Source organism: Cnephaeus nilssonii (assembly GCF_951640355.1).
Source record: "Cnephaeus nilssonii genome assembly, chromosome: 7".
Lineage (NCBI taxonomy): Eukaryota > Metazoa > Chordata > Mammalia > Chiroptera > Vespertilionidae > Cnephaeus > Cnephaeus nilssonii.
The window spans coordinates 94,850,711-94,959,079 of record NC_137078.1 but is presented as its reverse complement, the minus strand read 5'-3'; the positions used below and the strand labels follow the sequence as shown (position 1 = coordinate 94,959,079).

Below are 108,369 nucleotides of genomic sequence, written 5' to 3'. Positions count from 1 at the left end.
GGGGTGCTGGCAATGGCCCCGTGGTGGGAGGGGGCTGCTACTGGCATCCAGTAGGGCAGGGATGCTGCTAAACATCCCACAATGCATAGGGCAGTCCCCACCACAAAGAGTTATTCTGGCCCAGATGTCAGGAGTGCCCAGGTTGAGAAACCCTGTCTTTGATGAAGGAAGATCCATTGTCCTGGGCAGAGGGCCCCAGAGCCTGGCCACCTGTGTCAGCGCCATCGAGAGAAGTAGGAAATAGTCATCCTTGGAGATCAGCCAGAATGTGGTCTTGTCTTTTTTCTAGCTGTCATTTTTACAAAGACTGTTTTCTTATCCCGCTCCAACGTAGAACTTTAAATCGAATTTTCCATGGCACAATAAAAACCGATTTATCTTCCTTTTCTTTTTCTTCATCCCTGTGGGGCACAGCTACAGTGTTTTGGACAGGTTCAAGCCTCGGATTAATGAGAAGGCACAGTCCTCTCGTGGCCACGTGCAAGTCCCAGCTTGGAGGGCAGAGCCCTCCCCGCACAATGACAGCCAACAGCTGTGGTTGTCAGCTTGAACCTATGGTCCGAGCACCTGGCCCCACGTGCCTAAGTGATATAGGCTGCAAGTAAACAAAGCTTGATCAGGTGCATGTAGTTGAGTAGGACTGAAACCCATGAGAATGTTGTAAACATCTTGACCACGCCTTTACTTTGCCTCGTGGCATCAGCTATAAAATAAAGACTCGGCGTGTGGGCGTCAGCGCTGTCTCTCAGGAAGCAGCGTCCCACCGAGACCCCACTTTCATTCTCTCATCTGTCTTTCCTAAGCCTTTCAGCCGCCCCCTCTCAGGGTCACTGAACCTGGCTGAGCTGGCATGGCACATAAGGCGCTCTGGTGCTGAGTGTGCCATGGCCGTGCCGGCTCACCACACATCCCAGTCCCAGCTCTGCATTAAAGCCTGCAGTTTATTAACTGAAATATAAAGGAAATTGGAAGGACAATGGTCAGGAGTAGTTACAAACACAAAGAGACTTTGAGAAACGTTAAACGATTGGAAAGCAAACTTGGAACTAAGATACAATCTGGGGGGGGGGGGGGGGGCATACAGCTTGACCTCTTCTGGACTTATAAGCCGCCTTCGCAGAGAAAAATCCAGCACGCTTCCCAAGAAATCAGCGGGGCTTAGGGTTGGGAGGTGTGTGGGAAGTCTAAACCCCAGAGCATACTCTTGGCATTTCTCCTGGGGATGTCTTATTTCCGAATGCATCCTGGACAGTTGTGTCCCCAGTCAAGAAAAATCATTCCCACCGACTGCAACAAAACACAAATAAGAGAGAAATCACGGAGGGACGCGGAAGCAAGCTTTCCGTTTACTTTCTGGATAAACGGTGACAAGCCGTGCCTGTGTGTGCGGAGGAGAAACGGTGTGAATACCTGGTGTGAACCAGTGAATGGATGCATCTGCCTTATCTAGTTCCTGCCGCTTTCAAAGTCGAACCCAAACCAAAGCAACAGAAAAAGCGGCCTTCCTTTTGTGTTTATGACATGTTCGTTTTCAATCAGACCCAAAGTCCTGGCCCACACATGGACGTTTGTACACAGGGAAGGACACACAGTTCCAGCAGCTGCGACGGTAAATTTACGTCAGCACCGGCGGGGTTCTTTGAAATCAGCACAAATGCAGCAGAGGAAATGTACAGGGGTGTACATCTTACAGGGGGGGCTGTGGGCAAAAGGGTGCAATCGTTTTTACTGACCTTAAAAGGGAATGTAGCCGGTAATATTGCCATAACTGTGTGTGGTGCCAGTGGGGTACAGGGAATAAATACCCAGGGGAACACTATGTAAATATATGATTGTCTAAGCCACTCAGCGGCACACCTGAAACCAACCCATAATGAAATGGAAAGTGAAACACACAAACATCATGCTAAGTCTGTTAGACATATCCATTCAATCAATAAAATGGCAAAAAGAAATTGGGACACCCCCCAAAAAAAAAATCTAACTGCTATTTAGGATAAAAGTTCCCTTGGATGTTCGTCTCCCAAGCTTAGGAAAATGTTAAGCCCTGAAATGTTTCCATTGACTTGAAAACAGGAAAATTGTCCATTAATCTTCCCTTACGCCAATAATAGAAAGGTCTCCAGGGGCAAAATAGGAGCCAGAAATAAGCCTGAAGCAGAAACAGGAGGAGAAGAAGAGTAGACGGCTAAGTTCTACGGGGCTGTTAAAAGCAGACCCTGCCGTCACCCTGCTTCACGGGCAGTTGAATTCTCAGGTGTACACATTTTTTATACATCCTTTAATTGAATAAACATTGAATTTAAAGGAATATGATTTTGCCCTAACTAGTTTCGCTCAGTGAATAGAGCATCGGCCTGCAGACTAAAGGGTCCCGGGTTCGATTCCAGTCAAGGGCATGTAGCCTGGTTGCGGGCACATCCCCAGTAGGGGGTGTGCAGGAGGCAGCTGATTGATGTTTCTCTCATCAATGTTTCTGGCTCTCTATCCATCTCCCTTCCTCTCTGTAAAAAAATCAATAGAATATATATTTTTTAAAAAGAATACGATTTTATCTCTACGATTGATGTCAGGGTTTCTCGACTTTGGCACTATTGGCATTTGGGGCTGAATAACATTGACACGGGGTGGGGGGCGGGGGGGCGGGAGCTGTCCTGTGCATCGCCAGGAGTCACACTGCAAAGAATTCCCACAGGTTAATTTCCATCAGAAATGAAACCGCAGCCACGTCACCAAACATCCGAGAAACAAGTCAGTCTGCGCCAGAGGAAGCAGGAACAACAAACAATACATGGAGGCCCTTGCCCAAGGGGTTCAGACGTTGAAGTGATCAGATCAGATTCTAAAATCACTATGGATTAAATGTTTTAAAAAAAAGGATTTAAACATGAGCAAAGGATGAAGTGATAAAACATGGCCGAGCGTTTGTCCTCAGGAGTTCGTGGGGGCACAGGGGGAACTGCTGGGTCCTGTGCCTTCAGCACTTCGTTCCGCCGGGAGAAACAGACTTATGCACAGAACCTAACTAAGCTGGGGTGGGAGCTGGAGTGCTCCCCGGAAGCCAGGGAGGAGGTGTGAGCAGTGCAGAGGGCCGGGAGGACAGAGGCTGCCTCTCCTCAGTCCCCGCAGAGGGTTGATCCACATGCAAGAGCCGAGCCAGGAAGGCCAGGCGCTCCCATTTCCCAAGGAAAGGCACAAGTCCAGATTTTAATGTCCATTAAAGGGACCTGTATATGTTGGCTACTGTGGCGGACATCTGACGTTTCTGTTACCCAAATACCAATTCACTTCTCTAAAATATCATGGGGTTCTGATCACTCTTCATAGACCACGTCTTTCTCCCGATCTCAGCCCAGTCTCTCAGAGACGGTGTTGACTCTCTCTCTCTCTCTCTCTCTCTCTCTCTCTCTCTCTCTGGCTGCAGGGATGGGGATGTAGCCCCAGTTCAGCCCATCAGAGCACAGCAGTCCCCACAATAATTGACTCGGGAATGGGCCTGTGATTTAATCAGAGAAAATGAGAAGCAGCGAGGCCTTTGGGGGGAACTTCAGGGAAAAGATGATCACTGTTGCCCAGGGGATTCAAAACTGAGAAGATGTAAGGGCTGGAGCTATGGCAGCCTTGTTGTGACCATTAGACAGAGATTCCGCCTGAGGCTGGGTGCACATGGTTAAAGCATTGCTGAGAGCTGGAGAGAGGCCTGGTGGCATCCCTTGGGCCTGAACCCAGCAGTTCCTTCTAGACTTTTCATTTATAATAACCAGTGAGTTTGCTTTCATGCTGAAGTCAGTCAGAATCAGTTTCTCTGTCACTCCACAGAAAGAGGCCTGTCCCTTCAGCAGCGAATCAAAAGTCTTTACACCATACGAAAGCCAAACAAACATGCCAAGGCTGACCATGGCCATTCAGTGTGTATTCTTGGCGCCTCGCCTCCCCTCTCCCTCGGTACCACCCCACTTAGCTCCTCTTGGCACCTGTCTTCTAGCCTCTATTCCCACTGTGCCTGTCACCCACCATAGACTTCTCTCCCTGCTCTACCTCCTGAGATCCTACCCATCCTTCATGACTCAGGTCAAATGACACCTGCTTTCTTTTTTTAGAGTATTTCCCGACCACCACCACCCCTGGCCCAAGCCCCACCTCAGGCAGAAGAATGTACCCCTCTCTTCACCCCCGGGTTCCTCTGACCCCCCCCCCCCCGACACACACACACACACACACACACACACACACACACACACACACACACACTCCCCTTGAGCACCCAGCCTTGCCGTGGAGGATCCTAATCACCCAGCAACATTCCTGTCTCCCTCGCTTCTTGACAGGGATCCAAATTCAGACTCAGATTAGAAGGGATGATCTTTGCGACTTCAGTTTCAAAAAAACAATCCGTCCTTAGGAGAGGTCAGAAAACACGGTGAAAGACGAGGATTTGGGTGAGGGAGGGGAAAGAAAAGGACAGTTGTTCTGGGGAAAAGAGAGGTCTATGTTGAGTACAGTGAGGAAGGAGGAAAAAATGAAATGATTCAGAGGAAACCTGAGAAGAAATGTCTAGAGAGGAAAGAGGTTAGAAAGGAAGACACAAAGCATGTGACGGGAACAACATCCCCCCCCTCCCACGGGCCCCCCAAAGAAGCTCAAAATAGGAGCACTGTTCAAATGAGAAGAGTAAGCAAGGCGTGTGAAACCTGCAGAAAACAAGAGGGAAGGTGACAAAGGATGAGGTCATCTCACACCAGATACCCTGGGAGGCTTTCTGTTGGTTGAAAGAGGCTTTCTCAACAGGCGGGGGCCCTGTTGGCTTAACACTGACCCAACTCAGAGCCACCAAGGACTTCTGGAATTTGCCTTTCAACAGCAGACTGTATTAGTTATCTCTTCCTGCGTGACAAAGTCTGATGAACCCAGTCACTCAAGATAACATGCACGTGTCATCTCCCGGAGGGCCCTGAGGTCAGGCCGTTGCTAGATGTGCCTTAAGAGCCAAGTGGGTCAAAGGTCAACACAAGCAAGGTGTCAGCGTCTGTGCTGCCCCAGGCAAGCGCTGTCTCTCTTCTCACGGGGCTTTGTGCACAGTTCCCTGCCTCCTTCCCCAGGACCAACTGTTTCTTTAGGTGATCCAATGACTAAGCCAGACTGTACCCCATCACAGCGGCCCCCTAACCTTTGTTGGGGAGAAGTCTGGCCAAGGCTCTGGGTCCTCTTCCCAGAAAAACGCACATGGACTCAGATACATCAAAGTTTCCTCTCAATTTCAGTTCACACCTGAGGCCCATCTCTTGAACAACAGTTCCTAAACTCATTCATTCAACTGGAAAAAAAAAATTATTGAGTGCCAGCGACATGCCGGGTACGACACTGGTGAGCAAGACAAGGATCCTTGCCTCCTGGAGTGTAGCTTCCAGTTTATATCATGGCCTTGAAACGATCAGCAGGTCTGGCGACGTGGCTGGGAATCTGGTGATCCTGACGTGGGACCTACAATCTCAAAGAACCCAAGTCAAAGCCCCTCTGTAAGAAGAAAAGGAAGGAGGGATGTAAAAGCACGTGCTCTGAGCCCTAGCTGGTTTGGCTCAGTGTATAGAGCATCAGCCTACGAACTCAAGGGTCCCAGGTTCGATTCCAGTCAGGGGCACATGCCTGGGTTGCGGGCTCGGTCCCCAGTAGGGGACGTGCAGGAGGCAGCCAATCAATAATTCCCTCTCATCATTGATGTTTCTATCTCTCTCTTCCTCTCCCTTCCTCTCTGAAATCAATAAAAATATATTAAAAAAAAAAAAAAAAAACACGTGCTCTGACCAGAACGTTCCTATGTCTCAGTTCCTACGTCTCATACAGCCGAGGGAGGTGGGCGGCACCGGTGTTTGGGAAAATGGTTGGCAGAATCCCCTAAAGCTTGACCTGCGTGTATTCCACTCCTTGGTATCTGCACCTGAGACATGTGCACACGTGGATGCCAAGAGACTCATCCAATGGCTCCCGAATACTCCTGGTGTCTAATCTCCTTGTAAGCCCCTCCCCCTGAGTGTGGGTGGGACCTGTACCTTCTAACCAACAGCATGTTGCAAAGGTGATGGATGTCCTTTCTGTGATCGCGTTACATAAAATCCTAACTTCCATCTCGCTACAGGATTCTATTGACTCACCTCACAGAGAGGCCCACCTGGGAAGAAACCGAGGGGGCCCCAGTCTACAACCTTCCAGGAACGGAATCTTTCCAACAACCATATGGCTTGAAAGCAGATCCTTCCCCAGTTGAACCTCAGATGAGACCCCAACCCTGGTCAACTCTGGATTGCAGCCTATGAGACCCTGAGCGGAGGGCCCAGCTGAGCACTGCGGCGATTCTTCACCCACTGAAACCGGGAGATGACACGTGCATGTTGTCTTGAGTGACTGGGTTCATCATACTTTGTCATGCAGGAAGAGATTAATACAATGGAATGCAACACAGGAATGAGAATGAGTAAAACATCAAGCTATGTGGTTGAATCTCACACACATAAAGTTGAGCGAAAGAAACCAGGCAGAAAACAGAATCTGTGTGATTCCATTTATTCGAAGTTGAGAAACAAGCAGAACTAATCACCTAGGACCTTGGAAGTCAGAGTGGTGGGTGGGCAGTGACGAGAAGGGAGCACAGAGGGACTTCGGGTGGGGGCTGGTGAGGCTCTGCTTCTTGGTCTGGGTTCTGGTTATGCAGGTGCATACACTTCGTGAAAGTCTTTGCTCACTTTTCAACAGTGTCTTCTTTTTTAATAAAAAGTTTACCCCCAAAAGCATACAGCACTCTGGAGTTAAATAGCCAGGGTTCAAATCCTGAACCCACCGCTTACAAAATTTGTGCCTGGACAAGTTACTTGACTTTTTAAAAAATATATTTTATTGATTTTTTACAGAGAGGAAGGGAGAGGGATAGAGAGTTAGAAACATCGTTGAGAGAGAAACATCGATCAGCTGCCTCCTGCACACCTCCTACTGGGGATGTGCCCACAACCAATGTACATGCCCTTGACCGGAATCGAACCTTTCAGTCCACAGGCTGATGCTCTATCCACTGAGCCAAGTTAGGGCCAAGTTAGTTGACTTTTATGTGCCTTGGTTTCCCTTTCTATAAAAGGAAATTAAATAAAACTGTGCATGGCATGGTAGCTGGTTCCTAACAAGCCTTGATCAATAATAGCTGGTTTTGTTAACCACATTCATAAGGTTCCTTGTTACAAGCAAATAATAATAATCACAATGAAGGTTTGCCCAGATGCCTGGAAGTAGAATTTATGGGTTTGTCCCACTGAGACCAGCTGGTTTCCCAGGATCCCCTCTGGGGGCTTTCTGGGGCCAGGACTCAGCCCATCTCTGACATCCACACCCAGAAAGGTGCCAGAGCAACGGGCAAAGCGGCATGGGACTGTTCAGAGTCAGGTTTGCTCTGGGTGGGGGCTGAGCCTGGAGCACACAGCGTTTCCCCCCAGGTGTTTGTGACCTGGGCTGAGATTGGGCTGCCTCGCATATCATCAGAAAACAACAGCAGGCAATAATCGCCGACACTCACGAGTGATTCTCCCGCACCATCACAATTCAGTACTTTACACGGGTTAACCCATTTCATCCTTCCAGTTAATGCTGCTATTATCTCCATTTCACAGGCGAGAGGAGAAAGCTCCAGACAGAATAAAACAAACAACAGGCCCATTAAGGGTGGACTGAGCACACTTCCTCTGCAGTTTTCAAACAGAAGGTGGCAAGGCCCAGGGCACCAAGGAGAATTGACATCGAAGACTGATCTGCAAGAGAAATGAAGGCCCCAAACCAGCAGTAGAAGCGCCCCTTTAAGGAAAAGGTGGGTGTGTTCTCATTTTCTGCCAGTGGGGTGAGGGGTGAGGAAGGCCTCAGTTGCCAGTGTTCCTTCAGAGGTTTCAGTTTATTTTGGGGTGTGTGTGTGTGTGTGTGTGTGTTTATAAAAACCTGCATTTCCTGGGCCCTTAGGATCCAGTGGGCCCTCTGCTCTCCCGCCTGGCCTCCTACCCCACCCCATGGCTACTTCCTGCTGCTCATGCTCTCTTCTAGCTCCTGCTCTCCCTGGCTCCCAATTTCTCTGGCTCTCTCCTAGCCGCTAGACACTAGAGGCTTGACAAGCCTCCCTACCTCTCCCAGTGGGTGGGCTGGGGCAACAGGAAAAACAGCAGGTAGGTCTGGGGAGGGGGCACAGTGGGGGTGCTTGCCCCAATCCAGGGCAGCCGGGGAAGGTGGCGGGGGCAGAATAAGATTCCATGGGGGCAGAGGTCCCACAGGAAGGAAGCCCAGTGTCTGGCAGGTGAGCTTGGTGGCAGGCCCCAGCTGCCCCCTTGGCCTAAGCCCCCTTTCCCTTCTGGCCTCAAACCTGCCAGGTCTTCAAGACAGACAGGAGCCCAGCCTCTTCAGAGATGAAGGAAAGCACGTGTGTCTTGTGGTTGTGACAACTACCACCTGTAGTCCCGGGGGGGGGGGGGGGGGAGGATTTTCCTTGTCACACTCACCCAGATTCAAATCCTGCCATTTCTCCAGCTGTGCAAACCTGAGCAGGTTCCCCCGAGCCTTATTTTCCTGCTAAAATAGTGATGTAATGGCGATAATGATCATTGCTGACATTTCTGAGCCGGGCTTCTCTGCAGTGCCCATGGGTAGGGGCTTCTTAAGGACAGTGACTGATCCAGGTCAACTCTGGGGCCACCGCCTGACACTTCTAGGGACTCGGGGATACAGAACAAATGAATGAATAAACGTCCGTCTTGACAGGGAAGTCGTGGGTTTGGAAATATCCTTTCCCCAGCACTTGGAAGAAACCCTCATTCTTTCAAAATTGTTCCTTCCACCCCATCCCTCCCCCCCCCCCGCCCCCCAAAAGTGTTGGTCCTCCCAGCTCACTCTATTTCCTCATCTGCAACAAGAAGGGCGGGGGATTTGGGTAGGGCAGGGGAGGGACAAACCTCCAAGCTTCTCCTGCTCAGCTCCGTCACCTCTCACCCCTGCCACCGCCCACCCCCACTCCCACGCAGCCAGCCTAGGAAGAATTCTCGAGTCCGCTCCTTTCTCGCTGTAAAACCTTGGGCCACTTCTGTGAACTCTGAGCCCCCGTCTCCCCATCTGTGAAATGGGGCCGAGGCCCCCTAAGTGGCCGATCGGGGATGGGGATGCCTGGAGGCGTGGCTGGCAGCCTGAACTCCACGCGGGCACTCCCAGCGCGCCGCGCAGGCCACGCCCCTCGCCCTTCCGCTGGCCCCGCGGCGTTGCCATGGGGACGCGCGTACACAGGCCAGGCGGGTGCGCGGGGTGCCGGCCTCTGGCTGGAGAATCCGCGGGAGCGTGGCCGAGAGGCCTCGCCCCGGAGCGGGCCTGGCGCCTCGCGAGCCCGCCAGGCTCTCGGCGGAGGACGGAGTGTGGGCATCTTCCTCCGGCCTCACAGGTGAGTGCTGCCAGGAGGAGGAGGAGGCGGCGGGCGGAGACCGGGCGGGCCTGCCCTGTGAGGTCAAGGGCTGGGGTGGCTGGGAGTGACCGGGCCCCACCCCAGGCCCTCTCGGATCCAGACTCCTGTCCCCAGGAGCACCCCCAGAGGAGGTGCCCCCGCGCCAGCCCTTCCTACCTGAGTGCGGTCTCCCACCCTGCCCTCCGAGGTGGCCCCCATGGGAGCTTTAAGGACCCTCTTTGGCACCAACTCTCCGATGTCCTGTGGGGTACAGCTGGGATTAGGAGGGACCACCCCAAGTTTTCTGGATTTCCTAACAACAACACCCAGTGGTAAGAGATCCCCCTTACCTGACCTCTCCTCGGAGGAGCTTCCACACCGCCAGGCCACTGAAGACCTTGTCGCCCTCAGAAGAAATCCCGTGTCTGTGGCCCATTCTGGGCCAGCGAAGTGGTCAGGGGTGCCCGTGCCTGAAGCTCTTTCCTCTTCACGGTGGCTGGTGCTCCATGGCTCCAAGAGCGAATTTACAGAGTTGAACACATTCGATTACTGTCTACGGTGTTCTCAGGCCGGGAAATGGCTGCGCCGGGCAGGACTAAGGTGAAGTGTTGTCCAACCCCAAAGCTAAAGAGGTAGAATTTAGGTTTTCCAAAACGTCATGTAGAACAGACACTAAGCGGCAAATGAGAGTAGTTACTGTTCAAGATTCCTAGCCAGCTGGTCCTTTGATGGCTCTGAGGTGTCATTTTGTATTTTCATTCATTCAGCCACAGTGTTGACTGAGCACCTACTATGTATCAGGCCTGGCTCCAGGCACTGGAGATGGGGTAACAGAACACAACTGTCAGGAAGTTGGAAGGGGCTGAGTTTTCCCCCTGCTTGCAAGCTAACGAGGTAGCCTGCCCAGCGGACAGTTGCTGGCTGAAGACAGGAGACACCGGGGCCGGAGACAGAGGACTTGACTCCTCACAGCAGGACGGGCAACCAGGGTTCCCACTCACGTTGGTTCTCGTGCCCCAAAGTCCCTTGGCGTGGTGCAGAACATCAGAGGCGGGCGCTGTGCACGCAGTGGGTCTAACCCCAGCTGAGGAGCTCCAAGCTTAGAAAGCCCCGATCTTTGAAAGGGGCTGCTGGCAAATTTGCCTGGTCATTGCCCCCAAGGGAGGCGGCGAGGCGGCGTCTTTCTTATGAGCCTTACCTATGTTCCCCCAGGCCGTTTGCCCTGCAATAATTATTTGGTTGTAACAATGTCCTTGGCAAGACCGTGCAGGACAAAATCTGCCAATGCCTTTACTCTGAAGATGGTACAAACACACACAACTCATGCAAAATTATCTCAACAACAACAAAAAAACACGGTTCTGACTCTCCTGGAACATATATCTTAGTGAGAGGGAAATAGACAGTAAACCCAACCAAATGAATAAGAAAATGTCAGCCCAGCCAGAGTGGCTCAGGCTGAGCATCGACCTATGAACCAGGAGGTCACGGCACATGCCCGGGTTGCAGGCCAGATCCCCAGAAGGAGGTATGGAGGAGGCAGCCAATCAATGCTTCTCTCTCATCGTTGGTGTTTCTATCTCTCTCTCTCTCTCCCTTCCTCTCTGAAATCAATAAAAATATCTTTTTTAAAAAAGAAAATGTCAGAGAATCCGTACAAGGAAGGAAACACAGCAGGGAGACGTGCTAGCTGGAGAGGGACAGTAACTGGAGGGTGCCTTCAGCCAGGTGGTCAGATGGTCCCCACGAAGGGGTAACATCTGAGCAGAGAGAAAGCACCCACGAAGGGGTAACATCTGAGCAGAGAGAAAGCACCCACGAAGGGGTAACATCTGAGCAGAGAGCACCCACGAAGGGGTAACATCTGAGCAGAGAGAAAGCACCCACGAAGGGGTAACATCTGAGCAGAGAGAAAGCACCCACTAAGGGGTAACATCTGAGCAGAGAGAAAGCACCCACTAAGGGGTAACATCTGAGCAGAGAGCACCCACTAAGGGGTAACATCTGAGCAGAGAAAGCACCGGCCTCGGGAGCACCTGGGTGAGAGCTAAAAGCAAATATCGGCGTCACCTGAGTTTGGGGTTTTAGTTGAGTGGCCGCCCCGCAGGAGAGACGTTCTGCACCGTGTGCACGGGAGGTGAATTAGGCCGGAAGGAGTTGCTTGGTAGCATGGTCCTCAATTGAGGACGAATAACTGAAATGAGTTGATGGCAAGGGAGCACGCTTCTTTTGGAAAAATGTCTTTCCTCCTAGATTAATGACAACACACTTAAAAATTTATTACTCGTGATATGAGAGCACCGATATTTGTGAGGCATCCATAGGCCTCAGAGTTTACAAATATAAAATAAACGCTCTGGCTTATTTTTCTCTTACCCCTGAGTAGGGTCTTTTTTTCCTCTCAGAGGATAGAATCCTGGTTTCAAGGACTTTCTGATATAGCATGCCCCAAGGGTCAGCAGGCAGGGTAACTGGCTGTCCCCTCTCCACCCCACCCAGCAACAGTGCAGGTAGAAATTGAGCTGCGGAGGGTCACGTAGTAGGTACACGAAAGCGCTCAGAGTTCTCTCCCTGGCACTTTCTGCTGCATGACCTTAACCTCTATGAGTCTCAGTTTCCCCATCTGTGAAGTGGGACAATAGTGATACCAAGCTCTCAGGGCTGTTCTGAGGATACAAAGAGGCAATGTCTATAAAAGGATGGCACAATAAATGATGATGGAGATGTTGCGGGAAGGCAGAGGCAGACCTGATGCGTGTAAGTCACAACTAGATGACGTTGGTTTTATCCACAGTCCAGCAACTTCGCATTTCAGTGACCTCTCCGTTGAAAAGAGAGGGACTGTCGTTCTTTGACGTGGCATTGAGATGGAGGATGTCACACTGTAATTGGACACATCTCAAATCAGAATGCAAGCATCATGTGACGTCTCACCAGTGTTTTGGAAATGACTGAAGTTGCTGAAATGTTCACATTTTGAAAAACATGTACAGAACTTATTTGAAATGCATCAACACGTAAAATGGATGAATGAGTGGATAGATGGAGAGATGTGTGATCAAACAAATACAGCAAAATGTCGATTGTGGGATCCAGTTGGTGGATATACAGGAGTTCACCATCCACTTCTTTCAACTGTTCTGTATATTTGATATTTTCATAATAAAACACTGGGAAGAAATATGTGCAGAGTCCTGATCATATGGCCAAGCCTAAATCATCATTTTCTTCTAAGTATATGAAAAAAAATGAGTGAGTTTTTATAAAAGGTATCATTCAAAGCTCATTTCCTCAAAGACTGACTCAACACTTCAAGAAGCTCTATAGAAGCTTGGAGTTCCTTGGATCAGAGTTCAAGAAGCCCAAGATTAATAACAATAATAAAAGTCATAGTACAAATATGTATTTCTAAATGCTTCACGCACATTATTGCATTTAATCCTCACAAAACCCTTTGGGATAGAGTATTATTAGCCCCATTTTATAGATGAGGAAACTGAGGCATAGAGAAATAATAACTCACCTAAGGTCACAGAGAAGGGAAGGGTTGGGAATATTGAACGTGAATACTTGGTGTGTCAGACAAGTAACCTCACTCTAAGTTTAATGGGAGAACCATCACCCATGGAATTCAGATTTGTTGTTGAGTCGTTGTAGCTATAGTTTGTGCTCTGAGGTAAGTAAAAATGTCTTCTACTTGATTATCAGAACCAAGCTCACCTATATTAGAGATCACGGCTAAAGAGACAGTCTTTAAAATAAGTAAAATCAGCCCGCTGGTGGGGCTCAGTGCTTAAGCATTGACCTATGAACCAGGGGGTCACGGTTCCATTCCCTGTCAGAGCACATGCCCAGGTTGTGCGCTCGATCCCCAGTAGGGGGCGTGCAGGAGGCAGCCAATCAATGACTCTCATCATTGATGTTTCTATCTCTCTTCCTCTCCCTTCCTCTCTGAAACCAATAAAAAATATACTTTTTAAAAATACGCAGCATCCTAATTGTGATCGCGTCAGTCCATCTGTCCACTCGCACCTCTGCTGACTTCTCCTTTGGGCATGACGGTGTGTCTCATTCATTCTGAATAGGACGTGGGATGGTTGGAGGACTGCATCTTCCTAACCGGTTTCTTTCTGAAAACCTTGTACAGGAAAAGCAGAGAGTATGAAAGCCTATCTAAAGAGCGCAGAAGGCTTTTTTGTCCTGAACAAAAGTACGACGATTGGAAGGCACGAAGACTCAGACCTTGTTTTAGCGGTAAGAACTCATCCAGCCCGTTCCCTCGCCCTCTCCAAAGCCCCGACTGTTTTGTGGACTCAAATCTCTTTTGAAACATAACCTCTGGCCTTACAGCCACATTTCCCCTCCATGTGCTTCCAGTAACCACTGGCCACACGCGCGGGATTTCCGCAGGAAGCGTAGTGAAAACGTGTGGGGCGCGCGGCTACAGTGTCTGGACGGGTTCAAGCCTTGGACTGATGAGAGGGCACAGTCCTCTCGTGGCCACGTGCAAGTCCCAGCTTGGAGGGCAGAGCCCTCCCAGCACAGATATAGCCAACAGCTATAGTTGTAAGCTTGAGCCTATGGTCCAAACTCGTGGCACCATATGCCCAGTGGTCGGCAAACTGTGGCTCGCGAGCCACATGCGGCTCTCAAGCTGCGGTTTGCCGCTCTGTTGACTAATGAGTTTGCCGACCACTGACCTAGACTCTCGATTCCAATAATTACAGGCTGTTGTTGTTCCTTGTGATTAAGCCCCTATCCCAGTGGTTGGCAAACTCATTAGTCAACAGAGCCGCAGTTTGCCGACCACATGCCTAAGTGATATAGGCTGCAAGTAAACAAAGCTTGATCAGGTGCATGTAACTGAGTAGGATCGAAACCCACGAGAATGTTGTAAACATCTTGACCACGCCCTTACTTTGCCTCGTGGCATCGGCTATAAAATGAAGACACGGCTTGTAGTTCCTGGCGCTGTCTCTCCATCAGAGAAGCAGCGTCTCACCGAGACCCAGCTTTCATTCTCTTATCTGTCTTTTCTCAATCCTTCACCGCCCCCACTCAGGATCACTGACCCTGGCTGAGCTGGCATGGCACGTAAGGCAGCACCCTGGGGCTGAGTATGCCATGGCCATGCCAGCCCGCCACAAAAACAAGCGCCAGGCAAAGTGCCACGTGTCCCACGGCATTTGCTGAACTTGCCTTCGGATGTCCCATCCATCGTCCCCTCCCCAGCAGCCCGGTGAGCGGTTTGCAAGGTGGGCGTGGAGCTGGTGCTTTGACCTGCCCCTGCTCGGGGTATGATAGCCAGAGCCACCCGGAGTGCCCAGCCTGGGCAGTGGCCTCTCGCCCCTGCCAGAGGTTTTGGAGACTGGCGGGCCCCTGGGAGCCACGGATCTCCAAGTAGTCGGTGTGGCCTCAGCATTTCCTCATTTCATTCCATTCTCTGAATTAGCTGTGGTTTGGTCCAGAGCCTCAGCTCCTTGACATCCAAGGAAGCTGGGAGAAAGAAAGGAGTAATAGAAACAGTGGCTTTGAGCCTTTTAACTACCCAAGAGGGTTAAAATATTGAAGCAGAAAGAGAACTACAACAGAATCCCTTTATAACTGTGAAAGGCAGGTTTCTCTGAGACCTGACTCAACAGATTTTCTTTTAACTTTTTATTTTGAAACTAGAGGCCCAGTGCATGAAAATTCATGCACTGGAGGTGGGGGGGGGGGCGGTCCCTCAGCCCGGCCTGCCTCCTCTCACAGTCTGGGAGCCCTCAGGGGCGGGAGGTGACCCGGCGGTCAGGGGAAGGTGATGCCCCCATTTCACCTCTGCTGCTGCCACTGCCAGCAGCACAAGCCTTGGCCGGCCCTGGTTACCTGAGCCTTGGGTGGCCCTGGGCAGCTGGGCAGCCGCCATCTGAGGCTTGCCTGCACCACGTGCCTGCCGCCCCGGCGGGGCTGAGGGGACTGGGCGCCGCCATCTTGTGGCTGTGGGCACTGCCATCTTTGAGGGTGGGGCAGTCAATTAGCATATTCCCTCCTTATTGGCTGTGAACACTGCCATTTTGCAACAGTGTGAGGGTCAATTAGCATATTTCCTCTTTAGGATAATTATAGATTCACAAAAAGTTCCAAAAATTGTAGAGAGAAAGAGATCCCGGATACCTTCACCTAGTTTCTCCCAATCGGTTACATATTACCTAGCCATAACTTTATCAAAACCAGGAAATTGACATGGTGCGAAGTGTGTGTTTGGCTCTATGCCATTTTGTCGCATGTGTGGGTTTGTGTGCAGCCATCGAGGTATAGACCGATCCCAGCCTCAAAGCCCTTCCTGTGATAGTCCTTCAGCCACAACACCTCCCCCTGGCAGCCACGAACAGGTTCTCCCTTCCCATGCTTTTTCTCTTTGAGAATGTTATATAAATGGACCCATATACCATGTGACCTTTTGAGGTTGTTTTTGTTGTTGTTGTTTTTTTCCTACCAGGACGTCCTTGAGATCATTTAGATTAGCCTGTTCCTTTTTATTGCTGAGTATTATTCCATGGGGTAGACGTCCCACTTTTGTTTAACCATTCACCTGCTGAAAGGCATTTTGATTGTTTTCCATCCGGGGCTGTTCCAAATGAGACCACTATAAACAGCCATGCACAGCTTTTTGTACGAACGTAAGTTTTCATTTCTCTGGGATAAATGCTCAGCAGTGTGATTGCTGGATCACGTGTTTGGTTTCTAAAGAAACTGCCAGACTATTGTCCAGGGTGACGGCACCATTTTGCATTCTCCCCAGCCGTATACGAGACACGGTTTCACTGCATCCTCACCGGCAGGTACGATTATCCCCATGTGTTATTGCAGCTGTGTTCGTGCGTAGTGAGAGCTGATCGTGGTTTTAATTGCACTTCCCAAACGGCTAGTGATGCTGAGTATCTTCTCATGTAGTTAGTGCTTATGCGCCTTCTGCATATCCTCTTTGGTAAAATGTCTCCTCGTGTCTTTTACCCACATTCTAATCAGATCATTTGTGGGGTATTTTCCTATTGAGTTTTGAGAGTTCTTTCTAAATTTTAGATATGAGTCCTTTGTCAGAGGTATGGTTTGCAAATATTTTCTCCCACCGGGAGTCTGTCTCTTCATTCTCTCCACAGAATATTTCACAGAGCAATTTTTAAAATGTTGATGAGGTTCAGTTTATCATTTTTATTCTTTTATAGATCCTGGTTACAGGGTCCCCAGGCCCTCGATTCTGAGGATTCTCTCTTATGTTTTCTTCTAAAAGTTTTGTAGTTGTATATTTTATATTTAACAATATGAACCTTTTTGAGATCATTTTTAAAATATAATGTGAGGTTTAAGTCAAGTTTTATTTTTATTACATGTGGGTATCCAGTAGCTCCAGAACCATTTGCTGAAAAGACTGTCGTTTCTCCATGGAATGGCTTTTGCAACTTTGCCAAAAATCATTTGGCCGTACTGTGCGGGGGCTATTTCTGAAATCCCTATTGCATTCCATTGATCTCTGTGTCCATCGCTCTACCAATATGACATGGTCTAGACCAGTGATGGGCAACCTTTTGAGCTTGGTGTGTCAAACTTCGCCAAAAAACTGAGCATAACTCTGGTAGTGTGTCACTTTGAGGAAAAAACTAACTCCAAGACTCTAGTCGCAAATGTTTCATCCTCAGGAGCAGCAAATGTTTCATCCTCGGCATGCGGCTGCGTGTCATCAGAAATGGCTACGCGTGTCAGTGCTGACAACGCGTGTCATAGGTTCGCCATCACTGGTCTAGATTATCGTAGCCATATAAGCCTTAAATCATATAGAGCAGGCGTCTTCAAACTACGGCCCGCGGGCCACATGCGGGTGTTTTTGCCGTTTTGTTTTTTTACTTCAAAATAAGATATGTGCAGTGTGCATAGGAATTTGTTCATAGTTTTTTTTAAACTATAGTCCGGCCCTCCAACGGTCTGAGGGACAGTGAACTGGCCCCCTGTTTAAAAAGTTTGAGGACCCCTGATATAGAGTGACTCCTCCCACTCTATTCTTCTTTTATAATTTTTAAAAACTATTCTAGTTCTTTTGCCTTCCCATATAAATTTTAGTAACAAGCCTGTACATACAAAATATCCTGCTGGAATTTTTATAGGAATTGTGTTTAAACCTCTATATCAGTGTAAGAATAATTGATATCTTTACTATGTTACCTTCCACTCACAAACATGGTACGTTTCTCCATGTATTCAGGTGGTCTTTTATTTCTTTCATGAGTGTTCTGTAGTTTTCAGCATACCAGTCCTATACACTTTTGTTATATATTTACTCTTGTTTCTCTCTCTCTCTCTCTCTGACTATAAATGGCATTATATTATTAATTTTGGTGCCCACCTGTCATTGACAGTAAATACAACAGATTTTTTTATGCTCACATGGTACCTTGCAATCTTAACTGAACTTTCCAGAAGGCTTTTTATAGATTTCTTAGGATTTGATACCCAAACAGTCATGTCATCTGCAAAAAAGGAACAATGTTACTTCTCCTCTGAGAAGAGGAGAGCGGAATGCCTTTAATTTCCCTTTCTTGCTTTATGGCATGGTCCAGCACTTCCAGCACTCTGCTGAAAAGCAGCCATGTGAACAGTAGAAATCTTCATGTTTGCTCGTTCCTGATCTTAGTGGGAGCGGGGGAGGGGGGAGCATTCAGACTTTCTCCATAAGTAGGATGCTCACTGTAGTTTTTTTGTAAATGCTCTTAACAAGTAGAGAAAGGCCCCTCCTTTGTCCCTAGTTTTCTGAGAGTGTTTATTATAAACTCAACAGATTTAAAAATAACTCAGTGGGCCTCCCCTCGAGATCCTCATCCATGCGGTAGTCTCCCCACAAGGACACAGGAAATCTGTTGAGTGCCCAACGTCGGGGGAGAAGAAAAAGAAAAAATAATTTCAGTTTCTCCTTTATCACAACGAGGCAGAGGCGGTTTTAGTCTTATCTCGCGTCTGGCTGTCATGGAGACGGAGAGCTCTGGTTTGAATCTGACGGCAATTTTCAGAAGCACAGGCTTCGGGGATAGACAGACCTGGGTTTGAATCTCATTAGGCCCCTTTCTGGCCGTGTGACTTGGAGCGAGTGAATCGAGTTAATCACTCTGAGCTCCTCCTCCCCGTCTACAAACTACTTACCACACCTCAGGGCCTTTGTGCGGATTCAGACAGACTCGCAGGTACAGTGCCCACCCTCCTGCTGCTACATAAACGACACCACGATTGTTATTGTCTCAGAAAACAAACGGAGACAGAAGAATCCTGGGAGGCGAGATGCAAATCCACTGATACTGAGTTGTTTGGGAAAGGGAACTAATGAGGACAGTTGTCACAGAGACAGAAATTGAGCTGCACTCGTTGTATAAAAAATAATTGACTGCGTCCTGCCCCTTGGACGGAGTTTAAGGAGCCACCGCGGCCCGCAGCGGCGATTGGCGAAGAGATGAGCTGCGTGTGCAGCGGCGCAGGCTCCGCCTGGCTCCCCAGGGGACAGATGATGCATGAGTTGCCAAATGTTTTGTGAACAAACTCGATGGGCGCGTCTGTCTCCTCTTAGACAAATCCTCTCCTCCCAGAGCCTAAGTGGATTTGGGCGAGGAGATCTGATTTAAAAAGGGATGTGGGGACACGGGTCCATTTTGAAGAAATGAAACCTGCGAACATGTCAGCATTTTCCAGTTTTTATAAAACAGGACGAGGTGAACATTGCCCCCGTCTGCTGACTTCACTGGGCCTTGTCTGATTAGAAGAATCACCCTTGACCAGCTGGAGGCCACCCGAAGGTACAATTCCACAGTCAACTTACAGTCGCCAATAAAGATAAATTAAAATAAATAAATGAATGAAATTTATAGCTGCCACTAGAAGCCATGCCACTGACTAAAGTTCAGAAGTATTTATTAACAAAAAGGTGTCCTTGAAGTTACCCAGAGGTTACATCTTGCAAATAAAATTTTAAAAAAGATTGTTTGTTTTATTTACTTGGGTAAATCCCAAAGGACAGGCATCGATGCTTCTATAGGTTGATCCTCATTCGTGAGGCTGACACAGTGTTTTGATTGTTGATATCATACAGAGTGGGCAAAAGTAGGTTTACAGTTGTGAGCATGCAAAATAGCGTTTACACTTGTATTATGACTTATCAGTTATTGTATTATTTTCCATTCAAACAACTGGAAACCTACTTTTACCCCCACCCTGTATTTTGAAATCATTGACCTTTTTCTGATCATGAAAGGTTGTTACATGCTTATTGGCTTTTTAAAAACTTGAGGGAAAGCAAAGTGTAAGGAAGAAAAAGTCCCTTGTAATCATGCGGCTCAGAGAAAATCAATGTTGGTATCTGTAGGCGTTGCGCCCCAGGCTTTTTCTATATCCTGTAAGGGTTGGGTTCCCCAGCAGCAGCAGGAAGCCCGTGTGTGCCAGCTCAGGTATTGCCGCTGTTGTCACTCCTTCATTCCACAAATATTTACCTGGAGCCTCAGCACGGAGGCAGTCCTGGGACGCAGCACTGGCCACATCGGGCAGGGTCCCCGCAGTCAGGAAGCGGCGAGGAGGCAGAGATGTGAGTCACAGATCCCACCGAGGCCCGAGTAGCTCCCAGCCAACACTGGGGCTCCCAGGGAAAGAAATGGGGAGGACAAGGAGGGCTTCACCAGACAAGGGAAGAAGGGGATGGCATGTGCAAAGGCCCTGGGGCTAAAGAGAGAAAACCGGTGTGTCCAGAGCAGGAGTGGGAAGGAGGAGGGCTGAGACGAGGAGGTCTCCTTCGCGCACCGGGAGCACGTTGATCTCTAGCAGGAGAGGAATGGCAGGAAGGCACTGAAGGATCGTAAGCAAAGGGGAGAGCTGCGTTTAGAAATGACCGTCCCGGCTGCCGTGTGCAGGCTGGCCGCCGGGAGCTCATTCAGAACCTCCCGTCGCCCATCTCGCACGGCCGGAAAGCCTCGGCTGTGCTCATCTCGGGGCTAAACGTTGTAGGTTATCATTTACATGATCTGACGTGGCGCGTGAACTGTGATTTTTAGAGTGGGATGTGGCTGTTACTTAAACGCTGCCGAGAGAGGGGCTTGGTTCTTCCAGGATGAAGGAACACTGCAAGCCAAGGGTTGTTGGATTTCTCATCTGCATAGACGTGCTTGTTAAACAGGAGCCCTAGACATGCTGGCCCAGGGGGGTGGGATGAGACCTAGGAGCCCTCACATTTATGTGCTCCCCACGTTCAGGAGGTGGCTGAGAACTCACCTGGCCCCGCACCGGGGAGGCTTCACGATCCCCTTGACCGCTGAGCTCTCGGACCGCCCCAGGCAGCGCAGTGCGGTGGCCAGGAGGGTGGGGAGGGAGGGAAAGCCAAGGGCAGAGCTGACGGGGGGGGGGGGGGGGGGGGGGGGGGGGGGATGAAACGCCCGTGCCTGCGCCTCCGTCCTTGGTGGGCAGTCCGCCGCCGGCTCCTCCCTCGAGGCTGGGACCACCTCTCTAGCCTGTGTCAGCCCCTTCCCATCTGGGCTCTGGGGGTCGTGGAGCAAGACTGACCTAACACACACCCTGGAACCCACACAGCCCGGTGACCTGGCCCCTTGCCGGGCACCTGCCTGTTCTGGGCTGCCTCTTGAAAAAGGGCCATCGGAGCCATGCCGTCATCTTGCTTATTGTTACGGAAAAAGGCCGCTGTGACCGTCCCGTTTACACCATTTCATGGACGTGGGGGGGTGTCTGCTGTGGCCAAGGGCATGTACACCCGGAGCCCTGAGGGGTGCTGCCAGTTACCTCCAGAGGTTTATAGATGTTTTAGGGCCGTGCTCGGCAAACTCATCAGTCAGCAGAGCCAAATATCAACAGTACAACGATTGAAATTTCTTTCGAGAGCCACATTTTTTAAACTTCTTCTAATACCACTTCTTCAAAATAGACTCGCCCAGGCCGTGGTGTTTTGTGGAAGAGCCACACTCGAGGGGCCAAAGAGCCGCATGTGGCTCGCGAGCCGCAGTTTGCCGACCACTGTTTTAGGGTCCCGCCAGCGGTGACCTCTGCTCTGGAACCCGCCCCCGCCCCCAGCCCAGTGTGTTGCCCACCCTATAAGGTCCTCACTGGTCTGGGAGGTGAACTATGGCGCCTGTCACTTTAATTCGCGTCTCTCTTATTACGAGGGAACCCCTGCATTTGAGACGTAAGGTCTGGGTGTGGACTCTCACCCCTCAGTCTCTGTGGAAAACCCACAGGAAGCAGCAGGCCTGGGGGTGCGGCTCCCAGCTCCCCTCCTTGCACTCACAGACTCGCCTCCTGCCAGGGTCCAGCCCCCGGCCCACCCCAGGCCCCCCGCCCAGCGTGGCTCCCCTGCGGGTTCTCCCCGGGACTGATTCTCCCCGTCGGTCCCAGAACCGGCGGCTGGAAACCGGCCGATGTCCGTGGGCCTGCTTCCCCCGGGCCGGCAGGGGTTCCCGAGAGGAAAAGTCCAGAGACAGGGGCCGGAGTGGAATCATCTTTCTCATTTCTTGTGGTAACATGCACATGACATGGAATTCACCATCTTCGCCGCGGTTAGCGTGTACACTTCAGTGGCATTAAGTACGTTCACGTTGTTGCGCAACCCGTCCCCATTCTTCTCCAGACCTCGGTCATCTTGCAAAACGGAAACTCTGTGAAACGCTAACTCCGCATCCCTCCCCCCGAGGCCCGGCAGCCGCCGTCCTGTTTCCTGCCCCCGCGCACGGGGTTGGTCTAGGTGCTTCGCATACGTGGAATGACCCGGGGTTTGTCCTTTTGTGGCCCTTGCGTCACGCAGCGTAGCGTCCTGAAGGTCCATCCGTGCCGCAGCATCTGTCGCAATGTCCTTCCCTTCTGAGGCTGAGGGCTGGGCTGTGTGAGCTGACCACAGGTCCATACCCACCGGCTGGTGGGCTCCTGGGCCGTCCCCACCTTTGGGCTGTTGTGAGTGCTGCTCTGAAGGAGGTAGGGGAGTATGAGTCTCTCTCCAAGCCCTGGCTTTCAGTTCTTTGGGGGATATCCAGAAGTGAACTTGCTGGATCATACGATAATCTTATTTTTAATTTTTGAGGAACTTACTCTTTTCCAGAGCAGCTGCTCCAATGTACGTCTCCACCCCAGGGCGCAGGCCGAGACCACCAGCACTCACTTCCTGGGCTGCTCGGGGTGCGCCGGGGTGTTTGACAGCAGCCACTCCAGGGGACGTCAGGGGCAAGTCCTGATCTGCAAACAGCTACAGCACACACTTATAGACGACTTGATGCGTCTTGCATGTTTTAACATATATTCTGTGTATGTTCTATATGTGTATTTACAGAATTTTACCCTCAAAATAATCCCATGGGGTAGGAACTACGATGATCATTTTTATATGTTCATTTCAAGATGTGGAAATGGGGCTCAGAAAGGTTAAGTAACTTGTCCAAAGACACACAGTTGGGGGGGGCGGGGGGGGGGGTTAGGGGGGAGGAGACCGAGTTTCAGGTTCTAGGCTGACTCAAAGCTTCTAAAGAAAGAAGCTTCATTCTTTGGGTGTGAATTTGGCTTTGGGGAACAACTAAAAATCAAAATATCTGAAATTCCATGTGAGTTAACTGAGATCATCAGCTTAATGACACATGGAAAGTTTCTTATGGTCCGCATTCACTCAAGGAATGGGCGTGGCGCCATCTAGTGGGGGCCGTGGGTAAGGAGGAAATGTTGGCCCGGTGCCCTCCATGGAAGAGGCGCATTGGGGCGATAGACAGAGGCCTCAACCATGACCCTGTCCCGGGACAGAGTAGACCAAGCTGACCTGCCCCTATAAGGAGAAGCCCGCGGATCTGCCGGGCAGAGCAGGCAGGACAGGCCACCCAGCTGTTGAAACCACAAGTGCTGAGGTCTGGAGGTGTTCGGTGAATAATTTGGACGGGAAGAAAAGGGCTTGATGGCATGTTGGTGACAACACGTTGTGGATGAAAAAAAAAAGCGGGGGGGGAATCTATGAAAAGTCGCCTCACAGGGTGACCTGGTTATAACTTTCAGACGGGGCAGGTCATGGTGGGTGGTCAGGCCTCAGACCTGTAACTTCTCAGGGAAAGGTTCTCAGCCAGCCCTGCCCCTTGTTCTTGGGCATCCAGGCGAGCACGCCTGGGAACCGCCAGGAGTAGTGCCCCGAAGGGCACTGACCCCCGAGAGAGCACTGAACCTCGACGGGCCTGTCATCAGATCCCCCCTAGCTCTTCTCCGCCCTCCCTGTCCTCTCCCCGACGCTCCCCCTCCGCCTCAAGTGCATAAAGGAAGCTGCAAAGCTGCCCTTCCCTGGAGCACTGGAGGTTTTCGTGTGCTGGGCCAGCAGAGTGCGTGCCAGGAATAAATGCCACGTGCTCGTGCCGCGTAATCCTTTTATTTATTTTTTATTGAAGTATAATGGATATATAACATATATTAGCCTCAGGTTTCCAAAATAATGATTTGATATTTTTTTATGTATTGCAAAATGACCACCAGAGGAAGTTTAGTTAACATCTGTCACGTCTTTTTTCTTGCGATGAGGACTTTGAAGATTTACTCTCTTAGCCACTTTCAAAAATGCAATACAGTATTATTAACTACAGTCCGCAGGCTGTACATCACATCCCACGACTACTTATCTTATAACGGGGAGTCTGTGCCTCTTGATCCTCTTCACCCATTTCACCCACTGTCCACCCCCTGCCTCTGCCAACCGCCAGTCTGTTCTCTGTGTCTCTGAGCTCAGGCGTGTGGGTGTTTTTTTTTTAAGATTCCACATATAAGTGACATCATACACTATTTGTCTTTCGCTGCCTGACTTACTTTCCTTAGTATATTGCCCTCAAGCGCATCCATGCCGTTCGCAAGTGGTAAGATTTCCTTATTTTTTTTGGCTGAATAACATTCCATCATATGTGTGAGAGTGTGTGTGAGTGTGTGTGTGAGAGAGTGTGTGTGAGTGTGTGTGTGTATGTGAGAGTGTGTGTGTGAGTGTGTGTGTGTGTGAGTGAGTGTGTGAGAGTGTGTGTGAGTGTGTGTGTGAGCGTGTGTGTGAGTGTGTGTGTGTGTGTGTGTGTTTCGATGCTGTTGACTTCAGTTTGCTAGTCTTTTGTTGAGGCTTTTCTGTCAGTGTTCATAAGGGATATTGGTATGTAGCTTTCTTTTCTTGCGGTGTCTTTGTCTGGTTTGGTATGGAGGTAATGCTATTATTCTCCCATTTCACCTTTTGAGTCTCGGCTTCTTCGCCTATAGGATGGGGCTAATAATAGGGCCCATATAGGGCTGTTGTGCAGGTTCAATAAGAGAATACACACAGTGCTTCAGCTGGGCCCGGCTCACAGGAAGCCCTCACAATACCTTAGCCAACAGTAACGAGGCTGATGACAAAGGAAAAGTTTGCCTCACGGGCAGCTCAGCGGAGGGAGCTTAGCCACTCAGCCTGCGCTTGCTGCAGGGCTCTGTCCAATGGTGGCCTGTAGCAATTCTCCAAGTAAGGGGAGGAGCGGTGGTATTACGGGGCGGGGGCGGGGGGTCTAGGAAGCCCCCTCTTGGCCTAGCACTGGCAGAGCCTCACCCCATTTGCGGAATCATTCCGAATTCCTGCTGCCTTGATGTCTTAACATGGCCTGGCAGCTTTTAAGGAACTGAAAGCAGTGAGGCCGGGAGGAGAAAACGCAAAATGCAACACAGAGAACTTCTCTTTGATGGGTCATCGTGAGCTCGCAGCGCACAAAGGTCAGGGGAAAGGTGATGAAGAAGGCGTGGGTGGCACTTCCCAAAACACTAATGAGTTCTAATGTGTTTTAAAGTATTTTTTGGAACTGTTTCAGGCTTACGGGGAATTAGCAGGCAATACAGAGAGTTCCCATATATCCCCCGGGCTTTCCCGTTACCAGCATCTTGCATGGGTGTGGTCCGTTTGTTACAACCAACACGGATACATTATTGTTAACTCAAGTCCATAGATCACATTAGGGCTCATCTTGGTGTTGTACATTCTGCGGGTTTGGACACATATATAAGGGCATGTATCCCGCATTTCAGCACCAGAGTCCCCTCGCTGCCCTGAAATCCTGCGTTTCACCTGTTCACCCCCCTCCATCTCCACCTGAGCCCCTGGCAACCACGATCTTTCCACTGTCTCTATAGTTTTACGCTTTCCAGAACTTCACAGAGTTAAAATCGGACATTCTATAGCAGGCGTCCTCAAACTACGGCCTGCAGGCCACATGCGGGTGTTTTGCCGTTTTGTTTTTTTTACTTCAAAATAAGATATGTGCAGTGTGCATAGGAATTTGTTCATAGTTTTTTTTTAAACTACAGTCCGGCCCTCCAACGGTCTGAGGGACAGTGAACTGGCCCCCTGTTTAAAAAGTTTGCGGACCCCTGGTCTATAGCCTTTGCAGATTGCTGTCTTGCACTCATCAGTATGCATTTAAGATTCTTGCAGGTGTTGGTGGGCTTGATAGCACATTTCTTTCTATCGCTAACTACATTCCATTGTGTGGATATACCCCAATGTGTACCCCAGTCATTAAAGGAGATCTTGGTTGCTTCCAGTTCGGGGCAATTATGAATAAAGATGCTATAAATATGTACCCAAAATAAATGAGTCTTAAAACTCGACAATAAAAACCCCAACTTAAAAATGGGTGAAAGATCTGAACACAGACATCTCCCCAAAGCAGATATGCAGATGGCAATTTATATATGCAAATGAGCATGAGAAGATGCCAAATATCAGATAAAACTAAGGAATTGAAAATAAAACATGGACTATCTCTTCATTTATTTAGATCTTTGATTTCTTTCATCAACATTTTATAGTTTTCTTCAAATAGATCTTGTACATATTTTTGTTAGACTTATACCTAAAATTCTTTATGGTTTTGGTAATAATGTAAATGGTGTTGTGTGTTTTTTGTTAATCCTCACCTGAGTATATTTTTTCCATTAATTTTTAGAGAGTTAAAGGGTGGGAGGGAAGGGTCGACCTGGGGGGGAGAGAGAATATCAATGTGAGAAAGACACATCAATTGGTTGCCTCCTGCACATGCCCCAACCAGGGCTAGGGATTGAACCTGTAACCCAGGCATGTGCCCTTATCCAGGAATGCTCTAATCACTGAGCATGCTGGCCAGGGTGATGGTGTTTTTAATTTCAAATTCCAGTTGTTGATTGCTGGTATATAGGAAAGCAAGTGACTTTTGAATATTAACCTGTATCTTGCAACCTTGCTATAACTGCTTATTAATTCCAGGATTTGCGCTATTGTTGATTCTTTGGAATTTTCTGCATAGGTACATACACATTAAGGACTGTTGTGTCTTCTTGTCCCTTTATCAGTATACTAGAGGCCCAGTGCATGGATTCATGCACTGGTGGGGTCCCTAGGGCTGGCCTGCAGGGATCGGGCCAAAACTGGCCCTCTGATATCCCCTGAGGGGTCCTGGGTTGTGAGAGGGCACAAGCCGAGGAAACCCCACCGGTGCACGATCGGGGCCAGGGAGGGACCATGGGAGGGCTCCAGGGTATGTCCGGCCCTTCTCGCCCAGTCCCGATTGGCCAGACCCCAGCAGCAAGCTAACTTACCAGTCAGAGCGACTGCCCCCTAGTGCTCTGTGCACGTCATAGCGACTTGTCGACCGTCTGCCCCCTGGTGGTCAGTGCACATCATAGTGAGCGGTTGAGTGGCCTTAGCATATCATTAACATATTATACTTTTATTGGTTGAACGGCCAACTTGATGACCGGACACTTAGCATATTAGGCTTTATTATAAGCTATCCTATCTAATAAAGAGGGAATATGCTAATTGACCATCACGTCATCACAAATGGCGGCGCCCACAGCCAATAAAGCTGGAATATGCTAATTGACTGCCACACCCTCAAAGATGGCAGTGCCTACAGCCACAAGATGGCGGCACCCAGTCTCCTCAGCCCTGCTGGGGCGGCAGGCGCGTAGCATGGCCAGACCTGCCTGGGGGTCCGGAGGCAGGCGTTTGGTCATCGCCTGCCTCCGGAGTCCCCCAGTCCCCTCAGCCCCCCATCCACCCAGGGCCAGCCCGAGGCGCAGACAAGCCTCAGATGGCGGCTGCCCAGCCTCCCAGGGCTTCCCAAGGCTCAGGTAACCAGGGCTGGCCGAGGCTTGCGCTGCCGGCAGTGGCAGCAGCAGAGGTGTGATGGGGGCGTCACCTTCCCCTGATCGCCAGGTCGCTTCCCGCCCCTGAGGGCTCCCGGACTGTGAGAGGGGGCAGGCCGGGCTGAGGGCCCCCCCTGCAGTGCATGAATTTTCATGCACCAGGCCTCTAGTATCATATAAGCTATTATCATCCTAATAAGGAGGGATTATGCTAATTGACTGCCCCACCCTCAAAGGTGGAGATGGCCACAGCCAATAAGGAAGGAATATGCTAATTGACTGTCCTGCCCTCAAAGATGGCAGCACCTACAGCCAATAAGGAGGGAATATGCTAATTGACTGTCACACCCTCAAAGATGGCGGCGCCCAGTCCCCTCATCGCCGGGGCAGCAGGCGCAGCAAGGCTGGGCCCGTCCTGAGGCAGGTCCATCCGCTCCGTGCACCTGCCTCTGGAGTCCCCCAGTCCCCTCAGCCGCCCAGCCACTCAGGGCCGGCCCGAAGCGCAGGCAAGCCTCGGATGGCAGCTGCCCAGCCACCCAGGGCTGCCTGAGGCTCAGGTAACCAGGGCCAGCCGAGGCTTGCGCTGCTGGCAGTGGCAGCAGCAGAGGTGTGATGGGGCGTTGCCTTCCCTTGATCGCCAGGTCGCCTCCTGCCCCTGAGGCTCCTGGACTGTGAGAGGGGGCAGGCTAGGCTGAGGGACCTCCCCCCTCCAGTGCATGAATTTTCATGCACCGGGCCTCTAGTATTACTATAAGCTATTGTTTATTATTATGTTACTAGAGGCCAGGTGCATAAAATTCGTGCACAGGGGTGGGGTCCCTTCAGCCCAGCCTGCACCCTCTCTAATTTGGACATCCGTCTCACAATCCAGGACCACTGGCTCCTAACTGCTCACCTGCCTGCCTGCCTGATTGCCCCTAAATACCCCCCTGCTGGCCTGGTCACCCCCAACTGCCCCCCCACATCGGCCTGGTTGCCCCAACTACCCCCCCCACCAGCCTGGTCACCCCTAACTGCCTCCCCAGCCAACCTGGTCACCTCTTACTGCCCACCCCCCCCCGCCAGCCTGGTCGCCCCCAATTGCTCCCCCGCCAGCCTGGTCGCCCTTCACTGCCCCCCTCTGCTGGCCTGGTCGCCCCACGCAGCCCGCTGTTCGATTGTTTGGTCGCCCCTCACTGCCCCCCCGCCGGCCTGGTCGCACCACGCAGCCCACTGCTCAGTCATTTGGTCGGCCCTCACTAACCCCCCTGCCAGCCTGGTTGCCCCACGCAGCCTGTTCGGTTGTCTGTTCAGTTGTTTCAGTTGCAATGGTCGCTTAGGCTTTTATATATATAGATGGGACTTTAGTACAAGTTTGTAAGTGCCAGTACTCTTTGTATGAAAGTTAGAGGAGACACTGTGAGAAAATAAACTTAGAAAATAATTGCAAAGTCTTGGGCTAGAGTGGATGCCTCAGCGGCAGTGTCTTGGGAAGACAGAGACTTCCCATTGCCCTGCAGCCCACAGTCCAGGGTCCTGGTGCCAGGGATCGTGGTATTTCCTGCTGGGCGCTGTGTTTTGCTCACTCTTCTTATTAAAGTGAAATTACAGAGGAGCTGTCTGCCCTCGCCTCTAATTCACAGACACGCTGTCTGGGGTCTTTTTCTCCTGGGGAAACATCGTCACATCAGGACCCATTGTTAGATAAATTCTGACAGGCTTTTAAGCAACAATAGAAATAATTGATCACGTGGGGGAAATTTATTGTATATCAAGGTTTTTTTAAAAGGTAGTTATTAAACTCTTGTTTGGCATGATGTCAATTTTGTTTAAACGTCTTAAAAAGATTGTAAGCAATTTTTTTTAAAGACTGGAAGGCTGGGAATCAGTGTTACAGTTCCTGCCTCCTGGGGATGGGACCCTAAGCGATTCTAATGTCGTCTGTGCATTTCTCTGGTTCTCGTTTCCTGCAATATTAGGAAAAATGTGATTCTAAAAATGAACAGAACGAACTGATGAAGGACAGTTCTGACAAAACCTCCCTTGACCTTAACTTACCCTATTCCATGAACTTGGCATCTTTTTTTGCAAGAAAATGAACAGTTGTCACTAGCCGACTGACCTTTCTGGTTTGTGTTTGGGCCGGTTCTGCTTCCTGTCCCGCCATTTGCAACAAACAGAGCACACCCGTGTGGAGCCGGGAACTAGGAAGTGGCGGGTTCCCTGGCCACGCGTGTGCCCGCCCATTCGGACCCCCGAGTTCCCATTGCCTCTGTGTTGCCTGACTCCCCACCCAACAAGCGTGGGTACCTGCCTGGGTCTGGAGTGGAGAGAGCACATATCCCAGCTTCCCCTGCACTCGCTGTGTGACCTTGGGCAGGTCACTGAACCTCTCTGACCCTCAGCATCTGCATTTACGAATGCGTATTGTGGTGACCAGCCAGCCAGCCAGCCAGGCACCCGGGGGCACTCACTAGTCCCCGTCTCCTGTTCTCCTGGCCCTGACTGTCCCGCTTTTCAGTCCAAGGACATCGACAACCATCACGCGCTCATTGAATATAATGAGGCCGAGAGCAGCTTCGTTCTCCAGGACTTCAATTCCCGCAACGGCACCTTCGTCAACGACTGCCACATTCAGAATGTGGCCGTGAAGCTGCTGCCCGGAGACCTCCTGAGGTTCGGGTCCGAAGGGCTGACCTACGAACTCGTCATCGAAAACCCACCCCCGGTGAGTCCCGCGGGGTCAGGTGCGTGTTGGGGGGGAGGTGGGGGTGGGCAGAGGGCGAGGCTCAGGTGGAGCCGGTCCTGAGCGCGTGGCTCTGATTCCATGCTGCGCACACAAGTGGCAGCGGGGATGCCAGTGGGTGAAGTTCAGACCCAGCCCCGTGGGTCCCAAGAGGAGCGAGTCCTCGCGCCCTCTTCTGGGCATTGGGTGGAATTACATGCAAGAGGTTCGCAGCGGCCAACACAGAACTCCTGGAGTTTTCCTGAAAACGCCAAGCTGGGGAGGGGAGGTGGAGAGCACGTGTGTGCTCTCAGAAACTCAGAGAGGGCTGCTTCCGTCCTGAGCAGTTCTGCGCTCTGCAGCTTCCGAGCCTGGTGATCCCGGCCTGGTGATCTCGGCGTTCCCAGACAGAGATGTTGGTGCACGCGCCCTCTGAGCTCTTACTAATGGAGAGCGAGGGCCCCCTTGTGACAGCAGCACGTTCCTGATCGCCCAGGCCCTGCACCTTTTTATTTTAAAGAAACGGGGAGAAGGGCAATTCCTCCCCCATCGGTCGCCTCTAGATTTGTTTCCCAGCAGCCAGGGTAAAACACATTGGCATTTACCCCTCCTCACTTTCAGCCCATTCATTCCATACATCTTTATCAAACCAAGGGGAGAATGGTTTGATTACAGCAAGTCAGCCCCCGAGGAGGGCTGGGGAGGGACGGGATGGACAGAGAAAGCAGGGGCAGCATCAGAGAGCGAAGGAGGGAAGGAAGCACGGGGCGGAGGCCGAGATGCTGGCAGGGAGAGAAATTCAAAGCTCCCCGGAAGGGGACCGTTCCAGACACGGCCAGGCCTGCTCCTGAGATAGACGCCCAGGGTCGCTGTGAATGCCGGGCCATACGTCCTGGACAACGTGTTCTCCCTCTCTCCCAAGAGCCTGCGGGGGGGGGGGGGGGGGGCACACAGGGTCCCGGACTTGCCTGAGAGGCTGTGGCTCCAGGATCGGTCCCGGAGGCCGAGCGAGTGAGAGGAAGTGCGGCTGCCAGCGCTCCTGTTTGGAAGCGCTCTGGCCCGTCTCGTTGTGGGTCTCTGAGCGCACATCCCCTCCGGTCTCCAGAAGGAGAAACGCCACCCCGGGAGAATCCACACGTGGCCCCACGCAGGCAGCAAACCTGGGAACCTCGCTTCTGGCTCGGAAGTGTGTTCTCTCTGCTGAGAACTGGGAGGGAGAGGCGGGGAGAGACAGAGACGAGAGGGACTGGAAGGGCGAAGGGAGAAAGAGGAGAGAGACCGATTGGAAAGAGAACAAGAGCGAGAGGGGTCATCAGATGTTGACCCCCATTCCCTCTCCAAGCTCCATGGGAAACACGGGGGTAACGAGAACGCTCCCCTGAAGGGCTCTGTGAGGAACAGAGAGGGAAGTGCGATGGATGAGGACACACGACGGCACGCACTGCTGGCCCCGCTTAGCCACGAGGCACGGGGAGCAAACACCTCCGAGCTTTAAACCAAGACGGAGCCCGGAGTCAGCACCTCTGCCTGGCACCGGCTCCGCCCCCCCCCCCCCCCCCCCCCCGATTAGATGGATGCTGTGCTCTCCACCCTCCGTAGCTACAAACATGTCCCCCCCCCCCCCCCCCCCCGTTCGACAAAGAGGTTTCCTGGCGAGATAGCTATGGAGCATCTGCCCAGAATCAGAAGTGGTGGGTGTTGAGGATCCAGGGTTAAGAGACAGTCGGGGTCCCTGCCATCCCAGAGCCCTCGGCTTCCAGGAGGTGGATGGATTAGGGGTGCCAGAGACACACCGTGCGGATGGAGAGAAAGCAGGCCTGGGGTCCCGGGGAGCCGGCTGGGTCTCAGCGCTCTGCTCACCATCCTCTCAGCCCGTGGGGAGGGTCTGCCCTGTAGGTGGCAGGCGTTTCCTAGATGCTGAGGCTACGTGGTGAGCGAGACAGACCCAAAGCCCTTATCCTCTGAGGTGCCATCCCGCCAGCTGCCAGCTCACGAGCAGACCTCGCAGCTGGGGAACGTCCCCTGGTCCTGCTCAGCCTCAGCCTCAGCCTCATCACAGAGGTCAGGAGAATTAAATGGGGTCACGTGGGAACCCCTTGGGAAGGTGCCTGGCAGGAAGGCCACGCCCCTCAATAGCGGTACAGTCGTGTGCAGCGTGACACACAGTGGGGACCACTGTCCCAAACGTGGGGAGAGTCAGGGAGGGCTTCCTGGGGGAAGTGACTTACAAGCCGAGACCTAGGGCTGCCATGATGTGGCCGGACAAAGGGGTGGGGACCGCCCCCGCTCATCATAGCCTCCCCTGACCCTCTTGCCTACCCCTGCAGGTCTCCTTCCCGTGGATGGGGGGCCCGGCACCTTGGCCAAGAGCACAGCCACCTCGGTTCACAGAGCAGCTGGCCCACTCCCCTTTGCCGCCACAGATGCCCTTCCAGCCGGGCGTCCGGCCAGCGCCAGTGCAGAAGAGCTGGTCCCAGGGGTTCCCCCGGCCAACCACGGCCCCGCCCGCCTGCCACAAGCGGCCCATGAGCGCCTGCGGGAAGATGTTCTCCTTCGTGGTGGAGAGCGCCCCCCAGTCTCCCGTCATCAAGCAAGGTACGCGCGGGCACGCCCCCTGGCGGCTCGGGGTGGGCTTGCAGCCCTGAGAATGGGTCTTGCTTTTTGCTTATTTTCTCTGATTCCACAGTTGAACACAGTCAGTTGTGAAAAAAATGTAAGGAAGCAGTTAGAGATCAGCCATCTCCCGATTCCCCCTGTGGACTTTTGGTGTACATCTCCCCCGACTTTGTGCACTGTCCACATGCACACGTCAGTACCTCTGTGGTGAGTGTGTGTGTACATATATATGAGTGAGTGGCAGGATCTAAATGTATACATGTTGACTCAGATGTGCAGAAATACCCTTGCCTTAGGAGGTTTTTAAATAGTTGATTACCGCCTGGCTGGTGTGGCTCAGTGGTTGAGCGTCGACCTATGAACCAGGAGGTCACAGTTCAATTCCTGGTTGGGGCACATGCCCAGGTTGCAGGCTCGATTCCGTGTGGGGCGTGCAGGAGGCAGCTGATCAATGATTCTCTCTCATCACTGATGTCTCTCTCTCTCACTCTCTCTCTCTCTCTCCCCCTCTTTCCCCCTTTCTCTCTGAAATCAATAAAAATATTTTTAATAAATAAATAGTTGATTACCATTTTACAGGTGAGAGGATACTGAGGCTTATCAAGGAACATTACTTCCCCAGAGGTGACACTCAAGCTAATCTAATGGTTTTTAGTGAAATTTAAGGCTGGTTATGCTAGTGACGGTCACTCACAGCCCAGTCACAGAGCCTCCAAGGTCCCGTCCCCCACCCCCTCCCCCTGGAAGGCCTCATGGCATCTGGGGGCAGGGGGGGGGGCGGGGAGGGACTTCCTGTCTGTCACCCTGCTCTCGGCCGCGCCGGCCTCACTGCAGAGTAGCGGGTTCAGCTTAGTCCCTGGCATGGTCCCCGGGTTTCCGTCGTGGCCTCTGGGTCAGGGTCCCACTCTCTGTCCCAGCCCCAGGCCCTCCGAGTCCCAGGTCGCTCAGGAACACTCACCCCGTCACACCCCTCAGCCACGCAAATCATGGTTATTCTTGTGAAATACAGAGACAAAGGAGTAAAGAAATTCATCTCTCCAGTGACATCACCACCATTGTCCTCATCGGGTGAACCCTTGTGCACCTGCTACCCACCTACCACCCAAGTCAAGAAATTACTCAGCCATTTCCCCCCGATGGTTTAATATGGAAAATTTCAAACATACGGCCAAGTAAAAATAATTTTTCAGATGACCCCATCTAATCTACCATTCCCACTTTTCTGTACTCTTCATTATAGATCCATCTTTCTATCCATCCTTCTACTTATGCATTAACCTTTTGCACTCGGATGTCGAGTGTGACTCGACACGGTTAGCATTAGAATAAAGGAATCGAGAAAAAAGCAAGCGAGTGTAAAGGGTTAATCCACCCTATATTTTGATACATTTCAAAGTACATTGCACATATCTGTAGTCTTCTCCCTAAATATTTTACGATATCTGTCATTAATTAGAGTTCAACAGTTTTTGTCTTTTTGATGTAAAATTAACTTGCAATGTGTATTAGTTATCAATTGTTGCATTAAAATGCAGCATCCTAAAGCAAAAAAAAAAAAAAAAGTATGATATTGTTTCTTAAGTTCAGCTCGAATACTGTTCCCAGCAATCTGCAGACCCGTGACCCACAGAGACACACCCTCCGTACATTGATGGGACGGACATTAGCACACCTGCTACGGACCCTCCTCTTGTTCAAAAGGGAGCAAAACAGGACGTGCCGGAGTCTCTGGTCCATAGCAGTTCTGAAATCCAGCCGGGAAGATGCTGGACGTTTCTCCATTCGGCTTCAGGCCCACTCTTGCCCAGAATGACTGTCTGTGGCTCTCGGCTCTACACGCTGGCCCACCAGTTCTGCCCCTGAAGCCATCCTAGCTTTTCCACAAAAGGTGTCACCCGTGTGCTGCTAAACAGCGTTACCATCTGCTTCCTGCCTATGGAAGCTTCGTGGGGGCGTCCAAACGCTGCTGCTTTGTGAGTGAGGAGACAGGTGGGGGTTCGCCCTGCAGACTGTCCTCTCTCTAGCTGTGTGAGCGTGGCCAGCGGTTTTCTCTCTCTGCGCCCCATTTTGCGCATCTGTCAAAGGGGATTAGTAAACTCATCTCGAGGGCCACAGACTGAGACATGGTCCCCAACCCCATAGTCAGGGAGACTGACATGAACAGAACCATCGCAGAACGACACCCATAAAGTGACAACTCGAGGCAGGAGAGGACCGGTGCCCCCAGAGCTCATGGCTGTAGGACCCGACTTAGTTGGGGGATCAGGACGGTGCCCCAGAGGGAGGGAGACTCTCGCTGAGTGCGGATGGGCGAGTGACATTCGCTGAGAGAGTAGGGGAGGAGCAGTGTGGAAGGGACCCCGAGGGAGGGCCGTGTTGAGGGGGGGTGGGGCGGGAGCCAGGGGATGGTCAGTGTAGCTGAAGGGTGTGCTCCCAGAGGAACATGGCTGGAGACCATGTAAGAGTGAGAAGTGACGGCCAGGGCTGGGCAGGGCGGGGACGTGACCCAGGCCCAGCTGCACCAGGGTAGTGTCGGACTCTGGCTGTGTTTGCCGCCACAGGGAAAGCACCTTGGGCACAGCTGAGCGGGGCCCTGCTTGTCTGAGACCTGGGGGGAGTCACCGGCTCTAAATGCACCAATAAAAGTGCAGGATCAACATGAACACATGATTGAGTGAATGTCCACGGGTGTGACGGTGCGTGCTTCATTCATGGCTAGTGTCCACACGTATGAATGTCTCATTGCCCTTGGAAAGAACTGGTTCAATTTATCACTTCACAAAAAGACAAGAATGCACCCAGAAATCCTAGTCGGTTGGAAATTTAAAATGCAGTGCTCAGAGCCGAATGAGCTCAAAGGCAGAATTATAGAAAGCCTTTCAGAAGTTTCCACACCAACCAATGTATTCAGTGTCCACAGGATGCACTTCCCCAGCGTGATACGTTTGATAAAGTGGGGGCCCCCAAACGAAACTATGTCTGAACCCCTCTGAGTCATCTCAACAGCCCTTGTAATATTGAGGTAAAGAAGAAAAAATCAGGAAACCAAAAATCTATCAAGTGGATTCTAGTTAAATATGTTTTGGGACCGACCCTTGTACAATGAGTGGACTACAATGCTACTATGGAAAGAATGCAGTATATCCATACATACTGACGTGGGAAGGTGTCCGTGAAAAACATCTCTGCAATTGAAACCCATATTTTTTATTCTTTTATGTAGAAATAACCAGCATGTAGTGCTCAGTGCTCTAGCTCCGGGGCAGGAGCTTTCCTGTAAAGAGCCAGATAGTAAATTTTTTAGTCTTTGTTCGGCAGAAGGTCTCCATTGCTGCTACTCAACTCTGCCATTGCAGCTGGGTTCAGCCACAGACAATATGAAAATGAGTGACTGCGGCTGTGTTCCAATAAAACTTTATTTACGAAAACAAGCGGAGGGCCAGATTTGTCCCTAGGGCCATAGTTTGCCAACGCCCGCCCTACATCATTATTTCATGTAATCCTCAGCCCTGTATAACAGAGGCTGTTAGCATCCCTAGATTATGTCTGTGGAAACTAAGGTTTAGAGAGAGTAATGACCTGCCTGAGGTCATCGGCTCTTCTGTGGCCTAGGGAAAAGTCTGGAAGAGACACATCCACGTGAGTCAGCAGTGAATGCCGGGGAAGAGGAATGAGGCGGCCCTTTCCCGTTCTAACACGTCTCTGATGCTTACATTGTTTTGCAACGAACATACACACCACTCTGTCATTTTCTAATTATACTAGAAGCCCGGTGCACGAAATTCGTGCACGGCGGGGGGTTGTCCCTCAGCCCAGCCTGTACCCTCTCCAATCTGGGACATCCCTCTCACAATCCAGGACTGCTGGCTCCCAACTGCTTGCCTGCCTGCCTTCCTGATTGCCCCCAACCGCTTCTGCCTGCCAGCCTGATCACCCCCTAACCACTCCACTGCCAGCCTGGTTGATGCTTAACTGCTCCCCTGCCAGCCTGTTTGCCCCCAGCTTCCCTCCTCTGCCAGCCTGGTCACCCCTAACTGCCCTCTCCTGCAGGGTTGATCACCTCCAACTGCCCTCCCTTGCAAGCCTGGTCCCTCTGAACTGCCCTCCCTTGCAGGCATGGTCCCTCACAACTGCCCTCCCTTGCAGGCCGGGTGCCTCCCAACTGCCCTCTCCTGCTGGCCATCTTGTGGTGGCCATCTTGTATCCACATGGGGGCAGGATCTTTGACTACATGGGGGCAGCTATATTGTGTGTTGCAGTGATGATCAATCTGCATATTACTCTTTTATTAGATAGGAGGATAGAGGCCTGGTGCACGGGTGGGGGCCAGCTGGTTTGCCCTGAAGGGTGTCCCGGATCAGGGTGGGGTTCCCTTGGGGCATGGGGCAGCCTGAGCGAGGGGCCTGTGGTGGTTTGCAGGCCGGCCACGCCTCCTGGCAACCCAAGGGGAGGCCCTGGTATCTGGAATTTATTTTCCTTCTACAACTGAAACTTTGTAGCCTGGAGCGGAGCCAAGCCTGCTGCTCCCTCCGGGGTGGCAGCCATTTCTGTGGCAGTTAATTCACCTTCTACAATTGAAACTTTGTAGCCTTAATTGGGTGAGCCCGGCCAGGGTGTGTGGAAAGCTTTGCTTCCCCTGTTGCTGCCGGCAACCGTGGCCTGCTCTCTCAAGCTCCATTCTGCCACCATTTGTTTGAATTTGTTTACCTTCTATAATTGAAACTTTGTAACTTGAGTGGAGGCTTAGGCCTGCAACGGCTATGGAAAGCTTGGCTTGCTCTGTTACCTGGGAAACCTTGCTCTCTGTGGCTGTAGCCATCTTGGATTGGGGTTAATTTGCATACTCGCTCTGATTGGCTGGTGGGCGTGGCTTGGTTGGTGGGCGTGGCTTATGTAACTGAGTGATGGTTAATTTGCATATTACCATTTTATTAGAGAGGATGAACTGTAAATCTCATCGGGAAATGAATGTGAGGGTTAATCTGCAAACATTCTCTAAGGCCTTAGGGACGCTCACAACCTCCCCTGTGCTCTCTGTTGACCTTGCGTTAGTGTGGGCCAGCGCCGCGGAGCTGCTGGAGCAATCGGTGGCCGAGGGCATGCCCGGGGCAGCCCCTCCCGGGGAGATTTATATGGACCAGGACCTGGCCCAGCAGGACAAGGTGAGGGGTCAAAGGGGAAGGATGGGCCACGGCAGGGAGCAGGACCCCTGCCTCTCGTCCCAGAGTGCTCTTGTTACTGCTCCCAAGAAACCACCTCTTACTCCCCCAGCACGTTCAGCCATGACTGTGGGAACTGCTCCTTCGATCCCAAGGAACATCATCTGCAACCGCAATGTATTGAGCACCTACTGTGCGCTGGACCGTGTCCTGTGCACTCGACATGCAATGAGCTTGTGCATCTTCACCACCTTCAAAATAGACTTCTTTCACCCTCACTTGACAGATGAGGGAGCTGACGCTCAGAGAGGTTAAGTAACTTGCCCAAGGTTGCCCAGTGTGAGGGGCAGAGTTGGAATTCAAACCTAGGTCTGGTTAACCTCTAAGCTGGTCCTTCCAGCTCTCCCCTAGTAACTGTTTGGTCAACCAGGAGGGATGGACGGTGGGGAAAACCTACTTCCTGGCAGGAGGAGGTGAGCACTGGGGTCAGAGAGGACTGAGCGCGGAGAGAGAACCAGCGAGGTTTAGAGTGCGGAACAGGGTCCGAGGCCCGAACAGGTGAATTCAAGCTATCCTGGGAGGGCCCCGTGTGATTTCTCCCTCAGACACAACTGAACATGGTCCTAAAAAAGCAGGTCACAGGGCGTCTTGCTTTCCGGAGGCCCAGGGCCTGAGCCGGCAGCCCCTCTCGGAGTCTGTGAGGAGGGGAGCCCCCCGTGTTCTGGTTAGATACTGGAGGTTCTGACACAGGTGTCCCGAGACCAGACTGAGAAATGCGGCAGTAAGGTGAGAAGCCAGGCTCGGGCACTGTATCCGTTATCTACTACCGTGTAACAAGCCACCCAAAACGCAGTGGCTTAAAGCAGTCCTTTATTATTTCCCAGAGCCTGTGGGTGGCCCCGGAAGGTTCCTCTGCTGCTGTCCCCTGGCCTCACTCATGTAACTACAGTCAGCCAGTGGCCTCTTAAGAACTTGCATAGAGCCCGGCCGGCATGGCTCAGTGGTTGAGCATCGACCTATGAACCAGCAGGTCACGGTTTGATTCCCGGTCAGGGCACATTCCTGGGCTTCAGGCTCGAACCCCAGTGGGGGGCGTGCAGGAAATAGCCAATCAATGATTCTCATCATTGATGTTTCTATCTCTCTCTCCCTCTCCCTTCCTCTCTGAAATCAATAAAAATATTTTTTTAAAAATAGAACTTGCATAGAGATTGCCCAACATCACGCCCACCGTATTCAGTTGGTCAGAGCAGGTGACAGGGCCAGCCTAGGTTGGGAGGGTGGGGAAACAGACTCCACCACTGGATGGCCAAAGTACGCTATTTGTAGCCGTTTTCCAATCCACCCCGGTTGTTAAACTGGAAATGCAGTGTAACCACATTTATAGTTTTTCTATTTGTGAGTCATTTGTGCCCTGACTTGCCAGGGCTCCTTCGAATACAATAACAATGAGTAAATTAGCTTACGCCAAACAACCTAAAGCCACTATCGGCTCCTCCTACTGGAGATGTAACGGCCTGCTGGCTTCAGGCGTGGCGAGATCCAGGGGCCCCAGGGATGTCCTCAGATCAGTCCCACGGGCAGTCTCTCCCGTCTCCCTCCGAGCGTGGCGCTCTACAGCAGGCCGGCTGCATGTGTTGGAAAAGACAAACTCAGGCAACCGAGCCTGTGACTTGAAAGTTAGGGCCCCAAAGGAGTCAAGACCCTTTCCCTCTGCAGTGGACATGTGAAATCTCTGAGAAAACTCTGACTGGCCAGCCTGAGTCACATGCATGTGGGAGGCGGAACAGGAAGGAGCAGGGCGCGGGATCTCCAGTCTGACCAGGACCCTGTGGAAGGGGGAGCCCTGCCTCTAGGAAGGGACGGGGTCCTCCCCAGGAAGGCAGAACCACAGCTGGGCACCGCACCCTGCAGGCTTCTTTATACTCCAGCGCCCAGCACAGGGCCTGGCACACAGTAGCTGCTCAATTAATGTGTGTTGCATGACTAATGGCTGAGCATGGAGGCTTTGGGCCACTTATCCCTGGGAGGCTGCCAGGAGGACAGAACGTTTGATGCTGTCCCCTGGCATTTTGCCACAAGCATTTTCAGAGGCCCCAGGAGAGGCCCTTGGCAGCAGTTGGCAGTGCCAGGCAGGCTTCCTCATGACCCTGTCCTCGCCCGGGTCAGGGGAGTGGGAGGTCATGAGGCTGATCGGACAGCTCCCCGGGCCATGAGCTGGCCTGGAAATTGCCCACTTAGCTCCTTCCAACCAACGGGAAATTGTTGGAAGAGCAGGATTTCCTTTCAAGGCAGAAATCCTGTAGCTGCATTTGAAAAGGCATCTGGGCTTTCTTTCTTTTTTTTTTTTTTCAGTCTTTCTGACATTGTAACGATGACTTCTAGTGGCAAGCTTTGGGGATTTTTTTCCTTTCGGGGGAACCACAAATTACTTGGCTGCAGCACTTTTTCTTTCCGAGAGACGAGGGACGGGGCGATCACACCTGTGGGGACGTTGGCCAGCAGCTTGTTTTCCGGGCCGGAGTGTGCACGAGCCCACACACACGAACCCTGGTTCCTGCCTCACTTACGGTCCAGGTTCGGTTTCCTGGGATACATTTTTACGTGAATAACCAAAAGAGGCAGGAAGTAGTACCCGCAGTGTGGAAAGAGAGAGGAAACATTTCAGAATATATTAACTTTGTAGAAGTTAAAAACTAGCCCTCATTATAAGCAGAATGTGGTCAAATAGAAGGCGTTTCCCTAATTACCTTTCCTAGGTCCCCAGGGTACTGGGCTGAATATGATACAATTTAAAAAGCATGATAAACTCTCTAGCAACCCAAGTTCCCAGCAGGGGTGGCTGTGCTGGGTATGAAAGTCTAACTTTAGGAGCGGGAAAGTGTTAGCACCTGTGAGGCATAGCATCCACTTCCAGGAGACTAGACACAAGCGGCTCAGAGCGAGCCTTGCAGGCCTGCCTCCCCTCCTCCCCCCCCCCCCCCCGCCCTGCCTGCCCTCACCTTCCTAAGCCCTCGCCCCCAGGCCCATGCCCAGTAATCTGCCCATCTGCACCCCCCACCCGCCCCCAGGATGAAATCATCCTGCTGCTGGGAAGAGAAATCAGCCGCCTCTCGAATTTCGAGCTCGAATCCAAGTACAAAGACGCAGTGATCGCGAACCTGCAGAACGAGCTGGCCAGCCTGAGTCAGACGCTGCTGTCGGAGACCACCTTCCCCATGGGCGAGCGGGGGGCCTCGCAGAAGTGCCCGGTTCTGAACGAGGACATCGACGCCAAGCAGAGGGAGATCCAGAACTTGAAGAGCCAGGTAGGACTCTGAGAAAGTCCGCTGGCGAGGACTGAGTCAGGATGCAGGGTGACAGCTCTCAGGAGGGCCCGAGGAGGGCGGCGGGAGCCACCCAGACGGCCAGGAAAGGGGTGGTCAGTGCCGGGGGTTGGGGGGCGGGGGTCAGAGCACAAGTCCCAGGGATGAGAGGTTGGCAGGTTTCTATCCTGGGAAGAACCATACTAACTTTGACTAAGCACCTACTATGTGCAAGGCTTTAGCTTTTAGCCTCCCAATCCGCCAACACATTCCATCCTGCAGACGAGGAGACCGAGGCAGGCCCAGAGACGCCTGGTTCGGTGAATTCTATCTGAGAAATGATGACTAGATTTTCTGAGACCAAAAGCAAGAATAATGATCGTGAGCGCCATCTGGTGGCAAGGCTCTCACCACATTATGTGAGCTTACCCCACCCCCATCATTTTTTCCGCTCTGCCTACAGCCTAGGACCATTACTGAGGATTCCTGTGTTTGCTCATTTTCTAAAAAATATATTTTTTATTGATTTCAGAGAGGAAAGGAGAGGGAGAGAGAGAGAGAAACCTCAATGATAGGGAATCATTGATCAGCTGCCTCCTGCACCCCCGCCACCACTGGGGATGGAGCCCACAACCTGGGCATGTGCCCTGACCAGAAATTGAAGTGTGACCTCTGGGTTCATAGGTCGACGCTCAACCACTGAGCCACACTGGCCGGGCCCTGTGTCTGCTCTTAACAACAGTCGCACTGGTGTTTACGTGAGCCTAGACAAGGCTTACAAATGCACACAGACATGCTACCAACCTACCTTCCCCGAGACAGACGAGAAAAGCTGAAGTAGAACATGCTGTGGGTAGTCAGGTGAGAGGATCGGCACAGCTAACACCCACGTGCCGTGTGCCGGGCGTGATCCGAGCACACGCACATACACTAACTCATTAAACCATCCTCACAAACCTGCCAGCTTGGGGCCCCCACCACCCCACTCGCAGAATGAAAAAGGAAGCAGCGCTGGGTGCCCTCCCCGTGTTCCCACGGCCTGGAAGTGGGGGAGACCGGATTTGAAGGCCGCAGGCTGGCCCCGAGGCCACGCCAGCTTCAGAGCCTCTGGCTTTCCATGCGGGTTCCTGGAGCCGTGGGACAGGATGGGAAGAACTGGGGCTAAAACCGAGGTGCAAGTCGTAATTCCACCTCCGACCGGCGGCGTGACCCTGTGCCAGCGACCCCGCCTTGCTGAGTCTCAGTGTGCTCACTAGCAAAATGGGAACTGTAATGAGACCGTCAGCCTTCAGTGATGCTGTGACGAGCTGTCAAAAAGTAGCATCTGTGCCCAACCGGCGTGGCTCAGGGGTTGAGCGTCACCCTATGAACCAGGAGGTCACGGTTCCATTCCTGGGGGGGAGCATATGCCCAAGTTGCGGGCTTGATCCCCAGTAGGGGGGGCGTGCAGGAGGCAGCCGATCGGTGGTTCTCTCTCATCATTGATGTTTCTGTCTCCCTCTCCCTTCCCCTCTGAAATCAATAAAAATATATTTTTTAAAAAAGAAGAAGAAGTAGCCCCTAAGAACGGGCTCAGGAAGCTCTGGAATGCTCTATGACGTACACACCGTCGTCACTGCCATTGGAGGGAACTAATTTTATAACCTGCTCCCCCTCTTGAATTTTTCTCCGCATCCAGTGGTGCTGGATGATCTGGAACCAAGGGCCGGTCTGTAGATGGCTGAGAGTTCAAAGGTCGTAGGCAGGCACATTGGGGGATCAGCTGTCCTGGCGGCCGCTGTGCCCGGCCCCTGTGTGTGCACAGAGAGATGAGCTCCATGTTTTGATTGCGTAGGAAACAGTGGACCTGAAGGGACAGGCCTCTCCCGTCCCTTCCACCATTTAACAGTGAAAAGCAGTGGTTCCCCCCACAGCCCAACCCAAGATCAGGTGACCCTTGACCTGGGCGGCCCCTCTGACTGCACTGCCTCCGCCCGCAGGTCAGCGCCCTGCAGCAAGGCTACAGCCAGGTGCTGAGCCAGACGCTGTCCGAGAGGATCTCGGAAATCACCTCCCTGAAGAACGAGGGCGAGAACTTACGGAGGGACAACGCCATCACGTCAGGTGAGCTCTCCCTGGGCTCGGGCCCCAGAGCTGCCCGCTCCGCTCACCCCAGTGCCACAGGCGCCTCCAGCCTCTGCCCCCTCCTCAGGGGCGGGGCGGGGCCGCAGAGATGGGCTCAGCAGCCCCTTCAGCAGGGGGGTCAGTGAATTCGCGATGGCCCCTAAGGGAGGCTTATGGCCATCCAGTTCCTGGGGCGGGGCCTGCTAAATGTTTGAGTGCATGTGACCTCTTAGCTGGAAGGTCTGCTGAGCCCTGGGCTCCTCATGAGAACACGGGGCGCCGGGGGCGGGGCGCGGGGGGGCTGGGGCACCTCCTGGACACAAACTAGAATGTGGGCCCCGTGGGGCCACCGCTTTAAAGCCCCGTCAGAGAGGTGCACCATTTCCCCCTAGTGCACGAGGGCTGAGTGAGGACCTTGTTCTAATTGACTGACAGAGGTGGTCCCACCCCAAAGCCCTGGGGTGGAGGAGGGGCAGCCAACGCCTGGGCCAGGGCACAGGACTCTTAGCCCGGACTCCTGCATTCCTTCAACACGTTTACTGAGCACCTACTGGGTGCCAGGACCTGTCCCGGGGCTGGGAGAGCCCTGAGCAAGAGTCAGGTCCCTGAACTCACGGGGCTCACGTTTGGGAGCGGGTGACGGACAAAAATAAGTAAACGTGAACAAACAAGCCCATTTCAGAGAAAACGGGGCAACGTGGTGGCAAAGTGCTTCAGGGGTGAAGCGGAGGGAGAACAGCCTCGTGGGTGGGCAAGGACAGGTCTCGGAGGAGGGGAAGGGAAGAGCAGAGGCTGAGCGAGCTGGCCGTGTGGGAGGAGCGGACGGGACGGCCAGTGGGGCTGGAGTGGTGGGAACGAGGGACCGTGTGGTGGGAACGAGGGACCGTGTGGTGGGAACGAGGGACCGTGTGGTGGGAACGAGGGACTGTGTGGTGGGAACGAGGGACCGTGGGGCTGGACGGGTCGGGCGGGAGGCAGGGCCTTGCTCTCAGGGAGGAGTCTGGGTCTCATTCTGAGGGCGCTGTGAAGCCATTGGGGTTTTTTAAGCAGAAAATGAGATGAAGAGGATGGAGTCAGTAACAGAGAAAGGGAGGGAGAGAAGCAGGCGTTGAGTCTGGGTCGGGGCTATTCTTCTTTCTTTTAACATTTTTAGTGACTTCAGAGAAGAAGGCAAAGGGAGAGAGAGAGAAACGTCAGTGATGAGAGAGAATCATTGATGGGTTGCCTCCTGCACGCCCCACACTGGGGATCGAACCCACAACCTGGGCCTGTGCCCTGACCAGGAATGGAACCGTGACCTCCTGGTTCATAAGTCACACTCAGCCACTGAGCCCCGCCTTGGGGCTATTGTTATCCAAGTGCCAGTCACAGCAGAGGCTGAGCCCTGTGTGAGTCTCCGTCCCTGTGTGGATCTGTGTGCTGTGCCCGGGGCCAGCCTGACCGCTGGCTTTTCCTCGGCCTCACTCTGTACACTCTCGCACCCACGTCCTCTACCCCACGCCGCCCTGCCTGCCAGGCCTCTGCTCACGCTCCCCTCTAACTGGAATGTCCCAAGAAATTTGCTGAGCACCCTGCACGGGCCAGGCACTGCTCCGAGCATCAGAAACATAAAGATGAACTCGCTGAGCCCCTGCCTTCCTCCCCATCAGGCCTCATCCGCGCTCCAAGCCTCTCAGATACCACTCGGTCAGGTCCCCCCAGACCACCAGCATCGGTCACGCCCTGCGGCCGGGCCCCAGCCCAGACCTCTTCCTGCACACCAACAGGACCCCAGATGTTCTGTGTGCACATCCAAGACTGAGCTGCAGGGGCCGATGATGCTGCAGTAACAAACAGCCCCCCCCCCCCCTTCTCAGTGGTCCACGTCGTTGCCTCCGACCCTGGTGAGTCTTTCGCGGTTTGTTTGTTTTTAAACAGGGATGGTGTCCTCTTTGCAAAAGGACGTGATCGCCAAGGATGAGGAAGTGCAACAACTGAAGCAGGAGGTGAGCCAGCTGAAAAGTGAGAACAAAGAGAAGGACCGCCAGCTGGAAGCCATCAGCTCCAGAGTGAGTGCAGCTCTCGGGGGGGGGGGGGGGGGTAGCGGGGGGGGAAGGGGAAACTGACCGGCTCGCCCCCCCTCCCTCCCTCAGGCCCAAACACCCGCCTCCTCTGACTCCCTGAATGAGGCCAGTGCCAGGGCCGGAGGGAGGATGGCTGCCGTGAGTCACCTGGGAGGACTAAAGCTGGGGGCCAGGTTCCTTGCAGCTTTTCAAAAAACAGATTTTTGTCCCCAGCCCACGTAGCTCAGGGGTTGGGCATCCACCTATGAACCAGAAGGTCCTGGTTCGATTCCTGGTCAGGACACATGCCCGGGTTGCAGGCTCAGTCTCCAGTGGGGGCTGATTCTCATCACTGATGTTTCCACCTCTCTCTCCCTCTCCCTTCCTCTCTGAAGTCAATAAAAATACATATATATATAAATACATTTTTGTGACTCAGAATAAACGAGGTATTTTCAAACCCAGCATACGTTTTCTAACACCTATTATGGGTTAGTTTGTTGACTCCCAACAACCAACACCTGGAGTGTCCGACAGCAGGAGACCGCCGTATTGTGCTGTATGCACCCAGGGAAATGCCATGTAGCTTTTAAGACGAATGAGCATGGGAACACGGTAAACATTTAAGATTTAAATATGAGCGGCATGACTTCAATGTGAGATTGAATACACAGCATGCCCTGCCCTGCGAGGCTTAACAGTAAAGCCAGGCGGGCTCTCTCTGCGGGCCGGGGGGGACCACGGGCTTCCCCGCAGCCCCGGGCACCCCGGTTCCCACAGCCGCCTTGACAGCAGAATGTCTGAGGGTCCGGATGCAGACACGTGACCCTCAGTTCTCCCGTGGACGTCAGTGTGGGTGAGAACTCCTCCGGGTAAGAGGAGCCTGTAGGCAAGGTGAGAGCTTTTAGATGTAACTGCCTGTTCACTAACTTCGCCTTCAAACCCCCATCTGAGAGGGGAAGGTTTCCTGGTGTTTGTATGACTGTCTGTTTCCATGAGTCCAGGGAAAACCTCATCGCTTTCATCGGGGCAGGCCACTCTGATCCAAAGCGGAGGCCTGGTCAGCGGCGCCGGTGTGTGGGCGCTGTCTGTGTGGGCGCTGTCTGCGTGGGAGCCGTCTGTGTGGGCGCTGTCTGCGTGGGAACTGTCTGCGTGGGAGCTGTCTGCGTGGGCACTGTCTGCGTGGGCGCTGTGTGCGTGGGCGATGTCTGCGTGGGCGCTGTCTGCGTGGGCGCCGTCTGCGTGGGCGCCGTCTGCGTGGGCGCCGTCTGCGTAGGTGATGTCTGCGTGGGCGCTGCGTGGGCGATGTCTGCGTGGGCGCTGTCTGCGTGGGCGATGTCTGCGTGGGTGATGTCTGCGTGGGCGCCGTCTGTGTAGGTGATGTCTGCGTGGGCGCTGTCTGCGTGGGCACCGTCTGTGTAGGTGATGTCTGCGTGGGTGATGTCTGCATGGGCGCTGTCTGCGTGGGCACTGTCTGCGTGGGCGCCGTCTGTGTAGGTGATGTCTGCGTGGGCACTGCGTGGGCGCCGTCTGCGTGGGCAATGTCTGTGTGGGCGCTGTCTGCGTGGGCGCCGTCTGCGTGGGCAATGTCTGTGTGGGCGCTGTCTGCGTGGGCGCCGTCTGCGTGGGTGATGTCTGTGTGGGCGCCGTCTGTGTAGGTGATGTCTGCGTGGGAGCTGTCTGCGTGGGCGCCGCCTGCGTGGGTGATGTCTGTGTGGGCGCTGTCTGCGTGGGCGCCGTCTGCGTGGGTGATGTCTGTGTGGGCGCTGTCTGCGTGGGCGCCGTCTGCGTGGGTGATGTCTGTGTGGGCGCTGTCTGTGTAGGTGATGTCTGCGTGGGCGCTGTCTGCGTGGGCGCCGTCTGTGTAGGTGATGTCTGCGTGGGCGCTGTCTGCATGGGAGCCGTCTGCGTGGGAACTGTCTGCGTGGGCGTCGTCTGCGTGGGCGCTGTCTGCGTGGGCACTGTCTGCGTGGGCGCCGTCTGTGTAGGTGATGTCTGCGTGGGCACTGTCTGCGTGGGCGCCGTCTGCGTGGGCGATGTCTGTGTGGGCGCTGTCTGCGTGGGCGCTGTCTGTGTGGGCGCTGTCTGCGTGGGTGCCGGGTTGGAGTAGACCTTGACGGCCCAGAAGGCAGACGGGACCTCTGGTGCTTAGCACGAGGCCCAGTTTGGAGCTGGCGAAAGGCAGAGCCTGACCAGGCTTTGGTGTCAGACAGGCCAGGGTCCAACCCCAGAGCTTGCTTTTATTGTAACTTAGCTGGCCTCCACTTCTCCATCCGTGAAATGGGACAACAAGCTCTTTCTGAGGCCTGGGAGGCTGGTTTTAACTCTGTCCTCTGCCTCTGCCCAGTCGGCCGCTCGCCAAGCTCCTGCCTCTGTTTCTTCCCAGCACATTGCCGTCCTAGGCGCCTGTGAGCAGTTTTGTGTCGTGTGTGTGTGTGCGCGCGCACACGTGTGTGCACGTGCCTGTGTGTGCTGGGGAGGGGTGCTTGTACGCCGATGCTAAGTAAGAGAAATATGGAAAAACAGCGCCTGTCAGGCTAGTCTACTTCCTGACCCCCATTTCCCCTTCCTCCTTGACCTTGGAACGAGGGCTCTGTCTGCTCCAGCCTGTGCCGGCCACCGGCACGCAGGCTCCTCACCAGGGGGGTCGCTCCATAAACATCGGGGTGCATATTGCTGTTTAAATTATGTCTGTCATCGTGTTGATTTTAGAAAAATAAGTAGGTGGCACTAAAAAGCAAAATTTTATAAAGAAGAAAGGAAATGCTACCCTAAGAAATCAACATTAATGTTTTAATGTATACTCTTCTATCTTGTTTTTATATATCACCTGGGAGTAAATAAGTTATGTACTCATATCTCACAGTGAATTAATACCATGCACATTTAAAAATCCTAAATGCTTACTGTTTCCCTGTGTTAATAAGTAAAAGCTTGTATCATTGGTCTTAAAAGCTACAATGGTATTTCCCGGGGGTGGTGGGTGTACAATCCAATACAGCGGTCTCCTGTTGTTGGACACACAGGGTTTTTGTTTTGTTCTTTAATGTTGCTAACGATGCTGAGAAGCACATCCCTGAATCTACAGATTCGCTGATTCCTCTAGTCATTGTCCTCAGGGCACATCGCTGAGGCCGGATTTCTGGGTCAAAAGGAGGACATGCCTTTATTCTCTTAACGCCTGTTGGGGGAGCGCCCCCCGGGAAGGCTGCTCCCTTTTCTCTCCCCCCCCCCGTCCCCACCCCCCCCCTCCCCGCCCACCACACACACCAGGGCAGTTGTGTCTTTGAGATGAAGCACCGAGAGCCATCCAAGTTCACCGCCACGTTCACTAGTGAGCCCCACCCCGTCCACGTGCTCCTGAACGCTGTGCTCGGAGGGGCAGAGTGGAAGGTTCCCATCCCTCCACCCTCAGTGCCCGGACTCTGCTCACCTGCGGCGTAGCTTTCTGGCTCTCGAAAAAGAAGTTAGACACTCTCTTCCTCAGAACTCGTGAGCCGGGTGCCCTGGGAGCTCCCGCAGATCCCCGGCATCCCCCGGCCCAAACGGCCTTGCCCCCGGGAGTGTGGGGTGTGATGGGATCAGACAGCGGCACATGCTCTTTGAGGCCACCGTGGGGACCTGGGATCCCCACATGGCCTGTTGCCCCTCTTTCTCTCCACAGTGCTCCGTGCTCAAAGAGGCACTGAACAAGGAAGATGCTCAGAAGGAGCACCGGGAAGCCCAAGAGAAAGAGCTGAAACTCAGCAAATCCGTGAGTTGGACGTCCTCGCTCCTAGGCATCCACGAAAAGGCTTTGGCCTTCAGGTTTTGGCAAGAGCACCAACTCTGGGGTTTTCTGATGGTGATGGCTAAGGCCATCGCCTCACTCTTTGATTTGCTGCCTCTAGGAGGACCCGGGTGGGAAGACCCTGGAAAACACACTCTCCCAGCATTCCCTGGGCGTTGGCTCCACCCCCCTCGCCGGTGTCTCTTAGAGCTGGGCTGGGGTGCGGATGGGGACGGGGACAGGGGCCGGCCACGTGGCCACCACATGCTGCCAAAAAGTCACTGTGGCTCCTGCCCCTGGGCCTGTGATGCCCAAACTAGTATGTCCCGCTGCCACACTTTTATCGTAGGGATACTTTGATCACTATCCCCAACCCAAAATTCTTCCTTAAGTAACTTTACACCAACTCATAAAAACAACACGAAAAGGCATCCTGTGCCTCTGCAGAAGGTGACTGTTAACGATGCAGTGAACACCGGCCACGAAAATGAAAGTGGGCCAAGGGGACCCTCTTCCACCTCAGCAGGCACAGTGCCAGTTCGGGGGACGCACAGCGCCCTCAGCACAGGGGGAGACGCCCCTTCCCGCGTCAGGAGCTTTCCGTTCTCTGCCCCAGGGGCAGAGGGAAAACCCGCGTTGTTTTGTTCTTCCAAACCGCGCCCATTGTGTCTTCCAAACTGCCCTTATTCCAGTCGATCGCAAAAATAGACCCCAAGAGGAATAATTGTAAAATTATCTAATGAATTGATGGGTGTCTCCTGCTGTTCCATCCCAGGGTACAGCTGATTTTTCAGACAAAACTAGCCATTTTCAATACATCACTTGGAAAAAAAAAGTCTGCTTTGCTCTGCAGATGTAGGATTTCCCCCCAGGGGCGGAACTTAGCTGATCCCCGGTTAGGTTTTCGCCTTCACGCAACCGGTGAAAGGAGTTACCGAGATCCAGCCCTTCCCCCCAGAAGTCAGGTCCAGCGTGCCGTCAGGGAAGCTGACTTTTGTTGAAACTCTTCCAGCAAATCCAAAACATGGAGAGAGAAATGAGGAGGCTGAGGGAGGAGTTGAAGAAGAGTACTTCTGACCAGAGCATGATCTCTAAGACGCTTCGGGAAAAGAGCAAGGTACGGCCAGGCAGCCCCGGCCCAGTCACCCCTCCGGGCCAGGCGCTCCACACGCATCCTCTCCTTACAGTGACGCTGTGTGGTCTACACTGGTATTAACCCCACTTGACAGTTGGGAAAACTGAGGCTCACAAGAGCGAAGGGAGTTTTCCAACTTCACTCAGGTAAAGTAGTTGCGGCAGGACTTGAACCCCGGTCTGTCTGGCTCCAAAGCCCCTGTGTGCAACCGCTACCCCAGCCTGCCTTCAGGTCTGAATTGTAAAATTATCCCGAACCGGCCCATTAAACCACGTTTGCCAGTGATGTTCAAACTGAAATGCTGCTGCTGATCCTTCTGTGTGTGTGTCCCACAGGTCTTTGAGAGAGGCGTGTTTTTAAAAGTCTCACCATGACCGTGGATTTGTGTATTTCTCCTTTTAATATCGCTAACTTTTGCTTTGTGTATATTGAGGCCGTGTTACCAGGTGCATGTAAATTTAGAATGTTAATTCTTCCCGTTGGGAAAGAAAATACCCCTGCATCATCATAGAAATGTCCGTCTTCGTGTCTACTAGTGTTTCTCCCCAAAAGTCTGCGTTGCCATTAATGCAGATCCATCAGCTACTCGGCCTTTCTGTTGGTGAGGGTTTTCACAGCATCTTCTTCATCATTTTTCTGTCCATCTTTGTTTTTAAGTTTTTTTTCCTCTCTTCTAAATAGCATGCCGTTTTATAAAATGCAGTCACAATCTTTGTCTCTTAGCCCATTTATATAAAGTGCAATTGCTGGTATATTGATTGGGGCTTCAGCTGGGCGATATTTCTGTGCTGTGTTTCCGTTTCTCTCCTTTCTCGGGTTCTTTTGAGTTGGTGGTTTTCTGTCATTCCGTTTTTGTCTCTGTTTGCTTGGAAATGTTTCACTCCTTAATTATACTTTTAGAATAGTAAGACAATAGCATTGACCCTGGACTTGCCAAAATCCAATATTCATTGAGTTTCTTAGTCTTTTAGCACTCGCCCCAAAGGCTGTGCTATGCATTCTTGATGCAGTGTCAGTTGATGACTACGCCCTTGGCCTTGGCAATGCTGATGACAGATTTTTTTCAGGGGTGTGTGTGTGTGTGTGTGTATGTATGTATGTATGTGTGTGTGTGTCTGTGTGTCTGAAAAACGTATGCTTAACCTTCGTTTCTGACTGAGTGCTGAATCCCACGTTGGCAGTGGTTTTCTTTCAGCACCTTATAGGTAGCATGAGGTTCATCTTTCTAGGGTCTTTTGGATCCTGGTGTTTCTACTTTGAGGTCGTTGTCAAACCTAATATCGCCCCTTTGCAAAAGCTCTGTTCTTTCTTGGGCTGCTTTTAAGAGTCTCTGTTCCCTTGGTTTCCAGCAGTTTGACGATGGTTTACCGGGGTGTGGGTTTATTTTTTTTGCTTTGTGTGGCGTTCACGGGGCTTCCTGAGCCTTTGGCTTGGTGTTCTGATTTGTTCTGCGCTGGGGGCTACATACCACACAGGCAGTGAGGAGCTACCGAAGGCCCTAAACAGGACACTGATACTGTTACATTTGTGATCAATAATAACGGTGAAAATGGCAGCTGTAATTTCTCATGTGTTATGCCAAACATTTCATCTTTTTCTTTTTTTTTAAATATTTTTATTGATTTCAGAGAGGGAAGGGAGAGGGGGAGACAGACAGAAATATCAATGATGAGAGAGAATCATTGATTGGCTGACTCCTGCACAGCCCCCATTGGGGATCGAACCCATAACCCTAGCATGTGCCCTGACTGGGAATCAAACCGTGACCTCCTGGTTCATAGGTCGACGCTCAACCACTGAGCCACGCCGGCCGGGCTCATCTCTTTTCATCCTCACAACAACTCTATGACCTAGAAATTATCCTTCCCACTTTACGGCTGAGGGAGTCAAGGCTGCTAGTTACTAGCACAGTCAGTACCCCAAAGTCAAGGTTGGGAGCCAGGTTTGTCTGATACTAATGAGGGCAGCACAGCCACCAGCCACGTGTGACTGTTCACATTGGAATTTACCAAAATTAAAGAAAATGTAAAATTCAGTTTCTCAGTCACACCAGCCACACCTCAGTGCTCTGGCCAGGTATGGCTCACAGCTGCCGTGTTAGCCAACACAAACACGAAGCCGTTCCATCAGACAGAGCTGCTCCACAGCCCGGTAACTCTCAGGACCATGAAGAATGTCCTGGAAGGAAATGAAAATAGAGGCGAGGAGGCCGGTTATCACAGGCCAAAGGTTCTCAGCGCCTGGCGGGGCCTTGCCCAGGGTAGGGCAGGGGTAGGAGCGGAGAAGCGGGGGGGGGGGGGGGGGGGGGGACGGGGGGATGTGAGAGGAATGGGCTTGGAGAACAGTGCGTGTGAGAGACGGAGAGGGAGCCCCGGGAGATGACCCCGGGGCTTGAGGCAGGGGTGGGGCTGTTCTTTATGGTGGGGACTACGGAGAAGGGCAGAGTCCGGGGTTGGAGTCCGCTTTGCAGTGGAGGAAAGTCTGCTGAAATAGAAGTCAGAGCTCCGTAGACCTGGGAGGGTTGTTTGTGGAGGAAACTGGGCCCAGGGGGGTGCACGGCTTTTCCAAGTGCGAGGCGCTGCCGCGGGACCCCACGGCTCAGCGTAAGCTGTAAAGGGCTCCGCTGGCTCTTTTATTACATCTGCGCAACCCCCCCCCCCCTTCGGCTCCCGAATAAACAGCTGTGGAGCTTTTCAGTACAAAACCCTCTCATTTATTTAGGAGAGTTTGCCTCGTTTCCTGATAGTGCCAGAGCCCTGGGCTCAGCACGTGCTCCCAAAATGTTTATTGTTCCGAGATGAATTGAGCAGCTGCAGGGTCCCGTGATGGCCAGCAGAGGGCAGCATCGAGCACTCCCAAGCTCCCCTCCGGTTGACTGTTAACCCAAACCAGAGGGAAGAAATCAGCTCGCTTCTCTGCTTTGAACGCCTTCCCTCACAGGCTGTGATTCATCGCTTAGCAAGCCTCCCAGAGTGGGTTCCAGAGCCCTCTTAGGGAGTAGTGCTGCACTAGGCTAACCACTGCGAGTCCCCGCGATACCTCTGTGAGGCGGTACTAGTATCGTCATTCCCATCTGACAGATGAGAACACTGAGTCGCAGAGCAGGGAAGTAGCTCTCAGGGTCCTAGGGCTCGTTAGGGGCTGAGCTGGGATTGGAGTCTGCGGTTGAAAAAACGGAGATGAGCCCAGGATGCAGAGCTTGGCCCTTTCCCCCGAGGAGCCGGCACGCCCGTGACCCCTGCAGCCGTCCCTCCCCCTCGGGGACTCCCCCGGCCATTAGCCCTCCTGGAGGGATTTCCCAGAGTGCATTATGATCACATTAGCAGCAAGCGCCTGCTTTCATCGTCCTTTCAGGTTGAAGAGAAGCTTCAGGAGGATTCCAGAAGGAAATTGCTTCAGCTCCAAGAAATGGGGAGCAGAGAGAGCCTCATTAAAGTCAATTTGGAAAGGGCAGTAGGTCAGGTAGGCGTGCGAGCTCCAGAGCCCCTCCATGGCCCCGCTCCCCAGGGATTGTCCGCGCCCAGAGGCTGGTGGGAAGCGTGAGGAGGAGGAAGACGGCCGTGGTTTGCTTCTCCCGTTGACCTCATGGGCAGCAGCTTCATGTGGCTCCTGCCTCCCCGTGGACGGACGTCCTGAGGGCCGTTCCCTGCTGGGAGCCGCCCACTCCGGGAGGTCGCCCTCGCCCGAGACCCTGGCCACGCAGCCACCCTTCAGTGCCCGCCCCCAATCCCCAGCCGCCGCTGTTCCCTCTTGGGAAGGGTCTGAGCCTCTTGACCCCAACAGTGTTTCTAGTACCTTCTCCCTAACATTTTCACCCTGACATTTACCACTCTCCTGCCTCCTCTGGGCCCCCAGCAGAGGTCCCGTCAGTGTCCACGAGGCAGTGCCACTTTTCTTAAGAAAGTAAAGCCCCAGGATGTCCAAGCTCATCATGCGAGACGGAGACGTCCCGGGCAGGGTGGTGAGCAGGCTGGCCCGCTGGTCTGGGTGCATGTTCTGGCCTGGATGGCCCGCGGCCCCTCCCCTTACACGTGGCACAGCGTGAGGGCCAGAACGTGCAAATAAGGCTTCATCAAAGGCTGAGCGAGAGCCAATGGGAAGCCGGGACAGGGCACTGAGCCTCCAGGACGCGGCCCACCAAGGGCAGCCCTCCGGGGGCTCCTCCTCAGGCCCCTCCGGGCAGCCACGGCTCGAGGGCGTCCAAGAACGTTTAGCGTGCACACGAGTTTGTGCTACTTTTCCCGGGAGGAAGGGTCCAGCATGCTGCTCGTGGGTTCTCAGAAGGGTCTGTGAACCACCAAAAAGGCGAAGCACCGCGATCCTAAGGGTCCTTCCATCCCACCCAGCCCAGCCCCAACGCCCTGCCCTCGGGCAGCCTCCGAGCCTGACCCGCCGGGTGGCCGGGCCCCGTCAGAGGCACACAGTTCATAGCGATGCTGACCACCGGGCAGATTTTAAAGCTCCTTCAGCAAACGTCACCACCGTCACCCCAGGGTCACGTCTCCTGCAGGGACCGACCCTTAGCGAGGGCAGAGAGCTTGCCCGTCTGGGCTCCCCCTGTGCACCTGGGCTGCCCCTCGCCTCTCCTGCACGCTGCTCTCCCAGCACGCCTAGGTGAGGGCATCACCTGTGCCACTGGCCCAAGTGCCAGGGTCCTGGTTATGATCTAGGAAGCAGTCAGCTTGGAGAGGACCCTGAGAGACACTGAGGTTCCTCCAGGTCTAGACTCAAGCGAGGAGGAGCCCCGCTCTGGCCCCGGACTCTCCCAGCCCAGCCCGTCTCCACGTCCTGCTCTCTCTCTCTCTCAGATCCACCCTCCCCCAGGCAAGTGATCCAGGACGGAGCCCGTGGCCCAGGAGAACCTGTCCCTCCGCCCTGAGCCGTCCTACAGGGTCCTCTGCTGGCGGGGCCATCACTCAGGGCCTCTGTACATAGCCTCTTCCTTGGGGAAAGGAGACGCCCTCTTGGCTGTGAAGCCAGAGGCGGGCAGGGAGCGCCCGAGGCACCCCGTCGCTGCTGCAGGCCGCCCGCCTGCCCGCAGGGATGTCCTCAGGAGAGTCACTCCACGCCCGGGTCCCAGAGCTCCGTGGTAGTGCACGCCTGTGTCCCAGGCCGTTGACCTTCAGGCTGGTTCAGTGGCCCTTCCGCCCCTTCAGGACTCTCTCTCAGGGTCCTCAATGACCAAACACCCAGGCCCAGGGCCACCACGCTGGGAAGTTTCCAGATAAACTCGGGCTCCTTTCCCTCTGCCTTCTCATGGAACCTGGGACCCCCTGAACTTGCAGTTCCGTAAGCCCTGCTTTAACGTCACTGCCGTTTCATCGCCGTCATCGGACAGCGCGGCCCCAAGGAGGCCCTGGAGGGCGGGCTGGGCTGGAGCAGAGGCCCCTGTCTTTGACAGATGTCTCTGTTCACAGCGTTCAGTGAACCTTATGGGGTGTCTGCTCTGTGCCAGGCCCTGTACCAGTCGCTGGGGACACAGAGAGGAACACGATACCCGGGGTCTTCGGGGCGCGAAGCGGCAGGAGGGAGTGAATCCCTCTGTCCCCAGGCACCTTGCTGATGACGGTTTCCTGGGCTGACAGCCTCCATATTTATCTCACAGTCTGGGGGCGGCTTAGCCATTACCGCAGACGCTCCGGCCCCAGGCTTCCCACTGGGTAATTGGCAGCAAGCGGCTCTTCTGAGGGCATGAGACGTGTGTGTGCTGACCACACGCATCAGCTGGGTCAGGCAGGCAGGCCGAGGACGTCATTAAAACCTGCCGCTCCCTCCCTCCTGAGGGCACAGCCCCTTGCAGTGCCAGGTGGAGATCTTAGTGACATGGCATGGCCATCCAAGGCGCTCAGGCCCTCCTACCTGATTTCTCCCAACCCCCCAAGGCTAGCCGGCTGCCGCCGCCCCCCCTGACTCAGTCGCCTCCTTTGTGCTGCAGCTGGAGCATTTCAGGAGCCAGGTCATCAGGGCCACCTACGGGCGAGCCAAGCCGTTCCAGGACAAGCCTGTCACCGACCAGCAGGTTCGTCCGCCCTTCGGGCTTCCTTCTCCGGGGCCTGGGCCTGCAGCCGCCGGAGCACATGTTCCCGGGCTTTGTTGGTGGCACATTCCTCACTGCTGCCACACCATGAAGATTTGTTTAGGTTTCATGGGATTTCCCGGCTTTCACAGCGAAAGCCAAAGCCAGGGAAACCCCCTTGAAATGTGACTGTGAACGTCAAACCACATCACTCCGGGCGGTTCTGGTCGCCGGATGCGCAGGGGTAGCCTTGGTTAGCGCCCTCAAGGGCTGCCTCACCCGGAACACACGTCCCGCCCGCCCGTTCCTTCTGAAGAGGGAGAGGTGAGGACGGACTTCCGGCTGGCCGGGGCCTTGTTAGTTTCCAGTGGTTCTTTCCCACGCTCTGTGCTGGCCCGTGGGTAAGGACACATGGCTCTCGTTGGCCTCAGAACAACCGGACCCTCAGCATCAGGATGTGTTATCAGTCCCTCCGAAACGGCAGAAAAATCTAGAACAAATGAATGGCAACATTACGGGCCTCGGGATCTTCAAAACAGTCTCAGATCCCAGGAAACGTGTCCTGGTGACAGCGCCGATGGCGGCCTCCAGAGCCATCGCCCAAGCCTGGCCGGACGGCCCTCCCCACCTGCAGAGACGGGGTGACGCTCCCAGCTCCCTCCTCCCGGGGGCCCTGTGTTTTAAATCTTTTTTTTTTTTTTTTTTTTTTTTTGGTCACCAGTTAATAGAGAAGATCATCCAGGTCACGGAGGACAACGTCAGCTTTCAGCAGAAAAAGTGGAGCCTGCAGAAGGAGAGCCAGCTCAGCCACTCCAAGCAGGAGGCGCTCGCCGAGAGCATCGAGAGGCTGCGGGCGTCGCTGGACAGCTGCCAGGTGCCCCCGCTTCCCACCGCGTCCCCTCTGTGGGAACCCGTGCTACGGGTGCGGGAGCCTGTCCGGCCTCCGTGGGGCAGGTCGGGCAGGGTGCCCTGCCGCTGTGCCCACCTTCCCTCTCCTGGGAGAAACGCATGTGAGAGCAGGGAGCAGAGGACCTCAGAGAATGCCCCCGGCGGACTGGGGCGGCCCGGGAAGAGGTGCTGGCACTCTGAGTACCTCCGCGGGAGGTCGCGGACCCCGGGGGGCAGTAAAAGAGCCCCGTGCTGTCTCCAGAGAAATCAGAGCAACAGGCCTGGCTTATAGCTGCTCTTCCTTTGGGCCCAGCCAGGGAGAGACTGTTCGTAGCCCTGGTGCCTCACCAGGGGTGGGGCCTGCTCTCTGCCCAGGGCCGTTGGGTTACTATAACGTCATTCCCAGGCCATACACAACCATCAGCTTAAGGACCAGCCTGCTGTGCTTCCTCAAACAGTTAACTCACCCCTGAGGCCTCGGCAGGGCCAGACCAAAGGACATCTCGGGCCTTTAGGACCCGTGGGCCGGCCGTTCCCCACCCCTGCCCGAGCCTGCGGAGGGGGCGGCCCACGGGGTGGGGCCCAGCCCCCAGGGCCCCACGCGGGGCGTAGGCAACTGCTTCCTTGTCTCTGGAAATCGGCTGCTACCATTTGGGGAGTTTGGGCCAATGTTAGCGTGTCAGCTCTTTCAATCAGGAAACTGCACTTTCTGACCAGCCTATGTGTTGATCTCAGCAGGAATTCTGACGAATAAAAATAGCCAAATTCAGTTCTTCTTTCAGCCTCTTGTCCTTGGCAATTTGGCTTTGAATTTGAATAGACCCAAGTGGGGTCGCTCTGACCACCCAAAGTCCAAGTTAGAGTGCAAACAAAATAATGCTGCCCCTCACATTCCCCTTCCCTCCACCCCCACCCCCACCCCCAACTCCAACACCTCCCATCCCCCGACCCCGCCCCCACCAAAAAAATTAAGCAAATAAAACTGGACGGGGACACCCTGTTGAGCCCCTCACCGTCCTCTCTCTCCAGGCGGGCCCTCACCATCCACTCTCTCCAGGCGGGGTCCTCACCGTCCTCTCTCTCCAGGCGGGGTCCTCACCGTCCTCTCTCTCCAGGCGGGGTCCTCACCGTCCTCTCTCTCCAGGCGGGGTCCTCACCGTCCTCTCTCTCCAGGCGGGGTCCTCACCGTCCTCTCTCTCCAGGCGGGCCCTCACCATCCACTCTCTCCAGGCGGGGTCCTCACCGTCCTCTCTCTCCAGGCGGGGTCCTCACCGTCCTCTCTCTCCAGGCGGGGTCCTCACCGTCCTCTCTCTCCAAGCGGGGTCCTCACCGTCCTCTCTCTCCAGGCGGGGTCCTCACCGTCCTCTCTCTCCAGGCGGGGTCCTCACCGTCCTCTCTCTCCAGGCGCGCATGAAGATGTCTTGCTGCAGCACCGACCTGAAGAAGGAGGTGGAGCTCCTCCAGGCCCTGCAGGTGAGCCCACCTGTGTCCGGGCTCCAGAAGGCGGCGCTGGACCTGGTGCGCCTGTCGCAGTCCTGGCTGGAGGACACCGAGGGGCTCCTCCGGGACGTGGGCATCCAGCTGCCCGGCTCCGACAAAGGTGACTGGGCGTTTTTTCTCACGTAGCTGCACGACTCTGAAATGTCGAGTTGAATCCCTACCACGAAGGGACATCTGTTGAGGAAAGCTTCTTGGGCACGTGGCCAGGTGCCCCCTGCTCCAGACGCGCTTTGCTTCTCCACTTGAGAGGCAATTTGCCTTTAAAAAAGGAAAAATTAAAAAAAAACACATGAGACTTGATTACTGAAGAGAAAATAAGACATGACAAAGGCCAAAGGATAATTAAATCCAAATTGTACTCAATCTTACTTCTCAGCAGTAAGATATATTGTGAAATACATTTTTATGTTTACTGTTAAATATGTTTTTAATAGACCTTTTTAAAGTATAGTTTTGGTTCACAGCAACATTTAGAGGAAAGTACAGGGATGTCCCATCTGCCCACTGCCCCTCCCACGCTCGGCCTCCCCGGTTGTCAACGCCCTCCACCAGAGTGGAGCATTTACTACAACTGATGGACCTACCTGACGCATCATCATTGTCCAGAGTCCGCGGTCCTCATGAGAGTTCGCTCTTGGTGCAGTACATTCTGTGGGCTGGGACAACTTTATAAGGACATGCACCTGCCTCTGTATATCAGACAGATATTCTCACTGCCACGCAAACCCTCTTTGCTCTACCTGTGTATTCATCCCTCCTCCCGCCCCCAGCCTCTGGCAGCTGCTGGTCTTCTTACTGTCTCCATGGTTTGGCCTTTTCCAGCAGGTCCTAGAGTTGGAATCGTGCAGTGAGTATAGCATTCTCAGGTCGGCTTCTTTTACTCAGTCATAAGCATTTGCATTTCCTCCATGTCTTTTCATGACTCCTTGGCTCATGTCTTTTTAGTGCTGAATGGCATTCCGTTGTCTGGAGGGACCACAGCTTGTTCATTCTCCTACGGAGGGAGGGACATCCTGCTTGCACCCGAGTTTTGGTGATTGTGAGTGAAGCTGCCCTAAACGTCCATATGCAGGGTTTGGTGTAGAGTACGTTTTCAGCATCTTGGGATAATGATCAAGGAGCGGGATTGCTGGATTGTGTGGGAAGAGTGTATTTCGTTTTGAAGGAAACTATCAAACTTGGAGACAGTCATCTTGGCCATGAGTGGAAAACGCACTGGAAGGTGGCAGCAGGGAGCAGCAGTGAGGAGGCGGTCACCAGCGATGGCAGTGGCCAGCACTGGAGCGGGGGTGGGGATGGAGAAAGAGAGAGGAGTCCCGGGCGCTTAGAGGTATATCCACAGGCCTCCGTGCGGGATTGGAAATGGATGGGAGAAAAGTGACAGAGAGAAAGGGGTCTACAGACCTCCAGGTTTCTGGCTGAGTGCAAGGACGGATGGGTTCCTTCACTAAAATCCAGAGCGAGGAACACTGCATGCGGACCAGGTCTGAGGGCGGAGATGAGTGTGGGGTGCCTGTAACTTCCAAGGTGAGGTGTCGAGAATGCAGTTGTCACCCTGAATGTCTAGCCTGGAAATAGATATTAGTGATGTGTGCCCAGAACCCAGAAGAACATGTGCCACATAGTGGGTGCTTAATTAAATCTCTGGGATGGGTGGATGGATGGATGGATGGATGGATGGATGGATGATGGATGGATGGGTGGATGTATGATAGATGGATGGGTGGATGGATGGATGGATGGATGGGTGGATAGATGATGGATGGATGGGTGGATAGATGATGGATGGATGGATGGATGGATGGATGGATTACTTCAAAGTAACCCAGAAGGTAATGCAAAGTTCTTTAAAACAAAAAAAAAGGGAGAAAACAAGATTAACTTTTATATAAGGCCTGCCCCTCGCATAGGGAAGAGGGTTTTCTCCCAACCACCCTGTGGCCCTCCGATCCCAGTTTTGCTGTTGTTGCAACCATGGCAGAGTTTTGAGGGCACAGAAATCAGGTGAAAAGTGACCACGCTTCTAGCTGTTCCCCGAGATTTGAACTGAAATCGATCTCTAGTAATTGTGGGGCCAAGCTCTGTGTGCACCATCCCTCCCCACTCCGTCATTGTAGCCTACAGTATGGCCTGATAATCTAGTCATATGTCACCATAAAGACTCGTTTTGGACAGCCTTTCTCAGACCCACCACCTTCCTAGTCAGGAGGCCTGAGCAATATTAAACAGGTCTCTGCAGATGCCTTCTCTCCTGATGTGCACTGTGGGTCTGTAAGGATAGGATAAAGAACGGTGACCCCCAAATGCTCCTACCCCCAACTTAGAATAATGCTCTATGGCACACCTGTTGGGCATTACAACCACTTCGTTCTAAGAAGTCAGAGAAGAAGCATGAAGGGTAATAACAGAAAGGTCAGTGGATAGGGTCCATCCTTATTCCATTCAGCAGGAGAGGAAGTTGATGGTAAAAGGCATTTATCTTTCAGTACAAGCAATATTATGGCAATGTCCCAAAAGACTAAAAAAAAAAAAAAAAAGAGAGAGGTGAACTAGGGTATTCCATATATTCTCTATATTAAGTACTACTGTACCAGATTCCTAGCACAGAGCCCTCTGCACAAACAGAAGGAGGAAGAGGAAGAGGAGGAGGAGGAGGGGGAGGAGGAAGAAGAGGTTTGGGAGAAGGATAATGGTGATGATGATAATTGTGATGGTGGTGATGATGAAATGATGATCATGGTGATGGTGATAATGATTAGATGGTGATGGTGATGAGGATGAGGTTGGTGTTGATGATGACAATAGCGGTTATCACTCATTCCTGAGCACTTACATCCTAATTGTTGTTCTAAGCGTTTTTCATACATTACCTCATTTCATCCTCACTGTAACTCTCTGAGGCAGGTACTATTATCCTCTTTTTAGAAATGAAGAAACTGGCTCAAGACATGTTTTATGAGTATTCCACCAGAACAAGGTGACTCAGGGCACTTTCCACTACTGAGGCCAGCAGGTGCCCAGTCACCCATCGCCATCCACAGACACGCGTAGGCGCCTCTGTGTGCAATTTCTGAGAGATGGGCAGGAGCCATGGCGATGTAGCCTCCCGGGAATGTGTCGCTGTGTTGGCTGTTTTGCACGCATTGTGTGCTTTTACCCTCCCACCGCCCAGTGAGCTGGGCACTGCCACTGCCTTTATTTTGCAGGCAAGGACACGGAGTCTCAACGCCATCACGAAACTTGCTCGAGGTCACACGGCTGGTACATGACAGGGTCAGGACTCAAACTGAGGTCATTGCGATCCTAATGCCTGTGTTTTATCGATGGCCCCCCACTCCCTCTGGGACCCTGAAGGATAGCAGGGACATGCCCAGTTCCAGGTGACAGGCTCGTCATTAACTTGGGCAGGGACAGAGCGACGTGTCTTCATTCACTGAGTGAGCCAGGCCCAGGGACAGCCCCCTCGCATCACGGCAGGAGGGCTCTGAGCCACACTTTGGCTCTCCGCTGCGCTCTTGCTAGCTGTGTGGGAACGTCACCTGACTTCTCTGCGCCTCCGTTTGCCTGTTTATAAAACGGGGACAACATCTCATAAGGTTGTTGTGAGGGTTAAACGATGGGAGGAGCACACACATCGCCGAGCCTGGGTCACGGAGCCTTCATAAAGGTGACCTGCCATCGCCAGCGCCCTCAAGTGCTTATTGACTTACTGTGGCCACCAGGCCGTCCAGCCTGATGTACGCACACCGGGTGACTGTGCCCGCAGCCCCGCCCCATCGCCATTTGGCAGCAGACAAGGTTTTCTCAGCCGTGAGCACTCAGTTGGGCTGAACCCAGAGCACTTGCCAGGCCACCTTCCTGGAGAGAGGACAATGGGCCGAGTGTCCCAGCTGCCTCTTGGCAGAGCCAGGACTCAGTCCGGGCCCCTCTGCCCTCAGAGCCCCCGCTCTGCACCACCACACCACCTGCCTTTCTTTCAGAATGTTGTCCTAAGAGACAAAGCGGACCTCACAAGCTAGGTTTGTGAATCCCGAAACAAATTCCCCGGGAGAATCCCGGGAGAGGGAAGCCCCTTGCATTGTTGGGCGATGTCGTAGGAGGCCCACAGGTTGGAGCCGCTACTAAAGATCTGATTGGTGGAGGACTGGCTGCGTGGTGCCCTGGGGAGATAGGAAACATCTAAGGAGGAACCTTGGAATTTCGTTCCCCACGCCTCCCACCTGGTTTCTCAGCGCCTCTTGATAAGGGAAGGAACAGACTCCGAGTTTGTCTTCGCTAGCGCAGTTTATGTGTCTACGTCTGCAAGGCTTTGTCACAGACAAAAGGCTTCCCACGTGCGCAGGAGTCACTTTTTCTCTGACATCCAAGCTGTGCAGTATTTTTTAGTGGAAAAAAGCAAGTTGTACTACAATATGCATAGGGTACTCCCTATTTTTGTTTTTTAATGTCAGTATCTGATCAAAAGAAAAATCTAGAGAAAAGACAAACCTGTGGAGAGTATTAGCCCAGCGTTTAGGGCCTTCACTTTCCCTCATTCCACACTATTTATTGTGCACCTACTGTGCGCCGGCCACTGAAGATACAGCAGTGCGCTTCCCACAGGCGGATTTCAGTAATGTTTGGATTTTTGTAATTAGCACATGCAACTTTTGTAACCAGAAATATAAGAAAGAATTGCTCCTTCTCCCACCGAGAGAAATCTCGTTTTGATCACTGTTCATCGTTGAATCTAGAAACATGATCACTCACCCTGTCTTCCCCGCAACCTCCTTGACTCCCTCCTGTCCCTAACCCTCTCTGGGTCCTACCCAGGATTGGATCCTTCCCCTTGGGTCCCTGGGTCACAGGTTGCAGCTGAGCACAATCCCAGCCCCACCCCAATTTAGCCACCACAAATCCAGGCGTGCCTGGTTCTTATAGCCCAAGCCAATGCCACCCAGGCCGCCTCGCCTCCGTGCCATCTTGGTCTCCTCCCAGTACTCCTCTCTCCACACATGCTTCCTGTGAACTAACCCAGCCCTTTACTCTGGAGCCTCCGATCTCATTTAAAAGAGAAAGAGACTTGTGTCTGAATTCTGATCCCACCGCTTATCAGACCAGTAGCCTAACCTTGCTGAGCTTCTGTGTCTCACCTATAAATTCAAACACATTTCCTTGCTGGGCTGCTCATAATGATGAGAAAATATGTGCAAATTCCTGGCTCGGTGCCTGGCACACAGTAGGTGCTTAATACCTGATAGCTATTACATTATTCTCACTCTTCCCTGATGGAAGTTCTCAGAAAGTTCCATTGATGGAGACCAGGTCCCCAGCACGAGTGTGTTCAGTTCCACATCCCCCTTCCTCCCTGTACCCACCATTTCTCCCTTCCTCCCACCTTCCCCACCGTGTTCTCCTTCCCTGTGCCCCCTCCTCTCTCTCCCCAGAGAGCTGTGCGCGCGCGGTCCTGAATTGTGACCTCTGTCTTTGGCGCCTTCAGCCTTTCTTTTGTTCTCTCCTTCTCTTTACCATCAAGCATGCTCTTCTAGGTGGCAATTTTTCGCTGGAACCCCCTGCTTCTTTAGCTCCCTTTCCACTACCCGCACTCCTGTCTCACCGATGACCTTGAAGAAGTGTGGCACACCCTCTGTCTTCACGGCCGACATCCTGCTCTGTCTTTGCCTCTTTGCTTTGCCCCTGCTGAGTAACCGCCTTGGAGCCCTCCTGCCCTGGCCGGCCCGACACCCTTCCCCGGCCCGCGTCCTCTCTGGCCCACCCAACACGCTCGGTTCTCTATCTCAAAACCCTCTCACTCTGGGCCTTCCCGGGCCTGGCACACCTGCCTGTCTCCTGATGGTCTTGGTTGGTTCTGAGCAGCCCCTTCCTCCAATCCTGTCCCTACCCAGGTGTTTCCTCCAGTGCATCCATTGGTCCTCCTCTGTCACCTCCTTTCTCCCGGAGAAACTCTCCGCTCCGCATGCTTCATCAGCCACTCCAGGCAGACAGGGCCAGATGGGGCCCCTCGCCGGGGCCATGCCCACCAGGAGGCCCATGAAGACCCTGGATGAGCTGGGCTGGTCTTGCCAACTGAGCATGCCCAGCTCTCTGCTGACCACCTCTCCTTAGGGTCCTCCCAGCACCGTGTCCTCCTTCGGGCTTTGGACCTTGTCCCTCGGGCTGAACCGTCAGCTCACGGCTTGGCGCACGGTGGGGACTTAGTCAGAAGGTGCTCTGTTGACGGGTTTTCCTCTGCTGCCTCCAGAAAGAACTTGGCTTTGAGCCCGTCCCAGCTGATGAACCATCTTAGAAGCACGAGTTTGGGTGGCGGCTCAGGTCTTCTTGATGGGAGGGCAGTGCTGCCCTCGCCCACCTGCCGGCAAGCTCTGCCGAGAGGCTGTTTGGAAAGCAAAGGAGGTGAACTGAGTAGATACTTACCTTCTTCTCCTTTTTCTTTTCAAGGGTTGTCTTTGTATCTGAAGCATCTTCTGGAACATTATAAAAAAGTCACGATCCGGACCCAGGAACTTCAGGTAACCTTCCAGCTTCTGGAAAGTTCAGGCCGGCGCCTCCTCGGCGTTCACGCAGCGCTGTTTACCTGTTAGCGGGTCAGTCCACACCCTCCAACAGGTGAAACCGTAGCTCCATCTGCACGTGAAGGGATTCGGGCAGGCTGGCTGGGATGGCCCAGGACGGCAAGGGCAGGGTGCTTGTTTCCCTCTGTCAAAACCCAGGAAGGCCTCACAGCCCTCAGATCTAGAAAATTGTGTTTATCAAATGCAGTGGAAGAGGTACAGCTGGCCAGAGTCCCGGCAGCAGGATTACCAAAAGTGGCATAATGTCCACATGTCAGAGGCAACGTGATCCTCGGGGATTGTATCGCCCTCACGGTCATTGCCATAATAACGCCGTGTAATAAACACCCACACAACGTGAGAGGCATTCCAGTCACTGCCCCCTGCCTGCAGGCTGCCGCCAGGTACCCGCTGACCCTCATGGGCTTGCTCACCGTCTGTGCTGGCCTGCCCTCGGTCGGTCCAGGCTGGCCTCAGCCGGAGCGGCTCTGTTTTGCTCAGTGTGTCCTCGCTCCTCCAGCAGCCCGGCCCGCGCATGCTCTCACGGTTGGCAGAGGCAAGAGAGAAGCAGGACCGGTCATGGAGTGCTTTGCAGTCATTCTCTGTTTGTGTTGTGACTGTTATATCCCATTGGCCAAAGCAAGTCACATGGCTGAGTTCAGTGTCACTGGGCAGGACAGAGGTGGACACTGACAGTCACGTAGCCAAAGACACAGAAGGGTGGAGTGTTGGGACCACCACTGTGGTCAGTCACGGGCACCATCCAGTCCAGGGGTCAGCAAACTTTTTCAGTCAAGGGCCTGACGGTAAATAGAGCTTTGCAGATGGCTTTGCACGTCACACAATCTGTCACACCTGTTTGACTCTACTGCTGTAGAGCAGAGACACCACAGAAAACACGTCAGTGCATGAGCATGATGGGCATGGCCCTCTTCCAATAAAACTTTATTTACAAAAGCAGGTGGTAGACCACATTAGGCCTGCAGACAGTAGTTCGTCAACCCCCGATCTAGTCCATTCTCCTTATTTTACAGATGTGGACATCGAAGTCCAGAGGCCAGGTGCCTGTTTCAGCATCACACAGTTAGTTGGTGGAAGAATCGAGACAAAAGTTCAGGCCCTCTGGCCCTAGCTCCCTGCTTTTTCTTACGTCCGGCAAATAATAATTAATGACCCTGGCTACCATTTACTCTGTGCCTACTATGTGCTTAAAGCTTTCCATCACCACCTCAGTTAATCCTTAAAACACTATTATTGACCTCATCTTCTACATGAAGAAGCATCTAGAAAACGCTAGAGCTAAGATTCTATCTAGATTCGGAGTCTGGGCTCCTAACCACTGTACTCTACTGCTTTCCTCCCAGTAACCAGGCTAAGCATAGATTTTCCTTGTGTTTAACAAAGTTTCGCATAAAGCTGTGTCCCTCCCCACAAAGGTAAACAACTTATAAAAACAAGCAAGCAAGCAAACAAACAAAACAACCATGGAAAAGACTCCTGCCCTTAGTCCTGTCCCCCATCAGCTTCAGTGTCCTTTCCTCTCATTTCAGATCAAGATCAGCAGTTCTCAGGAAACTCATAAGTCTTTGCTGGAAGAGAAACTACAGGAGCATCTGGCAGAGAAGGAGAAGCTGAGCAAAGAGAGGCAACAGCAAGAGGAGAAGCTGAGGGCCAGAGTCAAGTGGCTGATGGAAGAGAAGGCGGTAAGGTCCCTGTCATTTTTTTTTTCTACTGAAAACAGAAGCAATGGTCTTTTCTATGACAAATTAAGAGCGTGTCCTTAGATGGAGAAATCTCAGCAAGTCCTCGTTTGGTGTTACGGAACTAAATTACTCAAAGGAGTGAATGATGTTGGAGGAGTTCACATGGAGCTTGAATTCTGAAACTCAGAGCAAAACCACCTTGAAAAGGAAAGGTTACTGAAATTTCTAGAACTGGTAGCTCATCTGTTCAAATGCTGCAGCTGATTTTACCATCGGAGCTGTCACCGCAGGTCCTGGGTGGTTCTAAGTGTTTGAGACCAGCGTTGTGTTATCTCAGTCTTCTGCTTTCTCTTTGTACATACTGATTTCAGTCTTTTGCTCTTCCCTTACACTTACCAGGGAAAACGAACGGCCAAAATAGCTGCTCACGTTTCTAGAAACCAAGCCAAGTACGAGAGGACACCTTACAGGGGCACCTCTCGAGCTCCAAGGTGCCTGAGGGTCACCTGGGGGTCTTGTTAAAGCGCAGGTCCTGACTCAGCAGGTCCGGGGTGCGGCCGGGCACCTGCATTTCTAACAAACTCCCGGCTGGTGCGGCCGGCACAGGTCTGCAGACCACACGTCCAGCAACAGCCTCAGAGGAAGGTTTTCCCACGGCTGCCTGATGAGAACCGCCTGGACACCGGTTAAAGCTACAGGTCCTGGGCCCCACCCCAAACCCACTGAACTAGAATCCCTGGAGAAGGCCAGGAGATGGAGCCCAGCCTCGTCTCTTTTTGATATTTAGGGACCACCTCGATTTTAACCACCTCGTGGCCATCATCTTGGACCAGTAGCTGGGGACTTCGGCTGCCCTTTTGTCATTCAGATTAAAAAATACGAATGCTCTGCCCCTTTCCCCGACCCCGGTTCTGATCTAACCGGGGTGAGGGTGTGGCTCCTGCACTAGCATTCGTCAGCGCTCCAGATGGTTCCACCACAGCCCGCCCCTCCTCCCAGACCCCCAGACAGCAGCCCCAGCCCTTCCCCAGCACCTCCTTTCTTCCCCCGGAGGACCGCCCTGCCGCTGCCTCCGCCTTTCACGCACCAGAGCTCCGTGACCTCCGGCTTAGTCTGGTCTCTGTCACACGCCGCCCTCTCTCGACCCCTCCAAGAGGCAGAGACCTCTGCCTGTTTCATTTCATCCTCCAGTTCGTGCCGTCTCCTCCTCCTTTCTCTTCTTCTCTTCTTCTCTTTCTCTGTCCGTCTGCCTTTTGTGAAATAAACAATTGAAGGAGAACCTTCTGCCCAACATCACACCTGATCCACTTTGAGGCAGTATTAGCGATAGACTTAAACCAAGGTGGACCATTTTGAAGGACAATTAGATATGCAAAAAGCCAGTGTCCGTCAATAGAGAGGGAGCTAAAACTAGAAAAAGGCAAGTCTCCAGCACCTTCCACCACTTCCTCCCTCCTCCTGATTAACTCTGCCCTTTCCAAATGGCTGCTTTTCCTTTTCCTTTGGGGTTCGCTCTTTCCCTGTGGGTGCACAGCTGACGCCCACCACGTTCCACGCCGCGGCCGGCACCAGCCTGGGCCTCCCAGACGCCCACTCATAACATCGACCCTGACAGAGGCAGGGGTTCAAGGGCCGGCTTCAACCCCCTTTTAAACAAAACCAATGTCAGGGCCCACCACCCCCTGCAGAGGGGAAGCAGCCAGGTGCCCACCCAGACAAACAGACACTGTTCCAGGCCCCTGCTGTCCCAGCCAGGGTCATCGCTCCCCAGACACTTAGTGTTGACAGCTTGACCCCAGGCACTCATCAAAAAGTGCTGTCTCAGGCTCAGCACCAGGTGCCCCGATTTTTAATGCACCTTTTTCATGCCGCATGACACGGGATGGTGTGTCAGAGTTCACTCATGAAGCTTTTCATGGGCCCTGGCTTGTTTGAGGGCTCTGTTTCAATGGTAAGAAACTTTAGGTCCCTTCACCGAGCTACCATTCTTTTGTGTTATCATCTGTTCACAACCCTCACCTGATTTCTGCACGCACTAATGGCTTAGATCCGGGTTGGCGAGCTTTCTCCACAAAAAGCCAGATGGCATAGACTTGGAGTTTTGCAGGTCATGCGGTCTCTGCCGTGGCTGCTTAGCTCTATCGTTGTACTGTGAAGGCAGTCATAGGCAATCCACAATGAGCAGGGAGGTGTTCCAATAAAACTTTATTTACAAAAAGCAGGCAGAGGGCCAGATCTGGCCCATAGACCATAGTTTGCTAACCGTGGTTTAAAACGCAGGCTCTAGAGTCAAATGGACCGGCGTTTGAATCCCTGCTCATGTGGTTAACTAGTAAACCAGGCAGATTCCTTCATCTCGCTTTCCTAGTTCCTCCTCTGCAAAGCAGAGATGACAGGAGAAATGACAGCCCTTTTAATGAATAGCTATCATGTTCCCAGCGTTTCATGTTTATCATCTCATCTGCTCCTCACCATGCCCCACCCAATGCAGGAAGCACCATTGCTATCCCCACTGTACAGATAGGGAAACTGAGGCTTCTGTAGCTTCTCACTTGCCCAAGGTCACACACCCAGGAGGGATGGACCTGGGGCTGGGATCTGAGCTGCCAGTCAGAGCCCCAGGTTCTACCGCTTGCTGACCGATGCAGGGCCTGGCACAGAGCCAGATTCCTGCCATAGTAACCAGGGCTGTTAAACAACGGTCATTGACTTTCAGGCTCTGGAGGAAAGAATTACTGAAGAGAAAAACAGAGCGAAAGAAGCATTAGAGGAAGAACAGAGGAAAGTCCAGGAGCTGGAGGATCGCTTAAGCCACCAGAGGAAGGTATACAGCTCCGGGAGACAGAGTCTGTCTGGGCCCCAATCCAGGCCACGCGACGAGCAAGGGCTGGCCCGGGGCCCTGACCGGGGCCTTCGACTCCAGTCCCGGGCTCTCCGCGGCCACCGCCTCCCGTGCGGTGCTGTGAGTTGTGGAGCACTAACCGACGCGGCGCCCGGCACCGACTCCAGATCCCTGCCATGGTAACCAGGTCTGTTAAACAGCGCTCATTGGCTTTCAGGCTTTGGAGGAGAGCTTCATGCAAGAGAAAAGCAGAGTGAAGGAAGCACTGGAGGAAGAACAGAGGAGAGTCTACGAGCTGGAGCATCGCTTAACCCGCCAGAAGGAGGTAGGCAGCTCGGGGACAGTCAGCTGCAGCCCTGACCCGGCTCGAGGGTCACGGAAGTACGCTCAGAGCCACCGATGATGGCGGGCGGAGTGGGGTGCAGCTCTCCCAGAGTAAGTGGTCCTCAGGAGGGCTCAGCTACTTTGGGAAGAGGCCTGGGGGACTCTAGGAGAGAACCATAGAGTCGTAGCCTCGACAACCGGTTGGAAAGTTGTAAACAGCATAAAATACAGGCCCCCCCCCCCCCCCATTGCCCTAGCCGCTTTGGCTCAGTGAATAGAGCATCAGCCTACAGACTGAAAGGTCCTAAGTTCGATTCCGGTCAAGGGCATGTACCTTGGTTGCGGGCACATCCCCAGTAGGGGGTGTGCAGGAGGCAGCTGATCGATGTTTCTCTCTCATCAATGTTTCTAACTCTCTATCCCTCTCCCTTCCTCTCTGTAAAATATGAATAAAATGTATTTTTTTTAAATAAAATGAAATACAGCCCCAGGTAGGGCTTGGGAGAGAAGTTGGGACTGGGACATGGGCATCTTCTAAGTAGAGATTGGGACCCAGAGCACAGGGCTGGAGCCGTCACGGAGCTCTGGGACTTCGGGGCTGGGCGGATCCTTCGGCAACTTCCTAATGTCACCCAGCCTCCCTCTCCCGCCACCAGGGAACCTCCCAGCCCAGGGCAGCCCACCAGGACCGGCAAGTTCCATTATTAACGGGATTCTCCTCCTTATCGGGAGGCTGCCTGCACCGAAGTAATTCAGGCCTGGCTCCCTGCTCTCCTGCTGCCTACCGAGGCCTGCATGCAGGTGGCTCTTTCCTCCCACAAACTGCGTGGCCCTGGGGCTCGCACCAACTTCCTGTTCCTCGGTTTCCTCATCCAGGAAATGGGCGCTAACTTCTCTGACAGGGTTGCTGCGAGAGTGGGAGGTCTGGCCACGGGCCCTGGCCTGTAAGACCACCCCAGCGCTTAGCTGGCGTCATTCTCAGCAGCATCAGAGTGAGTGTCCTCGGCACATCACTGGTCACCGATTTGCAGGTTTTGGAGAGCAGCGTGGCCCACGAGAGGAAAGTGAAGGAGGCCTTCGAGACCGAAAGGAGGCGAGTGCAGGACCTGGAGAACCACCTCACCCAGCAGAAGGAGGTACGGGGAGCGGGCGGCAGTGGCGGCGGCCGCGGCCGTGGGAGGAGCCCGAAGCCAGGCGCCAGGCCGTGTCTCTGTGCCCGCTAGCGTGTGGTGGGCACATGGCAGATGCGGGCAGCGCCAGTCCAAGTGGCCAATGTCACCTCACCCAGCTTCACAGCTGCATGGCCTGGGCAGATCACTTAACCGCCTGTGCCTCAGTTTCCTCATCGGTAAAACGGGAGTGGGACAGACCTGCCTCATAGGTTCCATGAGTTGATAGATATCAAGTACTTGGAACCGCACGTCACTCACAGGTGACTACCCAGGGAAGAGAGAGGCTCTCCAGGGGATGACCCCGGGGTGGAGTCGGGGTCAGGCCCTCAGCCAGCTCCCCACCCCTCATCACCGAAAGGCATTTATGATGCAACCCAGCAGGGATGCCGGAGGAATACACTCCCCGCTGGCTGCGCCCCACCCCCAGGAAGGAGAGACACAGACTCGCAGTCAGATGGACGAGAGAGGAACATAACGAGCTCACGTGGTGGTCACAGCAATGACCGGGGCTCTGCCTTCTGGGGTGGATGGGAAGGAGAGGGAGATCTGGGGGAGAGAGGGGGATGCCTGAGCTCCAGGCCCAGCAGAGCTGGAGACACCCACACCCAGCCTCCCCCACCAGTCCCCACAAAAGACAGGGCACAAGAGCCCACTCTAAGGTGAGGGGCAACCAACTGCCTAAACATGCACAGGATGGCTCCACGGGGGGGGGGGGGGGGGTAGAGAGTGGCCTGCAGCCGGGAGGGCCTCTCTGGGGAGGTGACCTGGAGGAGAGAGGGAGCATCTGGGGGAAGAGAATGTCACTGGATAAACCGGCCAAGTGCAAAGGACAGGGACCTGAGTTAGCCCGGGGGCAGGGACGGGGACATAAAGAACGGAATTGAGGCTGGAGCAAAATGGAAGCCAAATTAGGGCAGGGGAAGGAAGCGGGAGACAGAGTGTGCGCCAGGTGAGCCGGGCGGGGGGGGGGGGGGGGGGGGGGCGGGGAGCGTGGTGGGCTGAAAGTGTCGATTATGGGTCAAATCCCAGCCCTGCCCTACATGTGTGCGACCCTGGGCAAGCCCTTGCCCTCTCTGTGACCTGTCTGTGATGTGGGTGTCATGGCAGAACCACCCAGAGGTTTGTTGTGAGGAGTCAGTCAGTGCATTCATTGTGAAGCACCTGCCAGGTGAGGCAGAGTCTAGGAGGGGTAGGGAGGATGGTGTGCCCAGCAGAGGGGAGAAGGGAGGGGGTGAAGGGTGGGGAGTGGGGGAGGGAAGGGGGCCGTCAAGCAAAGACCTTGGCAGCAGGACTGTGCCAGTCCACGCAGGGAAGTGAGATCAGAGCCCTGGTGGGTGAGGGAGCACCACCCGAGCAGGCCTTTTAAGGGGTCGGGCCCAGACTCTGGTCGGCGGCTGGCCCCTGAGCTGCCTTATGCAGATGGGCCAGGGGTGGGTCTTGAAGCTCGGGCTCCTGCTGGGCGGGTGGCAAGCTCTGTGCCCGCTTAAGTGTGGCCATAGACGCATGTCTCCTGCCGCCAGGTAGGGTGGGGTTTGAATCAGGACGGGTGAGCAGAGTCCAGAGGCCAGTGTCAGAGTGGGGAGGGCGGCGCACTGGCATCCAAGCTTGAGCCACCGCTTCCTGGCGTGTGACGTGGGCACATGACTTGTCCTCTTCCCGCCTCACTTGCAGCCTCCGTGTCCTCACCTGTAAAATGGGGATAACTGGGCAGATGCTGCCGGGGGGTGCAGATTAGATGCACTAATACTTCAGCGCACGGAGCCGGCACCACATTGCAAGCACTTAAAGATGCCGTTATCACCATTATTATTTGCACCTGGAATGGCCAGGCAGCACCTAACAAAGGAAGGGAAGGAGCCCTCCGGACACGGACTCTTACAACAGGAAGGACGTAGCGTGGCAGGGTGGGGGCTGGGCCTTCGGAGGCAGCCTTGACGGTAGGAAAATGCCAAGCCCGGCAGGGAGGTGAGCCGGGCCCCTGGTGGGCCCGGGAGGCCCGAGCACGGAGCAGGGCGTTGGACGGGGCCACTGAGGCTGCTGGAACAGCGGGGAAGCTGGTCTTTTCTCCAGGGCCACGCATCCCAGCGTCTCACCCCGCCCCACCCCATCCTGCCAGCATAGCATCCCCTATAACAATTTCCAGTAGTTTTTTTTTCTTTTTGCTAAATATTGCATGTTCACTAAAGAAAATTTAGAAGATATAGACTAGTGAAAAAAAGGAATATGTAAATTGCCATCATCCCAACTACCCCCAAATTACCATCTTTACATCTTGGCACATACCTCTCCAGTGTTTCGTCTGTGCTTATATGTATATATTTTACATATTTTTCTTGTGAACTTTATATGTTTATGGGAGCAAGAGTTCCACCAGCCAGAACTGGAGTTCTCCAGCCTCGCTCTGGCTGTGTACCTTCCGGGGCGTGTGTGGCTGAGGCTGGGCTCCAACCTCCTCCCCATCACCAGACCTGGCCGGGTACATGTTCCCCGTGCCAGACAGCCCTGGACATCAATTTTTGGACCCAAGCCTTTGTAGGCTGCGTACAGACCACCAGGCGCCAGGCCTGCTGGGACAGGGGGTGTCTGCCCGGCTCTGTCCCTCGTGCCCCACCTCCCAAGAAGCCGTGTACTTCCAAAGAAGGCCACGTTGGGGCCAGCACATGTCAGCTTACTCAGTGGCTCAGTGCCAAATGCCTAGAGCTGAACACTCACCAGCGTGTCACTTCCCGAACGCCGGCCCCAAATTCCTGAATGATGAAGAGCTCTCCCTTTGATGCGCATGACTAACCAAGACGTGACTTCCAGGTTCTCGTCTCTCTCCAGTGGGCGTCCTGATCCTGCAGCTCTTGCTCCCAAACCCTGACTCACTGGTTTCAACAATTACGAATCCATTTCCCTCTCTTCCTCGTGCGCACGCCCTCAGACCACTTGTCCTTGACTTCCAGATCTCAGAGAGCAGCATCGCCCACGAGAAACAGAAAGCGAGGGAGGCCATCGAGAAGGAAAAGAGGAGGGTGCAAGACCTGGAGAACCGCCTGACCAAGCAGAAAGAGGTACGAGCCCCAGCGAGGAGAGACGCGGAGGAGCAGGCATGGTTAAGAGCAGGCTCGAGAGGCAGGCGGTCGGTCCCACCTCTGCCGCTCTCTGGCCGTGGGACATTAGGCAAGTTGCTCACCATCTCTGTGCGTTGGTTTCCGCACTTAATGAAACACAGGTGATACCCAAAGATCAGCCTCCTGGACCTGTGAGGCTCGATTGTTAACGTGCATACAAAACACACACAACAGTCCCTGGCACTCCGCGAATGCTGGGTGTGTTGCCCGCTTTTATCATTATTACTGTGAGCTCACAGCTGGGAAGCAGAGGGGCAGGATCCAAACCCAGGACCATCTGACGCCAGAGCCCTTCATCGTCACTCCGCCTCTCTCTGCTGGCCGTGGGCGCTGTGTGGCTCTGCCGCCTGGGGTCAGAGAGGGGTCAGGGTATGGACGCCTGCCCTTCTCATCCCCGTGATGTCGTTTCTCCACCAGAACTTCTCCTGATTGTCATCACCACCTTCATGCCAAGCCCCATGTATGAGTGTCACAGGGAGTCGCAGGCGCAGTAGCGGTGGAAGTTGGCACGTGGCCCTGCCCTGGGCACCTCCACGCTGTGGGATGTAGTTCACTCTTCCTGGTCCCAACAGTACAAGGGACACACACACACACACACACACACACACACACACACACACAATGGCCAACATCTCAGTGGTCAGAGCAAGCAATAAACACACAGCCTGACAATAGAGGTTTAATTTTAAACAACACTTGAGTTACTTAAATACAGGTAAATACAAATTCAGAAGGTTTTCAAGGCCAGATGGAACTAAAAGTCTATTCACATCAGTCCTGGATGATTTTCTCCCAAGAAAGGTTCCCAAACGTCAGCCTGGGTAGAGTCGCTGGGCAGTTTATTCCAGGTGCCCCCGGAGCTTCGGACTCACTGTCGGGAGGGTGCGGGAGGGTGCGGGAGGGTGCGCCCGGGAACCTGCGTGTTTAGCAGGCCGCCCAGGGGGTGCTGGCGCACCTGGAATGCCGCCGCTCGAGGGGGACGAGAGTCAGGAACCGCATCTGGATTGCGTGGCGGTCCTGGGCGCGTCTAAGAGTGTGTCCCGAGGAGGCCGGCCAGAGCTGGGGAAGTGACGCCAGGCTTGCCCGCTTCCCTCCGGAGGGCTCCTGCGAGCAGGCGCCATGCCGCGGGCTCAGGGAGAGCCCCGGAAAGCAGCCTGGGTTCCCCAAACGACCTAACACGGGCTCTTCCAGAAAATGCTTTACTTCGGGGTAGGAGAAAAGGAGAAATTAACAGTTTTAAGTAGATTACTCGGGGCATAAAATGGATCGGGAATGAGGCCAGTGCAAAAAAATGTATGTGTATCATGAAATCAATATGGGCCACGATTTTTATTCTAACAGTTACAGTGAAAAGGGAAGCCCAGTTGTGCAATTCATAGATGAAAATGGAGCGATTGCTCCTGAAATTGGGACCATTCTTGGTACTCGGCCCAGAGAGAACGCCTCCTGAGGCTCATCCCACAGAGAACTCTGTAATGCAACCAACAGTGTCCTCAGCATCCTCGGACATCGATGACATCAGAGGGCGGGGCCTTCTGACAACCCTCAGGCAGGCTGGTTATACGGAGCTCCGCCCCAGCAACTCCCCACTTACCAGCAAAGGTCAAGGAATTACAAGGTCAAAGACACACTCAGAATTGCTTACCCACGTGCTGTTCGAGCTGTATATGCGAAGAGCAATTGAGAGATGGATTTCATCTGCATGGGCAAAAATAGGGTTTCTATAGAAGAAAGAGGTGACAGTGGAGAAGGAAAATGAATGGGGACCCGTGGGAACAGCGAGCGCCGTTCTCCTGTCCTGCGTCAGCTGCTGAGTAGTCCAAGGAGCAGAGATGCCGGCCAGACCAGCGTGTCCCGCCGCTTCCTGGCCCGTCAGAGACCCATCTCAGTTTGTGTGGGTGACAGGCTGCTCTGGGGGATGCCTGCCAGGGTCCCCAGGAAGCATCTCCTCGGGCCAGATCCACACATTGTCCAAACTGGGATTCCTCTCTGTACCTTCTCCTCAATTTTGTTACAAACCGAAAACTGTTCTAACAAAAAAACAAAGTCAAATAAAGAAATGAAGCTCGCAGCACGGTGCCTGCCATGGAGCCCGCAGGGCACACGGTGAGGAGGGACGCAGAGCCGGCTAGAACTTCCACAGTCAACGACCGGACGAACGGAGGAAGGACGGGACACACAAGGCCGTGGCAAGACTGGGCCCCGACGGGGAGGGGAGGCCATCCCGTGCCAGAGCCTCTGAGGAACGTGGCGCGTCCTGAAGGCAGGTCCTGTGACGAGGGCCGAAGGAACTCGGCACGTTTATCCTGGAAAACAGAGTTAGAGCGAGACATGACAGCCTTCCTCAAGTATTGAAAGGGCTTCTCATAAAAGAGAAATAAAACGTACTCAGTGAGCTCCAGGTGACAGACCTGGGCTCAGAGGCCGGAAATCGCAGGGAGACAAATGTCAGCTGAATATGAGAGGGAGCTCTGTACTAATTGGAACCTTCCAGGGAAAGCATGGACTTTGGGCTTAAAAAGGACCGAGGGAACAGTGACAGGGCAGAGTTCACCTCCCTCCGAACACCGGGGCAGCGGGGCTGGGGGGAGGCGGGGGCGGGTGAATATTCATTCCTGGATTTCTGTTGATTTGATGTTTGTTGCTTGTCTAGGAAATGGATGTGAAAGTGCAAAAGGAAGATGTTCTAAATAATAAATTAAATGACGCGCTGGCCATGGTAGAAGAGAGTCAGAGAACAAAGGCGTCCGAGAGTCTGAAAGCAGAGAGCCTGGCCATGAAATTAAATGAGGCGTTAGCTGAACTGGAAACCGCCAAGACAAAGATGGTAAGAGACAGACTTCTCCTCTCGGTGCAAGAGCACAGCGCCGTGAGCACGCGGGGTTCAGAAATGGGGCAAGGGCGGGGGCCCCGGGGGGCGGGGGGGATGGTGCTCGGCCTCCACGCTGCTGCCGAGGTTCTGGGTCAGATAGGCCTTACCCAGGGGACCCTCCTGTGACTGTAGGATGCCCACCAGACTCCAGCAGCTCCCTCCCCACAGCTGGGACGACCAAAACTGTCCTCAGACTTTGCCAAATGTATGTGAGTTTCTCAGGCAAAGCATTGACACATGGGGAGGAAATGGAGCCTGGAGGCCCAACAAGTAGCGGGGTGTAGGGAGCAGGAGAACGAGGTCATTAGAGAGAAGAACAGGCTCATCCGAGGAGCAGGATGGGGGTGAGGACAAGGCTCTGGGATAGACGCGCCGAGAAGAGCCCTAGGAAGGAGAAGGCGGTCATGGCAAAGGGTCTGACTCACCATTTGGGGACCATTGGTGGTTTTTGATTTTTAGGAAATACAAAGTCATCCACTTTTCCTTTTCCTTTTTTTTTTTTTAAGTGTTTTTATTGATTTCAGAGAGAGGAAGGGAGAGAGAAATAGAAACATCAATGATGAGAGAGAATCATTGATTGGCTGCCTCTTGCACTTCCCCTATGAGGAATTGAGCCTACAATCAGGGCATGTGCCCTGACCAAAAATCGAACCGTGACCTCCTGGTTCAGAGGTCAACACTCAACCACTGAGCCACATCGGCCGGGCCATCTACTTTTTTCTTTAAAATCATTCATTGATTAATTCAATGAGTCTTTACTGAGCATGTGGGTCCCATGCTGTGGCAGGGATCTAGGCACTGATGGTGCTGGGTGTGTTGGTAAAGTTAAAAAGATCAGTACCTGCTGTCATGGACCTTACATGCTGGGGGGAGTGAGAAGCAAAGACATGGGATAATTCGGATGGTGATAAGTGCCTCAGAGGAAAGAAAACAGGATGATGGAATAGAAAGTGCCTCAGGTTGCTCCTCTGGTTAGGCAATCAGGGAGGGCCTCCCTGAGGAGGTGGCATTGGCGACCTGAAACTTGGGAAGGAATCAGCCGTGCAAGGAGCCAGGGAAGCAGCGTACCACGCAGAGGGAACAGCACACATGCAAAGGCCCTGGGGTGGGACCAAGCTCAGTGGCTATGGATGCAAAGGGGACGTGTTACTGTTGTTATTGTCAGAGCAGCCGCCCGGGGTCGCATTAACCATTCCTGCTTCCCCAGATCATGATGGAGGGGCGGATACAGCTGCAACAGCAGACCATCAAGGCCCTCCACGAAGAACAAGAATCACAGAAACGGGGGTTTGAAGAAGAAGTCGTGGAGTACAAGGAGCAGATCAAACAGCACTCCCTGACGATAGTGAGTCTAGAAAAAAGACTCAAGAAAGTGACCGAGCATCACAAGAAAATAGAAGAAGAGATCGCAACTTTGAAGGACAATGACCTGGGTAGGTCGCGAGAGACCCTGAGAACCCTTCGTGTCGGGGCAGGTTCCGATTGTCCTGTGGGTCCCAAGAGGCTGATGGGTAAGAAACGGGCTTCTGCTCATTGAGAAGCTCGCTCATTCCCTGGCGCCCTTTTTGTTCTTGTGACAGAACACGGTTAGGGGCCCTCGAGGCCCAGGGGCGACAGAAGTGACAGCGAGGAGTTGGACAGCCTCTGTGCCCGGCCAGTCAGCCAGGGAGCGCAGGCTGCCGGCCGTTAGGGCTGTTGGAGCGGCACGGCAGGCACCGTCTTTTCTACGTGGAACTCCCCCAGGCAGGCGCCTTCCAAAGGCTTCCCTCTGCCGTTGTCATGTGTGACTTCGTCTAATGCACTTTCGTAACCAGTCAGGGTCTGTTTCTTAAAAGCTAAACCCCAAAGAGGCTGAAACGGAACTCGGAGTGCTGAGCATGTATCTGCCCTAAATGACCAAGACACCAGCTGCTTGGAGAGGTTCTCTAGCTACTCTAAACGTCAGGGGTCATTAACGTCACTTCTCGGAGAAGAGTTCTGGAAGCAAAGGCCTCAGGCCAGGGCTTCTCAGCCTCAGCGCTATTGACCTTTGGGGCCAGATAATTCTTTGGGGCGGGGGTCGTCCTGTGCACTGTAGGGTGTTGAGCAGCATCCCTGGCCTCTACCCACCAGATGCCAGTACCACCGCCCACCCCAGTGTGACAACCGAAAATGTCTCCAGACATTGACAGGTGTCCCCCACGGGGAGCAAATCACCCCTGGCTGAGAATCATGGTCCTGGTCTCAAGCCGGTTGACGAGCTGGCAGGGCCCACCTCATGCATTCATTCACTCAACACACTTCATGGAGCATCTATTATGTTTCAAGTTCATTCTAGGCACCGAGGGTTCAGTGATGGGCAAGCAGACAGGGTCCCTGCCGTTAACCAAAATACTGCCCTGACAGGTGGGATGAGCAGGGCACCATGGCCAGGGCCTGGAATGGGACTCAGTTTCCCAGGCCAGGTCCAGGTCAGAGGGAGGATACTTAAGCTGGGACCTGAAGGGTGACAGCTTGGTCACCCCACACTTAGACCATAAAGCACTGAACTGTTGAATGAATGAATGAATGAATGAGCATGTGACTGAGTGGTGAGGGTAGAAGCCGAAGGCAGTGGGCTGGGGAGTAAGTGGAAGATGTAGTAAGGACACGACTCTTGTCTGAGTGCAGAGGAGGAAGTAGGGCGGGCGGTGTGACCCAGTGGTTAGGGCTCCACCTCTCACCAGCTTGCTGAATGGGCACAGGTTCCGTCACTCCTGTGACAACTTCATCATCTGTACGGAGTTAATGAGTTAATGATCTGTGCCTTAGAGAGCAGCTGGAAGGATTTCATGAGCTCAAGGGGGCGGTGGGGGAGTCCTCAGCCTGTGACACAGAACTCATGGTGGGTCCCGTTATGGGGAGAGTGTGTAAGTGGGGGAAGATGCAGGTGCATTGATGGGTTAATCCGCGTCGGGGAAAGAAGGCCCGGGTTGCAGGACTGTAACGATGTTCGCATGTCCCTGCTTCAGCCCAGGAGAAGGGAACGCAGCAAGACCGTCCCCCGGGGCCCCCGCTGGAGAGCCGCACCAAAGACGCAGTGTGTGACCACATGATGTGAGTACCCAGAGGCCGTGTCCGCGCCAGAGCCCCCGCCCTGGCGTGCACGCCAGCAATGACACACCCACCAAGCTCCCACTTCTGGCCACGTTGTCGGAATCTGAAAAAAGGAGTGGAGTCTGGGGTCTTCTTGCTGTCATTTGAATTTCTTGATTCTTTTAGCAAGTCAGGATGGTGTCATGGAAAAGCCTGGGTGGATCTGTGTTCAAATCCCAACTCCACCCTCTCCAGCTGTGTGACGCCGGACCTCAGCTTCCTCATCTGTGAAACAAGGAGGCTCAGGCCGGGCGCACCGAAGTCGCTCGGGAAATGCTGGCTAACTCTGGTGGGCAGGTGGTCGCGGCAAGCCGAGAGCGGAGGTTGCCAGCAGTGGAGACCACTTGGTGGAGAGGCCCTAGAGGGGGGTCAAAGTTCAAAGTTCAAAGATCTTCAGACTTTGAAGATCCCTCCCAACCCCACAGCCATAGTTCAGCCTCAGACGTAACCCAACCAGGGCCCTTTGTACTATCTCGATGTATTTCTCTCCCTTTTTTAAAAAATATATTTTTATTGATTTCAGAGAGAGGAAGGAAGAGGGAGAGAGAGATAGAAACATCAATGATGAGAGAGAATCACTGATCAGCTGCCTCCTGCACGCCCCCCACTGGGGATCGAGCCCACAGCCCAAGCATGTGCCCTTGACTGGAATCGAACCCTGACCTCCTGGTTCATAGGTCGACGCTCACCCACTGAGCCACACCAGCTGGACGCGATGTAGTTATCTTCAGTGATGTACATAAACATGAATTTTGTTTTGAGAATTTGTAAAGCCCCTGCTTACCCCGTTGCTGGGACCAGTACCCCGTGGACCATCATGGATGGAGCATCACTTGGCGTTTGTGCCTGGACCCTTCCAGGCACCCGAGACACCACGGAGACGGGGCTGACCCGGCTCTGCCTGTTTTTGTGAATTGCAGAGAGGACTTACTGACTGCTCAGAAGGAAATCCTGTCTCAGCAGGAGGTCATCATGAACTTACGGAAAAACCTTACGGAAGCCCACGGCCGAATGTCAGATTTGAGAGGTTCGTATGCTTGCCTGGGTCCCTTGACTTCCCGGCCCGCTTTGAGGAAGGAAAGATGGGGCTGAAGAGTTTGACAGCATGGCATTGAAGCCCTGCTCAGTCTGCCTTCCTGGGCGGTCACAGCACTTGTAGCGGGATCAGCAAAAGCTGTGTCCGACTATGGCACCGACTCCCTATCAAGGGGCCACGGGTCACTCCCCAGAGGGCGCCGGACCTCTGTGATGAGGCGCAACTCTCCTTTTCGGGGAGAATTTCCTGTCACCACTGAGAATTTGCCCCCAGGATCAAAGGCTCCCTCCTGGGACAGGGCAACCTCCACAAGCCCTAACACTCACCAGCTCTGGGACCCAGGGCCAGGTCATTCCTTCTAGGGTCCCCTTCCTCAGATGCGAAATCACCTGCAGTACACCTGCTTCCCGGGCTGATGTGCACATCGGGGCCGCCTAGAGTGGGTGAAATACTCAGATCTTTGGGTTGCCCAGCTGAGGGTGAGGGAGCTAGCTGCGTGCTCATCTCCACCTGTCATTGGCTGGAGGCTGTTGCACCTGAGCAGAGCAGATTCCAGAGGCCTGAGAACACCCTTAGACACAGAGCTGCAGAAGCAGGCAGGGGGAAGTGGAGCGATGCCCCAAAGGCCATAGGTACATGGGGGTGGGGGGGGACAGACAGCACCCGCGGGGTAATACTAGGCTAAGGCAGGAGCACACGGTCCTCATAGAGCCAGCGCTCACGTGAGATGTTTGCTCAGACGCCAGCAGACCGCCTGGCTGTTGCTGAAGCCCCCAGAGAATTCCTGGAGGGCAGGCCCTCCTCGTGGCTCTCAAACCCTGGCCGAGGACCCTGCTGTGGCCCTAGGGGAGACCCCAGGCAGGACACCCCCTCACCAGCTCTCGTGTCGCTGCCAGGGGAGCTTAATGAGAAGCAGAAGGTGGAACTGGAGAGGAACGCGGCCCTGGTCCAACAGCAAAACAGAGAGCTGGGTGCGCTCAAGGAAAAGATGGCCCAGGTGACCAGTCTGGTGGAGAAGAAGGACCGGGAGCTGGAGGTCCTCAAGGAGGCACTCAGGTGTGTGAGAAGGTCTGCACGGCGTGCAGAGCCCAGGTACACCTGAGTGCCCCGGGAACCTTGCACAGAGAGGGGGTCAGTAAGTGCCGAGTGAGGAGTGGGATGGATGCATGGGTGGGTGGGTGGGTGGGTGGATGGATGGATGGATGGATGGATGGACGAAGAATGAATGAAGGGATGAATGAATGGCGTGTTTCATTGCTTCACAGCCTTATCAGGTAGAACAGGCCTTTGCTAAGTCCTGTGCTTCTCAAAGATTCCTGCCCAATATTCCAGATGACAGGTCTCGGCTTAAATGCCACTTCCTCCAGGAAGTCCTTTGTCACTCACCCTCCCCAAATATAGACAAGGGCTCCGGCTCTGCCTGGGCCCCTCAGCCCCTCACTTCACCTAACCTAACTTCTCAGTCAGGCTGTGTTGAATCGCCCATTCAATGGTCTGCCTTCCCCCTGAGGACAGACCTTGCCTGGCATTGCCTCCCAGCATTCGCGCAGTGCCTAGCACTGAAAGAACTCAATAAACATTTGTTAAACAAATGTATAGACTGGGGGTGTCAGAGGTCAGCTCAAAATAAATATTAAATATCCCCGTCCCATAGATTTGTCTAAAAAGTGCATGTGACTTTGCATTTTCATCCATAGTTTGTCCAAGTTTTGACATAAAAATAATGTTTTCCCCAAGAAAGTGTGAGTAAAACTGATGTCTTGTGTAGACCCTGTAGCTTCTCGTGCCTCGGGGCTCGTGGCCAAAGCAGAGTCACACAGTGGTTAAAAGAACAGGCTCCAGACCCGTGCACTCCGGTTCAAAGCCAGGCATGTCCACTTACAGGCTCCGTGACCACGGGCAAATTGCTGTGTGTCTCTGTTCCTGCCTGTCAGATGGGGCCAGGAGAGTCCCCGATTCATGGACTGTTATGAGACCTGGAAGGGCTTGCCCATACGAAAGCAGGAAATAGCATGCAAACAATAAATACTCCCATTCGTGGCACAGCATGTGTCCCGCAGACCCAGGTGGGAAGCAAGGGCAGCTGGGTGCCCACCGCCCTGGCCACTCTTCTGCAAGTCCCCTGAGACTAAACTCTAGCGATCTGTGGGCAGGAGACTTGAAGGCTGGGAGACTTCAGTTACCTGTAAAAATGGAGCTCCTTTTCCTGTCCTGTGGGGGCGGGGCGGGGGAAGGGGGGAACTCGTGGCTCCCAGAACCTTGTGCAGCCCCGTGACGCATCGCCTCTGCCCCAGAGCCTGCCAAGAGAAACGCAGGCCCCAGCCGCCCAAGGAGAAGCCCCCGAAGCCCAGGAGCGCGGCCCAGATGTGTGACATCTCGGTGCAGATGGAGCCCATCCTCACCGACACTTTCGTGAGCAGCCAGGAGGTGAGTGCCCGCCCCGTCCTGGCACCCAGAAGGACAGGCTGAGGAAGGAGGAGCCCCGTGGTGGCTTTCTTGGCTCTGGAAAACATTCTCATTCTAAGTTCCCAAAACAGCACGTGCTTCTGTGCCAGGTGCAAGTAAAACAGCAGGAGTCCTGCCCCTCCAATGCCGTCACCAGAGGCGCCAGCAGCCCCTGCACATCCTTATACAGCGTGACTGGGCAGTGGGTGGAGACCAGGCTCGGGTCTGGTCTGCCTGGGTCCTCTTCTCAGATACTGTGACCTCAGGAGGTCACTGAGCCAATCCCCTCTTCCGGAAAGTGGGAGAAATGACACTCACGAATCACCTCGTGGGAAATACATTTTATTTATAAACTCAACACACACAAACCTATACATATAGGGGTTGGCAAAAGTAGGCTCACAGTTGTTCGTGTGGAAAATAATACAATAATCTATAATAATAAAAGCGTAATATGCTAATTAGACCAGACAGCTGAATGACCTTCTGGACATCCTTCCGGACAACTGGACGAAGCCGGGGCTGCGAGGGCCAAGGCAAGCTGCCACGGCTGTGAGGGCCGAGGCAAGCCGCTGCAGCTGCAAGGGCCCAGCCCCTTGTATGAATTTCGTGCATCGGGCCTTTAGTTAATAAATTATAATGCAAGAATAAACTGTCTCATGTACTCACAACTGTAAACCTACTTTGCGTCCCACCCTATACATATATTTATTTTTTAGCTTCTTTTTTAAATTTTTTTAATTTTCTTTATTGATTAAGGTATTACATATGTTTCCTTACCACCCCTTTCTTCCCCTCCCACGTCCATGTATTTATTTAAGAGTTTTTTGGGGTTTTTTGCGAAATAATGGTATCAAGACATATATATTCCACAAATTGGTTTCCCCACACATAGCTATTTAATGGGCATCTTTTCAGGTAAGATCCACCAAATGCTTTTAAATGGCTGCATAGAATCCACTGTGTCCCTTTTGTCCAAGCAGCCCCCTGTTGATGGAGATTTAAGTGGCTTCTGCGTTCAGCATTACTGTAGTTAATACTGTATCCTGCCCTAGCCAGTTTGGCTCAGTGGATAGAGCATCGGCCTGCGGACCAACGGGTCCCGGGTTCGATTCCAGTCAATGGCAGGTACCTTAGTTGCAGGCTCCTCCCCGACCCGGGTCCTGGTCGGGGCGTGTGCAGGAGGCAACCAATCCATGTGTTTCTCTCACATGGATGTTTCTCTCTGTCTTTCCCTCTCTCTTCCACTCTCTCTAAAAATCAGTGGGAAAATATCTTCGAATGAGGATTAACAACAACAAAAATACTGTGTCTAAATTGCTGGGTCCAGAGGACATCCTAAATTGCGCTCGATAGGGCCACACTGCCTTCCCAAAGAGCAGCGCCATTCATGCTCCGTGGCTGTCTCCTGGCAACTTCTCTCGGGCCCCCACCCAGAAACCGCTGTGGGCCTGAAGTCCCAGCCTCGCAGCACCAGGGAGTGCGCGTGAGAACAGCCTTAGTCACGCCGCCCTCGGAGGTGGCACTCACGTTCCGCCCCGGGGCTGAGGCTGTGATGCTCCCACTGTCCGTGGCCGCCTGATGTGGGTCCAGTGCTCCCTGCAGGCCCCCGGGTTCCTGGAGGCCCCGGATGTGACTCCCCGCTTTGCTTTATGAAACTAGAGAGCAGGGCGCTTCAGGCACGGGCTTTAGATTCCCACTTGGAAACGGGGCCAAATGTGTCAGCTTGCCTTCCTGCTTCCTCACAGATGCCTCTCTCCTGCCAAGCAGCAGTGAGCCAGGGCCGCACACAGCTCACACGGAAGGGCTCGGCGGCCCAGCAGCTGTCCTTGGCACCGACCGCTGTCCAGGGCCCTTGGACAGCGTCTCCTTGCCGCTCCGGGTGGCCTTGAGCTGGGGCTGCAGCGGGTCCATGGTCTGAGCTCCGAGGGGCAGAGAGCAGGTCTCACTCCTGCGGGAACCCCAGGCTCTTAGTGCAAGACCTGGCCCATATTCATTCACTCTTTCAACAACTATTGAGCGCCCGCTGTATGCCAGGTCCTGTGCTGGGGGCAGAGGAGGATGCACGGGGTTTCTGCCCACACGGGACCCGTGTTTGTTGGGATGGATTGTTATTAGTTTCCCTTATGGGGTGGGATTGGCAAAGCAAGATAAAAGGGAAAAAGTATTTGTTCCTTCTCAGAACGGTTTCCGCCCTCCGGCCACTTCCTGCTTTCTAAGCCAGAGTGGGTCAGAGGGCTGAAGAGTTGTATGAGAAAGAATCTCCATCTTCTCTAAATAAACAAGTTCCCAGGGGACCGTGAGTTGGAGTCACGTCGGGCTCGGGCGCGCTCTTCCTGCGGAGTAGAGGCTGCCCTGAGCCTCACTGCCCTGCTGCATTGTTTCAAATGACAGAACACGGGACGTGGGTAGATTGTAAAAATCCGGAGCCCCTCCCAAACCGACTCCGGCCATGTGACTTGCTTGTCTGATGGGATATGAGCAAACACAAGGCAGATAAGTGTTTATGCTTTGGGGCTTGATCTCTCCTGCTGCTCTTGGGAACCTGTGCCCATCACACACGAAAGAGCCTGGTGTAGCCCAGCCGGCCTGGCTCAGTGGTTTAACGTCAACCTGTGAACCAGGAGGTCACAGCTCGATTCCCCAGTCAGGGCACATGCCCCGGTTGCAGGTTCAATCCCCAGTGGGAGGCGTGCAGGAGGCAGCCGATCAATAATTCTCTCTCATCTTTGATGTTTCTATCTCTCTCTCCTTCTCTCTTCCTCTCTGAAATCAATAAAAATATATTTAAAATTATAAATAAATAAGTAAAAGGACCAAATTGTCAATTCCTTCCCTTTCTTGAGTTTTGCCTGGGACCTTCCTTAGCAGCTCTATCTACAGCTGAAAGCCATTGCTAACATCCCATCCCATTCCCTCTCTCTCTCTTTAACACCTACCACGATCCCCTTTATATCTTCCATCTTATCTTTCTTATCGTCTATCTCCCCCACTGGGGTACAGAATCCAGGACAGTAGGGATTTTGCCAGTTTTACTCACTGCTGAGTCCACAGCGCCTAGACTAAGTCTCAGCACATAGAGGTGAATTGCTTACCCAAGAGAAGTGTTGCTTAACAGCACATAACATGACTGGTCTTCAGGGGGATCCCTGAACCCCCAGAAGTTGTAGGCACCTCATGGTGTGTACATGGATTTTTCTGGAGGAAGGCACCCTGCATTTTGCCGAATCTCAAAGGGGTGCACGGCCCCACACGATGAGGAAGACCTTCCCTTGTCTGTACCCTCTGTGAACCCGGTTCCAGCTGTGTGGCTGGCGGCTGCCAGGCCGGGCGGTGCGGATCCAGAAGGCTCCCTCCATTGCAGAAGTCCCGCTGGACACGCTGTTCTAGGGGCTCCCGGGGGCTCCGAGGAAGCGTTTCCTCTCTCCAGACCAGCCGAGAGCCCATTTACCAAATCCCCCTGGCAAGTATTAGCTCACCATCCTTACCACCCGTGAAGAAGCAAGCATCCCGTGTTCTCCTCTACACACGTCCCTCCAGAGCGGAATGTGAAGTGTTGTTCAGAGATGAGCCCAGAATGACAACATATGGAAACCCAAGCTTAGAAGAAACATAAACAAGACGCGGGGAGGTAGCCTGGAGGGGATCTTTTGTTTACAGCTGTGCTAAGTAGGGAGGAAAGCTGGAAATCTTCCTAGCTGTGAATTTATATTTAAAGTGAAAGATTTCAATTCCTTCCCGGCTGAAGCCCCCTTAACGATATTTTCCAAAGTTCTCGGTGGCCAGGTTTCTGCTGGCGTGAATGGTTCACATTTCTCCACGTGAGAGAGGCTCTTGCCCCTAGTAAAGCCGCGTCCGTCCCTTCACCGCAGGAGCAGTCCTTCTGCGACCTGGGGGCCAAGTGCAAAGGGTCCCGGCACGAGGAGGTCATTCAGCGTCAGAGAAAGGCCCTATCCGAACTCCGGGCGCGAATTAAAGAACTCGAGAAGGCGGGCTCATCAAGTAAGTGTCCCCCTTCCTCATCTGCCTCTCCACACGTGGATCTGGCGGGCGGGGGGGGGGGGGGGGGGAGGGCAGACTTTCTTGATAAGATCAAACATTCTCGGAGGTTGGGAGTGGAGGAACAATCTCCCGGTGGGTCCACTTTGGGAACTGACCAATTTGCCAGGACCACCATCTTCTATCCCTGTCATTTCAAAACCAAAAGGATGTTCTAATACCAAAAAAAAAAGATGGGCAGACATGATCTCAGAGTCAAGGGCAGAACTTGATATTAAATAAGTAAGGTTTCATGAAAAACCCATACATTGTCCTACTTTTTCTCTTTTCACTGAGGCCTGGTGGAAACTTTCGCATGGACCAGCACTGTACAAGGATCGACCTTGGGGAACCTCCTAGAATTCCTGCCTAGAGGGGACAGGGCTCTCCGGGTGCTGAGCTGGCTGCTGGGCGGAGCACTGGGCTAGGACCCAGAAGGCTGGGCTCAAGTTCCATCCTGTTCCTGTGAGGCAGCCTCCCATTAGCTGTGTGACCTTGGACAAGACCAGTAAAGAGTAGCTGTGCTTATGACATGCAATCACGGAGCCTTTCCTTCGAATCTAAATTATTTCTTTTCTAGATGATAAGGTCCACCAGAATAAATCATTTCAAGACTTAAAGACTCTCAGAATGGAAAAACATGTCCAGAAAATGTTGGACGCAAAGCCCGATTGGCCAGCTCTCTCAAGACTGGAGATCCAAGCGGTAACCAAATCAAGTTTGTCTCTGCATGACTGACAGACACGTGGAGAGGGCGGGCATGGGGGCAGACACTAGCTGTGTACTCTGGCACGGCCGTGCATATTGGTGGTTCGGGGCCAGGCCCTTCCCGATGGGCCATTGTCTGCACCAACTGGTCAGTGCCTCGTGCCCAGCAGCCCCGTCTTAGAATGGGAAGGTGGCCTCCGTTTGTACACTGCCTGATGCATCTTTGCATTGACCCGGGGCCAGGTCAGCCTCTGGTGGACCCTGCTTTTCACACCGCATGTTATATTCTGCAGAAAACATTCAACGGGCTAATTTACGGCATTATGCCATGAGTTTGCCTGAAGTTTGCTTTTTGCTTGTAAACTGAAAAACATGAACACATGAAGGGTAGCAGAGGGAGCCATGATTAAGAGGACGCCATTCTGGAGTGAGAGAGACCTGTGCTGGAATCCTGGTTCTGAAAGTTGTGTTAACCTTTCTGGGCCTCCATGGCCCAGCTGTAAATTGATGATGAAAAAAATGAAAGGAGGTAATTATGTAAAGTGCTTATCCCTCCACCTAGCTCACCGTGAACACTTAACAAATGATAGCTGTTATTATTATTCAGTAGTATTTAAACAGTATTATTCAAGAAAGTCTTCTTTTCTTAGTGGGCATAGTTTTATTTGACAGGATTTTCAGAAGTAATTCTGTTGTTAAGTTGAAAGTGCCCTGTACCCTAAATGGGTATTTAATTGACACATAACAATGGACAGCTCAGGTAGTGTCAATCACAGGAGCCAGTGGGCGGGGCTTGCTGCCACAGTTGGATGTAAACCATACTCAGGCTTTTAGGAGAAATAATAGTCATCCTATCTGTACTAACATTCTCCCCATCAGTTTTTCTAGACATTTGCTAGAGATGTGAGTCTTCAAAACTCTGTTGGTTTTCTTGGTAAGATCAAACTTTCTTTCTCCGAGGTGGGGAGCTCAGCCTGACCCTGCTTTCAAGATTTTCCTTCCCCTTGGAAATGACCCCTGATCCCACCCCTGACACCACAGAGCACGAAACCTCCCAACTCTCTTAGAAGACCTTGGTCCTTCAAGGTTGGCAGTAATTAAAGTCAGAGGACGAGAAGCAGCAGGGGAAGAATAGCTGACATCTGTTATGTGCTGACTTGTGCCAGGCATTGAGCTAAGCCCTCTCTCTACACACGTTACCTCATTGAATCCTCACAGCAGCCTGAGTCTAGTGACTGTTGTCATCCCTGGCTTACAAGATAAGAAACCTCGAGGCTTCTGGAGGTCAAGTACCTCACCCAAGGTCACAGAGTGATGAACGGTGCAGCCAGGGCTGTGTCCCTGGCAGCCCGCCTCTGGCACCCTGCCAGACTGCAGAGAAGGGGGCGGGGACTGTGTGCCTGAACCCTGGAGGCCAGGCTCTTCCTGGGGTGACCCTCCCCCAGGAGAAGAGGGGGGGGTCTGTAGAGGGGTGCAGAGGCCGCAGCTCAGGGGAGGTGAGGACACTGAGCGGCAGGCATTTCAGGTTCTTTTTGTAGCAGACCTGCCCAGCTTAATGCCATCTTCAAACACCCTCTTTTATTCTCCTCCAATAAATGTATAAATAAAGGTCTCCACTCCTCTCTGTCACAGTCACTTTTGGGACCTCTATGCTTTTATATTTGGGGGGGGGGTTGTTTTTTAACCTCAGGCTTGCAGTATAGTGCCAGCAAAGGTATGGGCTAAGCACCGAACACCCAGTTTTGTTTTTGAAGGAGACGTATTGGCCCTTTGTGGTCCCTCCCTGATCGGCCTGGTGGCTTTTCCACGCAGTCAGTAGGGCCTTCCAGCAGCACCGTCCCCCTTCCTGGGGGCTTGTCCTCCAGACCAGGGTTTCTCCACATCAATGCTGCCGATATTTGGGGCCAGGTGATTCTTTTTTTTCTTTCTTTCTTTTTAAATATTTTGTATTGATTTCAGAGAGGAAGGGAAAGGGAGAGATAGACAGAAACATCAATGATGAGAGAGAATCATTGATTGGCTGCCTCCTGCTCACACATCCCCCTCCACTGGGGTCCGAGCCTGCAACCCAGGCATGTGCCCTGACCAGGAGTTGAACTATTGACCTCCTGGTTCATAGGTCGATGCTCAACCACTGAGCCACGCCAGCCTGGCGGGCCAGGTGGCTCTTTGTCGTGGGCCGCCCTATGTGCTGTGGGACGTGTAGCAGCATCCCTGCCCTCTTACCCACTGATGCCAGTAGCATCCGCCACCCCCAGGTTCAACCACCAACAATGTGCCCAGACATGGCTAAATGTCTCGGGGAGGGGGAACAAGGGTGGCCAGGATCACCCCAGGTTGAGAACCGCTGGTCTAGATGGAAGACAGTGACCCAAGAACAAGACAGGCGACGTGTCATTTCAAAGGGAGTTGCGCTCTGAGGGGTAGGGACACAGTTACCAGAAAGCAGTTGGCAAAGGAATCAGACTGGCAGGTCGGGGACTGAAATCAAAAGCAACTCTGCCGAGTTGTTCTCGGCAACTACACGGCGCTTCCACTTCTGGATGCAGACACCCATCGTGGGACGCCAAGAGGTTTTAACTCTCTTTTTATTTCAGTCTCAAAATGGCTTTGCCAACCTGGCCACCGAGAAGCCGGGGAAAATGGACGTGGCCGAGGCTTTGGATCTCAGTGAAAAGCTGGTATGTACAGCCAGCCAGCCTCCTGTCCGAACCCGGGGGCCCTGCAGCCCGTGTGAACCGCGGGGTAGTGTCCACACCAGCCCTGCGTGCACAGCTGGTGGTTACCATGGCTCCGCAGGACCCGCCCGCGACCCCAGCGTGGGCCAGGCGGGGCCCAGCCAGCCTCCCTGAGAGCCTGCGGAGTAAGAAGGAATGTTTATAACTGCTGTCACTCCCCCCCCTCCCCCCCCCTTCTCCCAAAGGCAGAGTGTAAATGCATGTGGAGAAAACAAAAATCGTGCTAACCACCCTAATGGCACTCATTTCCAAAACGGGTGTTTGCCCCCTGCGATGGCCAACAGCGAGTGAATGGGGATTAGGCGTGGGCCGCCTCAGCGCGGCCAGCGGGGTCCCGGCCGGGCCACTGACCTGCGCGCCGCCTTCCCTGCAGTACATGGACATGAGCAAGACGCTGGGCAGCCTGATGAACATCAAGGACATGGCCGGTCACGTGTCCATGAAACACCTCTCCCCCAAAGAGAGGGAGCGAGTCAACCAGCTGCGGCAAAGGGACCTGGACCTGGTGTTCGATAAGATCACCCAGCTCAAGAGCCGGCTGGAGCGGAAGGAGGAGCTGTTGAGAGGATACGAACAGGACGTTGACCAGCTCAGGTACCGCGTGTCCCCGCGGCGGCCCAGGCCTCCGTGCCCCCGGCTCAGCCTCAGGGCAGGACACCGGCCTGGGGTGTGGAACCACTAAAACCTGGGGGGCTCGGAGGGGGCAGGACGATGACTACAGCCTGGAAGGGACAGGTCTCTCGGTGACACAGTGGCCCCCGGAGTGGGCAGGGTTCTCCACGCTCGGCTCTCTCTGAATGAGTGAGATGTGAATGAGTGAATGAGTCTCGTGTTCCAGCATTTGTGGACTTGCCCCAGCTCCATCACATCCTCGGGGCCGCAGGTCTCCCCACTCCTCCCCCCCGGGAAATTGGAGGGGCCACTCACACACCCTTTGCCCCCCTCACGCTTCACTGCTTCAGCCGATTCGCTATTTATTCCGCTCTCTGCTCCCCCAAAGCTTTGTCATTCTCTCCTGCGTGTAATGGAAACACTGGGATAGCGGTGTCTGGGAGTATTTGGAGAACCCCCCCGGGTCGGGGACATGGACGGTGGCTGAGGAAGATGCGGGGAAAAGAGGCTTTGTCTCTCCCCTGCGCTCAGGCAGAGCAAAGTGTCCATTCAGAGGTACCAGTCACAGGTGGCGAAGCTGGAGGACGACATCTACAAGGGGGCCGAGGAGAAGGCGCTGCTGAAGGAGGCCCTGGAGCGCACGGAGCAGCAGCTGCGCCAGGAGAAGAGGGTCAACAGGGCCAGGAGGCAGCAGCAGGTGAGAGGCCCCGCCGGGAGCGGAAGCTCCGCGTCAGACAGACCTAGGTTTAGACCCGCCATCTGCCACTCACTGTGTGATCTCGGGCCGGATTCTTAACTTCCCTCAAGCGCATCTGTGTGTGTGTGTTAACAGTGGCTGTTATTGGCATTTTTATGGTTCTGCCACGTCCTGGGGATAAATAGGTGATTAAACTCTCTGAGAATAGAGATTTGGTCTCACTATTCTGATTGCCCAGAACATAGGAGACACCCAATAAATATTTGGTGGCTGGATGATGGATGGAAAGGTGGATGGATGATGTTTGGACAGGTGGATGGGGATGGATGGACAGGTGGATGGGGATGGATGGACAGGGGGATGGGGATGGATGGACAGGGGGATGGGGATGGATGGACAGGGGGATGGGGATGGATGGACAGGGGGATGGGGATGGATGGACAGGGGGATGGGGATGGATGGACAGGGGGATGGGGATGGATGGACAGGTGGATGGGGATGGATGGACAGGGGGATGGATGATGTTTGGACAGGTGGATGGGGATGGATGGACAGGTGGATGGGGATGGATGGACAGGGGGATGGGGATGGATGGACAGGGGGATGGGGATGGATGGACAGGGGGATGGGGATGGATGGACAGGTGGATGGGGATGGATGGACAGGGGGATGGATGATGTTTGGACAGGTGGATGGGGATGGATGGACAGGTGGATGGGGATGGATGGACAGGGGGATGGGGATGGATGGACAGGGGGATGGGGATGGATGGACAGGGGGATGGGGATGGATGGACAGGTGGATGGGGATGGATGGACAGGTGGATGGGGATGGATGGACAGGGGGATGGGGATGGATGGACAGGGGGATGGGGATGGATGGACAGGGGGATGGGGATGGATGGACAGGTGGATGGGGATGGATGGACAGGGGGATGGGGATGGATGGACAGGGGGATGGGGATGGATGGACAGGGGGATGGGGATGGATGGACAGGGGGATGGGGATGGATGGACAGGGGGATGGGGATGGATGGACAGGTGGATGGGGATGGATGGACAGGGGGATGGGGATGGATGGACAGGGGGATGGGGATGGATGGACAGGGGGATGGGGATGGATGGACAGGTGGATGGGGATGGATGGACAGGGGGATGGGGATGGATGGACAGGGGGATGGGGATGGATGGACAGGGGGATGGGGATGGATGGACAGGTGGATGGGGATGGATGGACAGGGGGATGGGGATGGATGGACAGGGGGATGGGGATGGATGGACAGGTGGATGGGGATGGATGGACAGGTGGATGGGGATGGATGGACAGGGGGATGGATGATGGATGGACAGGGGGATGGGGATGGATGGACAGGTGCATGGGGATGGCTGGACAGGGGGATGGGGATGGATGGACAGGTGGATGGGGATGGATGGACAGGGGGATGGGGATGGATGGACAGGTGGATGGGGATGGATGGACAGGGGGATGGGGATGGATGGACAGGGGGATGGGGATGGATGGACAGGTGGATGGATGATGTTTGGACAGGTGGATGGGGATGGATGGACAGGGGGATGGGGATGGATGGACAGGGGGATGGGGATGGATGGACAGGGGGATGGGGATGGGGCTGGCTGGATGTCCTTGAAGGACGTGTCCTTTAAGTGCCGAGCAGACAGGTAAGGAGCTGGCTCAGATGAGACCCCTGCAGAAGCCTGTCCTCCATCCTGCAAACCTTCCAGACCGCAGGCCCCCGGCTGCAGCCCCAGAAATGAAAGCGGCTTTGAGGGAGCACCAGATGTGGCGTCTAACGTTCGCCGCGCTGAGTTAAATTAAACATCACAGCCCACTGTCCGCAGTGTCACGGGCTGCCTCAGGCAGAGGACAGTTTCCTCTCACACCGAGCAGCGCCCGGGAGAGCTGGGCCGCCTGGGAGAGCTGGGCCTGGCAGAGCCCCGGCTCTCCCTTTGATGAGCCCTCTGGAGAGCTAGCCCCTCCTGAGGTGCCCCTCCCCCAAAGCACCGGCCCACAGAATGGGACAGCAAAGGGCCCCACAAAGGCCATTGTCGCGTGCTGGCTAAAAATGTAAGCAAGCCCGGGATTTACATAATCAGGCTTCACGTGCATTATTCACGAGCTGCCTCTTCGCACACAATGCAGGCACTGGGCATCCTCCAGTGGAGAGGGGCTGAGATGGCCAAGCTGAACCTGTGACGGGGCCCCCGGAAGAGCCAGAGCCGGGAACGTTCAGATGTATGCAGTTCACAGCTTAGGGGAAGATCTGTATGAACCAGAGCCATAAGCATGGCAGCGCTGTGGGCATTGTTTATCGAGCGCTTACCACGCGCAGGCACCTGCCCCACACGACACGTGCCTCCTCTGTCCCATCAGCCAGCCCATCTGAGAGGGGGGAACACTGACCGGGGCTGACAGGGGGTGACGTTGCCTGGCTACCCGGTGCAGAAGCAGGGTTCCCGCATGCACCTGCTGCCCTCCCCGGCCCGGGCTCACTTTTCCACGCCCATTCCTCGCCATCCCCCTCGCCAGGGCATCCCCCACCCCCTCGCCCTCCACTCACCCTTACCCTGGTTCTCGTACCTGGCCTTGGGTTTGCACTTAAGGTTGGCTGTTACTATGTTGTCAGAAATATCTGTTTGTCAGGGAAAAAATGATAAATTTGTAAAGTTTTGCTGGATTCTGAAGGGAACTTGTATTCATCTGTCTCTCATCAGTTCCTTCCAAGGAGTATATATTCATCTTTAAAAGGGAAGTTAAAGGGAAATGGAATTCCTTTTTGTTTTTTAAGTTTTGCACCTAATATTTCCACAAAGAGCCTTATTTTTTTTTTTCCAGTCTCCAGTATACAGTTCCACCCGTTCACAGAAACGGCCTGGTTGGAGCCCTGGGGAATGAAATTACTCACCTGGAGCTTCAGAACCACCCCCTCTCCCCCCCCTCCCCCCCCCAAAAAAATGTAGTTTGTAGTTTTAATGTTTGAACATCTCTTCGCCAAACGGAACTTTCCAGAATCAAAAATCATGCTTCCGTACTAATACCTGTGGCTGTGAAAACGAGACTTGATGTAAAATGCGGAGAAATCCTCAGTGCTGGGCATTCCCAGAGAACCTTGTGGTCACCGCCTCCAGGGGCCTCTGGGACGCCCCGGGTCCGCAGCTCTGTCCCCGTGACCGAGGCAGTGACCATGACCCAGGCTGTGCCTAGTCCGGTCCACTCCCCAGTCACTAGAGGAGACGGCAGTGTCTGTCAGAGTTCGCAGGAGGACTTCAGAGTCTAACAAACAGGGTTCAGGCCCCACCTCTGCCCCGAGGGCCCCTGAGTCGGCGGCTCAACCTCTGTATCTCAGGGTCCTCAACAAAACCCACCAAAAATGGTAGCAATGGGATCTGTTCACGGGGCACGGGGAGGTACAGTGATACGATGCCCGCAGTGCCTGGCACACAGCAAGCTCGGTCACTACCAGGGAGCGAAAGGCAGCTAGCTCCTGGCGGGCGGGGAGGCCTGCGTTCCCTGGGAGCTTCCTGCCGCTGCAGACCCAGCAGACCCAGAGCCACTGTCCCGTCCCTGGCCTCCCAAAGCCTGTGGCTTCTCCTTCTGCTTGGTGAATACAGCGAGGGCTCCGGCCCAGACACTTTCTGTGAAGAGGTGAAGGCGGGACTTCCCATAGGAAATGTGTGAACGCACAGAAGCTGCCATCTGAGAGCTCGCCAGCCCTCTCTCAGCCTCTCTCAGGGCCCACGGGTGAGAAAGGCTGAAGGCCACTGGCTGCCTCTGGCTGGGGAAGCAGCCCCCGCTCGCCTGCCAATCAAATTTCCAGCCAATAGAACCCCGGCCAAGGGGCGTGGCCACAGCTTTGCCAGGTGGTCTCAGGAACCACCTCTCCTCTGCTTAGTTAGCTCAGATCCCTCATCTCTCTCTTTTTTTTTTTAGATCCCTCATCTTTAAGATGAGAATAAAAATGGCACCGACCACATAGCATTTAATTCCATGAGAATATGCATACAAAACCCTTCGCACGTGGGACCACTCAACAGATGCTCTTATACCATCATCGTTGTCATCGCTACTCTTTTAACTCACTGTTTTCCCGGATTTTCTTGGGCCCAGGTATCCTCAAGATCCTGGTTCCCTCAGTGCCACTTGTGTGTTTCTGACCACGGAGTAGAAATTGGTAGATGTCGTGTAGGATGTGAATGGGATGGGGCAGGGGGTTGGAGGTGGTACCCTCTGGCCCACACAAGGATGAAAAAGTAAAAACGTGGTTAGGATGGCCCAGGATAGGGATAGAAGATGGCTGAAGAAAAAGACCCTCCCCCACACCCTCCTCCCCGCCGCCCCTCCCCCCACATCTTTTGCCCACCAACTTGAATCCTCACGTCTCCCAGAAGCCTCAGAGGTGTGTCCCAGAACGGGACAGGTCAGGACACACTAAACACTGCCTTGCTCCCTGATGTTTTCCCTCAGGAACGTTCAGAGGATCACGAACTGAGAAATGCGAAAGAATCAACATCTTGCAACTGCGCCTTCAAAGAGAAAGAGAGGCAGGTACGGAGAGGGTTTATGACCTTGCCACCAGACACGAAGCCCATGTGGTATTTTCAAAGAGTGGGAGCTTATGGAGCGTCAGTGCCATGGCAGAGGGGAAGTTCAAGTGTAGTTTTGGCTGATGGGGCAACCATCCTAGGTTCTACATGATTTGGGGACTTGGAGACAAGATCATAAGAGAAGAAGAAGAGAGGAGTGGGGAGCCCCCGGAACCCCTGCCCCAAGAATGAAACAAGTGGGTAAAAGAAAGGAAAACGTGGGTACAAAATGGAGCCAGGAATGAGGGTGTGAGTGCCAGTTGTAGCCACCTCCCCCCTACCACAGGGGAGCCTCGTTTGACTCTCTGTGGGCTCCCCGGTGCCGTTGGGAAGTGGGAAGCCCAGCATGGTCCAGAGTCCACGATGTCCATGAGACAAGAAGGATGTGACGCTCAGAAGTGTTCGCAGAACAAAGGCGGTGCTGGATTTTCCCTCGCGCGGACACTGTGTGATACAATGAACAGCATCCCTAAGAATAGCAATTCGAGGTTGGCTGGGCCACGTCTGAGAATAGCTTGTGAGGCAGAATGATGTCATCTCACAGCCCAGTGAGTCCAGGAAAAGCGGGCGTGTGGGGGCCAGGCTCTGCCTTCAGCGCTCAGCTGTCCACTGACGGGACCTAATCCAGAAAGATATTTTGGAGCAATGTTCAAACTGGGGTTCCCTGGAGCCCATGGGTGCCACGGAAGAGAATGACTCAATACACACACTCTCACACACACACACACACACACACACACACACTCACACACACACAAGCACGCACACACTCACACACGCGCGCGCACACACACACACTCTCACACACACACTCACACACACACTCACACGCACACACATGCACACACATGCACACACTCACACATGCGCACACACACACTCACACACGCACACACACACGCACACACACACAGCTCACTTCCACCAGAGAAGCTCTCCATTATCTGCTTTATATGCCAAGTTCTTCCAGGGATTTCGCTTGGGTAAAGGGTTCTACCAAAAAAAAAAAAAAAGAAGAAGGAAGGAAAGATGTTGGGTTAAAAGCACTGCTTTATAATACCTGGGAATTTGGGTGTGACCGTCTTCTGAGCATAGTTCCTCTCCACCGAGTTTGTGGTAAATACTGAGTCGCTGCAGGCTCAAGGCCTTCGCCACAGAAAAGGCTGGAGGGCAACTGCTGGCTAAACCCGGGCCTGAGCCTACAGAGACAGGCCGCTGAGAGGAGCTAGCTCAGTGGTCGGCAAACTCATTCATCAACAGAGCCAAATGTCAACAGTACAACGACTGAAATTTCTTTTGAGAGCCGAAAACCGACTTCTGCGCATGGGCCGCGAAGTTTCAATCGCACTGTACGTGCGCTCCCGCACGTGGTATTTTGTGGAAGAGCCACACTCAAGGGGCCAAAGAGCCGCATGTGGCTCGCGAGCCGCAGTTTGCCGACCACGGAGCTAGCACCTTCCATGACTCACAGCAGCCGTGCCCGTCCCAAAGGCCGGCTTCCTTTCTCCGTGAGTTTTGCGAACGCCCAGTAGGGTTGCCAGAATTAAAAGGGGGCAAAACAAAACAGGACGCCCAGTTGAACCTGAATTTCAGATAGACAACACAGTTATTCAGTGTAAGTATGTCTCAAATATTGCACGGGACCTACATCCGCTGAAACATTCTTGGGTTTCATTCTGAAATTCAGACTGAACTGGGCATCCTGTATGTCACCTGGCAACCCGCCCGCAGGGACTCGCTGAGCACCAGGCAGGCTCTGAGGCGGAGGTGGCAGCCCGCAGATGTTCTCATTGGACTTACGGGATTTTTTTTTAAGTAACATTTCAAAATACGGCACTTTCACGGAATACTCTTGATTCTTGGCTTCTCTGGGAACCATGGGAGATGGGGTGACGCTAGGCCCACAGTCCCACGGCCGCCACCCCCCAGGCCCCTTAGAAAGATGCTGGGCTTGGGGGGTGCTGGCAGCCCCACCCGCTCCTGTGACTTCTGTTACTTCCCTGGCCCCCGTGGGCGCCAGGTGGGTGGCCCTCAGGGCTCTCTGAGAGCAGCCCCTTCCCCAAGCCCCTGCACGTTCGCCTCCCGAGCGTCAGCCTGTGAGGGGGCCCCAGCTCGCTCTCTCACGGGGGCCGCTGGCTCTTCAGTGAACTGCCGCTGAGATGTGGGGTCTTGAGGAGACCAGGGTCAGCAACAGCAACCAAACCCCAGGGGAAGCTCCAGATGGGCTGTCCCCGCGGAGGGTAGCTGCTGTGGCCGTCATCGCGCTCAGGGCCTGGGATACCTGGGGGGACCCACCGTGGAACCACGTCTACAGCCTCACCCGCGGGCTGGAGGCTCTGCTTGCAGCTCCAGCAATTTTCCTCCAAGAGGAACACAGGCTCCTCCCCTCCGGTTCCCCTGGAATGTGGACCAGAGACCCCTAAGGGGCTCAGCAGGACAGCGTGGCATCGCCCGCCCCAAAGCCAAGTCCCCTTCCCGCCCCCGTCCCTAGGGAGGCCCAGCATTCCATCCAGATGGGTGGCATCTGAAGGGTGAGAAAAATCCACTTTTCTTCGATGCAAAAGCCAAAGAAGAACGTAGGCTAAAAGTTGTCCCTGTTCTCTCTGTATTAAAGAGGCGGGTGTTTGTAGAGACGGTGAAGAACAAGATGCAGAACTCCGGTTTGCAGGTGAGCCAGAAGCAGGAGAGAGGGCGCAGTGGGAGGTCAGCAGGAAACCCCGTTGTCAGGGGCCCCACGTCTGTTACGTATTTGAGCATTTAGTATCTGCCAGGCACAGAGCTGAGCGTCGTCGCATTTAAGCTTCACAACAACCCAATGCGGTGGGTATCGTTATTATCCCGTTATCAGATGAGGTGGCTACGGCTCAGAGACTTTAAGTAACTTGTCCAGAGCCACACAGCTCAGTAGGAGAGCTGGAACTCAGTGCAGGTCCCACACCCAGGTGAGCACTGCTTGCCTTCCTCGAGAAAATAAACGTCCAGGTAATAACGTTGCGGCTGGCATTTCTCTTGAATTTCAAGGAAGCATCCTCTAGAATACTCTTCTTAAGAGCTGAGAATGAAGACTATGAAATCCTAAACCTGCTGAAACATTGCCGTTCACAGTTCAGCCCAGGAACTGGAACTGACCCAGCCCACACTCGCACTTTGCAGAGAATAGAAGCAAGCTCTCAGGAAGCTCAAAAGCAGACACATGTTCACGGGGTAGGAGAGATGAGATGGAGATATATTTGAGTTTGATAAAAGGCCACAATCATTCTGAGACAACCAAATTATCATTGGAAAAAACTAGATGATCCTAGGTAAGGGGCATTTTTGGGAAATAGAAGTCTCTTCTCAACCAACACCCTTGGTCTAAGACTAGACGGTGGGTACTCCCCAGAGCAGGATGTTAGGAGGGCAAAGCACATCCCAGGGCCCCCCCCCCCACCCCAGATCTGAGCCCTTTGCCACCCTGCAAAGTGGGATCGAGTGGGATCCTTGTCACTTACTCATCTGCACATATGGCCGAGCCCAGGAGCAGGCAGACACCGCCCTACAGCCAGGTTTTGTCTGAGGACCAACTGGGGATGAGATGACAAGGGAGATATGTTCTTCCCTGAGATGGGAAGCCGCCTGGAATTTCAGGCCGCCTCTGGTCTTGACAGAGTGTGGGTCGGCGATGCGGTGGGTGTGAGCAGGCGATGCGGTGGGTGTGAGCAGGCGATGCGGTGGGTGTGTGTGTGTGTGAGTAGGTGATGTGGGTGTGAGCGGGCGGTGCGGTGGGTGTGAGCGGGCAATGTGGTGGGCGTGGGCAGGTGGTGCGGTGGGTGTGAGTAGGCGGTGCGGCGGGTGTGAGCAGGCGATGCGAGGGATGGTGGTGCTTCAGCTGAGAGCAGACTGAGCTCCCCGGCCCTGCAGCCTACACATGGAGGCTCCGTGTCTAGAGCCTCCTCGGCCCAAAAAGGTTTCCTCCAGGTTCCTTGGGAAGTGTGGCTTGGGGCGTCCTTCCTCCACAGTGTGCCCTGAGTGCTTGTGGGCATGGAGCCATGGAGAGCACCTTGAGAAGGGACGGGTAGGATTCCATCTTCCAGTCCTGCCCACTCACAAAGGCGTCTCCGCCTCTAGCGAACTTCGGAACTGGCAGCTCCTTCCTCTCTGAGGTCCTTGCGGGCGGGGAGGAGGGTTGTGTTCTGTCCTCCAAAACGCCATTCATGGGTTTGATTTGATATTCATCGCAGCTGACAGTCTTTTATAATCACTTGCCAGTTGTATGTTAATGAGGAAACTCTTCTCCCTAACAAGCGTGTATTGAATACCCAGTCTAGGCCACATGCTGTGCCAGGCAGTGGGGATGGAAAAGTAAACAAAAGGATACTCCCCGGCCCCCATTCATTCAACAGTATTCACCCAGAGCCTGGGATGGGGCAGGTACTGTCCAGGTGCTGGGTTTCAATCACGAATTCTCAGTGGGGGCAGTATCGCCCCCAGAGGGCAAAATTCCTTTTAGAGAATGTATAAAGCACAGGTGCGCAGACAGTGCTATCTGTAATGTCAGCATTTTGTGGGTGTGGGAGCGACGAGGACAAATATCTAACTTGATGAAAAACACGTCCCCCTGGGTGTCGCTATTTCAACGACTGGCTTCTGTCCACACCTTTTCATTCTAAGGGTGAGCCACGTGCTTCCAGACATCCCGGCTGAATGCCCGGCGGTCACCTGCGGTCCTGGGTTCAGGGAAGACCCTGCCACGTTTCCCCTGCCCTTCCTGCCCTCATCTGCATTTTCGGATTTCTCATTCCCCATCTCTTCCTCTTCCCAGGTGCCCATCCTGGCTGCCTTCTGCTGCCCGTCCCCTCTCCCCACTTGTCACTCAGAAAAGTGGACCAAACCCCCAAACTCCTGGCAGACCTCGGGGCAGGGGACCCTGGACTGGGGACGCTTGACTTTTTCTTTTCTTTTTTTTTTTTTTTTTACAGAGAGGAAGGGAGAGGGATAGAGAGTTAGAAACATCGATGAGAGAGAAACATCGATCAGCTGCCTCCTGCACACTCCCCACTGGGGATGTGCCCGCAACCAAGGTACACGCCCTTGACCGGAAACGAACCTGGGACCCTTCAGTCCACAGGCCGACTCTCTATCCACTGAGCCAAACCAGTTAGGGCGACGCTTGACTTTTAACAAAGTCCCTGGCTCTGATTCCGACAGCCAGCCCCTCGCCGGGTCAGGGCACCGGCATTGGGGAACCATCCCCAGCCAGCACTTTTATTGAAAATCAAATAAAAGCGGATGTAAAGGAAAGGTGGTTTCCAGAGGAAAGTTCTCAGCATTTGCTGTGTGTCCTCATTTTCCCGGCACTCAGACCACGGTACCCGTTGTGGGCTGGTGCAGAGACCTTAGCGCTTCTCACTCTGCGATGATATTGAACGCGGTCGCCCAGCACACCCAGGCTCTGCCAGCCCCTGCACAGGCCTCGGGAGGGCCGCTCACACCCGTCTGAAAGAGGAAAGAGCTCAAGGGGTGGTCCGACGGCCCCTTCCATTGAGAGCTCCCCAGAACCCCTCTCGGCCGCCGCGGAAGACAGGGCGGGTATTCTGGTCCCTGTTTGACAGATGAGGAAACCGAGGGTCACGGTCACGTTGTAAATGGCAAAGCTGAAATTCAGCCACCCACAGCCCTCTTCCCCCGGGGCTATTGTGTCCTCACTGCAGAGTCACAGCTGCAGGAAGTAGGGCTGGAATTTGAAACCAGTTGTAAAGCTTGCAGGTTGCAATCTACCTACAGGAGGTGCGGAACGCAGAGAGAGAATCTTGGGCTGCAATGATTACAAACCTATGCAGGCAGAGGGAAGGGGCTTTTATAAGGATAACAGAGTGAGTATCTCATAAACATGGAAGAGCTGAGCCCTAGCTGGTTTAGCTCAGTGGATAGGGAATCAGCCTGCGGACTGAAGGGTCCGGGGTTCGATTCCAGTCAGGGGCACATGCCCAGGTTGCAGGCTCCATCCCCAGTGGGGGGCATGCGGGAGGAAGCCAATCAATGATTCTCTTTCATCATTGATGTTTCTATCTCTCTCTCCCTCTCCCTTCCAGTCTGAAATCAATTTTTTAAAATGTTAAAAAAACGAAGAGCTGAAAGGGAGTCTGGCCTCGTGTCTCTTACACACACACACACACACACACACACACACACACACACACACACATCTCTGCTCTGCATCGTCTTTCCGTGTCTCTATTGATCTATCTCCAATCATGTGATAGGAAGGGATGACCTCAAGGTCTCCCAGTTCAAAGGCCCAGCCCAGGGAGCAAGTAACCTCTCAGAGCCCAATAACCCCAAATCCTGGGAGTGGTCACCTTAAAGGCCCAGCCTGTGCCAAGTGTCCGATCAACTCTGACCAGGGCCAGGCCCACACCATGGCTCCCGGGAGTCGGGCCGCGCTTGGAAAAGGGTAAACAGACCCTCCAATATCCTGCGTTGTCCCTCCTATGACATCAGAGGCATAAGACACACGCAGTTCGGTGAAAGCTTTTCAGAGAAAGATACTCCATCAGAGTGAATGTGTTCATCCTAAGAAGCTCCTGGTTTGAGAAACATGAATGTTAAAAGGGAGAATGTCACCTGTACACCTGGAAGGGCGGACACCACAAAGCCTTCCGGATGCTCACCTTGGGCGGTGCGATAATGGCGGGTCATTTTAACTTCCTTTGCTCACATCTATGTGTAAAAATATACTGGGGTTTTTTGTTTTGTTTTTAAGGAAAGGTTTATTTTGAGTAAAAAAACAAAAACATATTTGAGTGGAACGTTTGGGGATCTCATTGCACTTATAGATTTAGCACATTTATTTCTCTTGCTGGTTGAAGGCTGGAGCCAGAAAAGCTGCCCCAAAGACAGACCAAGAAAGAGAGACGCTGAAGAGCAAATCCAGCCAGAGTCTGCAGGTCTCCAAGCCTGGCGGAAGGAGCTAGAAATGCCATCGGCCGGCCTCGCAAGATCCTCTGTGAGTCGGTGTGGCTCTTCTGTGTCAAAATACTAAGATGCTTTGGTAGGACGTTAAAGCGCGTTCCCCTCGTGTGTTGCTTCCGAGACTGGTATTTTACACAACGCTACATTTTGTTCTGTTTTTTTTTTCTTTCTTTTTGTTTCCTTTTTGTTTTTCTATTTTTTTTCTGCACATTGCTGTATTTTGGAGTGTGTGAGGTGAGGCGTTCTTTATTAAAAATACGTAATAATGTACACATACATAGGCATGTGAAGAATATAAGTTTGAAACCCAGACATATGGGTCTAGTAGATAGAATTATATGGTTCCACATTTGAGTCGTGACGCACCCAAATGTCACACCATCAAGGAGCTCCAAGAAACTCACAGTTAAGAAAACTCAAGACTGATACCAGGGCCACAGGCAAGAATGGTAACCTCAGGGCTGTGGTGAGTTTATTATTATAATAAGTTTAGATTGCCAGTCAGTTTTGTCGCTGCCATAACAGTGACTAACATTGATAACGGCACTCTGCAGTTTTCAAAACGCTCCTCATCTAACCCTCCCCCAAGCCCAGGGAGGTAAAACTGTAGTGTTATGTTCCGCATTTGTCAGCTGAGGAAGCTGAGGCCCAGAGAGGTTAAGTGGCCTGTCTAAAATCACACAGCTAGTAAATTTAGGAGTTGGGTCTGGAATCCGGGTCTCTGGTTCCATCTCATACTACCCGTTCTGCTACACCAACGTGGCCCCGTAATTCAGGACAGACCAAGTACCCAGTCACCAAAGAGCACCTACTGGCCAAGTGGACAGCACCCCTTTTTCATGGTGTGTGGAGAGACCCCCATTTTGCTTGCTCTGCTTTCTGCTTCTCTCACGTTCTGCCCCCTCTCCAGCCGGCCATCCTCTTACCGCCTCTCTTGTATGGCCAGGACCGCCAAACAAAATGGGAGGAAGAGCCAGAACTTATGAATATCATTTATTTTTTTTTATTTTTCAAAAGCCATAATAAAAATAATTTGATATTTCAAAACCAAATGCATTCTTTATACTGATTAAGACTAGAGCGAAATAGATTTTCTTGGCGTGATATTCCACCGAAGGTCCACCTAACCCAGGGTTAGGTTCTAAAGTCAGTGAGAAAGGTAGGCATTACCTGATCTTAACAATACTCTTGAAATTTCTGGAACTTGACCATATCCCAGAAGTCCAAGTCAGCAAGTTTTTCTCCAGCATCTGAAGAGACCACTTGGGTAGGCAGTAGTCCAAGCATCTGGCTCATGTTTGGGACCCAAATTGTATTAGGAAAAAAAATGCTTGTTGGTTGAATATTTGAATTTGCCTAAGTTAAATGTAATGCCTACATGGCTCCATATATTTTAGGTCTTTCCAAGGATGTGTTCATTTTTATCCTATGAACATTACAACTCATGGTGGCAATTTCTTTTCTCCTTCCCACCCCCACCCTCCCAAACTAGGTAGCTTGTTAGGTGTCTCCCGAGCCACACACCCCTTTTCCTGAGAATTTGCACCCCGCCCTGCCCCAAAAAAGGCTTGCCCTGCCTAGTGCTGCTCTCTTGGCCACAGCTGGTTGGCCAAGCCAGACCAATCAGGTTTCTCTTCTAATTCAAGCTGGGCCAATCAGCACCTCTGTTTTTAGTGTTTGGAAGTGGATTCTGGGATGTCACACAAGTCATTAGTGGTCCTGGAGCTGAGAGTCTGATGCAGTTCCAGGGCTGGGATGGCCATTTCCTGCCTTGTGTTTGGAGGAACAAAGCCAGCTTTCAGAGAGAGAGGCTGGGGTAGATATGTAATCATAGAGACAAGAAACCAAGACCCCAGAGAGACAATGTAGCAGATACTACCAGTGCCTTAGTTATCGCCTCCCTCTGCTGCATAAGCTGAAGGCTAGTCCCCTTGATTTCCCAGCCTCCCTTGCAGCTAGAGTTGGCCATGTTGTTCACTTCTGACCAATAACATGTAAGTGAAGGCTCCTGGGGAGGATTTCTCTTTGGCAATAAAAGGCACACCTTTGCTAGGAGAAAGCTTTTTGCCCTTTTCCCCTTTGCCTTGTCTCCTTTTTGTCTCCTGGAGCTCAGACTTGGAGCTGGAGCAGCCATTTGGGGATCACGAGGCAGCAAGCAAGAGGCTAAAGCCAGCCTCCAAGGACAACGGAATGGAAAGATGAGAAGGGACTGGAGCCGCATCCCTGTGCTCTGCACCATGCCTGCACTGCCTACCTCTGTACTTCCTGTTGTGGAAGACAATAAATTTCTTCCTGTTTAAGCCACTGTAGTCGGGTGTACTTGTGGGACAAACCATTCAAAACGTAGTGAGTGAAAATAAAACCATTATCTCACATGATTCCATGAGCCAAGGTGGGCACTTGTCCTGGGCTGAGCTGGCTTGGCTGGGACTAGTTTAGGAGGGCCTCATTTACATGCCTTGTCACTGGCAGGCAAGTTGGGTTAGGTCAGTGGTTAAATCACCACAATCTGGGGTGATTTTGCCCCCCATCTGGCAATTTCTGGACACAATTTTTGTTCTTACAATTGGGGAGGGGGTGCTGAACATCCTACAGTGCACAGTGTTCCCCACAACAAGGACAAATTTGACCCAAAATTAGCAGTAGCGAGAATGAGAAACCACCGTCTAGAGAGGTTACATCTGGGACAGTCTGTCTCTGCTTGGGGTGGTCTCCCATGATGCAGCTGGCTAGACCAGGCTCTTTCTTTCTTTCTCTTTTTTCTTTCTTTCTTTTTTAGTTATATTTTTACTGATTTCAGAGAGGAAGGGAGAAGGAGAGAGAGATAGGGACATCAATGATGAGAGAGAATTATTGATCAGTTGCCTCCTGCATGCCCCTCACTGCATGCAACCTGGGCATGTGCCCTGACCGGGAATCAAACCCATGACCTCCTGGTTCATAGGTCAACGCTCAACCACTGAGCCACGCCGGCCGGGCTACACCAGGCTCTTTCGTGTGTGGTGGGCACAGGTTCCCAAGAGCAGCAGGAGAGATCAAGCCCCAAAGCATAAACACTTACCTGCCTTGTGTTTGCTCATATCCCATCAGATGAAGCAAGTCACATGGCCAGAGTCTGTTTGGGAGGGGCTCCGGGTTTTCACAATCTACCCACGTCCCGTGTTTTGTTATTTGAAACTGACTGCAGTCCAACTGATACCAATGGAGAAAGTTGCCTTGATTCCTGATAACTTTCTGGTTCCTAATCTTTCTTCTTCAGAAAACCAGTTCTAATGCCTGCCCCGGGGTTCCACTAGGACCCTTTGTATCACGCAAAATTCTTTGATTGCAAACAACAGAAAGCTCCTGTGGCTAACTTAAGCAGAAAGGGAGTTTATTGAAAGGAAATGAGGATCCCTGGCCGGTGTGGCACAGTTGGTTGGGCGTCCTCCCGTGCACCGAAAGGTTAATGGTTCAATTCCTGTTCAGGTCACATGCTCAGGTTTCAGGCTGGATCCCTGGTAGGAGGTGTGCAGGAGGGAGCTGATTGATAGGTGTTTTGCTCTCACATTGATCTCTCTCTCTCTCTCTCTCTCTCTCTCTCTCTCTCAAAAAAAAAAAAAATCAATTAAAATATTTTTTTAAAGAAAACACAACATTTTAAAGGAAAAAAAGAAAGGAAAGGAGGAAAGTTAGAGAATCAAAGGGCAAGCAAATCTGAGGAGTCAGGACCATCACGAACTGGCTTTCCTTCCCTTTTTGCTTCAGCTGGTTTGAGTTTCTGTTAGTTGCTACCAAAATGACCTTTACTGAGACACTCTGCTCCACAGCCCCCTCTGGGAAGCTACCAGAAACCTTTCCCCGGCGGTTGTATCTCGGTCCAGCAAGGGACCCGCAGTCCCTAAACCCTTCCAATCTGCTGATCCCCCAAGAAGCTAAGACAAACAGCTTCCACCCTCGCCAATGGCAGCCCATTTGGATTCCTGGATTCGTGACTTTGCAGATAAGGTGCCCTTCTCCAGAGACTTGGCAGAGCCGCGC

At 53.4% G+C, this 108,369-nt stretch overlaps 1 protein-coding gene across 2 annotated transcripts; it reads left to right on the top strand.

Moving 5' to 3' along the window:
• The first annotated feature begins 9,304 nt into the window (after positions 1–9,304).
• Positions 9,305–105,280, top strand: FHAD1 (forkhead associated phosphopeptide binding domain 1). 2 transcript variants are annotated; one of them, XM_079777748.1, is made up of 33 exons: positions 9,305–9,445; positions 13,593–13,699; positions 30,096–30,302; positions 32,627–32,894; positions 37,968–38,077; positions 41,146–41,382; positions 43,359–43,482; positions 45,400–45,530; positions 49,189–49,278; positions 50,306–50,410; positions 53,783–53,890; positions 56,364–56,447; positions 57,166–57,318; positions 58,737–58,932; positions 65,271–65,341; positions 66,934–67,086; positions 69,803–69,910; positions 70,146–70,253; positions 71,284–71,388; positions 74,370–74,477; positions 77,191–77,364; positions 78,617–78,842; positions 80,400–80,484; positions 81,444–81,550; positions 82,456–82,615; positions 83,854–83,986; positions 87,877–88,006; positions 88,623–88,747; positions 91,348–91,431; positions 91,862–92,082; positions 92,632–92,797; positions 97,280–97,360; positions 104,247–105,280. In XM_079777748.1, the coding sequence occupies exons 2-33, from the start codon at positions 13,607–13,609 to the stop codon at positions 104,349–104,351; spliced, it is 4,356 nt and encodes a 1,451-aa protein (XP_079633874.1). In that variant the 5' UTR covers positions 9,305–9,445; positions 13,593–13,606; the 3' UTR covers positions 104,352–105,280. The 2 variants fall into 2 exon arrangements, with proteins under 2 accessions (XP_079633874.1, XP_079633873.1); XM_079777747.1 differs by lacking the exon at positions 53,783–53,890 and having other exon boundaries at positions 82,456–82,651.
• Positions 105,281–108,369: the final 3,089 nt, after the last annotated feature.

What these genes read in the sequence shown, in the direction of transcription:
- FHAD1 (XM_079777748.1), top strand. Translation starts at nt 13,607, where the DNA reads ATGAAAGCCTATCTAAAGAGCGCAGAAGGCTTTTTTGTCCTGAACAAA. An exon ending in ACCTGGCCCAGCAGGACAAG is followed by an intron (nt 38,078 to 41,145) that starts GTGAGGGGTCAA and finishes ACCCGCCCCCAG; the next exon opens with GATGAAATCATCCTGCTGCT. An exon ending in GCCTGACCAAGCAGAAAGAG is followed by an intron (nt 74,478 to 77,190) that starts GTACGAGCCCCA and finishes TTGCTTGTCTAG; the next exon opens with GAAATGGATGTGAAAGTGCA.